The 141497-nt window shown below is 46.2% G+C and overlaps 1 protein-coding gene across 3 annotated transcripts; it reads left to right on the top strand.

Annotated features, from left to right (window-relative positions):
- The first annotated feature begins 51871 nt into the window (after positions 1 to 51871).
- Positions 51872 to 136097, top strand: st6galnac5a (ST6 (alpha-N-acetyl-neuraminyl-2,3-beta-galactosyl-1,3)-N-acetylgalactosaminide alpha-2,6-sialyltransferase 5a). Of its 3 annotated transcripts, none has more exons than XM_087990256.1 (5): positions 51872 to 52014; positions 64919 to 65116; positions 108419 to 108828; positions 120811 to 120918; positions 135116 to 136097. In XM_087990256.1, exons 1-5 carry the CDS (start codon positions 51937 to 51939, stop codon positions 135348 to 135350), a joined length of 1029 nt encoding a protein of 342 aa, XP_087846382.1. In that variant the 5' UTR covers positions 51872 to 51936; the 3' UTR covers positions 135351 to 136097. The 3 variants fall into 3 exon arrangements, with proteins under 3 accessions (XP_087846382.1, XP_087846383.1, XP_043554618.2); XM_087990257.1 differs by lacking the exon at positions 51872 to 52014 and adding an exon at positions 61521 to 61625 and having other exon boundaries at positions 135116 to 136093; XM_043698683.2 differs by lacking the exon at positions 51872 to 52014 and adding an exon at positions 64450 to 64621 and having other exon boundaries at positions 135116 to 136078.
- Positions 136098 to 141497: the final 5400 nt, after the last annotated feature.

The following is a 141497-nucleotide window of genomic DNA, read 5'->3' as shown; positions in this document are numbered from 1 at the left end:
TGAGGAATTTTCACAGCTGAGGAATTAAACTGAGGATTAATCTAACCTCTTGGGCGGTTAGAGAGAGAGAGAGAGAAAGGGAGGATCTCCCCCAGGACCTGACAAATATTTCTCTCTGATCGACACTTAAACAAGATCAAAACTTAACTGTTTGTTGGATACTACTGAGCACGAATTGACTTTCATGCTACATTGCAACAAGGTTGGCACAGTCATTCAGTGGTTAGCACTGCTGCCTCACAGCACCAGGGACCCAGGTTCAATTCCAGTCTGTGTGGAGTGTGCACATTTTCCCTGTGTCTGCGTGGGTTTCCTCCCACACCCCAAAGATGTTCAAGTTAGGTGAATTGGCCATGGGAAATTGCCCATAGTGTTCAGAGATGTGTAGGTTAGGTGCATCAGTCAGGGGAGTATGTAGACTAGTAATAGAATGGACCTGGGTGGGATACTCTTCGGAGGGTCAGTGTGGACTTGCTGGGCCGAAGGGCCTGTTCCCACACAGTACGGATTCTGATTCTAATTCAATCCTGAATGACCACCTACAAGAAAGAATGCGCTTTATCAGTTATAAAGTGTTTTGTGAGATTGTGACAGGAGCTAATAAACATGGATTCACCTTCCCCATTTAAGCCAGAAAAGCTTTTCCATCGTGTGAGAACTGCTTTTCGTTTCGTAGACACTACAGGAAAGCAGCAGGCAGTCGGTCAGCACAGCCGGGAAGTAAACTGTGTCAAAATGAAAACATTTTTCTTCCTTATGCTAAACTAGAACTGGGTTAATCCTTTCCCATTGGAACTACTTCCCACTGTGAGGAGGTCTGTCCCCATCCACGGGGGGTGTAAAAGGTTGAACTTGTGCCTGAACCGAAGAGAGGATCTCAGCTTGACTTCAACCGTAAAACAAAACACCGACAGAACACGCTGCACATGTGCAATGGAACAGGGGGCAGCTTTAGAAACTCTCATAGATGAGAGTTCAGCTCATGCAAGACTTCAGACTAAAGGATGGACTTGTCTTAGTCCTTCAGAATTTAGAAATAATACAGATGCAATAGACTTTTGAGAGAAGAGGAAGGATTGAACAAAAGGTTCAGCCTACACTAGGGTGTGAGGTAATTTGTGTACCATCAAATCAAATCTGTACCTCATCATGAGCTAGGTTTACTGTACCATCCTCTTTAAGACAGGGTCTGCTTGGTCTAGTATGGTTCAGGAAAAGCCCTTACAACCTGCAATAACTATACAGAGGCCGGTATCCTGTCACCAAGTTGCCCTTTATTTACACATGCAGAGTACGTGGACTCTAACCAGCCAACTAAGAGCCAGTCCCTAGAGTCAGGAGACTCTCTGTTTATATCTGTCAGCCACAATCAAGTATCTCATGGTCCCAAGCGCTATACAAACTTCACAACAAGGATCTGTTCATTACATATTTGCAATTAGCTTGGTTCCAAAACCTAGAACTCACTCCCAAACCATGTTGTGGGTCTACCCACAGAGCATGGACTGCAGTGGTCCAAAAAGGCATTTCACCCCCACCTTCTGAAGGGCAAATATGGACGGACAATAAATACTGAATAAAAAAGAACAAAAAAACAAAATTAAAAACTCTAATGATGACCACAAAACCATGTTAATTGCTATAAACACTATCTAATTCATTAATATCCTTTAGAGAAGAAAATCTGCCAGCCTTACCTAGTTTGGCCTCTACAGAATCATAGAATCATACAACATGGAAACAGGCCCCCTTCTAAAGCTTTCCTATCCATGTAACTCTCCAAATGTCTTTTCAATGTTGGAACTGAATCTGCTTCAACCACTTCTTCTGGTAGCTAGTTTCATATATGCACCAACCTCGGGTCCCTTTTCAATCTTTCCCCTCTTACCTTAAACCTGTGCCCTCTAGTTTTGGACTCACCTACCCTGGGTAAAAGACCTTGGCTATTCACCTTATCTATGCCCCTCACAATTTTACAAACCTCGATAAGGTTACCCCTCAGCCTCCTGTGCTACAGAGAAATAAATCCCAACCTATCTAGGCTCTCCTTACCATAACGATAACATCCTTACAAATCCTTTTTTGCACCTTATCCAGTTTAATAGCATCCTTCCTATAACAGGGTGACCAGAATTGTTCGCAGTACTCCAAATGTGGCCTTACCAATGCCTTGTGCAGCTGTAATGTACACGTGACTCCAGGCCCACAGCAATGTGGTTGACTCTTAACTGCCCTCTGAAAACGCCCAACAAGCCACTCGATTGTATCTACCTGTTACAAAGTCTGAACAAAGGAATGAAACTGGATGGATCACCTGGCATCAACCAAGGTACCAGAAACAACAAAAATCAGCCCTGCTCATACTATAAGGTTTTCATCCTCATTAACATGGGTTTCCTCCGGGAGCCCCAGTTTCCTCCCACAATCTAAAGGTGAGTAGGCTGGCTGAATTGGCCATGCTAAATTGCCCGTAGTGTTCAGGGATGTGTGGGTTAGATGCATAGTCAGGGGTAAATGTAGAGTATTTGAGTAGGGGAATGGGTCTGGGTGGGTTACTCCTCGGAGGGTCAGTGTGGACTTGTTGGGCCAAATGGCCTATTTCCACACTGTAGGGATGTTGCTCAATGATTCTATGAAAGTCTGAGGCAAGGAGCCAAAACTGGGAGAGCTGTCTCACAAACTAGTCTGTCTCTAAGCTCCTCACAGATTTGTACTTTAAAGACCATGTTCCAGATAAAACCATTAGCATCCCTGGGTATCTCCTGTCCCAGGGGCAGATGGAGGATAGTGGGCTAGTGTAGGTTAGGTGGGCTTGGGTCGGCGCAACATCGAGGGCCAAAGGGCCTGTACTGCGCTGTATTCTTCTATGTTCTATGTTCTATGTTCTATGTGTTGGCACTGTGCTGTATAGTCAGTGGTGAGAGGGCCAGGGCATCCTCAGAATTGATTTTGAACTCATGAAGTCTCATGGCATTAGGTAAAACATGGGCAAGGAAACCTCCAGCTAATTACCACATACCACGATGACCAGTTCCTCAGTGGAGCACCCCACCCTGATGGCTGATGGATCAGTGCTCCTCCACATTCAACACATGGGGGGAGCACTGAGGTCGGCAAGGAAGGGCAATATACTCTAGTTAGGTTACTGCAATATCCATCATCGAGACTGACTTGGGAGCTCTTTATTGAGAAGATTGATTCTCAATGAGATGGGTGGGTGAGATGGGAACCCTGTGACAGGCAGTCAGTGTCACTGAGAGGAGCACATGAGGTCAGGTCTTTCACAGAGAAACACAAAGGCTGGGGACAGATCTGAGTAGAATTTGGGATGTAAATAAGGATCAGATGTTTTTATAAAAACAGAAATTGCTGAAAAGCTCAGCACGTCTGGCGGCATCCGTGGAGAGAAATCAGTTAATGTTTCAGGCTGAGTGAACTTTCCTCAGATCTGTACCTGAAGTGTTAATTCTGATATCTCTCCACACATGCTGCGAGACCTGCCAACCTTCCCAGCAGACTCTGGCTTTTTTTTTCTGATTTACAGCATCTGCATTTCTTATGGTTCTAACATATCCATCTTAGGACAAGCCAAACAGAAACATGCACGAGAATTCCTAGAAGTATGGTATTCCAACCAGAACTCTATCAACAAACACAATGAGTCAGACCCCATCTACCATCCCCTGAGAAAAAAAAGGAAATGACATCATCACAGGAAATGACATCACCACAGTAAATAACATCACCAACTCAAAGAAACCCAAAGATAGAAATAGACAGCAGGAATCATGCACAGTGCTTCGCCTGAGGCCCACTGAAGATGTTACCTAGTAGGGTGACAGAACGTCTAGAAATGAACCTTACAGCTCAGCGAGCAAACCTACATCCAGAACCTCAACCTGAGCTACAAATCTTCTCAAAACACGCGAAAAGCCTCCATCTTGGATGGCCCCTTATTGAGAAGGATCCTCTGGACAGCTGGCAAGCTACCAACATGGCAGAGGGGTGGGACAGCAGAAAGATCCTGTCTCCCATTAGAAAATGGCCCCATTTGGCTTCTCAACTCGTTGGTGCAGGCTGCCAATGACCTTCTCCAAGCAGACCCAGGGAGGCTCCCTGGGATCAGGAATACATCAATGAGCCATTCTAATGGGGGACCTTCCCCACTTCACCTTGCCCCTCCTCCCCAATCTTCAAAGATATCCTCAATTCTAACCCCATTTCCACAGAGCCAGGAAAGTCCAACTCATTAAAATCTCTCTCTCTCTCTTTGTAAATGATGTCTGAGCTTTGCGTCATTTCCCATTTTGTGTTCCATACATATCCACAGTAATTTGCCCTGTGCTTACAGCAGCTACTGTGACTCTCTCTTAAAAGACGATGTGTAATTGTTTCTCAGAGCAGGGAAAGCAAGAACTGGGTGAGTCATTTAATTGGTATCGTAGAAGACACCTGCTTTCACAACGTGTTTAACAACTTCAAATCACAACTTTGATTCCGAAATTAACTGGAACAGTCAGTACCAGTGTCCACCTCCTCTGGACTCCTCCATTGTTCCTGTGCTTATTCCCACTCTTCAGCTATCAACTGTTCAGTCATTTTAACACTATACTCTTTCTCCTCTTCAGCTCACCCCTCCCCCTACTCTTTATTTGTTCTCAACCTCTCTGTCACTAACATTTCCTGTTGTGAAAGAAGGTCAGGGCTCTAAACCATTCATGTCATTGCGCTCTCCACGCTCGCTGACTGGCCAGCTGAGAATTTCCAATGTTTTATGATTTGATTGCAGGTTTCCAGCCTCCGTAGTATTTTGTTTTTGTTTCATTGTAGAAATTGGGTTGCCTGTTATTAACAATACAAGGTAGGCCTCATGAGTAAACCCAGAGGTGATGAGCCACGGTAAGCATAGACACAAAACACTAAGACCACTAAAATATTCCCATCATTTACCATCCCTCAAAAAGTCCTAGTACAACATGAGACCGATTTTATCCCAACAATTTAAAGCATGCACATTTATGAATTGTTGCAAATAAAGTCAATGTTGTGTTACTGAAATAACTGCATAGAGGCTAACATTCTGTCTCCCAGCCACTATTAATTTATATATGCACAGCCAGTCCCTGAAGTCAGGAAACTCTGAATCTCCTGCTTATATCCAACAGTCAGGGCTCTCTGATTGAACCGGGTTAACAACCTCAATCAAAGATCTCACAGTCAATAAAATCCACCTGGTTCCAATTGCTGGAGTTACACAGAAAACCGAACAGTCCCCTCCCCTTCACTGTTTTGATCACACAGCACTGCCCTTTGATGTGAAGGGCAGTGTTTGTCACTGGCCACCCGGGTGTTTTCCTGTCTTCCTGGTGGTGGAAATTGAATAAAGATTCGTGTACTTTGTGTCTTTCACTGTGTCTCACACCTGCGTACACACACACCATGGGTGCTGGGGAAAAAATATATATATAATAAGCACTACCGCACTTAGGTGGTAGTGTGGGGGAAAAAAGAAAAGAAAAAAAAGGGGACTAAGGTAGTTGTCAGGGAAAAAAAGAAAAAAAAACAAAAACAAAAAAAAAAGAAAAAAAAGAAAAAAAAATTTAAAAACCGAACAGTCCTGGTTAAAAAAAACAGGAGTGTCAGAGACTCTGTTCACTCAGAGCTGCCTCTGAGGGAGCAGGGTCAGTGGTGAAGGGCTCTCCATTTGTGTCAGGGAGGGCACTGATTCTGTGCTGGATGGTGCTACAGTCAGTGTGTTCCTGCTGGTTCTGAGGAGGAGAAGGATTCCTTTGTCTTCCCCCCACCCCCCCCCCCCTTATTTAGAGAAGATATTTGTTTTTTTTTATTTGTTTGTGTTTCTTTATTGTTTGTTTGTGTTTGTTTTTTCTTTATTTTGAGCTGTGCCCAGCTACATAGGCAGCCACCACCACTGCTGCTACTGCAGCTTAGGCCTATTCCTACCACTGCAGCCTGGGCCTTGCCTACACCTCTGCTGCTGCTGCCTGGGCCCTGCCTAGGCCTGTCACTGCTGCTGCCTGGACCATTACACCTGGGGCCTGCAAAAAAAAGGAAACCGAACTGTACAGCTCAGGAACAGGCCCTTCAGCCCACCATGTCTGTGCCAACCATGATGCCATTCTAAACTAATCCCAATTACAGTCCACCTGGCTGACCTCATTACAATCCCTACATTTTCCTTTAAACCTTCTACCTCTCACCTTAAAACTTAGCACCCTGGGAAAGTGACTGAATACCCATTCTATCTATGCCCCTCATGATCTTATATTTCTATCAGATTGTCCCTCGGCCTCTGATGCTCTAACAAAAACAATCCTCGTTTGTCCCATTCGCATCACCATGCCTTTATTCCCGCAGTCTTCCATTAAACACAGAATAACTTGTGAGCTGAAGGATTTGGAGAAAGGCATAAAACTAGCAGCATACACCATGACAGAACACAATCCAATATGATCCAGCTCATTAACAGGAAGAGACGCAAGTAAGCAATACATAAGTGACTAATTAAAGAAGGCTGCTTCACACATAACAAACCTACCCATCTTTTCCAGTTTTTCAGTGGGCAGGAGTGTGGGTTTGATGTACAGGATGAACCATGGTCTTATTCAATTGACGTGCATCCCAATCTTTACCCCATTTCGTTATTATATTCTTTTGTTGTAGTTATTATCCTTCTACAGAACACAGGATGACCAGGTATGCAGGTTAACTTTGTAAATAAAATGATTTGATGAAAACTCGAAACATTAACTCCACTTTCACCCCCACCCCCAGGTTTTTCTTTCAGGTTAACTTTGTGTTGATTCAAACAAGCTCAGTGTTAGACTGGCTAAGCAGAAGTCTCTCTGACACGTTGCCCTGGTCATGTCCCACATCCATCTGATCTCAGTTCCTCATCTGTCCAATCTCAATCCAATTTCTCTCCAATTTCTGTCCTATGCCTCTCCAGTCCATACAGAAAATCATCACAGTTTCTACACATACGTTGTGTACATTTCATTCTTACAATAAACAGAAGTATTCCATTGTGGATCTTTCTCCTAACCTGGGAGGAAGTGAGGACTGCAGATGCTGGAGATCAGAGTCAAGAGTGTGGTGCTGGAAAAGCACAGCAGGTCAGGCAGCATCCGAGGAACAGGAGAATCGACATTTCGGGCAAGAGCTTTAATCCTGATGAAGGGCTGTTGCCCGAAAAGTCAATTCTCCTGATCCTCAGATGCTGCCTGACGTGCTGTGCTTTTCCAGCACCACACGCTCAATACTTTCTCCTATCCTGTCTATGGGAATCTGTTGATACTCTCTAGGCTGCTCTCAAGGCTAAAACAGAACTTAAGGTGTAGAAAGTTCCTCTCCAGTCATTTCTGCTGATATAGATCCTTGAGTGTGCATGCCTGGTAAAATGTACATAACAGTACTAGCTTGTAAAATGATGTCTTATTCCTGTTGTAACCCCATTTATAAAATCTCCCTTAATTCCCAATATACCATATTTAATTAGAGTTACAATTCCTGATATGACCATAGAAAGCTCAATGATTCTTGAATAACACATGCAACTGAGGGTCTGCGAGGGCAGCTTAGTTGGCTGCTGGTGCGGTCAACTCTGAACCTATTGACAACCAACGTTCCCTCTGAGCTGTGTGGCCTGCTCCAAGGTTCCTCCGATCGCCGTGGTGACATCTTGCTGTGCACAGACCTGAGAGCCCAGCAGCAAAAAGAACACTGGAGGGGGCATTGCCACCAGCCGCCTTGTCAGTATCACACTGGGCTTTTCAGCAGCTTCAGAAAAATGGACTCCCTGGCTGCAGGCATCACTGGCAAGGCTGGCAGTAATTGTTCACCCACCTCCCCTCCACCCCATCTTCGATACAGCTGAATGACTCCAGCAGAAGGTTAACGTTGACCAGATGATAAATCTTGCAGTCTCACAATTATAAGCAATCATTCTCCCAAGGAACATAATGTGTGTCAAAAGCTATAAATCCAAGGTTTTACACTTTCATTCCCTGATCTGCACATGCTCGTCTCAAGTCAAGTACTTAATGTTGAGTGGGTGGAGAACAGTCTGGTGGGATTAAATGGTAGAGTGGGAGTGATCTAATGATAAGTCCTTATTTTGAAAAGTTAACTCTCTCTCTCTATCTCTTTCTCTCATCTCCTCCCTCTCCCCCTCTTCCTCTCCCTCTCTCCCTCCACAGTTGCCATATGAGATACTGAGTTTCTCCAGTATTTTGCTCTTAGCATATTATGTCAGTACACTAATAATCCCCAGGCCCTGCACGAATAATCCACTGAATGGGAGTTCAAATCGCTCTGGCACGTTGACAATTTTAATTCACTTCAAACAGCACAAGACATAAAAAAAGTAGCTGGTATCAGTGCAAGTGCTATGAAGCTGTCAGATTGTCATAAAACCCCAACTGTTCACTTAATGTCCTTCAACGAATGACATCTGCTGTCAACTTGGCTTTTATTTGTCATAAAAACCTGGTTGAGTTTTAACTACTGATCAGAGTCACTGTGCTGTTTCAGTGACTGGGGGCAGTGGGCAGTAAAGTGATGTCAGTTATGCCCTTATCCTGAGAAATCATGTGTTTTATGTCTGAGACACACGGCTAATGACTGGCAGAGACTATACCAATGCTCAGGTAAACCTGCACTTGTGGATTCTCAGTTGGAACCTTTGCTTTCACAGAGTCATATACTACGGAAACAGACATTTTGGTCCAACCAGTCCATGCCAACCATAATCCCAAGCTAAGATAGCCTCACCTGCCTGCGCTTGTCTCATACCCCTCCAAATCATTTTTATTCTTGTACTTATATAAATGCTATTTAAACAATGTAACTGCACCACTTCCTCTGGAAGTTCATTCCACACATGGACCACACATTGTCTAAAAAAATTGCCCCCGTGACATTTTTAAATCTTTCTCCTCATGGTGGCTCCGTGGTTAGCACTGCTGCCTCACAGCACCAGGGTCCTAGGTTCGATTCCAGCCTCAAGCAACTGGCTGTGTGGAGTTTGCACATTCTCCCCGTATCTGCGTGGGTTTCGTCCGGTGCTCTGGTTTCCTCCCACAGTCCAAAGATGTGCAGGTCAGGTGAATTACCCATGCTAAATTGTCCATAGTGTTGGATGCGTTAGTCGGAGGGGTTGGGTTACTCTTCGGAGGGTCAGTGTGGACATGTTGGACCAAAGGGCCTGTTTCCAGACTGTAGGGAATCTAATGCAAAAATCCTCTCACCTTAAATACATACCCCCTGGTTTTGAAATCTCCCACTCTAGGGAAAAGACACCTGTCATTCACCTTATCTGTACCACTTCCCATCCCCTCCCACCCCCTCACCCCCCAATGATTTGATAAATCTCTATAAGGACACCCCTCAACCTCCTACGCTCCAGGGTAAAAAGTCTCAGCCCAACTAGCCTCTCCTTATAATGCAAAACCTTCCATTTCTGGCAACATCCTATCTCTTCTCAATCCTGTCCAGCTTACTAATATCCTATATTTAATAATATCTTTTACTTAATAATATCCTTCATTTAATAATATCCTTTACTTTTTCATGCGATGTGAACATTGCTGGTGAGTTGTTGCCTATCCCTAACTGCCCTGGGTCTGAGTGGCTTGCTCTGCTATTTCAGACGGCAATTAAGTGCCAACCATCTTATCGAGGGTCTGGAGTCCCATATAGGCTGGGCTGGGTGAGGACAGCAGATTTCCTCCCCCAAACCTTTAGAGCTTTCGCTTTTACTAATGTCGATGATAGTTTTGTGGTCATTCTTCCTAAGGCCGGCTTTGCATTCCAGATTAATGAATTGACTTTAAAATCGGTCAGCTGCCACGTTGGGAAATGAAGTTCATTAATTGAACCTGAATCAAAAGTTATTCAGATTTTTCACAACCATATTGCTCTCCAGAATCATAACTCAAAGTAAATATGGAAACCAACGTAAGAAACAGAAGTGGACAAGCTGGTGGCTGGAAGATCACAGTAAGCCAGGCAGCTCAGGGAGGTGGAGAACCCAGCATGACAAGGAGGGATACTGTTAGTAAAATCGGAAGCTCGTTGCTGACTATTTTATGACACGGCCACACAATACAGGAGCAGAATCGGGCTATTCAGCCCATCGCGTCTGCTCTGCCATTTGATCATGGCTGGTATTCTCTTGCCTTCTCCCCGTAACCCTTACCAATCAAGAACCAATCTACCTCTGTCTTAAATACACTCAATGACTTGGTTTCAACAGGCCCCTGTGGCAATGAGTTTCACAGATTCCCCATTCTCTGGCTAAAGAAATTCAAACAATGTCCTCTCCAGGATCTGGGCTCAATGCAGCTCAGACTGAGGAGATGGTCACCTTGTTGTCAGATAGCTGTCAGTGGCCTGTGTTAGCCCAGATACGTTCTGCCTTTAATGAACACAGGTCTACAGTTCATAATTGTACCGAGTCACTTCATGCAGGTGGTGAAACAAGAAAAGCTGGGATTATTCCCCTTAGAGCAGAAATGTCCAAATTGACTGAGTGTTTTGATACAATAAATAAGAAGTAAGTGTTTCCAGTTGTAGGAGTGTTAGCAACCAGATGACATAGATTTAAAGTAATTAGTAGTAAAGCTGGAGGGGAGTTATTTTTTAGGCTGTGTTTGCTGACTCTCAGGAATATGGACAGGAGCAGCGAAATCACCGTGATAAACTGAAGTAAAGAATTATAAAATAAAAACTAATTTTTTAAAAAATATGGTGGAGAAAAGAACTTCTAATTAAAGTAGATTTTAAGTTTTTTTTTAAATTGACTCTATATTAGGCATGCGTGCGTTTAAAAGAAATCAGAGGTGGACATGCAGTTAGAATTTATGGTCAGGTGCTTGGTGTCAGCAGACACTTTAAACTTTTGACATAGTACTCCCCCACCCCTAGGGAAAAGACCTTGGCTATTCACACTATCCATGCCTCTCATGATTTTATAAACCTCTATAAGGTCACCCCTCAGCCTCCGACGCTCCAATGAAAATAGCTCCACGATATTCAGCCCCTCCCTCCTTGCAATTATTTTACTTTCATTTCAGATTTTCAGCATCCACAGCGTTTTCCCTTGATATTAAATTTTCGTCAGGATTGAAAGGCATAGAGGAAAGGCAGGCTAATGGTGTTGGGGGATAGATCAGTTGTGACCTAATTGAATGACAGGAGTGACCGGAGGAGTTGAATGACTTCCTTTTGTATGTAACTTACAGAGCGAGGTTATCTCTGTCAACACACTCTTAAGGTTCCTACTAAAGCAAACAGAGGCATTTGTCAAAGAGGAGGTTTGAAGGAATTACTACACTGTGCGGAGTACAGAGGGTGGTAAGACTCAATGGGTTGACTCATGCCTGACTCCTCGAACATTGTTGAAGCTTAATAGTGGAGCCAGCCAGCACACAGCTCTGCATGGGTAGTTCAAACTTACATTAGTGCCCAGCAGAAGGGATATTTTATAAATTACGTTTGGTCTTTTATTTCAGCAAGACATTGTTATCCTGCTATCAGCTTTAATTGTTTGCTCTGATTTCATTATGTACAATGAAAAGGCAATTTGCCTTTTCCCCTCCCCCTCCCCCCCCCCAACATTTTGGAAATGTATCAAGCTGCATTCTAGGAATGGTGAGGAGACAGCGAAGAAATTGTAGGCAGACAATGCATGTGGTATTACTCTACACTAACATCACTGTCATTACAGACCTGACTATGTTTTTGGGTTAATTAATTTAGACCAGTCACCACACTCTGAAGGTAATTCATTGTAAGAAGTGTCATAAGATGTAATGGAATGAGTACGGGGAGGTGAATGGGGAAAGCTCTTGATGTGATTTAATTTATGTCAAAATGTCAAGGCTGCAGAGCACACTGTGCAACTATCAATGAGCACTTTTAAATGTTAGGTGCTGTGGCCATTGGCAAGTTCATCTGTTTTGCCAGTAGTGCCAAGTCTCATTGAGCTTGTGTTTGCCAACTTTACATTGGCTTCCAGTCCAGCAACACGTCAAATTTATAAATCTTCTGTTTTTAAGTCTCTCGTTGTCTCAAGTCCCCCGATTTCTGTTTCCTCCTTCAGCTCTGCAAGCCTCCAAGATTCCTGGGCTTTTCCAATCCTGGCCTCTGGTATATCCCTAATTTTATTGCTCTGACAATGGTGTCAATGCCATCAGTTTAATAGGTTCTAAATTCAGAATTTCCTCCTTAAACACATCTGCTTCTACTCTCCATCCTCCTTAAAGTCACTGCTTTAAACCTGAATCTTTGATCAAATCTTTGGTCATCTGTCCTAATGCACAGCTCCTGTGGAGTGCCACTAGACTTTTACCATCTACATCAATGGAGCGGAGGTTGAGAGGATTGAGAGCATTAAGTTCTGAGGAATGACAATAGCCAACAATCTGTCCTGGACTTCCCATGTAGAGGTGACAGTCAAGAAGGCACAACAACACCTCCTCTTCCTCAGGTAGCTCAAGAAATTTGGACCCTCACCAACTTTTACAGATGCACCACTGAAAGCACACTGTCTGGGTACATAATGGTCTGGGTTGGCAACTGCTCTGCCCAGGAATGTAAGAAACTACAGAAGATGGTGTGCACAGCCATCAATTCCCCCGATTTCTGTTTCCTCCTTCAGCTCTGCAAGCCTCCAAGATTCCTGGGCTTTTCCAATCCTGGCCTCTGGTATATCCCTAATTTTATTGCTCTGACAATGGTGTCAATGAACTCCATTTACACAGCTCGCTGCCATGGAAAAGCTCCCAACATTATCACGGACCCCTCCCACCCGGGTAATGCACTCCACGATCTCTTCCATCAGGCAGAGGATACAGAAGCTTGAACATACAGACCAACAGGTTCAAGAACAGCTTCTTCCCTTTCTTTATTAGACTGATAAATGGACTCTCTAAATTCAAATAATGTTGATCTTGTTAATGTTGATCTTGCTTTGTGCCCCTCCTGTGCCTCTGTAAACCTGTGTGCCTCACTCTTTCTAAGCAACCTACAATCTGTGTGTCCTTGTTTGTTATGATCCACCCGTACTGACTGCAAAACAAAAGCTTTTCACTGTACACATGACCATAACAAATCAAAGCAAAATCAAATTTATGTTAAAGGTGTTATGGTGTGAATTTGAAGGGAGGTAATGGATCAAAGGTATTATTGCTTGACTATTAACCCTGGGGACCTGGTTTCGAATTCCGTCTAGGGCAACGGTTGAATCTGAATTCAGTTTAAAGCTGTTGCTGATTATCGGAAAAACCCATCTGGTCCACTATTATCCTTTAGGGAAGAAAAATGCCATCCTGACCTGGTCTGGCCCACATATGACTCCAGACGCAGAGCAATATGGTTGATAATTACAGAAGGGTAATAAATGCTGGCCAATCACAGCAATATACCATCAATGACTTTTTAAAAAAATTAATGGCAGGATAACATCACGGACAAATAGCTCCCCCATTGTGCTGGGCTTGACATTGTGGGGACACCCTCCACAAAATACCTATTAGGTGGCCAGAGTAGGTCTCCCAAATGCATGCCTACAGAATTCTTAAGTGTATCCTTTCAGTGCAAGTGTTACAGGGCCAACAACATGAAGGTGTTCAGTGCACACAACACCAGGAATCCCTGAAGAAAACAGCCTTATTAAAACAAGCTGCATTTGAGTTTCTTGGGGAGACTCTTGCAGCCAGCTGGCCATGTGAAGAGACCCACTAAGGGTGGCTGGGGTCGGGGGTGTTTCAGAGGGAAGTTATCTCATTTCCTACAACATGACAGTGGATTGCAGTGGTTCAAGAAGGCAGCTCAGCACCACCTTGTACAGGGTGAAAGTGAGGACTACAGATGCTGGAGATTGGAGTTGAGTGTGTGGTGCTGGAAAAGCTCAGCAGGTCAGGCATTATCCGAGGAGCAGGAGAATCGACGAAACGTCGATTCTCCTGCTCCTCGGATGCTGCCTGACCTGCTGTGCTTTTCCAGCACCAAACTCTTGACTCACCACCTTGTACAGAGCAACTAGGAATGAGCAATAAAGGCTGAGTAATGCCAATGTCCAATGAGTGAATTAAAAAAGCACTTCAAAAAAAAGGCATCTTATTGGAGATAATGCACTCTGAAGCACCTATGGTCATGAAAGGTGCTATATAAATGTAGCGATTGACCTCCACCTTCTTGAGAGCAGTTAGGGAGAGGTATGCCCACACCTCATGAAAGATACTTCTTCTTTGAAAAATTGTCTTCCTTTCTTTCTATTAGTTGAAGTGATGCATGTCTAACTGTGCAGGACTGGCACCGAAGTATGAATAGAGATGATTCATCCAAGGCCTGAACTGAGGTTTGAATGGGAAACACTCTTGACTCAGAGTCAAGCTGATTCATATAGGAAATGAGAACGACGAATTGCTTCATCTCAGGAGAAGAAAGCTGTGAGAGATTTTGTAAAGCAGCAAATGAAGTAGGAAGGTAGGAAGGAGTAGATGTCTTCTAATGCCGTGTGTGAAGTGGTAATGTCAGGTTATTTTCATCTCTGATTTGCCACAACATCAAGCCCAGTCCCTCCTTGATAATATCTCATGTGAAGTACTGATGCTTGTTATTCTGCCCATTTGTTCTCGATCTGCTCATTCAGTATGAAATAGCTGGTCCACATTCACACAATGTTACACTATAGTATAATGGGGAAATTGAAACTACATAGAGTCATAGAGTCATAGAGATGTACAGCATGGAAACAGACCCTTCGATCCAACCTGTCCATGCCGACCAGATATCCCCACCCAATCTAGTCCCACCTGCCAGCACCTGGCCCATATCCCTCCAAACCCTTCCTATTCATATACCCATCCAAATGCCTCTTAAATGTTGCATTGTACCAGCCTCCACCACTTCCCCTGGCAGCTCATTCCATACACGTACCACCCTCCGCGTGAAAAAGTTGCCCCTTAGGTCTCTTTTAAATCTTTCCCCTCTCACCCTAAACCTATGCCCTCTACTTCTGGACTCCCCGACCCCACGGAAAAGACCTTGTCTATTTACCCTATCCATGCCCCTCATAGTTTTGTAAACCTCTATAAGGTCACCCCTCAGCCTCCGACACTCCAGGGAAAACAGCCCCAGCCTGTTCAGCATCTCCCTGTAGCTCAAATCCTCCAATCCTTGTAAATCTTTTCTGAACCCTTTCAAGTTTCACAATATCTTTCCGATAGGAAGGAGACCAGAATTACACACAATATTCCAAAAGTGGCCTAACCAATGTCCTGTACAGCCACAACATGACCTCCCAACTCCTGTACTCAATACTCTGACAAATAAAGGAAATTTATACCAAACACCTTCTTCACTATCCTCTCTACCTGTGACTCCACTTTCAAGGAGCTACCACCATCCCCACCATCAGTCAATGTTGGAGCTTTTTGCCTCTTGGTGGAAATAATATATTGGAGGCAATGACAGATTACAGAATTCATGAGACTCTCTGGATAGCACCTCTCTCTCTCCCAGACAGACATCTCCATGTCCGCTTTAGCACTCTGAGCTCACAATGCAGTCTGACACCCCACTGCAGTCATCATTATCGGCGGTCACTCGTAAGCAAGGATTACTCTCCTCCACTCTCAGGGTGAGTCCGTGGGTGGCTATACAGACTGATGGCACTACCACAGGCTCTGTTACACTTGGAGCAGGTGGTTCTCGGAGGAAAGGGTGGGTGGGACGTTCGCTATTTTTTCTGGATTCCACTTTTTCCCAATGCCAAGTCTCGCATTCTCAGCTCCTTCCCGGATGCTCCTGCTCCACTTTGAGCGATCTTGGGCCTGTGATTCCCAGGTTTCTTGTGTGAATGCTGCACTTTACCAGTGAAGCCTTGAGGGTATCCCTGAAACGCTTCCTCCATCCCACCTGGGGCTCACCTGCCATTTCAAAGCTGCGAGGAGAGCACCTGATTGGGGAATCACGTGTCGGTCATATGGACGACGTGCCCAGGCCATCGCAGCCAATCACGGGGGTGCTCAGTGCCTTGATGCTGGGGATGTCGGCCTGGCCGGGGATGGCTGGTGTTGGTGCATCTGTCTTCCCAGTGGGATTGGCAGGATGTTGAGCAGGCAGCATTGGTGGGGCTGCTCCAGGGCATTTCTGGGCACATGGTCCTTCAGGTAAAATGTGCAGCTGCCATATCGTCTGCCAGTGATTGGATAAGATCCCATGAAGCATTTTGCTGCATTTTGAAAAAGCAAATGAGGGCAGTTCTTAAACATTTAATAGTAAGTTCCTGGGGAGTGATGTTGAACAAAGATACCTTGGCGTGCAGATTCATCGTGCCTTGAAAATGGATTCCCAGGTTGATAGGATAGTGAAGAAGGTGTTTGGTATGCTTTCCTTTACTGGTCAATGCATTGAGGATAGGAGGTCAAGCTGCAGATCTTCAGGACCTTGGTTAGGCGCCTTTTGGAATGCTCCATGCAATTCTGGTCTCCCTCCTATCGGAAGGATGCTGTGAAACTTGAAAGAGTTCAGGAAATATTGATAAAGATGTTGGAGGGTTTGAGCTACAGGGAGAGGCTGAATAGGCTGGGGCTATTTCCCTCGAGTATCGGAGGCTGAGGGGTGATGGAGATTTATAAAATTATGAGAGGCATGGATAAGGTAATAGTCAAGGTATTTTCCCGGGGTGAGGGGGTTCAGAACTAGAGGACAGAGGTTTAAGGTGAGAGGGGAAAGGTTTAAGACGGACCTAAGGGGTAGCTTTTTCATGCAGAGCATGGTGCATGTATGGAATGAGTTGCCAGAGGAAGTGGTGAAGGCTGGTGCAATTACAACATTTAAAAGGCATCTGGATGGGTACATGAATAGGGAGAGGGATGTGGGCCAAGTGCTGGCAAATGGGACAAAATTAATTTAGGATATCTGGTCGGCATGGACAAGTTGGACCGAAGGGTCTGTTTCCATCTCTATGACTCCATGACTCTTGGAAGAGCTGGAGAGTTCTCCTTGTTGCCCAGCAAATATTTATCCAACAAGCAACAATGCCATAGCAGATGAACTTCCAATGCCACCCTTTTCACCTCTGACTCTCCAGCATCTCAGTTCTATTTTCTCCACATCCCTCCAAGCATTCCTTATCCATGTACTTATCCAAATGTCTTTTAAAGGTTATAACTGTACTCGTATCCATCACTTCCTCTGAGTGTTCATTCCACACACAAACCACTCGCTGTATAAAAATATTGTCTATCATGTCCTTTTCAAATCTTTCTCCACTCATCTTAAAAGATAGATTAGATTCCCTACAGTGTGGAATCAGGCCCTTCGGCCCAACCAGTCCACACTGACCCTCCGAAGAGTAACCCACCCAGACCCATTTCCCTCTGACTAATGCACCTAACGCTACGGGCAATTTAGCATAGCCAATTCACCTGACCTGCACAGCTTTGGACAGTGGGAGGAAACCGGAGCACCCAAAGAAACCCACACAGAATGTGCAAACTCCACACAGTCGCCTGAGACTGGAATCAAATCTGGGACCCTGGTGCTGTGAGGCAGCAGTGCTAACCACTGAGCCACCATGCCACACCTTTTTTTTAAAATGCCCCTATCTTGAAACCCCCACCCACCATTTATTCTGTAGCAAGATGAGGGTGTCACTGGCTAGGCAGCATTTATTGTCCATCCTTAATTGCCCCAGAGGGCCATTGAGAGTCAACCACATTGACTGTGGGTCTGGAGTCACATATAGGCCAGACCAGGTAAGGATGGACTTTTCTGACAATTGGCAATGGATTCATACTCATCATTAGTATTTAATCCCTGATATTTTTTGAAATCAGATTCCGCCATGGTGGGATTTGAACCCAGGTCCCCAGAATATTACCTGGATCTCTGGATTAACAGGCCAGTGATAATACCATTAGGTCATCCCATCTCCGATCTATGCCCTTCATGCTTTCATAAACCTCTATAAGGTCACCAGGCTATCTAGCCTCGTCCTCCTAACTCAAGCCTTCCATTTCCAGGAACATCCTGGTAAATCTTTCTGAACCCTCTCCAGCTTGATAATATCCTTCCTGTAACAGGGAGACCAGAACTGAAGACAATACTCGAGAAGAGACCTCACCAATGTCCTATTGTTGACGCATATTTGAACTTATATACATGTGCATTTCAATATTCCTGTCATGTTTTCCTGCAACAGTTTAACAGATACAATAGACAGATGCCAATCCCCTTGCTACACTCTAACATAATGATAAACTCCAGGTGGTCTTGCATTTCTCCATAAGTAGATGCCGATAAATTGAACATGTCATAGCAGTATATGGTATAATAATGAATCTCCACTTTTGAACCTCGAGACGATTGTGTTATCTGCACTATCTAGCAAAATGCCTCATGGTTTTGGGGAGAAATTTAGTTCAGGTGACATGATGTTGTGAGACAATCGAATTGGTAGTAAAACCAAAGTGGTTTTCAAAGTATTCTTAGCTAAAAACTTACACCACAAGTTATTAGTAGATAAAGGAAGTGAGTGACGTGATTGCTGGGCCCCTTGCTGAGATACTTGTATCATCGATAGTCACAGACAAGGTGCCAGAAGACTGGAGATTGGCTAATGTGGTTTCACTATTTAAGAAAGATGGTGAGGAAATGTTAGGGAACTATAGACTGATGAGCCTGACATCGGTGGTAGGCAAGTTGTTGGAGGGAATCCTGTGGGACAGGATTTATATGTATTTGGAAAGGCAAGGACTGATTAGGGATAGTTGTCCGTGGGAAATCACAAACTTGATTGAGTTTTTTGAAGAAGTAGCAAAGAGGATTGATGAGGGCAGAGAGGCATTCGACATGGTTCCTTATGGAAGACTGGTTAGCAAGGTTACATCTCGTGGAATACAGGGAAAACTAGTAATTTGGACACAGAACTGGCTCAGAGGTAGAAGACAGGTGGCGGTGGAGGGTTGCTTTTCAGACTGGAGGCTTGTGACAAGGATGGGCACAAGGATGGGCACTACTTTTCATCATTTACATAAATGATTTGGATGTGAATATAAGAAGTATGGTTAGTAAATTTGCAGATGACACCAAAATTAGTGGACAACAAAGAAGATCATCTCAGATTACAATGGGATCTTGACCAGATGAGCCAATGGGCCGAAGAGTGGCAGATGGAGTTTAATTTAGATAAATGTGAGGTGCTGCATTCAGGAAAGGCAAATTAGAGCAGGACTTATACACTTAATGGTAAGGTCCTGGGGAGTGTTGCTGAACAAGAGACCTTGGGATGCAGGTTCATAGTTCCTTGAAAGTGGAATTACAGGTAAATAGGATAGTGAAGAAGGCGTTTGGTATGTTTGCCTTTATTGGTCAAAGTTTTGAGTACAGAAGTTGGGAGGTCATGGTGCGGTTGTACAGGACATTGGTTAAGCCACTTTTGGAATGCTACATGCAATTCTGGTCTCCTTCCTATTGGAAGGATGTTGTAAACTTGAAAGGGTTCAGAAAAGATTTACAAGAATGTTGACAAGGTTGGAGGATTTGAGCTGTAGGGAGAGGCTGAACAGGCTGGCTGCTGTTTTCCCTGGAGCATTGGAGGCTGAGGGGTGACCTTACAGAGGTTTACAAAACCATGACGGGCATGGATAGGATAAATAGACAAGGTCTTTTCCCTAGGATGAGGAAGTCCAAAACTTGAAGGCATAGGTTTAAGGTGAGAGGGGAAAGATTTAAAAGGGACCTAATGGGGAACTTTTTCACACAGAGGGTGGTACATGTATGGAATGAGCTGCCAGAGGATGTGGTGGAGGTTGGTACAATTGCAACATTTAAAAGCTGTCTGGATGGGTATCTGAATAGGAAGGGTTTAGAGGGATATGGGCCAAATGCTGGCAAATGGGACTAGATTTATTTCACAGTGGATAAATTGTGGAGCTGGAAAAAGCACAGCACGTGAAACAGCATCTGAGGAGCAGGAGTGACGACATTTCGGCCAGGACCCTTCATCAGGACTGGAGAGGGGGAAGGAGGCTGAGAAATAAATGAGGGTGGGTGGAGCTGGGAGAAAGATTTATTTAGGATATCTAGTCAGCATAGACGAGTTGGACCACAGGGTCTGTTTTCGTGCTGTGTATCTCCATCACTCTGACTCTAAAAGCATAATTTAAATATTGTATTTAACAAAAAACATTGCAATATTAAAAATTAAATATAAAAGATTTATAAACAATAGAATTCAAAACAAATTAAATATAAAATTTAAAGTACAATATATAATGAACTTCATGCCTTTGAGACATCCAAAAGCATCCTGCAATCACTTAAGAACTTTTTCGAGTGTCGTTATTATTTTAATGCAGTTCTGTAGCTGCCAATTTGCAGTCAGGAAGTTCCAGTAATTTGATAAGGAATTATACCATCAATTTTCAGTGATGTTACTATGGAAATGAATATTGCCAAGGGTACCAAAGAGGACTACCCCAATCCTCTATGAGTTGTTATACAGGTTCTCTTGCATTGAGTGACAGTGTCATGGTGGTAATATTGCTGGACTCGCAATCCAAAGGCTTGGGTTAATGCTTTAGGGATGCCAGTGCAAGTTAAATTCAATTCATAAAAACAAAATGGGAATCAAAATTACTTTCAGTAATGCTGTAAGGAGGCTATCATTAATTATCATAAAATCCCATCTGGTTCACTAATCCCTTTGCCTGGTCTGGCCTATAAGTGACTCCAGACCCACTGCAATGTAGTTGACTCTTAACTGCCCTCTGAGGCATCTCTATCAAGTCTTTCGAATCAAAGGATACATAACAAATGCTAAGCTTGCTGGATATGCCCAGAACCTAGGAAACGATTTTTAAAAATCTACCTGAAAAGGCATATTATTGAAAGGGCAGCAGCTTTGACAGCATAGTATTCCCTCATTATAGCACTGGAGCGAAAACATGTTTTGAGGCATGAACAGAGCATCATCTGACTCAGAGGCAAAAGAGCAACCCACTGAGCAGAGTGACTTCTAACAATCTATTTGAAGCGAGGCTCAGAAATGCAGAACCGCAGTGAAACCCATGCACTAAATTGAAGGCAATTTGAAAAAAAAAACTGATTGAAGTCTCGCTGATGAGAATCTCCCTTCAGACCCCTTGTGCTTCACCGGGCACTACACTGGCTTCCTGGAGGAAAAATAATGGCTTGCTTTCTCTGAATTGATCCTGACAAAGCAGTCATGGAAGGAATGAGCGAAACACAAGCCAAATTGCTTCTGTCGTAGGCATGTAACTGCATCCGAACAAAATAAAATACAAAACTGAAAGGAAAGATGAAAAAGCTTTAAACATTGAATTTAAACATATTAGACACTTTACAACCTGCTAGCTTTAACAATGAGTTCAACTGCATCAGAACTTAACTACCACTTCTATTTTCTCTTGGACATTCTGTAGCCATCTATACCGGCTCTTTTGTTCTTTCCCTCGCTCCCTTAGCTATATCTCCATGTTTTCTTCAAAGCTGTCCATCCCTTCATATCTTGCAGTTCAGATGAAAGGAAACATTTCTCCTGTTCTCTCCACGGACCTGCTGAGTGTTCCCAGCTTTTGTGCTTTTATTCAAGAATTACAGTCGTGTTTTGCTTTTCTTTTTGTTGCTTTGAGAAAAGGTGGATTTGCCTTCTTAAGCAAACAGAATGCAGTTTCAGGAGGTGAGCAGATCAACTTCTCATCTGTCGGTGGGTAGCTAAGTAGCTACCATATAAGTAGCTATCTGTTCTGTGGGAAAAGCTGGTGGAAGTTGTTACGTTAATGAATATTTGTTCTTGAAAACAGGTTTATTCACAAAATGCAGCAATGTCTGCTTCCCAGTAGTGTCTCTGTAATTGAAAGTAACTCAAACCAAATTAAAATATGAGGAGCAGGAAAATCGGTGTTTCGGGCTAAAGCCCCGTCTCTTTCTAGTGAGAGGGCTTTTCCCCAAAACATCGATTTTCCTTCTCCTCGGATGCTGCCCGACCTGCTGTGCTTTTCCAGCACCACTCTAATCTTGACTCCAATCTCCAACATCTGCAGTGCCCACCTCCGTCAAATTAAAATATGACAGTCCCTTAAAAGGGTATTATAGCAAAAATCAAATCACAAACTACACTTACAAGCGTTAAAGCAAATTTTGTCCTGGATGATTGGTTACGGAATCCAACTCCCATGGTACCCACCAGTCAGAGCAGGTCAGTGTCCCAACATTGTGTTCCTTGTCCAAGAACTCACACACAGGGGGATAACCAGAGAAGAGGGGCAGGCAGTCAGGTACAAGTCTCCTTTAGATAGCCTGAATGTGTAGAATCCCTACAGTGTGGTAGCAGGCCATTCAGCCCATTATGTCCATACTGTTGCCAGGGTTGGAGGATTTGAGCTAGAGGGAGAGGTTGAATAGGCTGGGGCCGTTTTCCATGGAGCATCGGAGGCTGAGGTGTGACCTTATAGAGGTTTATAAAATCATGAGGGGCATGGGTAGCGTAAATAGACAAAGTTTTTTCCCTGGGGTGGGGGAGTCCAGAACCAGAGGGCATAGGTTTAGTGTGAAGGGGAAAGATTTAAAAGAGACCTAAGGGGCAATTTTTTCACACAGAGGGTGGTGCGTGCATGGAATGAGCTGCCAGAGGAAGTGGTGGAGGCTGGTACAATTGCAACATTTAAGAGGCATTTGGATGGGTATATGAACAGGAAGGGTTTGGAGGGATATGGGCTGGGTGCTAGCAAGTGGGACTAGATTAGGTTGGGATTACTGGTCGGCATGGAGAGTTGGACTGAAGGCTCTGTTTCCGTGCTGTACATCTCTATGACTCTGAGACCCTCTGAAGAGCATCCAACCCAGACCCAGCCCCTGTAAACATTTTCCATGGCTAATCTACCTAGCCTGCACATCTTTGGACTGTGGGAGGAAACTCATGCAGACACTGTGATAGTGTGTAAACTCCACACAGATAGTCACTCGAGGCTGGAATCAAACCCAGCTCCCTGGTGCTGTGAGGCAGCAGCGCTAACCTCTGAGCTACTGAGGTCCTCTAAGTGTTTAATTAAATAATCATCTTTACTTCTGTACCATTAACAGGAGATACAATAGTGCCTTCCATAGAGAAATGAGACATTTACTTGAAAATAAAACTCTGCAGGAAAACGAAGGCCAGTGATATCCCATATCTCTGAATATGTTTTAAGGCTGAGCGAGAAAGATCCTTGATTACCAAGAGGATGAAAGTTTATGAGCATATGCAGGAACAGAGAGTTGAAGTTAAAACCAGATCAACCATGATCTTATTGAATAGTGAAGCAGGCTTGAAGGCCTGAGTGAGACCTGTTCTTGTTCCTTGGTCATATGTTTGTATACCTGAGAAAAAAAAGCAATAAAGTTTTGAAATGGCAAGATTTTTGAGGTATAATCGCTGTTGTAATGTTGGAAATGCAACACACTATATGCTGCTATGAACAATGATGCAATACATGAGCAGCCACTCCTTGATGTAGATGTTGATTGAGGTGTACATATTGGCCCGTAGGTCAGGGGTGACTCCAGTGATCTTCAAAATAGTGCCGCGGGATCTTTTCCATCCAACTGAGTAGGCATAGGAGGCCTTGGTACAACATCTCACCTGAATCACTGCTCTCTAATAGTATTCCCTCAGCACTGGACTGGAGTAGCAACCTTGATTTATGTGCCTGGGACCCCTGGATGAGACTTAAACCAGGATCTTGCGACTTCAACCTTGAGGTGAGAACTCTACCAAGAAAGCTGACATTAAATGGCAGCAACCTACATTTATGTGGAAACTTCAGTGAAAAAAAACCTCCTGAGGCAATTCACAGGAGCATCATAAAACCCTGAGCCACACAAGGAAACTTTAGTTCAAATGACCCAGCTTGGTATATGAGGTGAGGGAGGGTGTCGAAGGAGGGAAGTGAGATACAGAGACGTTTAGAAGGAATTTCAGAGTTCAGGGCCTAGTCAGCTGAAGGCAGGTTCCTCTGAAATGGTGAAGGGATAGCAGAGATGAGGGCCCAAACAACTGAAAGCCACCGTCACCAAAGAATATTGCGTGCAATTCTGGTCTCCCTCCTATCGGAAGGATGTTGTGAAACTTCAAGAGGTTATGAAAAGATTTACAAGGATGTTGCCAGGGTTGGAGGATTTGAGCTCTAGGGAGAGGCTGAATAGGCTGGGGCTGTTTTCCCTGGAGCGTCAGAGGCTGAGGGGTGACTTTATAGAGGTCTATAAAATCATGAGGGGCATGGATAGGACAAGTAGACAAGGCTTATTTTTCCCGCTGGGTTGGGGGAGTCCAGAACTAGAGGGCATAGGTTTAGGGTGAGTGGGGAAAGCTATGATAGGGACCTAAGAGACAACATTTTCATGCAGAGGATGGTGTTTGTATGGAATGAGTTATCTGGGGAATTGGTAGATTCTGGTACAATTACAACCTTTCAAAGGCATCTGAATAGGAAAGGTTTAGAGGGATATGGGCCAAATGCTAGCAAATGGGACTAGATTAGAATACCTGGTCAGCATGGACGAGTTGGACCTACGGGTCTGTTTCCGTGCTGTACATCTCTGTGAATCATGACTCTAAGTCAGGGATAAATAAGAGGCCCGAGTTCCAGGAATGCAGAGACCATGGAGATGTTCAGGTCTCCAGGAGCTCACAGAGATTGGGGCAAGCAAGGCTGGGCTGTCAGAGGCGTGAGAAGTGCCATTTCACATCTCTCTCCTTCCACAATTATGTCGGTTACACAGGAACGAGGAGTGGGGGGAAGATCTATCACGCCCCTGCTTCACCACTCAGCATGATCTTGGCTAATCCACTACGTCAATCAAAAGTGGAGCTGGAAAAAGCACAGCAGGTCAAGCAGCATCAGAAGAGCAGGAGAGTTAACATCTCAGGCAGGTCCCTTAATCAGGACTCATCTCAATGCCAAATTCCTACTTTCTCTCCTGACCCCTACATTCCTTTAATATCTAAAAATTTATCAAACTCATTTTTAAATAAAATCACACCAGATCTCCCCAAAACCTATCAAACATAATAACTTATCTTATCCTTTCATTACTTTTAAAACCTTAGTTGAATCTCCTCAAAACTCCTCAAGGTGACACCAGCAAGCAAGAAGTTGGTTTGAAGTGTGTCTACTTCAACGCCAGGAGCATCTGGAATAAGGTGGGTGAACTTGCAGCATAGGTTGGTACCTGGGACTTCGATGTTGTGGCCATTTCAGTGACATGGATAGAGCAGGGACAGGAATGGTTATTGCAGGTTCCAGGATTTAGATGTTTCAGTAAGAACAGAGGAGATGGTAAAAGAGGGGAAGGTGTGGCATTGTTGGTCAAGGACAGTATTACAGTTGCATAAAGGATGCTTAGGGATTCGTCAACTGAGGTAGTATGGGCTGAAGTTAGAAACAGGAAAGGAGAGGTCACCCTATTGGGAGTCTTCTAGTGGCCTCCGATTTTGAGTGCGAGCAGCAGCAGAGTGTAAAGGAACCCGGAAGGCTACAGCTAAGGTGAGACAGTTTGTTTTAAAATTACTTACCGGTAGCGGGCAGCGATGGGTTTTTTTCTCTTCACAGAAAGAGCGGGAGCAGCAGGGGGAAGTGACGAAGACCAGAGGGGCAGCCGGGTAGGATTTTTCCCTATAAAAGCGCGCAGGAGAAGAACCCGAGGCACTACAGAGGTAGTGCCTCCCACCCGCCCTCCTCCTCTAACCTAATAATAATTCCCGTTGTGGTAAGTAGGTAAGTGCTGCATTTTGCTTGTTCTATTCTTTAGACCCAGTTTTATTTTAAAAAAAGGTTACTTTTAGAGGGATGGCAGTGAAGGCTGTGCAATGTTCCTCTTGCAACATGTTTGAGGTGAGGGATGCCATGGCCGTCCCTGCTGATTACACTTGCAGGAAGTGCACCCATCTCCAGCTCCTCCAAGACCGTGTTAGGGAACTGGAGCTGGAGTTGGATGAACTTAGGATCATTCGGGAGGCAGAGGGGGTCATAGATCGGAGCTTTAGGGAAGTAGTAACTCCAAAGATTGCAGACAGATGGATGACAGTGAGGGGGACTGGGAGGAAGCAGCCAGTGCAGGGACCCCCTGCGGCCATTCCACTCAAGAACAAGTATACCGTTTTGGATACTTGTGGGGGGGGGGGAACTTACCAGGGGTAAGTAACGGGGCTCAGGCCTCTGGCACGGAGCCTGTCTCCGTTACTCAGAAGGGAAGGGTGGAGAAGAGCAGAGCAATAGTAATTGGGGACTCGATAGTTCGGGGCACAGATAGGCGGTTTTGTGGAGGCGAGAGAGACTCACGTTTGGTATGTTGCCTCCCAGGTGCAAGGGTACGTGATGTCTCTGGTCGTGTTTTCCAGGTCCTTAAGGGGGAGGGGGAGCAGCCCGAAGTTGTGGTCCACATTGGCACCAATGACATAGGTAGGAGGAGCGCTGAGGATGTTAGACAGGCTTTCAGGGAGCTAGGTTGGAAGCTCAGAGTTAGAACGAACAGAGTTGTTGTCTCGTTTGTTACCCATGCCACGTGATAGAGAGTCGAGGAATAGGGAGAGAGAACAGTTAAATGCGTGGCTACAGGGATGGTGCAGGAGGGAGGGATTCCGGTGTTTGGATAACTGGGGGTTTTTCTGGGGAAGATGGGACCTCTATAAACAGGATGGTCTACACCTGAACCTGAGGGGCACCAGTATCCTTGGGGGGAGGTTTGCTAGTGCTCTTGGGGGGGGTTTAAACCATCTCTGCAGGGGCATGGGAACCTAGACTGTAGCTTTAGGGTGCAGCACCTGGAGTGTAGGGAGGTTAGGAACATGGCATCAATCTCAAAGGAGGGTACCTGTAAACAGGAAAGTGGCTTGAAGTGTGTATACTTCAATGCAAGAAGTATACGAAATAAGGTAGGTGAACTTGCAGCGTGGGTTGGTACCTGGGACTTCGATGTTGTGGCTATTACGGAGACATGGGTAGAACAGGGACAGGATTGGCTGTTGCAGGTTCCAGGGTTTAAATGTTTTAGTAGGGTCAGAGGTGGGGGTAAAAGAGGGGGAGGTGTGGCATTGCTTGTCAAAGATCGTATTACAGCGGTGGAAAGGACGATGATGAAGACTCGCCATCTGAGGTAGTTTGGGCTGAGGTTAGGAATAGGAAAGGTGAGGTCACCCTGTTAGGAGTTTTTTTACAGGCCTCCTAATAGTCCTAGAAACGTAGAAGAAAGAATTGCGAGGATGATTCAGGAGAAGAGTGAAAGTAATAGGGTGGTTGTTATGGGGGACTTTAACTTTCCTGATATTGATTGGGAAAGCTATAGCTCTAGTTTGTTAGATGGGTCGGTGTTTGTCCAATGTATGCAGGAGGGTTTCCTGACACAATATGTAGATAGGCCAACAAGAGGTGAGGCCATACTGGATTTGGTTCTGGGTAACGAACCAGGCCAGGTGTTAGAATTAGAGGTAGGTGAACACTTTGGGGACAGTGACCACAATTCGGTGACTTTTACTCTAGTGATGGAGAGGGATAAGTGTGCACTGCAGGGCAAGAGTTATACCTGGCGGCAGGGAAATTGTGATGCGGTGAGGCACGACTTAGGATGCGTGGCCTGGAAAAGTAGGCTTCAAGGCAAGGGCGTAATTGATATGTGGAGCTTGTTCAAGGAGCAACTATTGAGTGTCCTTGATAAGTATGTACCTGTCAGGTAGGGAGGAAAGGGTTGTGTGAGGGAGCCGTGGTTTAATAAGGAATTGGAATCCCTTGTTAAATGGAAGAGGGCGGCCTATGTAAAGATGAGGCGTGAACGTTCAATTGGGGCGATTGAGAGTTATAAGGTAGCCAGGAAGGATCTGAAGAGAGAGCTAAGAGCAGCAAGGAGGGGACATGAAAGGTCCTTAGTTGGTAGGATTAGGGAAAACCCTAAGGCTTTCGATAGGTATGTCAGGAATAAAAGAATGACTAGGGTAGGAATAGGTAAAAACAATGACTGCAGATGCTGGAAACCAGATTCTGGATCAGTGGTGCTGGAAGAGCACAGCAATTCAGGCAGCATCCAAGGAGCTTCGAAATCGACGTTTCGGGCAAAAGCCCTTCATCAGGAATAAAGGCAGAGAGCCTGAAGCGTGGAGAGATAAGCTAGAGGAGGGTGGGGGTGGGGAGTCAAGGATAGTAGTGGGAAGTTGCATGTGGAGGCTGAAGAGATTGGGGAGACACTGAATGAATACTTTTCGTCAGTATTCACTCAGGAACAGGACATTGTTGCCGATGTGAATACTGAGTCACAATTAAGTAGAATGAATGGCTTTGAGGTATGTAGGGAAGAAGTGTTAGAAATTCTGGAAAGGGTGAAAATAGATAAGTCCCCTGGGCCTGATGGTATTTCTTAGATTTCTTAGATTTCTTACAGTGTGGAAACAGGCCCTTCGACCCAACAAGTCCACACCGCCCCGCCGAAGCGCAACCCACCCATACCCCTACCCCTACATTTACCCCTTACCTAACACTACGGGCAATTTATCATGTCCAATTCACCTGACCTGCACATCTTTGGACTGTGGGAGGAAACCGGAGCACCCCCACGCAGACACGGGGAGAACGTGCAAACTCCACACAGTCAGTCGCCTGAGGCGGGAATTGAACCCGGGTCTCTGGAGCTGTGAGGCAGCAGTGCTAACCACCGTGCCGCCCATTTATCCTAGGATTCTCTGGGAAGCAAGGGAGAAGATTGTAGAGCCATTGGCCTTGATTTTTATGTCCTCGTTGTCTACAGGAGTAGTGCCAGAAGACTGGAGGCTAGCAAATGTGGTTCCCTTGTTCAAGAAGGGGAGTAGGGATAACTCTAGTAACTATAGGCCAGTGAGTCTCACTTCTGTTGTGGGCAAAGTCTTAGAGAGAATTGTAAGGGATAGGATTTATGAACATCTGGATAGGAATAATGTGATCAAGGATAGTCAGCATGGTTTTGTGAAGGGCAGGTCGTGCCTCACAAACCTTATTGAATTCTTTGAGAAGGTGACTAAGGAGGTGGACGGGGGAAAAGCGGTAGATGTGGTGTATATGGATTTTAGTAAGGCGTTTGATAAGGTTCCCCATGGTAGGCTACTTCAAAAAATACGGAGGTATGGCATTGAGGGTGAGTTGGAGGTTTAGATTAGGAATTGGCTGGCTGGAAGAAGACAGAGGGTAATAGTTGATGGTAAAGGTTCATCTTGGAGTGCCGTTACTAGCGGTGTTCCGCAAGGATCTGTTTTGGGACCATTGCTGTTTGTCATTTTTATAAATGACCTGGAGGAGGGTTTAGAAGGTTGGGTGAGCAAGTTTGCGGATGATACGAAAGTCGGAGGAGTTGTTGACAGTGAGGAAGGATGTGGCAGGTTACAGCGGGATTTGGTAAGCTGCAGAACTGGGCAGAAAGGTGGCAAACGGAGTTCAATGTAGCTAAGTGTGAGGTGATTCACTTTGGTAAGAGTAACAAAAAGATGGGGTACTGGGCTAATGGTCGGATACTTGGTAGTGTGGATGAGCAGAGGGATCTTGGTGTCCATGTACACAGATCTTTGAAAGTTGCCACCCAGGTAAATAGTGCGGTGAAGAAGGCATATGGCTTACTGGCTTTTATTGGTAGAGGAATTGAGTTCCAGAGTCCTGAGATCATGTTGCAGTTGTATAAGACTCTGGTGTGGCCGCACCTGGAGTATTGTGTGCAGTTTTGGTCGCCATACTATAGGAAGGATGTGGAGGCACTGGAACGGGTGCAGAGGAGGTTTACCAGGATGTTGCCTGGTATGGTAGGAAGATCGTATGAGGAAAGGCTGAGGCACTTGGGTGGTTTTCATTGGAGAAAAGAAGGTTTAGGGGTGACTTGATAGAGGTGTACAAGATGATTAGGGGTTTAGATAGGGTTGACCGTGAGAACCTTTTTCCACGTATGGAGTCAGCTGTTACGAGGGGGCATAGCTTTAAATTAAGGGGTGGTAGGTATAGGACAAATGTTAGGGGTAGGTTCTTTACTCAGCGAGTCGTGAGTTCATGGAATGCACTGCCAGTAGCAGTGGTGGACTCTCCCTCTTTATGGGTATTTAAGCGGGCATTGGATAGGTATATGGAGGATAGTGGGCTAGTGTAGGTTAGGTGGGCTTGGATCGGCGCAACATTGAGGGCCAAAGAGCCTGTACTGCGCTGTATTCTTCTATGTTCTATGTTCTATGTAGAGGAAAGGATAGCAAAGATAATTCTCGATAGGAGTGAGAGAGACAGGGTAGTTGTCATGGGGGACTTCAACTTTCCAAATATTGACTGGGGACACTATAGTACGAGTACTATAGATGGGTCAGTTTTTGTCCAGTGTGTGCAGGAGGGCTTCCTGACGCAGTATGTAGACAGGCCAACAAGGGGCGAAGCCACATTAAATTTGGAACTGGGTAATGAGCCCGGCCAGGTGTTAGACTTGGAATGATTTGGAGATGCCGGTGTTGGACTGGGGTGTACAAAGTTAAAAATCACACAACACCAGGTTATAGTCCAACAGGTTTAATTGGAGGCACACTAGCTTTCGGAGCGACGCTCCTTCATCACCTGATGACGGAGCGTTGCTCCGAAAGCTAGTGTGCTTCCAATTAAACCTGTTGGACTATAACCTGGTGTTGTGTGATTTTTAACTTAGATTTGGAAGTAAGTGAGCACTTTGGTGATAGCAATCACAATTCTGTTATGTTTACTTTAGTGTTAGAAAGGGATAGGTGTATACCACTGGGCAAGAGTTACAGCTGGGGGAAAGGCAATTACGATGCGATTAGGCCAGATTTAGGAAGCATAGGCTGGGGAAGGAAACTGCAGTGGATGGGCACATTAGAAATGTGGAGCTTATTCAAGGAAAAACTCCTGTGTGTCCTAGATAAGTATGTACCTGTCAGGCAGGGAGGAAGCTGTAGAGTGCAAGGAGCCGTGGTTTACGAAGGAAGTGGAATCTCTGGTCAAGAGGAAGAAGAAGGCTTATGTTAGGGTGAGATGTGAAGGCTCAGTTAGGGCACTTGAGGGTTACAAGGTAGCCAGGAAAGACCTAAAGAGAGAGCTCAGAAGAGCCAGGAGGAGACATGAGAAGTTGTTGGCGGATAGGATCAGGGTAAACCCTAAGGCTTTCTTTCGGTATTTAAGGAATAAAAGAATGACGAGATTAAGATTAGGACCAATCAAGGATAGTAGTGGGAAGTTGTGTGTGGAGTCAGAGGAGATAGGGGAAGCACTAAATGAATATTTTTCGACAGTATTCACTCCAGAAAACAACAATGTTGTCGAGGAGAATACTGAGATACAGGCTACTAGACTGGGGGTGGGATTGAGGTTCACAAGGAAGAGGTATTAGAAATCCTGCAGAGTGTGAAAATAGATAAGTCCCCTGGGCCGGATGAGATTGATCCTAGGATCCTCTGGGAAGCCAGGAAGGAGATTGCTGAGTCTTTGATATTGATCTTTAAATCGTCATTGTCTACAGGAATAGTGCCAGAAGACTGGAGGATAGCAAATGTGGTTCCCCTGTTCAAGAAGGGAAATAGAGACAACCCTGGTAATTATAGACCAGTGAGCCTTACTTCAGTTGTTGGCAAAATGTTGGAAAAGGTTATAAGAGATAGGGTTTATAATCATCTAGAAAAGAATAATTTGATTAGGGATAGTCAGTACGGTTTTGTGAAGGGTAGGTCATGCCTCACAAACCTTATTGAGTTCTTTGAGAAGGTGACCAAACAGGTAGATGAGAGTAAACCAGTTGATGTGGTGTATATGAATTTCAGCAAGGCATTCGATAAGGTTCCCCACAGTAGGCTATTGTACAAAATGCGGAAGAATGGGATTGTGGGAGATATAGCAGTTTGGATCAGTAATTGGCTTGCTGAAAGAAGACAGAGGGTGGTGGTTGATGGGAAATGTTCATCCTGGAGTCCAGTTACCAGTGGTGTACCGCAAGGGTCCACTGCTGTTCGTCATTTTTATGAACGACCTCGATTAGGGCATAGAAGGGTGGGTTAGTAAATTTGCAGACGACACAAAGATCAGTGGGTTGTGGATAGTGACAAAGGATGTTGTAGGTTACAGAGAGACATAGATAAGCTGCAGAGCTGGGCTGAGAGGTGGCAAATGGAGTTTAATGTGGACAAGTGTGAGGTCGGAGTAACTGGAATGCAAAGTACTGGGCTAATGGTAAGATTCTTGGTAGTGTGGATGAGCAGAGACATATGACTTAATGGAGACATATAAGATAATCAGAGGGTTAGATAGTGTAGACAGGGAGTGCCTTTTTCCAAGTATGGTGACGGTGAGCACAAGGGGCATAGCTTTAAATTGAGAGGTGATAGATATAGGACAGATGTCAGAGGTAGTTTCTTTACTCAGAGAGTATTAAGGGTATGGAATGCTTTGCCTGCAATGGTAGTAGATTCGTCAACTTTAGTACATTTAATCGTCATGGGACAAGCATATGGACATACATGGAATAGTGTAGGTTAGATGGGCTTCAGATTGGTATGACAGGTCGGCGCAACATCGAGGGCCGAAGGGCCTGTACTGCACTGTAACGTTCCATGTTCTATGTTCTAAAACTCCACAGTCTCCACAATGGAATCCATATTGCCCATACACTGTGGCTAAATGTATCTGCTATCATTGTTTAAGTGGACTGCGATTAAATAGGCACTCTGCAGTGGTTTTGAAGAGAACAACAAACTCCCACGATGACAAGTCGAACTTTGCTTTGTTTTCCAAACTCTGTACTTTCACACCTGTAAATTAAACTGTCACAGATAACAAATGAACCACAGATTTACAAAAGGTATCGAACAGCCAGACAATTCTTATGAAAGGTCAGAGATAACAGTTTAATCTGGATAAATAGTGAATCCTTATCACCACAGAATAATCAGTTGACATAATAATTTATGGGTCAACTCATTCCCTGAATGAAATTACCCCTTTTCAATTGGTAATGAAACCAGCCCTGATCGGTGGAGGAACACTTCATCACTGGATCACGTCTGCGAGATTCTGATGGCATCGATCCACTAATTAAAATGAAGGTTACAACATCATTTTTGCATCGCACATGGACATCTCAGTATTTAGGCAGAATTTCACCGCACATGAGGAGAGATTGATGGTGGCAGAGTGACGTTACCAGGTTAGTAACACCCCCACATCCTCCAGCTCCCACACTGGCTGAGGTCACCATGAAGGTCCCTTCTCCCCTCGCCTGAGTTATGACCCTGAGGTTAAACCACCACCAATTGTCTCTCTCTAACGAGTACAATGGTAACTAGTAATCAAGAGACAAAATCAGAAATCTCAGCAGGTCTGGCAGCATCTGTGGAGGGAAATCATAGAATCCATAAAATCTCTGCAGAATCCCTACAGTGTGGAAACAGGCCCTTCGGCCCAACAAGTCCCCACCGACCCTCCAAAGAGTAACCCTCCATTCCCCCTACCCTATATTCACCCCTGACTAACCCACCTAACCCACACATCCCGGAACACTATGGGTAATTCAGCATGGCCAATTCACCTCACCTGCACATCTTTGGACTGTGGGAGGAAACCAGAGCACCCAGATGACAAGGGTCACTGACCCTGAAACGTTAACTCTGACTTCTCTCCGCAGATGTGGCCAGACCTGCTGAGCTTTTCCAGCAATTTCTCTTTTTTGTTTCTGATTTCCAGCAACCTCAGTTCTTTTGGTGTTTTTATGTCATAATCCAGAGACGCAGTTCAAAGCTCTGGGTGCATGAGAGCAAATCTCACCACGGTGAACGTTTGAATTCAGTTACTAAATTTGGAATTAAAAACCAGTCTTGCCGATGATGACCATGAATTGTTGTAGATATAAAACCCCACATGGTTCACTAATGGCCATGTCTTCCTCACATAACATGAGGGAATAAGTCAACACATCAATTATTACGTCAACTGATTATTCTGGGCTGATCAGTTTTCAGTAATCATCCTTATATTTGACCTTTGCTGACAATCTTTCACTCTGGTCTAAGTCTATCTCCACACTCACAGCAATGAGTTTGTCCATTAACTGGCGCCGAATGGTCTAGTGAGTCAGTGCATGGCAGTAAGTACCAGCCTTGCCAGTGAAACCTACATCTCATGAGAGAATAAGGAGGGAGAACAAAAAATAACAACAATGAGAAAATTGTTTCCCGTACAGAAGATGGAAGTGTTGGTACAATTAAGGGGTGGCTTGATGTCACCCTTGGTGTCTTGGAGCTATACAGCACAGAAACAGTCTCTTCGGTCCCACTTGTCCATGCTGATCAGATATCTCAAATTAATCAAGTTCCATTCACCAGCATTTGGCCCATGTCCCTCTAAACCCTTCCAGATGCCTTTTAGATGTTACAGTCATACCAGCCTCCAACACTCCGTCTGGCAGCTCATTCCATACACCCACCAGCCCCTGAGTGAAAAGATTGTGTAGGTGAGAGAAGAGAATGTCTTCCCCTTCTTCATAGGCAGTCTTCAGCATCCAGAATGACCTTCTTCCACTCTGGAGGTGCAAAGGCAAAGTCATACAGGACCATAGGGATGCCCTCTCGTTATAGAGAGGCAACTGGTGGTGGTTTAACCTGAGGGTCACCATGCCTCAGGTGAGGGCAAAGGTTGAGAAGTAAGGGAACCTCAGCCATTGCAGGACCTGAACCCATACATCACTGTGCATCACAAACCAGCCAACTGAGCTAACCAACTGCCACCGGAGCTGAGGTAACTAAACCCTCCACTGCCAGATTCAGGCGCCTTGCCACAGGAGGGGGCGAAAATGGGAGACGGAGCTGCTCGGGTTTTTACCCACTCCTTCCCCTCTTCGCCTCCATTAGGGCCTCTCAGAGATAGTGGAAATGGTTAGCAGCTTGGTTTATGCTTGCTCATCAGAGCAGGTGGTCCTGGGCTAGAGATTCTCATGAGAGGGTAGGGAGATTGCATTTTTTTCAGGAAGGTTTGAGGATTTCTTTAGACCATAAGACATAGGAGCAGAATTAGGCCATTTGGCCCATCCAGTCTGCTTCCCCATTCAATCATGGCTGATATGCTTCTCAACCCAGTTCTCCTGCTTGTTCCCCAAAGCCCTTCATCTCCTTCCTAATTAAGAATCTACCTATCTCTGTCTTAAATACACTTAATGACTTCACCCCCCGCAGCCTTCCACAGATTCACCACTCTCTGGCTGAAAACATTCCTCCTCATCTCAGTTCTAAAGGTCATCCCTTCACTCGGAGGCTGTGCCTTCGGATTCTAGTCTCTCCTACTTGTAAAAACATCTTCTACACATCCACTCTATCCAGACCTTACAGTATTCCCGAAATTTCAATCATATCCCCCCCCCCCCCAGTCCTTGTAAATTCCGTCGAGTACAGACCCAGAGTCCTCACCCATTCCTCATATGAAAGGCCCTACCTCCCCAGGGTCATTCTTGTAAACCCCTTCTGGGCCCCCTCCAAGGCCAGCACATCCTTCCTTAGATATAGGGCCCAGAACAGCTCACAATATTCCAAATGCAGTCTGACCAGAGCCTTATATGCCTTCATTGATGAGATTTTTCTGTCTTCCTGGTAACCGTTTACCTGATGAAGCTTATTCTGGAAGTGTTCCATCAGGTTAGGGTGGCATGGTGGCTCAGTGGTTAGCACTGCTACCTCACAAGGCCAGAGACATGTGTTCGATCCCTGCTTCGGGCGACTGTTTGTGTGGAGTTTGCACATTCTCCCCGTGTCTGCGTGGGTTTCCTCTGGGTGCTCCAGTTTCCTACCACAATCCAAAGAATGTGCGGGTTAGGTGAATTGGCCATGCTAAATTGCCTATAGTGTTCATGGATGTGTAAATTAGGGGCATTAGTCAGAGCTAAATATAGGGGAATGGGTCTGGGACGATTACTCTTCAGAGGGCCAGTGTGGACTTGTTGGGCCAAATGGCCTGTTTCCACACTGCAGGGACCCTATAAGGTTTGATGACAATATCCATTTTGGCTGAAGGAGTTCGGGGCCAGGGGAGCCTCATCTGCATTAGAAACAACAGGAAATTCAGGGGTCGGGAACTGAGCTAAGATGGACTTTATCTTAATTTTTTTCTTATCTGTGCCTTCTGTTATTAATATAGGTGCGGTGTTATGGTGACGTAAACACTTTTCTTTGTATAAAATGAAAGTGACAATAAATTACTATTCTGTTCTACTATACATCAGGTGGGGGGCGGGGGAAACAGGTACTGTGGGCAAGGCTGGCATTTCCTAATTCATTGAATCTCTACACTGTGGAAGCAGACCATTTGCCCAACAAGTCCATACTAACCCCCAGAAGAGCATCACACACAGACCCCACACCCCTACCCTCTTCCTGTATCTCTCATGGCTAACCAACCTACCCTGCATACTATAGGGTAATTTATCATGGCCAATCCGTCTCATCTTTAGGCTATGGAAGGAAACCGGAGTAGACACAGGGAGTATGTTCAAACTCCACACGGACAGTCACAGGAGGCTGGAATTGAACCTGAGTTCTTGGCGCTTTGAGACAGCATTGCTAACCACTGAGCCACCCCTTAGCTATGCGAAAGAAGGGGATATTTATTTGAGGTGAATGACACAGGCAAAGCCAACATTTGTTATTGTACTATAGAAGTTCATGTGGTGTAGGAACACACACTGTGTAGTTAAGGAGGGAGGGTTAGGATTTTGACCAAGCAATAGTACCAGATTATCCCTAGTCAGGACGGCAATGGGGTGAAGGTGGTGGCATTCCCATGTCTCAGCTGCCCATTTTGGAGCAAGGTATTATCGATGTGCATATGGTAGACTGCTCCACACCTCATGATGAAGTAATTCATGGTGATACCATATACAGTGAAGAGATGGCACCCACGCTGTAACCTCTGGAAGCTAAGATGACATCACTGTGATGGCAAGAGAAAGCATTGAAGTCTGTGGGCAATTATGGAGGTGTTAGAGTCTATTACTGGAGAATGGGATGGCCAACTGCTTGGAACCCTGCGATGAGATTAAGGCTGAGCAGGAGAGGTGACAGATCTGAGTCACAATCACAGAGGATGTTGGTCACTAAATAAAAGGCAGACACATTTATCCAGTGTCCCTCATTGTCTCAGGGCTCCTAAAGCACTTTCCAGTAAATGAAGACGCTTTGAAGTATTTTGTCACTGCTGCGGTGTTGGAACTGTAGCAACCAATTTGCACACAAGCAGCAATATGATAATGACAATGTAAACTGTTTTATTGATGTTGGTTGAGAGATAAATATTGGACTCTCTCCTTTGAAGCAGTGCCATAAGATTTTTTTTATTACTGAGCTGAAAGAGCGGAGAAACTTGAAAAGCCACCCCATCCAGCACTCCCTCACGCCCACTGTCTGTACAGCACTCCCTCACTCCCAATGACTGTACAGCACTCCCTCAGCCCCACTGTCTGTATAGCACTCCCTCACTCCCACCATCTGTACAACACTCCCTCAGTCCCACTGTCTGTACATCACTCCCTCACGCCCACTGTCTGGACAGCACTCCCTCAGCCCACTGTCTGTACAGCACTCCCTCACTCCCAATGACTGTACAGCACTCCCTCAGCCCCACTGTCTGTATAGCACTCCCTCACTCCCACCATCTGTACAACACTCCCTCAGTCCCACTGTCTGTACATCACTCCCTCACGCCCACTGTCTGGACAGCACTCCCTCAGCCCACTGTCTGTACAGCACTCCCTCACTCCCAATGACTGTACAGCACTCCCTCAGCCCCACTGTCTGTATAGCACTCCCTCACTCCCACCATCTGTACAGCACTCCCTCAGCCCACTGTCTGTACATCACTCCCTCACGCCCACTGTCTGGACAGCATTCCCTCAGCCCACTGTCTGTACAGCACTCCCTCACTCCCAATGACTGTACAGCACTCCCTCAGTCCCACTGTCTGTACATCACTCCCTCACGCCCACTGTCTGGACAGCACTCCCTCAGCCCCACTGTCTGTACAACACTCCCTCATTCCCACTGTCAGTACAGCATTCCCTCAATCCCCCCCTGTCTGTACAGCACTCCCTCAGCCCCACTGTCTGTACAGCACTCCCTCATTCCCACTGTCAGTACAGCACTCCCTCAATCCCCCTTGTCTGTACAGCACTCCCTCAGCCCCACTGTCTGTACAACACTCCCTCATTCCCACTGTCAGTACAGCACTCCCTCAATCCCCCTTGTCTGTACAGCACTCCCTCAGCCCCACTGTCTGTACAACACTCCCTCATTCCCACTGTCAGTACAGCACTCCCTCAATCCCCACTGTCTGTACAGCACTCCCTCAGCCCCACTGTCTGTACAACACTCCCTCATTCCCACTGTCAGTACAGCACTCGCTCAATCCCCACTGTCTGTACAACACTCCCTCAGCATCCCCCCCCCCCGTCTGTACAGCACACCCTCAGCCCCACTGTCTGTACAGCACTCCCTCATTCCCACTGTCTGTACAGCACTCCCTCAGTCCTACTGTCTGGATAACATTCCCTCAGCCCATTGTCCTTACACCGTTCCCTCGGTCCCACTGTCTGTACAGCACTCCCTCACTCCCACTGTCTGTATCGCACTCCCTCAGCCCCACTGCCTGTACAGCACTCCCTCAGTCCCACTGTCTGTACAGCTCTCCCTCAGCCCCACCAACTGTACAACACACCCTCAGACCCACTGTCTGTACAGCACTCCCTCAGCCCACTGCCTGTACACTCCCTCAGCCCACTGCCTGTACAGCACTCCCTCAGTCCCTCTGCCTGTACAGCACTCCCTCAGCCCCACTGTCTGTACAGCACTCCCTCAGCCCACTGCCTGTACAGCACTCAGTCCAACTGCCTGTACAGCTCTCCCTCAGTCCCACTGCCTGTACAGCAGTCCCTCAGTCCCACTGTCCGTACAGCTCTCCCTCAATCCAACTGCCTGTACAGCACTCCCTCAGCCCCACTGTCTGTACAGCACTCCCTCAGTCCCACTGTCTGTATAGCACTCAGTCCCACTGCCTGGAAAACTGTCCCTCAGTCCCACTGCCTGTACAGCAGTCCTTCAGTCCCACTGTCTGTTCAGCACTCCCTCAGTCCCACTGCCTGTACTGCACTCTCTCAGTCCCACTGTCTGTACAGCACTCCCTCATTCCCACTGTCTGTACAGCACTCCCTCAGTCCTACTGTCTGGATAACATTCCCTCAGCCCATTGTCCTTACACCGTTCCCTCGGTCCCACTGTCTGTACAGCACTCCCTCACTCCCACTGTCTGTATCGCACTCCCTCAGCCCCACTGCCTGTACAGCACTCCCTCAGTCCCACTGTCTGTACAGCTCTCCCTCAGCCCCACCAACTGTACAACACACCCTCAGACCCACTGTCTGTACAGCACTCCCTCAGCCCACTGCCTGTACACTCCCTCAGCCCACTGCCTGTACAGCACTCCCTCAGTCCCTCTGCCTGTACAGCTCTCCCTCAGTCCCACTGCCTGTACAGCAGTCCCTCAGTCCCACTGTCCGTACAGCTCTCCCTCAATCCAACTGCCTGTACAGCACTCCCTCAGCCCCACTGTCTGTACAGCACTCCCTCAGTCCCACTGTCTGTATAGCACTCAGTCCCACTGCCTGGAAAACTGTCCCTCAGTCCCACTGCCTGTACAGCAGTCCTTCAGTCCCACTGTCTGTTCAGCACTCCCTCAGTCCCACTGCCTGTACTGCACTCTCTCAGTCCCACTGCCTGTACAGCACTCCCTCAGTCCCATTGTCTGTACAGCACTCCCTCAGTCCCATTGTCTGTACAGCACTCAGTCCCACTGCCTGTACAGCTCTCCCTCAGTCCCACTGCCTGTACAGCTGTCCCTCAGTCCCACTGCCTGTACAGCAGTCCCTCAGTCCCACTGTCTGTACAGCACTCCCTCAATCCCACTGTCTGTATAACACGCCCTCAACCCCACTGCCTGTACAGCACTCCCTCAGTCCCACTGTCTGTACTGCACTCCCACAGTCCGACCAACTGTACAACACTCCCTCACTCCCACTGTCTGTACAACACTCCCTCAGCCCACTGTCGGTACAGCACTCCTTCAAGCCCACTGTCTGTAAAACTCGCCCTCGGTCCCACTGTTTGTAAAGCACTCCCTCAGTCCCACTTTTGGTACAGCACTCCCTCAGTCCCACTGTCTGTACAGCTCTCCCTCAGCCCCACCATCTGTACAACACTCCCTCGGTCCCACTGTCTGTACAACACTCCCTCAGTCTCACTCTCTGTACAGCACTCCCACAATCCCACTGTGTGTAGAGCACTCCCTTAGACTCACTGTCTGTAAAGCACTCCCTTAGTCCCACTGCCTGTACAACACTCACTCACTCCCACTATCTGTACAACACGCCCTCACTCCCACGGTCTGTACAACACTCCCGCAGTCCCACTTTCTGTATAGCATTCCCTCAGTCCTGCTGTCTGTACAGCACTCAGTCCCACTGCCTGTACAGCACTCCCTCAGTCCCACTGCCTGTACAGCTCTCCCTCAGTCCCTCTGCCTGTACAGAACTCTCTCAGTCCCACTGCCTGTACTGCAGTCCCTCAGTCCCACTGTCTGTACAGCACTCAGTCCCACTGCCTGTACAGCTCTCCCTCAGTCCCACTGCCTGTACAGCACTCCCTCAGCCCCACTGCCTGTACAGCACTCCCTCAGTCCCACTGCCTGGACAGCTGTCCCTTGCGCGGGGGGACCTAGAGTCAGGGGATGTAGAGTCAGTTGGATAGAGCTGCGAAATACTAAGGGTGAAAAGACCCTCTTGGGAGTCATCTACAGGCCCCCAAACAGTAGTCTGGATGTCAAATGTAAGTTGAATCAGGAGCTGAAATTGGCCTGTCGCAAAGATGTTACTACAGTTGTTATGGGGGATTTTAACATGCAGGCAGATTGGGAGAATCAGGGTGGTATTGGACCTCAAGAAAGAGACTTTGTGGAGTGCCTCAGAGATGGATTCTTAGAGCAGCTGGTGCTGGTGCTGGAGCCGACCAGGGAGAAGGCAATTCTGGATCTGGTATTGTGTAACGAACCAGAATTGGTCAGAGACCTCGAAGTGAAGGAGCCATTTGAAAGTAGTGGCCATAATACATTAAGCTTCAATCTGCAATTTGAGAGGGAGAGGGTACAGTCGGAAGTGACAGTACTTCTGTTGAATAAAGGGAACTATGGAGCTATGAGGGAGGAGCTGGCCAAAGTACAATGGTGCAATACCTTAGCAGGGATGACCGTGGAGGAACAATGGCGGATATTTCTGTGTATAATGCAGAAGTTGCAGGATCAGTTCATTCCTAAAAGGAAGAAAGATCCCAGGAGTAGGCATGGGTGGCCGTGGCTGACGAGGGAAGTTAAGGAACATATAAAGTTAAAAGAGAAAAAGTATAACATAGCTAAGATAAGTGGGAAAACTGAGGACTGGGAAGCTTTTAAAGAACAACAGAGGATTACTAAGAAGAAAATACGCAGAGGAAAAATGAGGTCCGAAGGTAAACTGGCCAATAATATAAAGGAGGATAGTAAAAGCTTTTTTAAGTATGTGCAAGGCGAAAAAATGGTTAGGACTAAAATTGGGCCCTTGAAGACAGAAACAGGGGAATATATTACGGGGAACAAAGAAATGGCAGAAGAATTAAATGGATACTTCAGATCTGTGTTCACTGGGGAAGACACAAGCAATCTCCCTGAGGTAACAGTGGCTGAAGGACCTGAACTGAAGGGAATTTATATTTGCCAGGAATTGGTGTTGGAGAGACTGTTAGGTCTGAAGGTTGATAAGTCTCCGGGGCCTGATGGTCTACATCCCAGGGTACTGAAGGAGGTGGCTCGGGAAATCGTGGATGTGTTGGTGATTATTTTCCAGAGTTCGATAGATTCGGGGTCGGCTCCTGCGGATTGGAGGGTGGCTAATGTTGTACCACTTTTTAAGAAAGGTGGGAGAGAGAAAGCAGGAAATTATAGACCAGTTAGTCTGACCTCAGTGGTGGGAAAGATGCTGGAGTCTATTATAAAGAATGAAATTATGGCACATCTGGATAGTAGTAACAGGATAGGACAGAGTCAGCATGGATTTATGAAGGGGAAATCATGCTTGACTAATCTTCTTGAATTTTTTGTGGATGTAACTCTGAAGATGGACAAGGGAGATCCAGTAGATGTAGTATACCTGGACTTTCAGAAAGCTTTTGATAAAGTCCCACACAGGAGGTTAGTGAGTAAAATTAAGGCGCATGGTATTGAGGGCAAAGTACTAACTTGGATTGAAAGTTGGTTGGCTGATAGGAAACAAAGGGTAGTGATAAACGGCTCCATTTCGGAATGGCAGGCAGTGACCAGTGGGGTACCGCAGGGACCGTGCTGGGACCGCAGCTTTTTACAATATATGTTAAAGATATAAAAGACGGTATCAGCAATAACATTAGCAAATTTGCTAATGATACAAAGCTGGGTAGCAGGGTGAAATGTGATGAGGATGTTAGGAGATTACAGGGTGACCTGGACAAGTTAGGTGAGTGGGCAGATGCATGGCAGATGCAGTTTAATGTGGATAAATGTATGGTTATCCACTTTGGTGGCAAGAACAGGAAGGCAGATTACTACCTCAATGGAATCAATTTAGGTAAAGGGGCAGTACAAAGAGATATGGGTTTCTTGTACACCAGTCAATGAAGGCAAGCATGCAGGTACAGCAGGTAGTGAAGAAGGCTAATAGCATGCTGACCTTCATAACAAGAGGAATTGAGTATAGAAGCAAAGAAGTGCTTCTGCAGCTGTACAGGGCCCTGGTGAGACCACACCTGGAGTACTGTGTGCAGTTCCGGTCTCCAAGTTTGAGGAAAGACATTCTGGCTATTGAGGGAGTGCAGCGTAGGTTCACGAGGTCAATTCCTGGAATGGCGGGATTACCTTACACTGAGAGACTGAAGCGAATGGGCTTGTATACCCTTGAGTTTCGAAGAGGGGATCTGATTGAGACATATAAGATTATTAAAGGATTGGACACGCTGGCAGCAGGAAACATTTTTCTGCTGATGGGTGAGTGCAGAACCAGAGGATACAACTTAAAAATACAGGGTAGACCATTTAGGACAGAGATGAGGAGAAACTTCTTCACCCAGAGACTGGTGGCTGTGTGGAATGCTCTACCCCAGAGGGCAGTGGAGGCCCAGTATCTGGATTCATTTAAGAAAGAGTTGAATAGAGCTCTCAAAGATAGTGGAATCAAGGGTTATGGAGATAAGGCAGGAAGAGGATACTGATTAGGAATGATCAGCCATGATCATATTGAATGGCAGTGCAGGCTTGAAGGGCTGAATGGCCTACTCCTGCACCTATTGTCCATTGTCTATTGTCTATTGTCCCTCAGTCCCACTGCCTGTACAGCACTCCCTCAGTCCCACTGCCTGTACAGCTGTCCCTCAGTCCCACTGCCTGTACAGCAGTCCCTCTGTCCCACTGTCTGTTCAGCACTCCCTCAGTCCCACTGCCTGTACAACACTCTTTCAGTCCCACTGCCTGTACAGCACTCCCTCAGTCCCATTGTCTGTACAGCACACCCTCAGTCCCACTGTCTGTACAGCACTCAGTCTCACTGCCTGTACAGCTCTCCCTCAGTCCCATTGCCTGTACAGCTGTCCCTCAGTCCCACTGTCTGTACAGCAGTCCCTCAGTCCCATTGTCTGTACAGCACTCAGTCCCACTGCCTGTACAGCACTCCCTCAGTCCCACTGTCTGTACAGCAGTCCCTCAGTCCCATTGTCTGTACCGCACTCCCTCAGTCTTGCTGCCTGTACAGCACTCCCTCAGCCTCACTGCCTGTTCAACACTCCCTCAATCCCATTGTCTGTACAGCACTCCCTCAGTCCTGCTGCCTGTACAGCACTCAGCCCCACTGCCTGTTCAGCACTCCCTCGGTCCCTCTGCCTGGACAGCACTCTCTCAGTCCCACTGCCTGTACAGCACTCCCTTGGTCCCTCTGCCAGTACAGCACTCCCTCAGTCCCACTACCTGTACAGCACTCCCTCGGTCCCTCTGCCTGTACAGCAGTCCCTCAGTCCCACTACCTGTATAGCACTCCCTCAGTCCCACTGTCTGTACAGCACTCAGTCCCACTGCCTGTACAGCTCTCCCTCAGTCCCACTACCTGTTCAGCACTCCCTCAGTCCTACTGCCTGTACAGCAGTCCCTCAGTCCCACTGTCTGTACAGCAGTCCCTCAGTCCCATTGTCTGTACAGCACTCAGTCCCACTGCCTGTACAGCTCTCCCTCAGTCCCATTGCCTGTACAGATGTCCCACAGTCACACTGTCTGTACAGCAGTCCCTCAGTCCCATTGTCTGTACAGCACTCAGTCCCACTGCCTGTACAGCACTCCCTCAGCCCCACTGCCTGTACAGCACTCCCTCGGTCCCTCTGCTTTTACAGAACTCTCTTGGCCCCTCAGAGGCATGACTGCCACTTTGTTTCCCTTCAGCCACAGTTAACATCCACCTTGTACTTTGGCCAAGGTATTCCTGTCTCCTCAGACCAGGAGGAAAGCTACATTAACAAATGATGAATTGGGAATATTGGGAGAGGTTGGGAAATCAGACATGACCTGTTTGAAGATAGCAAGCTGTAAGTATAGCTTAGCTTTTCATTTTACCTGCCTCAGATGTTGGCATCACTAGCATGGTCATCACTTGAGGCATATTCCTAATTTCCCACCTGAGCCACTTTACCGGGCAGTGAAGAATCAACCACATTGTTGGGGGTCCACAGTCATGTGTAGGCCAGACCAGGTAAAGATGGAAGATTTCCTTCACCAGAAGGAGATCACATGGGTTAAACACATAGCTTTTTGTGACAACCAACCACATTTATAATGTTGCCATTACATGAGGTGTCATGGTGGCTCAGTGGTTAGCACTGGAGTCTCATGGTGCTAGGGACATCAGTTCAATTCCACCCTCAGGTCACTGTCGGTGTGGAATCATCATAGAATCCCTACAGTGTGGAAACAGGCCATTTGGCCTAACACATCCACACTGACCCTCTGAAGAGTGACCCATTCCCCTACCCTATTATCGTACAATTAACCTGACTAAAGCGTCTAACCTGCACATCCCTGAACACTATGGGCAATTTAATATGGTCAGTCCACCTGACCTCCTGCACATCTTTGGATTGTGGGAGAAAGCCCGAGTACCAGAAGAATGTGCAAACTCCACACAAGACGGTCACCCAAGTGGGTGGGTTAGCTGTGGGATCTACAGGATAAGGGTTGGTCTGGGTGGGATGCTCTTCGGAGGGTCAGTGTGGAATTGTTTGGGCCAAATGGCCTGCATCTGCACTATAGGGATTCTATGATTAGACCTTAACAGTAATATTTGCCATTATTTTAGCTTTTCATTGGTTTCAAATGCCACCATCTATCCTGATGTATCTCCATAAGCCCTGGAACTTTCATCTGGGATTCTTGATTACTAGCCCATTAACATTACCACTATCCTGGCCCTAAATTATTAAAATCTGAAAGTATGTTTGGTAACATTGTTGCTTAAAACAGAAAGCTAGAACCTAATTCATTATTTTCTGCATTAGTGTCAGCTAAATATAGATTTTTAGTGGATTATATTTGTCTATTTTCTAAGCCCCATTCCCTTCTGTTTTAGCAATAAGCTGACTCACTAACCTAGTTATTTATGTCAGAGAGGGAAGTGGGTGGTGGTATTTTACATTTCACTCAGGGATTCTGAGTAGCTGTGACAAGTTGCACTTCTCTGTAGACACTTTTTGTAATCCTCAGTCATGATAGCGATTGGAGAGTCTCCAACTCTTCCTTTCGATGGCTTCAGCTGTTCGGTCACATTCAGAATGGACCTCCCCTTTGGTCACCCAGTCCTGGAGCAGGACCCGAACCCAGAGCTCCTGGCTCAGAGACAGGGAACACCACTCACTGCACCACGGGACATCTGTGCACCTCTCATAACAATCAGGCAAGGCTTTTACTTTACCACAGTTGGAGGTTCTCTGTCATCCACCTGCTCAGCAGATGCTGCCTGAACTGCAGTGCTTTTCCAGCACCACTCTAACCCAGTTCTCTGTCATCATGGTTAGTTCCGTATGTAAGGAAGATGCTTGATGGCAGTACAATAACAATTCACTGAATTGGCTCCTGGGATGTCTCAAAGAGCAAGCAAGGGTCTACTTCTTGCCCGTCTACTCTGAATCCATGGGTACAGATTTTCCCACCTTATTTTTAACCTTGATCAGACAATAAAACACACGCTTACCTTTCGAGATGTTCTCCATTCAAACCTCTGGGCCAGGCGCCTTGGCAGGTGAAGTGATCTAGAACAGGCCACCAGCAGCAGTAGGGCAGACTGGCAGTGACAACATACACCTGCAACCGGGCATTAGAATCTCCTCTGGCTAACCAATCAGCTGAGTACATAGAACACAGAACATAGAACATTACAGCACAGTACAGGCCCTTCGACCTGTCATATCAATCTGAAGTATGTCAGAACCCTCTGAAGACTAGAAGTCTAAGGGGGGAGGGGAGGGGCTGATAGGCTGGATGTTACATGGTCTGACCTGGGTATGTCTTTGGTGGAGGGGGGAGCGGTTCATGGGTTCATGTAGAGTAGACCTGGTGGCCACCATGCTCCCACTTCCCCATGAGCTGCCCCAAATCTGTCCCCCAGCCGAACCCTGAATCCAGGATCTATGCTGCCTCCTTTTCAGCTCAGAGACAGAAAAGACTGCAGGTGCTGGGATCCAAAGTAGGCAGGCTGGAACAACAGGCCAGGCAGTGTCAGGAGGTGGAGAAGTCGACATTTCGAGTATCCTTTGACGTTTCGCGTTTCCAGCCCTTCTTCGGGACCGGAAGACCTTTTTGGGTCAGCCTGCCATTTCCCAGCACAGAGCTCTGACACGCAGGGACTCTCCGGTAGATCCAAGCGATCAACTCCATCGAGGGGCAGAAGCCCCAATCTGCAATAACTTAACCCACCCACAGGAATACATGGATCCTCTCCTGGTTGCCAAGATGGACCTCATGGAGCACCACGAGGTTCAGGCATCGGGCCACAACAAACTCGAACCTATATCGATGACTTGGATGCAGAGAAGGGAAGGGCCATAGCCAGACTTTCAGATGACACTGAAGTAGTAGGTCACAGTGAAGAAATAAGAAAATTACAAATGGACATAGAAATCTGAGGTGAATAGCTTAGACAAAATTCAGCAGATCGAGTTTAACATGAATAAATATGAGGTCATCTGTTTTGCTCGTGGGAATAGAAAAGCAACTTATTATCTCAATGGACAGAAAGTACAAAGTGCAGAGGGATCTGGGTGTCCTTGTAGATGAATTGCAGAAACCTAGTATGCAGGTATAGCAGGCAATAAGGAATTGTAGCATTTATTGCTGCAGGGATAAAGTGGACAAATAGAGAATTGTTACAGTACCTGAAGTCTTGATTGTACCATCTCCTTCCAGGCAATAACTGGGTAACCAGACCGGCACAGAGACAGCACATCTGGAAGTGAGTTCAATCCAAGCTGGAGAGCCCTGGAGGTGAGTCACAGGCCAGACTGGCACAAGGATAGTGAGTCCTGGAGTGAGGCGGGGGGGAGAGTACTGAGTCCTGGAGTGAGGCAGGGGGGAGAGTAATGAGTCCTGGAGTGAGGCAGGGTGGGAGAGTAGTGAGCCCTGGAGTGAGGCGGGGGGGAGAGTACTGAGTCCTGGAGTGAGGCAGGGGGGAGAGTAGTGAGTCCTGGAGTGAGGCGGGGGGGAGAGTAGTGAGTCCTGGAGTGAGGCAGGGGGGAGAGTAGTGAGTCCTGGAGTGAGGCAGGGGGGAGAGTACTGAGTCCTGGAGTGAGGCAGGGGGGAGAGTAGTGAGTCCTGGAGTGAGGCAGGGTGGGAGAGTAGTGAGTCCTGGAGTGAGGCAGGGGGGAGAGTACTGAGTCCTGGAGTGAGGCAGGGGGGAGAGTAGTGAGTCCTGGAGTGAGGCGGGGGGGAGAGTACTGAGTCCTGGAGCAGAGGCCGGGGTAGGGGGAGTGAGTGCCAAGCAGAGGCTGAGCGGGCGGTAGTGAGTCCCGGAGTTGAGACCGGGGCATGGGGAAGTGAGTCCCGGAGTGGAGGCCGGGGCAGGGGGGTAGTGAGTCGCGGAGTGGAGGCCGGGGCAGGGGGGTAGTGAGTCGCGGAGTGGAGGCCGGGGCAGGGGGGTAGTGAGTCGCGGAGTGGAGGCCAGGGCAGGGGGGTAGTGAGTCCAGAGTGGAGGCCGAGGCTGGGGTAGTGAGTCCAGGAGTGGAGGCCGGGGCAGGGGGAAGTGAGTCGCGGAGTGGAGGCCGGGGCAGGGGGGTAGTGAGTCGCGCAGTGGAGGCCGGGGCAGGGGGGTAGTGAGTCCAGAGTGGAGGCCGGGGCAGGGGGGTAGTGAGTCCAGAGTGGAGGCCGGGGCAGGGGGGTAGTGAGTCCAGAGTGGAGGCCGGGGCAGGGGGAAGTGAGTCCCGGAGTGGAGGCCGGGGCAGGGGGAAGTGAGTCGCGGAGTGGAGGCCGGGGCAGGGGGAAGTGAGTCGCGGAGTGGAGGCCGGGGCAGGGGGGAAGTGAGTCCCGGAGTGGAGGCCGGGGCAGGGGGGTAGTGAGTCCAGAGTGGAGGCCGGGGCAGGGGGGTAGTGAGTCCAGGAGTGGAGGCCGGGGCAGGGGGAAGTGAGTCCCGGAGTGGAGGCCGGGGCAGGGGGAAGTGAGTCGCGGAGTGGAGGCCGGGGCAGGGGGGAAGTGAGTCCCGGAGTGGAGGCCGGGGCAGGGGGGTAGTGAGTCCAGGAGTGGAGGCCGGGGCAGGGGGAAGTGAGTCCCGGAGTGGAGGCCAGGACAGAGGGGGTAGTATGTCCCGGAGTGGAGGCTGGGGCAGGGTGGTAGTGAGTCCCAGAGTGGAGGCTGGGGCAGGGTGGTAGTGAGTCCCAGAGTGGAGGCTGGGGCAGGGGGGTAGTGAGTCCTGGAATGGAGGCCGGGGTGGAGGGGGTGGGTAGTGAGTCGTGGAGTGGAGGCCGAGGTGGAGGGAGTGGGTAGTGAGTCCCGGAGTGGAGGCCATAGCAGGGGGAAGTGAGTCCCGGAGTGGAGGCCGGGGCAGGGGGTAGTGAGTCCCGGAGTGGAGGCCGGGGCAGGGGGAAGTGAGTCCCGGAGTGGAGGCCGTGGCAGGGGGGTAGTGAGTCCAGAGTGGAGGCCGGGGCAGGGGGTAGTGAGTCCCGGAGTGGAGGCCGGGGCAGGGGGGTAGTGAGTCCCGGAGTGGAGGCCGGGGCAGGGGGTAGTGAGTCCCGGAGTGGAGGCCGTGGCAGGGGGGTAGTGAGTCCCGGAGTGGAGGCCGGGGCAGGGGGTAGTGAGTCCCGGAGTGGAGGCCGTGGCAGGGGGGTAGTGAGTCCCGGAGTGGAGGCCGGGGCAGGGGGGTAGTGAGTCCAGGAGTGGAGGCCGGGGCAGGGGTTAGTGAGTCCCCGAGTGGAGGCCGGGGCAGGGGGAAGTGAGTCCCCGAGTGGAGGCCGGGGCAGGGGGTAGTGAGTCCCGGAGTGGAAGCCGGGGCAGGGGGGTAGTGAGTCCCCGAGTGGAGGCCGGGGCAGGGGGAAGTGAGTCCCGGAGTGGAGGCCGGGGCAGGGGGAAGTGAGTCCCGGAGTGGAGGCCGGGGCAGGGGGAAGTGAGTCCTGGAGTGGAGGCCGGGACAGGGGGTAGTGAGTCCCGGAGTGGAGGCCGGGGCAGGGGGGTAGTGAGTCCCCGAGTGGAGGCCGGGGCAGGGGGGTAGTGAGTCCCCGAGTGGAGGCCGGGGCAGGGGGAAGTGAGTCCCCGAGTGGAGGCCGGGGCAGGGGGAAGTGAGTCCCCGAGTGGAGGCCGGGGCAGGGGGTAGTGAGTCCCGGAGTGGAGGCCGGGGCAGGGGGAAGTGAGTCCCCGAGTGGAGGCCGGGGCAGGGGGTAGTGAGTCCCGGAGTGGAGGCCGGGGCAGGGGGAAGTGAGTCCCGGAGGGGAGGCCGGGGCAGGTGGAAGTGAGTCCCGGAGTGGAGGCCGGGACAGGGGGTAGTGAGTCCCGGAGTGGAGGCCGGGGCAGGGGGAAGTGAGTCCTGGAGTGGAGGCCGGGACAGGGGGTAGTGAGTCGCGGAGTGGAGGCCGGGGCAGGGGGGTAGTGAGTCCCGGAGTGGAGGCCGAGGCTGGGGTAGTGAGTCCAGGAGTGGAGGCCGGGGCAGGGGGGTAGTGAGTCCAGAGTGGAGGCCGAGGCTGGGGTAGTGAGTCCAGGAGTGGAGGCCAGAGCAGGGGTGTAGTGAGTCCAGAGTGGAGGCCGTGGCTGGGGTAGTGAGTCCAGGAGTGGAGGCCGGGGCAGGGGGAAGTGAGTCGCGGAGTGGAGGCCGGGGCAGGGGGGTAGTGAGTCGCGGAGTGGAGGCTGGGGCAGGGGGTAGTGAGTCCCGGAGTGGAGGCTGGGGCAGGGGGAAGTGAGTCCCGGAGTGGAGGCTGGAGCATGGGGTACAGAGTCCCGGAGGGGAGGCCGGGGCAGGGGGAAGTGAGTCCCGGAGTGGAGGCCGGGACAGGGGGTAGTGAGTCCCGGAGTGGAGGCCGGGGCAGGGGGAAGTGAGTCCTGGAGTGGAGGCCGGGACAGGGGGTAGTGAGTCGCAGAGTGGAGGCCGGGGCAGGGGGGTAGTGAGTCCCGGAGTGGAGGCCGAGGCTGGGGTAGTGAGTCCAGGAGTGGAGGCCGGGGCAGGGGGGTAGTGAGTCCAGAGTGGAGGCCGAGGCTGGGGTAGTGAGTCCCGGAGTGGAGGCCAGAGCAGGGGTGTAGTGAGTCCAGAGTGGAGGCCGGGGCAGGGGTTAGTGAGTCCCCGAGTGGAGGCCGGGGCAGGGGGAAGTGAGTCGCGGAGTGGAGGCCGGGGCAGGGGGGTAGTGAGTCCCGGAGTGGAGGCTGGGGCAGGGGGTAGTGAGTCCCGGAGTGGAGGCTGGGGCAGGGGGAAGTGAGTCCCGGAGTGGAGGCTGGAGCATGGGGTACAGAGTCCCCGGTGGGGGGTGGGTGGGTAGTGAGTCCCGGAGTGGAGGCCGGGGCAGGGGGTAGTGAGTCTCCGAGTGGAGGCTCGGGCAGGGGGGTAGTGAGTCCCGGAGTGGAGGCCGGGGCAGGGGGTAGTGAGTCCCGGAGTGGAGGCTCGGGCAGGGGGGTAGTGAGTCCCGGAGTGGAGGCCGGGGCAGGGGGTAGTGAGTCCCCGAGTGGAGGCCGGGGCAGGGGGAAGTGAGCCCCGGAGTGGAGGCTGGAGCGTGGGGTACAGAGTCCCGGGTGGGGGGTGGCTGGGTAGTGAGTCCCAGAGCACAAGTAAGGCGTTTGTGGCCTGGAAGTGAGACCTCAAGGTTTAAAGCCTAGTGTGGTCTCGAGACTCAGCCCTGACAGTCTGAAGTCTCTGTGCTGGCACGAACTTGGTGAAAAGACTACAATTTGAGTACATTTTAAAAAGAAAGATTCTTTATTCTTACGCTGAACTTTTATTTATAATTCCTTCAGTCTGGAATACATACTTAAGTCTATGTACCTGGGTACCCTGTACCTAAGATGGCGCCAAAGCAGTATCATTACCAATTGCACTCATCTGAGAGCTAATTTATGGGGAGTTTATGGGGACTTCTGCATTATTTCCACGGGCAGTTTCCAGGGTAGGCCTGCAAATCTGGGCTGTGCTGGATGGGGAGAAGAGGGAGGAAGGCAAGGAGCACGTTCTTTTTATGCAGTGAGTGGCTCTGACCTGAATGTGCTGCCTGGAAGGTGGGGTGGAGTGGGCGGTGACGTAAAGCCATTGATCAGCAGCTCTCCAAATGGATTTGGAAGGATGCCAGCTCATGAAAAGGATTTGCAGGGCGATGGGACAATGAACAGAGGCAATACAATGAATGAGAGCACTCGTGCAGTAAGTGGCACAAGTTTGAAAGCTGAATGGGCTCCTCCTGTGCAGAATCTTTGCAGTGCAGTTGCTTTCAGGTCAACTAGGGAAGGATCAATCAGGTTCTTGCTGTTAGTGATTATCCAGTCACTCTTACTTGTAGTTGTTTGCTTCGAGTTCAGCTTCCCCCGTGTTATATCAGGAAGTTAAATACACTCCAATATGTTTGCAGCTGATGACCGCCCACATACAACCAGTGTTTCTGGAGCAACCAACTCCTCCCCAGGAAACAAGACTTTCAGGAGACAATGAAAAATGATTTATTTACAAACGATAAGAAATTTAACTTTCCCATTGCTGCCATTGCAGTAGCCCACATGCCAGTAAGAGAGCTCCCGCCGCCATTTGAGGGAATTAGCTATCGCATGAAATAAATTAGTTTTCGGCAACCGTTATTGGTAAATTCACAGCTTCAGAAAGTGATAATTAACTTAATCAAAGTGTCAGTCCTGGATCAGCGAGTAACACTCCAGAGGTTTGAACGCTGTTATCCACAGAGCAACACGGAGTGGGAAGTGCATTATCAGAGATGCCAACCTTTGTAGAAGGTGTTCAGCCCAGGCTCTATCAGGTGGGTGGACAAAACCCCGGAGCATTATTTTCAAACAAGTGAGGGGAATTCTGTCAGGTGCTGAGGCCAATATTTATCCAAGAAACCACACCACTAAAGCAGATGGCCAAACTTTTAGCTCATCACAATTTGTTGGGCTTCAGAATAACTAAATCGGCTGACAACAATGTGACAGTACCCACGCTTCAAAACCACGTTTTCTTGCCCGTGAAATCGTTTGGGTCACACTGAGGTCAGGAAATGTGTTAAAGAAATGCAAGACTTTCTCGTTCTGAGTTTTCTTAAAGCCGGACTTGCTTCCTAATTTCAATTGGCCAACTCCAGGCGACAATACCAGTGCCGATCAGTCTGATAATACACTATTATATCCTGCGTCGAGCTGAGCTTATCCAAGACTTTGCTGCATCCATCCTAAACGTGCATTAAGTCCCAGTCAGCCTACACCCTGGCTCTCAATGATGCCTTGTCTGATGACGTTGGAAATTCACATTCCTTGTTTTTGGAATTGTTATGGCCTTGTTCCCCTCAGCTCTGTAATCTCTTCCAGTTTGATAACCCTGAGAGGCCTGCACTCCTCCAACAGCCTTTTCCTAACTTCAACAATTCACCACCTCATCCTGGGAGGGTTGCCAGGGATTGCAGTCCTATTCTGGAATTCCTTCCTTGAACCTCTCCACCTTTTCCCTTAATCCGTTAAAAGCTCTTGCATACCTGCCATAGTGTACTTATCTAGAGAAAGGATGTTCTGGTTATGAACAGAGTGCAATTAAGGTTTATCAGACTGATTCCTGGGGTGGTAGGACTGATATGTGAAGAGTAACTGGATTGGTTAGGGCTATATTCACTGGGGTTTAGAAGAATGAGGGAGAAATCTCCTATAAGCCTATAAAATGCTCACAGGACTAAATACTTTCCACACGTGAATGATGTTACCAATGACCAGAGAATCCAGACCCACAATAAATCACAGTCTAAGAATACAGGATAGGCCATTTCGGACTGAGCTGAGGAGAGATTTCTGCAACTAGAGGATGATGAGCCTTTGGAATTCTCTGCCTCAGAGCGTGGGTGAGGCTAAAACATTGAACTTTTTTTAAAGTTGGGGTTAGAATTAGATTTTAGGGCTGAAGGGATCAAAGCAGGAATAGGGGACTGTGTTGGATGATCAGCCATGATCAATTTAAATGGCGGAACAGGTTCAAAGGGCTGAATGGCCTGTTCTGGTTTTCTGCGTTCCCTATGCTTGCTAAGCATTTAGTGTCAAATTCTGTCGATAATGGGAAGCCACTTGGGTCATTCTGCTATATCAAAGGTGTGCAGATTGGTGCTCCAGTGCAAGACTGCACTAGGGTGCCCACTAGTTCTGGCCGTGTCCACCTTGGTCCATTCAGGATGTCATACACTCTTCCATTGTATAAAAAGAAGTGGTAGACCATTCAGCCCCTCAAATCTGCTCTGCCATTCACAATAAGATCATTGCTAATCTATTTGCGTTTAATATTCTACATTCCCATCTACCCCAATAATCTTTGATTCCCCTGCCTAACAAGAATCTATCAACCTCTGCCTTTAAAATATTTAATATTTTTAACATCTCCTTCTGAGTTCCACAGTTCTCTAAGAAAAAAAATTCTCCTCATCTTTGTCCTTAAAGGGTGCCCCCTAGTTCTGGACTTGTCCACCTTGGTCCATTCAGGATGTCACACACACTTCCATCAATTCCCCCTTCATCCTCTACGCTCGAGTGAAAGCAAACCAGCCTACCCAAGGTCTATCCTCACAAGACGACCTGCTTATTCTAGGTATCATTCTGGTAAACCTTTTCTGAACTGTCTCCAACACATGTACATCCTGCCTTAAACAAGGAAAGCAAAACTCTTCGTGACACAATCTTACAGACGCTCTAGTCACATTTCACGAGAACATATAAATTTAGGAACACATTTGGACATTTAACCAAGCAGATATGTCTCTATCACTTCAGGATGACGATGGAACCCCATCTGTTGTTGCTCGGTCATCTATCACTTGGAACATCTTTCACATTAATCACCAATGTGCCAAGTCTAAGTTTTTGGCTTTTCTAGTGTTTGATGTGTCTGCCACGGCTCAGTTGGTATTTCTCTCACCACTGAGTCAGGCAGTGACATGTTCAAGTTCCATTGCAAACACTTAAACACGTAAAGTTAGATCACAGGAGCAGGTGGAGACCATTCAGCCCACTGGCTCTCCCCTGTCATTCAGTTAGATCATGGCTAGCGTGCACCTCAATTATATTCATCTCCCTTAGCCCCCATAACCTTTCTCACACTGAGTCAACAAAAGCGAATTGCTGTCAGCAATGGAAGTTGGGGAGATGGTAGCCCTCTGAGCTGGTTCATGTTCTAGAGGTTGTTGGTTCAATTCCACCATGACAGATTTTGGAATTTAAATTCATTTGATTCAACTGAAATTGAAATCAGTACAGGGGGAGACCATGGCAAAGTCAGAAGTCACACAACACCAGGTTATAGTCCAACAGGTTGATTTGAAATCACAAGCTTTCGGAGTGTAGCCCCTCTTGACCTGATGAAGGAGCAGTGCTCTGAAAGCTTGTGATTTCAAATAAACCTGTTGGGCTATAGCCTGGTGTCATGTGACTTCTGACTTCATCCACCCCAGTCCAACACCAACACCTCTACATCATGGTGACCATGACAACTACTATTAATTGTTGTCTAAACCCTTTTGGTTCTCTAATGTCCTTTGAGAAATCTTCCATCTTTACCTGGTCTCTGCTTATGTGTGACTCCAGACCCACAACAATGTGGTTGACTCTTAACACTCATGGAGTCAGAAAGGCCGCCTTTCTTATCTTGACTCTTATGGGTGGCACGGTGGCTCAGTGGTTAGCACTGCTGCCTCACAGCACCAGGGTCCCAGGTTCGATTTCCGCCTTGGGCAACTGTGTGGAGTTTGCACATTCTCCCCGTGTCTGTGCGGGTTTACTCCGGGTGCTCCAGTTTCCTCCCACAGGCCAGGTGAATTGGCCATACTAAATTGCCCGTAGGTGCATTGATCAGGGGAATGGGTCTGGGTGGGTCGCTCTTCAGAAGGTCGGTGTGGACTTGTTGGGCCGAAGGGCCTGTTTCCACACTATAAGTAATCTAATCTTAAACACTATAAGTAATCTAATCTTGGTCCAATTTGTCCATGCCAACAAGATATCCTGAATTAATCTTGTCCCATTTGCCAGCACCTGGTCCAAATCCTTACTGTTCATATACCCATCCAGATGCCTTTTAAATGCTGTAATTGTAGCAGCCTCCACTGCTTTCTTTGACAGCTCATTCCATACATGTACCACCCTCTGCATGAAAATATTACCCCTCAGATTATTTTTAAATCTTTCCCCTCTCACCGTAAACATATGCCCTCTAGTTTTGGACTCCCCTCCCCCTCCCTTCTCAAATGGCCCTGACCAGCTGCTCAGTTCAAGGACAATTTAGAGATGGACAAAGATTGCTGGCCTTGCCCTTGACACCCGCACTCCATCAAAGAAAGAAAATCTCTGACCCTTCATGTGTGAAGCTGTACTTTCTAGCCTAATTGGCCCAGTTATCACATATCACCAGTTCCAAATTTTTCCCCTTCGACTCCGCCGCATCTGCTCCCAGGAGGACCAGTTCCAAATTTTTCCCTACACCTCCTCCCATCCTGCCCCCTGTAAAAACGCCATCCCATTCTCCCAATTCCTTCGACTCCGCCGCATCTGCTCCCAGGAGGACCAGTTCCAAATTTTTCCCTACACCTCCTCCGATCCTGCCCCCTGTAAAAACGCCATCCCATTCTCCCAATTCCTTCGACTCCGCCGCATCTGCTCCCAGGAGGACCAGTTCCAAATTTTTCCCTACACCTCCTCCCATCCTGCCCCCTGTAAAAACGCCATCCCATTCTCCCAATTCCTTCGACTCCGCCGCATCTGCTCCCAGGAGGACCAGTTCCAAAAACGCACAACCCAGATGGCCTCCTTCTTCAAGGACCGCAATTTCCCCCCCGACGTGGTCGACGATGCCCTCCACCGCATCTCTTCCACTTCCCGCTCCTCCGCCCTTGAACCCCGCCCCTCCAACCGCCACCAGGACAGAACCCCACTGGTCCTCACCTACCACCCCACCAATCTCCATGTACAGCGCATCATCCGCCGTCATTTCCGCTACCTCCAAACGGACCCCACCACCAAGGATATATTTCCCTCCCCTCCCCTATCAGCATTCCGTAAAGACCACTCCCTCCGTGACTCCCTCGTCAGATCGACACCCCCCACCAACCCAACCTCCACTCCCGGCACCTTCCCCTGCAACCGCAGGAGGTGCAAGACTTGCGCCCACACCTCCCCCCTCACCTCCCTCCAAGGCCCCAAAGGAAACTTCCATATCTACCACAGATTCACCTGCACCTCCACACATATCATCTATTGCATCCTCTGCACCCGATGTGGCCTCCTCTATATTGGGGAGACAGGCCGGCTACTTGCGGAGCGTTTCAGAGAACACCTCTGGGACACCCGGACCAACCAACCCAACCACCCTGTAGCTCAACATTTCAATTCCCCCTCCCACTCCACCAAGGATATGCAGGTCTTTGGACTCCTCCATCGTCAGACCACAACAAAACGACGGTTGGAGGAAGAACGCCTCATTTTCCGGCTAGGAACCCTCCAACCACAAGGGATGAACTCGGATTTCACTAGTTTCCTCATTTCCCCTCCCCCCACCCTGTCTCAGTCAAATCCATCAAATTCAGCATCGCCTTCCTAACCTGAGATCTTCTTCCCGACCTCTCCGCCCCCACCCCAGTCTGACCTATCACCCTCACCTTTACCTCTTTCCACCTATCACATTTCCGACGCCCCTCCCCCAAGTCCCTCCTCCCTACCTTTTATCTTAGCCTGCTGGACAAACTTTCCTGAAGAAGGGCTTATGCCCGAAACGTCGATTCTCCTGTTCCCTGGATGCTGCCTGACCTGCTGCGCTTTTCCAGCAACACATTTCCAGCTCTGATCTCCAGCATCTGCAGCCCTCACTTTCTCCCCAGTTATCACATAGCGTCCCTCACGTTTCATTTTTCAGTCAGAGGAAGGAAATAGCTTCTCTTTTCAATCCTTTCAACAACTGATTCACTCTGATCACATCGCCTCTCAATTTTCTATATCCAGGGGGATTTGGGAGGAGATGGAATATAACCCACGTTTTTGCATAACTATCCTCCCAACATAAGCTTTTAGGTCACAGGATCATCCAGGTGAGGGTACACCACATTCCTGATGTCCAAAGCCAATACATCACCCCTGCGTTAAATGCCCACTTCATGCCCTTGGATGGGGCTTATCCAGAGAGAAGCATGTTCCTCCTCCTTATATTTCCACCCCACAAAGAAAGTGAAAGTTTAATGAGGAAAGAAAGGTAAGGAACATATAAACTCAGACGATGAAAAGCTCTATGGACAGGGAGTCATAGAGTCATACAGATGTACAGCATGGAAACAGACCCTTTGGTCCAACTTGTCCATGCCGACCAGATACCCCAACCCAATCTAGTCCCACCTGCCAGCACCCGGCCCATATCCCTCCAAACCCTTCATATGCGTATACCCATCCAGATGCCTCTTAAATGTTGCAGTTGTACCAGCCTCCACCACTTCCTCTGGCAGCTCATTCCATACACGTACCACCCTCTGTGTGAAAATGTTGCCCCTTAGGTCTCTTTTATATCTTTCCCCTCTCACCCTAAATCTATGCCCTCTAGTTCTGGACATCCCGACCCACGCCCCCCCCCCAACCTCCCAGGGAAAATACCTTGTCTATTTGCCCTATCCATGCCCCTCATGATTTTATAAACTTCTATAAGGTCACCCCTCAGCCTCTGATGCTCCCGGGAAAATAGCCCCAGCCTGTTCTGCCTCTCGCTATAGCTCAAATCCTCCAACCTGGTAACACCATGGGGCAGCACAGTGGTACAGTGGTTAGCACTGCTGCATCACAGCGCTAGAGATCTGGGTTCAATTCCCACCTCAGGCAACTGTCTGTGTGGAGTTTGCACATCCTAATCTAAAAAAAATCCTTGTAAATCTTTTCTGAACCATTTAAAGTTTCACAACTTCTTTCCGATAGGAAGGAGGCCAAAATTGCACGCAATATTCCAACAGTGACCTAACCAATGTCCTGTACAGCCGCAACATGACCTTCCAACTCCTGTAATCAATACTTTGACCAATAAAGGAAAGCATACCAAACGCCGTCTTCACTATCCTATCTACCTGCGACTTCACTTTCAAGGAGCTATGAACCTGCACTCCAAGGTCTCTTTGTTCAGCAACACTCCCTAGGACCTTACCATTAAGTTTATAAGTCCTGCTAAGATTTGCTTTCCCAAAATTCAGCACCTCACATTTACCTGAATTAAACTCCATCTGCCACTTCTCAGCCCATTGGCCCATCTGGTCAAGATCTGAGGTAACCTTCTTCGCTGTCCATTACACCTCCAAGTTTGGTGTCATCTGCAAACTTACTAACTATACCCTTTATGCTCACATCCAAATTATTTATATAAATGATGAAAAGTAGTGGACCCAGCACCGATCCTTGTGGCACTCCACTGGTCACAGGCCCCCAGTCTGAAAAATAACCATCCACCACCACCCTCTGACTTCTACCTTTAAGCCAGTTCTGTATCCAAATGGCTAGTTCTCCCTGTATTCCATGAAATCTAACCTTGCTAATGAGTCTCCCATGGGGAACATTGTCAAACACCGTATAGTGCATTTAGATCACATCTACCGCTCTGCCCTCATCAATCCTCCTTGTTACATCTTCAAAAAAGTTCATGGACAAAGCCATGTTGACTATCCCTAATCAGTCCTTGCCTTTCCAAATACATGTACATCCTGTCCCTCAGGATTCCCTCCAACAACTTGCCCACCACCGACGTCAGGCTTAGAATGGAGGAATATCAGTAAATGCAGGAGGACAAATAAATGAAGCTGTAGCGTACGATTGCAGTTTGTGTACATACAGGCGTAGAGTTCGAACACAAAAGAGGTCACACTACTTTCAACCAACTTCAAACTGTGAAGGAGGCCACAGTTGGAAGCTGCGGGAAGGACTTGCATTTAGATGGTGCCTTTCACAACCGCAGGGTTTCCTAACACAATTGACAGCCAAGATCTCATGCAGTTCTGTGGGAAGGATTTCAAAGCCAAAATCACAAAAGACAATTCCCGAGATGGGAGCTGATAATTCTCCAACATCGCTAGTCTGAAGAATTGCCAGAGCCCTGTGATCATAAATAAATGTGCGTCTCATAACCTTGTACAGTTTGTGTAGCCTAATAAATTCTTGCAATGTTGTCATAAAAGTGGAAAATCACCGAGAGATTCTGCTATCTCTGGCCAAGATACCATTGTGCAATTGTGCATTTTTCCCTTGAGTGATAATATTACTACAAATCTTGTACAAGTAAGACACTTATAGTGGTAGAGTCATAGAGTCATAAAGATGTACAGGACGGAAACAGACTCAACTCGTCCAGATATCCTAAATTAGTCTAACCCCATTCACCCACACTTGGCCCTATCTCTCTAAACCCTTCCTATTCATATGCCCATCCAGATGCCTTTTATATATTGTGATTGGACCAGCCTCCACCACTTATGGTTACACAAATAGGAAAGTTTTAGAGGGATATGGGCCAAGCGCTGGTACATGGGACTAGATTAATTTAGGATATTTGGTTGGCATAGAAGAGTTGGACTGAAAGGTCTGTTTATGTGCTGTACATCTCTATGACTTCCTCTGACAGCTCATTCCATACATGCACCACCCTCTGCGTGAAAAAGTTTTGCCTTAGGTCCCTTTTAAACCTTACCCCTTCACCCTAAACCTATGCCCTCTAATTCTGGACCCCCCCCCCCCCCCCCACCCCAAAGAAAAGAACTTGTCTATTCATCTTATCCATGACCCCCATGATTTTATAAACCTCTATAAGATCACCCCTCAGCCTCCAATGCTCCAGGGAAAACAGCCCCAGCCTATTCAGCCTCTCCCTATATCTCAAATCCTCCAACCCTGGCAACAGCCTTGTAAATTTTATTTGAACCCTTTCAAGTTTCACAACATCCTTCCGATAACCCAGAATTGCACACAATATTCCAAAAGTGGTCTAACCAATGTCCTGTACAGCCACAACATGACCTCAATGCTCTGAGCAATAAAGGAAAGCTTTGTTAAACCTGCAATGTTTGTGCATGCACGTATGTGTCTGTTTTTCAGTCCTGGACTGAGGGGACTACCAACTCTCTCATCAGTAAACTAACTTTAATGGTCTTCCTTTGGATATCACAGGAAACTGAACTGCAGAACTGTTTTGGTCCCAGTCCTCTGGGTGCTCCAGTTTTCTCCCACAGTCGAAGATGTGCAGGTCAGATGATTTGGCCATTCTAAACTGCCTGTAGTGTTAGGTGCATTAGTCAGAGGGAAATTGGTCTGGGTGGGTTTCTCTTCAGCGGGTCGGTGTGGACTTGTTGGGCCGAAGGGCCTGCTTCCGCACTGTAGGGGATCTAATCTAATCTATTTGGCTCTGTTTTCTTGATAAATGGATTACTGTCTCCACTGTTACCTGCTCTCTCCATGAGTCGGAAAACTTCATCAACCTGCTTCCCAGTTCCATCCTTCCATCACTTTTACACGATCCATCACTGATTCTTCCCTCCCCATCCCTTTCTAGTCTCTCCCCATTTCCCTAAGTTTTGGCTGACCATAACCATTCATTATACACTCACTGACCCTCATAGCTAACGTCACCACACTGTCTCTCACCTTGTGTCATACCAGAAGGATTTTATTCTATTTTCCCAGATTCGGCATCTGCATTGCATCCAGGAGGTTCCCAGTGACCTGGAACAAAACTGGACAAGCCATTCAAAAACAGTGGCTATGAGAGCAGGTCAGAGGCTAGGAATCACGCAGCAAGTAAGTCACCTCCAAACGCCCCAAAGCCCGTCTATCATCTATTCAGTACAAGTCAGGAGTGTGATGAAATACTCCCCACTTGCCTGGATGGGTACAGTTCCAGCAACATTCAAGAAAATTGACACCATTCAGGTCAAAGTACCCTGCTTGGTTGGTACCACTTCAATAAATATTCACTCCATTCACTACCAATACACAGTGGTGCAGTATGTACCAGCAACAAGAGGTACTGTTGAAATTCACTGCGGCTCCTTAGACAGCACCTTCCAATCCACAAACGTGACCATCTAGAAGGACAAGGGCAGCAGATACATGGGAACCTGCAAGCTCCCCTCTAAAATGTATCACAGCTTTCAGAAAAGAAGTGATATTGAGCAACAAAGAATTTGAAAGGGTATAAGGGAAAGATAGGGAAATAGGATGAAGTGGATATCTCTTTATAAAAGTTCAAGTGCAATGGTCACACGACCTCCTCTTCTGTTGTTAAACGTTATGATTCTAAGAATATTTTCTGTCATTGTTCAACGACCATCTCACAATTCCGATACTGTTTTCAACGACGATATCAATTTTGTAAGAAAACCCATGCTATCTGATTAAATAAAGAAAGTTCATTTATATAGGGTAGCTAGGTGGCTCAGTCATTAGCCAGGGACCTGGGTTCGATTCCAGCCTCGGGCGACTGTCGGTGTGGAGCTTGCACATTCTCCCCGTGTCCGCGTGGATTTCCTCCGGGTGCTCTGGTTTCCTCCCACAATCCAAAGATGTGCAGGTTAGGTGAATTGGCCGTGCTAAGTTGCCTTTGGTGTTCAGGGATGTGTAGGTTAAGTGCATTAGTCAGGAGTAAATGTAGGTCAGAGGCTAGGAATCACGCAGCAAGTAAGTCACCTCCAAACGCCCCAAAGCCCGTCTATCATCTATTCGGCACAAGTCAGGAGTGTGATGAAATACTCCCCATTTGCCTGGATGGGTACAGTTCCAGCAACATTCAAGAAAATTGACACCATTCAGGTCAAAGTACCCTGCTTGGTACCACTTCAATAAATATTCACTCCATTCACTACCAATACACAGTGGTGCAGTATGTACCAGCAACAAGAGGTACTGTTGAAATTCACTGCGGCTCCTTAGACAGCACCTTCCAATCCACAAACATGACCATCTAGAAGGACAAGGGAATGAGTCTGGGTGGGTTACTCTTTGGAGGGTCGGGGTGGACTTGTTGGGCCGAAGGGCCTGTTTCTAAACTGTAGGATTCTTTGAAGGGCTTTTAACAACTTCAAAACATCCCGAAAGCCAGTGATGTAACGAATAAAAGATATAAAGTTGGGGAACATTGCAGCCTATTGTGCACAATAAGCTCTGACACACAGAAATGTGATCATTACAGAATAGTCTGATTAAGTGATCAAAACAGAGAACACAGGAGAAAATCTGACAGAACAAGAGAGTAACAAACTCTTTTCAGAAGTGGTCTTAGTGTTTGAGGGATATTGAATTGAATCCCTACAGCCCCTTCAACCCACACCAATCTTCTGAAGACCATCTCATTCAGACCCCTGCCTGACAACCCTGCATTTCCCCATGGCTAAACCACCCAGCTTGCACATCCCTGCACACTATGGGCAATTTCCCATGGCCAATCCACCTAACCTGCCCATCTTTGGACTGTGGGAGAACCCCACGCAGACGCAGGGGGAATTTGCAGACTCTACATAGGCAGTCACCTGTGGCTAGAATTGAACATGGTCCTTAGCACTGTAAGGCAGCAGTGCTAACCACTGAGCCAGCATACCAACCAGTACTGTCCCAGCAGATCTCCAGGGCCATGAAATTTTTCCCATCCACGTGACAGGGTGGCAGTCCTTCTGTTTACTGCCTCATCCAAAAGGATACATTTTATTTGTAAAACACATGGTCAACTCCTAACATTTACACTGGGGGGAGAGAGAGCGAGCCTTGTCAGTAATGAAGCCAGAGATTTAATCCCCACACTGGGCCTTTTTATTAAAGACAATTTGGAAATATGGAGAGGGAAAGGAAAGGTTGGAGATATAAAGAGCATTGACGTGCCTTTGCTTTTGACAATGAACTGATTTACATTTACACATGAGAAAAATACTGGCCATGTTGGAAATCTGGACATAAAAACCAGGAAATATTAGAATCCCTCAGTAGATCTTGCAGCACTCAAGAGGAGAGGTGCAGAATTAACGCTCCCGGACAATGACCCTTCATCATGCATTTCCAACATTTTCTCTTTTAATTACATTCATACAGCTCCTTATCACCTCTCTCAGCAGCGTCTCCAATCATTTCAGGTATAATGAGATATTTTGCAATGCAGAGGGCGGCTAGTTTTGGTACTGGTCTTTTAAAGGGACCCGCTTTGGATGTCTTTTGAACTCAAATCAAGTGTTCCACCTTTGCAAAGGTCAAAAGATTGTGTTGGTTTATCTTAGACAGAGAGATGTCTCCCCTGCTTTTGTAATTACAGCAAGGGAAGCAGTATTGAAACAGGGTGGAGAATAGAGCAGATAGAAAATACTCAACAGGTCTGACTGCCAGCTGCCTGAGACTTCTGCTCAAAACCACCTCCAATTTAATTAGCACCCTGACCTTTGTAGGTCTGACATAGGGAGGAGGCAGACGCCACAAATAATTTCTGTGGAAGTATGGAGAGGGGAGGAAGGTGATGTGCGGCGGAATAGGCACTGGGACCCTGCGGATTCCTGTGGACTCGATCAGTGCAGAAGGTGGAGTCTGCTGCATGAAGCGTGGAGATGATGCTGGAGAGAGACTGAGGGAAACAGAGACAGACAGAGCAGTGCGAGATTTTCAGTGAGCACACCAGCAGTATGTTCTCTGAATGCAACCTTTGCAGAATCCCTTGTCTAAGGAGGAGAGAAGCTAATACAATAGTCTAAGTAGAGAAAGAGAGAGAGAGCGATGAGATTACAACCCAAGAGCACAGCAGCAGAATGAAGAAGCTGGTGGTAATGTTTAATTTGCATATGGTGATTTTGCAAATGTATATCTCGCTGTTACTTGCAGTTTGAAGGCTAGTTTAACTGTAGACATTGCAGCATGCAGATGGGTGTTGTATTGAGACCAGCAAATTAAACTTTTCGATAACCGTTATAATGTTGTGCAACGCTAGAGAAGGACCTCGATCTTGAAACTCACTTTGCATGTCTCTTTCTCTGTGCTGTTCCCGCACGTGTGGCGAACTGTTCAATTTCTCTCTTTTATCTCCTTGCAACGATCGTTCCTCGCGTGCCCGTTTTGTGCAGAGGCATCTGCTCGGAGTGTTTGTGGGCATTTCCACTTGTGGCACCCTGCTGGTACTGTACGCTTCCTCCAGCGATCTCCGAGCTGGTCCCTGGGTGTCGTTCGGTGCAGAGACCAGGAGGAGGAGAGGTACAGACCGGAGCCCGGAGCCTTCCTCACTGCCACTGCTGAAGGGATACATCAATTTCAGGGACCACAAGGTAAGAGGATGCAGGATTTCAGCAGCTGGGCACTGGCCTCCCCTCTCGCTCTTTCTCATCTCCAGTTCGATTGTATTTAGTTAATAATTGGACAGGTCCCATTTGCAGTTCCTGTGCATCAGTGAAGTTGGAGCGGGGAAGACTGATGGAGAGCTTTCAGGAGGTATCTGCCGCTTTAATTGAGAGGAGTGGATGCAGAGTGGAGAGATGGTTCCAAGTGGCAGCAGGGTACAGCGTAAAGGGACACCTGAAAACCCTAAGGGAGATTAGGGCTTTCTTTTAAACAGACTGTAGCCATTGGCTGTAGTTTGAACACACTGCCTGAAAGGGATTTGGAGGGAGGTTCAGGGGAACTTGTAAAGTTGAAAAGGGAACACTACAGGGCAATTAGGACAGGCAGTAGGGTAAGAGCAGGGCACAGGGAGCTCCTTGTATGTGGGCTGGATTCTGTTGTAAGATCTCAGTGTGATCAGGCCCCCAGGGACAGTTTAGGGGTTTACAGAGAGACCCCTTGTCACCGACAGAGGTGGGTCATTCAGATACAATGTTTGGAAGCATTGCTTCCCACTGAAGGTGCTGGAGAATTGGAACTTACTCACTGCAAACTCGGAGGCTGTGAGGAAGGGGGAGTGGGATGTATTAGTGTCTGCTTAAAGCAGGGTGGCATGGTGGGTCAGTGGTTAGCAAAGCTGCCTTACAGTACCAGGGACCCAGGTTCGATTCCAGCCTCGGGTGACTCTCTGTGTGGAGTCTGTATGTTCTCCCTGTGACTGTGTGGGTTTCCTCCCACAGTCCAAAGATGTGCAGGTTAGGTTGATTGGCTGTGCTAAATTGCCCATAGTGTCCAGGGAGGTAGATTAGCCATGGGAAATGCAGGGTTACAGAGATGGAGGGAGTCTGTGTGGAATGCTCTTCAGAGGGTGGGTGTGGACTCACTGGGCCAACTAGCCTGCTTCCACACTACAGTGATTCTCAGATAGCATTTAAACCAGTCCTTCTTCATTCTCTGCTGTTTGCAGCAAGTGACTTTTATTAATGACTTTGTTGAGAGGGACCACTTCTCTGCAGTGGTGGTTTCTTGGTCCGTTTCTCAATGGGTTGGTGATGCCTTTCCCAGTTGTTGTTCCCTGCCTTGACTCCCCCTCTCACACCCTGTTTCTACTCTGACCCGGTGCTACCACTGTCCTGGCAATTCCATGATCCATCACCTCTCACCTCTGGGACTGATACTTCCCAGCACAAAATCTCAGCTCCTTCCCCAGTAAGGAGATGCCAATGAGGAGGCAGGCTAGCCTGCTTTTGGTGATATTTGTTGAGGAATGAATATTGACCAAAGCACTGGGAAGAAATCTTTGATTGCATCTAAGAGGGCAGTCAGGGCCTCTGTTTAACATCTCCTGTGAAAGGTGGCATCTCCAACAGTGTAAGACAGGATATTGTCAGAGTCGGAAGATTTGGATTGGAGGGTTTGAGCTATAGGAAGAGGCTGAGTAGGCTGGGGCTGTTTTCCCTGGAGTGTCAGAGACTGAGGTGGGAGGATGACCTTAAAGGGGTTTATAAAATCATGGGGGGGTATTGATAAGGTGAATAGCTGAGGTCTTTTCCCCAGTTCAGGGGAGTCCAAAACTAGAGGGCATAGGTTTAAGGTGAGAAGGGAAAGATTTAAAATGGACCTAAAGGGTAACATTTTCATGCAGAGGATGGTATGGAATGAGCTGCCAGAGGAAGTGGTGGAGGCTGGTACAATTACAACATTGCAAAGGCATCTGGATGGGGGTATGAATAGGAAGGGTTTAGAGGGATATAGGCCAAGTGCTGGCAGATGGGACCAGATTACTTTAGGATATCTGGTCGGCACGGACGAGTTGGACCAAAGAGTCTGTTTCCGTGCTGTACATCTCTATGACTCGGCAGTAGGGTGACATTTACATGATGCCAAAACATGAAGGGTTGAATTGAGGACAGATAGTATTATCTCTTTATTCATTTGCATTTAAAATATGATTTAACTGGTTAAAATGATAAAGGTACAGACAACAGAGTAATTACTTCCTCCATAGCAAGGCGATAAAGTGCTAAACTTGGAATTTGGCCATTTCAGAGACAATTGTAAAGTGCCTTTAACACATCAATGTTAGAAATGCAGAACTCACTCCCCAAATGGTTCGAGATAATGGAGGCTTTGAAATCTGAGTGTGATAGATTGTTGTTCAGTGAGGGAATAAGGATTTGTGAATCTAAGACAGGTAAATTGAGTTGAGGCAGAGATTAATCTTAATCTAACAGAATGCTGGAGATCACAGTGGGTGAGGCAGCTTCCATGGAGAGAGAGCAAGCATTTGAGTCTCAATGACTTCTCTTTGTTTGCAGTTCAGATTCCAACATCTGCAGTAATCTGTTCCGAACAGAATGTCGAAATGGGGCCGATGGATTCAGTGACTGTTTCCTTTTCCATAAACTGAAGGGAATGTGAGGCCCTTTCTGGACATTATGTTGAGCCATGCATTTATTGCCCATCCCTAGTTGCCCTTGAGAAAGTGTGGAGGTGTCTGTGTCGGACTGGGGTTGGGCCAAGTCAAAAATCTATAATGTGACCATCGATTTGGTGCCTCTTCTTATTTTTGAACATGGAGTAACCTTTGCCACTTCCTCATTCCACGTCAGTGGGTCAAAACCTTGAATTCCCTCCGATACAGCATTGTGAGTCTACCTCCAGCATAGCTGGAGTTAGTTAGTTAGCCTCAGTTAGTTAGTTAGGCATAACTCAGTTGGCAACTGCCTGAGGAAGGAGCAGGGGCTTTGAAAGCTTGCTGTCTCAGATAGGCCGGCTGGACTATAATCCGGTGTCGTGTAATTTTTGACCTTGGAAAGGTGATGGTGATGAGCTGCCCAATTGAATCATTACAGTTCACATGCTGTAGGTAGACCCACAGTGCCATAAGGGAAGGAATCCCAGGATTTTTAACCATTGATGCAGAAGGAGGACATGGCAAAGGCTAATCCACCTTCAAAAATATTAAGCGATAACAGATCGACTGTCACATTATAGTTCTTTAAGCTCTCCTTCCACCATGTTTGATAGCCAAGGCAGTCAAGGGCTTTTCCAGCAACATATTTTTCAGCTCTGATCTCCAGCATCTGGAGTCTTCACTTTCTCCTAGTCAAGGGCTATTGGACAGGGCTGGGCAGGCCCAGACAGGAAAGTCGATTGGATCATGCAACCAGGTTAGTCATGGTCTTACTAAATGATGGAGCAGGTTCGAGGGGCCAAATGGCCTGCTCCTGCTTCTACACTCTGCATTGTTCTTACATAATGAGAGAAAGTGATTGAAAGAATCATGAGGAAAATAGATGGCACATGTTGAAGGGCATGAGGTAACTGAAGGTAGTGAGTACCATTCCATTTTAGTACAGGGAGACCTCCTCCAGTGGTCCCCAGCATCACAGGTACCCGTCTTCAACCAGTTAAATTCACTCCCACATGATATCAAGAAACAATTGGAGACACTGGATGGTGGAAAGGCTTTGGGACATGAAAGCGTCTGGCAATAGAACTGAAGGCTTGTGCTCCAGAACCTGCCGCTCCCCTAGCCAAGCTGTTCCAGTACTGATCCAACACTGGGCGCCAACCTGACAATGGGGAAAAATGACCAGGTATGTCCTGTATATAAAAAGCAAGACAAATTTAACCCAGCCAATTACCACCCTATTAGTCTACTCTCGATCATCAGTAAAGTGATGGAAGGTGTCACAGACAGTACCATCAAGCAGTACCTGCTCAGCAGTAACCTGCTCAGCGATGCCCAGCTTGGATTCTGCCAGGGCCACTCAGCTCCTGACCTCATTACAGCCTTGGTCCAAACATGGACAAAAGAGCTGATTTCCAGAAATGAGGTGAGAGTGACAGCCCTTGACATCAAGGCTGGTATTATTGTTGGACTGCTAATCCAGAGACTCAGCTGTTGTACTGGGGATCTGTATTCATAGTCCCACCATAGCAGCTAGTGGAGTTTTAATTTATTATAAGTTGAATTTTTGGAGAAAAGCTCATCTGGGTCACTAATGCCCTTTAGGGAAGGAATCTGCCATCCTTACCTGGTCTGGCCTACATATGACCCCAGGCCCACAGCAATGTGGTAGACCTTTAACTGCCATCTGGGCTATTAGGGATGCGCAGTAACTGCTGGCTCAGCCAGCGACACCTTCATCCCATGAATGAATTCAAAAGAATTAATCTACGACTGATAGACAACAGTGTGTGGTGATAAAAACCAAAATGCTGAACAGCTCAGGCGAGAGAAGTGGTCTAAAGATTATCTCAGACTAATTAATTATTAATATCAATTCATTATTATTATTCATTTAACAATTATGTAAGTGATAAAGAGATCTTATCAAAGAAATCTTGATCAGTTAGGTCAATGGGCTGAAGAGTGGTGGATGGAGATTAATTTGGATAAATGCGAAGTATTGCATTTTGATAAAGCAAACAAAGGCAAGACTTATACAATTAAAAGTAGGGACTTGGGTAGTGTTGTAGAACAGAGAGACTAAGGGCTCAGGTATATAATTCTTTGAAGTTTGAGTCAAATATAGAAAGGGTGGTTGACAAGGTGTGTAGCATGCCTGCCTTCATTGCTCAGACCTTTGAATTTAGGAGTTGGGATGTTATGCTGGAATTGTGCAGGACATTGGTGACACCTCTCCTGGAATAAGTACTGTGCGCAGTTCTGGTCGTCCTGTTTTGGGAACGATATTATTAAGCTGGAGAAGTTTCAGAAGAGATTCACCAGGATGTTGCTGGGAATGGAGGATTTGAATATAAGGAGAGGCTGGATAGGCTGGAACTTTTTTTTCACCGGAGGGTAGGAAGTTGAAAATAGTGAAGGGTATAGATAAGCAGAATTGCAGGCGTCTTTTCCCTGCGGTGGGGGATTTCAAGACTAGGGGGTGATTTTTTAAGGTGAGAGGAGAAAGATTTTAAAAAGACATGAGAGTGGTTTGTATGTGGAATGAACTTTCAGAGGACTTGGGAGATGCAGGTTCAGTTATGACATTTAAAAAACATTTAGATAAGTACATGAATAAGAAATGTTTGGAGAGATATGGGCCAAGGGCAGGCAGGTGCGATTAGTTTAGTTTGGGATTATGGTCGGCATGGACTGGCTGGACTAAAGGTTCTGTTTCCACACTGTATGACTATAAATATTTTGCGTCATTTGTGGGATTGCCGCAATTTCTACATGATTTTGAGGATGGACCTCTGCCAACAGTATCAAATTAGGAGAAGTGTTAAATGATGGATATTTATTACTCCTGCACTCAAAAGCCTCTTGACAAGTATGGACAAATCACTAAAAGATTCAGCATGTTTTTCCAGGTGTCAGGAATGCAATGCACAAAAGGAGTGTTTGTGGAAGACTGTCTCAAACTATATGTGATAAGACCACAACAGAGTATTGCACTTTTGTCTTCATGTTTTCAGACAGGCTATTGGTCAGGTTACAGAGAAAGACTGCAGGATTGATAGAGAATGATTTACAAGGTGATACTGTGCCTTTTCAAGGCAATAGCCGAAGAGGCATCATGATGAAAAGCATTTTAAATTTTAGAAGTTTAGTCAATTCGTGATGTTGTATTGATGTCCCAGATCTTGGTGCACAGGCCACAATGGCACAATTTGCAGATGATATGAAATTTGGAAGCATTGGAAACTGTGAGGAGGATAATGTAGGACTATGGACGGGTTGGTGGAGCCAGTGGATGGGTGACACATTGAGCTCAATAGAGGAGTGCATTTTGGTTGGAAAAAGCTGAATAGAAGATATAAAATAATGAGTTTAACTCTAAAGGGGAGGCAATGGCCTAATGGTATTATCGCTGGACTGTTAGTCCGGATATCCTGGTAATGCCACAGGGACCTGGGTTCATAATCCCAGCATGGAAGATGGTGGAACTTGAATTTGATTTAAAACAAAAATCCAGAAGTCTGTTCATGAATCAATTGTTAGAGAAATCGATCTGGTTCACTAATGCCCATTAGAAAGGTGAATTGCTATCCTTGGTAAAAACAATGACTGCAGATGCTGGAAACCAGATTCTGGATTACTGGTGCTGGAAGAGCACAGCAGTTCAGGCAGCATCCGAGGAGTATTAAAACCGATGTTTCAGGCAAAAGCCCTTCATCAGGAATAAAGGCAGAGAGCCTGAAGCGTGGAGAGATAAGCTAGAGGAGGGTGGGGGTGGGGAGAAAGTAGCATAGAGTACAATAGGTGAGTGGGGGAGGGGATGAAGGTGATAGGTCGAGGGCAGGGGGAGAGTGGAGTGGATAGGTGGAAAAGAAGATAGGCAGGTAGGACAAGTCATGGGGACAGTGCTCCCGATGCGGTCTCCTCTCCATTGGGGAGACTGGACGCCTCCTAGCAGAGCGCTTTAGGGAACATCTCCGGGACACCCGCACCAATCAACCACACCGCCCTGTGGCCCAATATTTCAACTCCCCCTCCCACTCTGCCGAGGACATGGAGGTCCTGGGCCTCCTTCACTGCCGCTCCCTCACCACCAGACGTCTGGAGGAAGAATGCCTCATCTTCCACCTCGGAACACTTCAACCCCAGGGCATCAATGTGGACTTCAACAGATTCCTCATTTCCCCTTCCCCCACCTCACCCTAGTTCCAAACTTCCAGCTCAGCACTGTCCCCATGACTTGTCCTACCTGCCTATCTTCTTTTCCACCTATCCACTCCACCCTCCACCCTGACCTATCATCTCCATCCCCTCCCCCACTCACCTATTATACTCTATGCTACTTTCTCCCCACCCCCACCCTCCTCTACCTTATCTCTCCACGCTTCAGGCTCTCTGCCTTTATTCCTGATTAAGGGCTTTTGCCCGAAACGTCGATTTTACTACTCCTCGGATGCTGCCTGAACTGCTGTGCTCTTCCAGCACAGTAATCCAGAATTGCTATCGTTACCTGGTCTGGCCTACATGTGACTCTAGACCCACAGCAATGTGGTTCACTCTTCACTGCCCTCTGGGCAATAAATGCTGGACTATCCAGTGATACCCACATCCTGTAAATGAATTTTGAAAATGGGGTATGTAAGATCAGAGTGAGTGGGTGTAAATGCACGAGTCATTAAAGATAGCTGGACAGTTAATAAAACATCCAGCGTCCTTAGCTTTATTAATTATGGAATAGAGCACAAATGCAGCAAGATGATGTTTAAACTTGCAAAAGATACTAGTTGCACTAGGAGACACAGCCTCAGCTGGAGTATTGTGTCTAATTCTGGGCACCACACTTTGGGTAAGATGTGAAGGAATTGGAGAGAGATCAGAAGAAGCTGACAAGAATAATTCCAGGGATGAGACACTACAGTTACGAAGAGAGGCTGAGGAAGAGGGAACTGTCCTCCTTGGAAATGACAACGCTGAGGGAGATCATTTGAAATTTTCAAAATTGCAAGAGGTTCTGGACAGAGTGACTTGGGTAAAATGCTCCCACTTGTGAAAGGATTGAGAGTGATGGACATAGATTTAAAGTACTGGATACAAGAAGCAAAAGAGATAAGGGGAAAGGTTTTTGCATTCAGCAAGTGCTTATGGTTTGGAATGTGCTGTCTGAGAGTATGGCGGAGGCAGGTTAAATTATTTGAAAAGGAAAAATATATATCTAGGGTTATAAGGAGAAAGTTGGAGAATTATTCTAGGTGGGATGTTCATTTTAAGAGCTGGAATGGACATGATAGGCTAAATGGCATTGCGCATTGTAGCAACTGTGATTCTGTGACAGATACAGAAAATGCTGAAGAAACTTAGCTGGTCTTGCCACATCTGTGAAGGGAGAAACAGAGTTAGCTTTTTGAGTCCGATGTGACTTTTGTTCAGAACTGGACCCGAAACATTAACTCTTTTTCTCTGTCTTCATAGATGCTGCCAGACCTGCTGAATGTCTCCAGCATCCTCTGTGTTTATTTCAGACTTCCAGCATCTGTAGGATTTTATTTTCATTCCTGTGTTTCTGACAGTAAGGCAGCCAAAGGATTCTAGGAAAACAATGACTCCTGTCCACCTAAGAGGGAAGAGACAGGGCCTCAGTTTAACATCTTATCGAAGAGTCAGTTCCTTGGACCGTACAGCACTGCCTAAGTCAACCTGGAGTAGCGACAGCTCCTAACTCAGAACGTTGACAGTGCTCCCCACTGGACCGACAGAACTTGACCCTGCCCCCAGCAGCATGCATTTACTGCAGTCTGTAATGAACGCCACCCTCTCAGTCACTGCAGCAGCTTCACGAATTGGAGCTTTGTACCCAATAGACACTGAACGGAGAGCATTCACCTTTCTCCTGCAGAAAGCAGACCACACAAGCTTTAACCCTGTGGATTCACCCTCAGGCCAGTGTTTAAGCCCCTCCAGACCACATAGAAATATACCTCTTGGGAGCTGCAGCTCCCCCCTCGTCCATTCCATCATTTAATAAGGTCATGGCTGTTCTGACTGAGTCCATCCCCAGTAGCCATGGACTCCCTCATTAGTGAAGATCCCTATCTACCTCTACCATAAAAATATCCCATGAACCCTGCCTCCATGGGGAAAGTACTCCAAGCACTCGTGTTGAAAATTCCTCCTCATCTCCATTTAAATGGGAGACCCCTGCTTTTTTTAAACCCTGCCCTCTAGTTCTAGTGAACAGCTGACCTTGCAGTGACACCGCAGCTTAATATCAAAGCTTCTGGCAATGAAATGATTCATTTCGTTTTGCCATCATATTCTACCCACTTTGTAGGGAGTGTTCTGATGGATTATAGAATTGTACAGTACAGCAGAGGCCCTTTGGAGCATCGCGTCTGTCCCACCAAAAATACGTTCCTGCCTCCACTGCTTTCCCACATTAGGCCCATAGCCTTGAATGTTATGACACTTCAAGTGCTCATCCAAGTACTTTTTTAAAGATTCTGCAATTACTTGCTTCAACTCTCTCCGAGACAGTGCATCTCAGCCCCTCATTACCCTCTGAGTAAAAAACGATTTTCCTCAAATCCCCTCTAAACCTCCTGCCTTTCACTTAAAATTAAGCTCCCTGTTATTGACGCTTTAACTAAGGTGAACAGCTGTTTTCTATTTACCCTCATAACCTTATACACCACTGTCAGGTCTCCCCTCAACCTTCTATGCTCTGAACCTATCCAGCCTCACTTCATAGCTGATGTACAGTGCTACATTATAATCAGGACATAAGGATTGGAGTGGGGTGGGGCATCTCACCCACCGTGGATCAGGGAACACTGAAATTGCTGGACACCATACAGTTCACCTTTTACCAGCCTGCTGGTAATGGTAATAGACCTGCTGATTAACCACAGTGACTGAATTCATATCACTGAGTCTACATCTGACACAGTGAACAAAGCCCCCAGTGGTGAGAGCTCTGAGAAATCACAGATCCAGATCACCAGTCCCTCCCAGACATATGCTAACACTGACGATGTATCATATCTCAAATCACTCACTTATTGCATCCCAGATTGTTGCTTTCTGAAAGAAATCTAATCTACTTCCCATTTTAATCAATGGATACAAACTACCCCCATCTCCCTGAGGAATCTGTCCCGTAAATTGACCACTCGCTCATTCTGGAAATGCGGGTAGTTTTGTCCTCTGGTTGCATTGTTCTGGACAAGGTGAAACAGCTTGTCATAAATATGTTATTTCCTCCCTTTTGCAGCCACATCACCAGCAAGCAAATTTCTGTTTTGTATCACTGTCACTTGTAACCTGTCTCCACGTCTGGGACCAATGCATCAAAGATACACAGTATACGTGTGATAGAAAGAAGTATGTACCCAGCAATTTGCAGTACCAGGGTCAAAACTGGATTCTGTGTTCCCGATGGAGTCTGATGCTAATTGGTACGAGAGAACCTTGTTAGAGGAATTATCATTAACATATTCATCAAGGTCTGTTTAAGGATTTGTTTAGTTCCAGGCAATTCAATTGATATCAATGTATTTTAATACAGTGCTAACTTAACAGAATATTTTCAGCTAAGACTATTTAGCCGGGTGTGAAATAATAATTATTGCTAGATTTTGCAAATTAAAAGAATTTTTGTTTAAAGTATAATACTGTACTGAACTGCTTCACATTGTCTCTCTATATCAAGAGGTGGTTTTGTGTCCTCCTTTATTGTAAGTGATTATCAGATTACAAGGGGTGAGTCCACAATTAAGTAGCTTATTTAAGGAACTCAGTTCTCCCAAGTATTCACAAGGGTGAAAGCCAGCATGGGTTCTTGCCATTGGGTCTTACCTAACTAACTGGTTTGAATTTCTCTTACGGAAGTATCTAGTTTGGTTGGTATGTGGATATCTGTGGATCTTCCTTGAACTTCCAAAAGTCATTCTGTTAGGATAAACCAAGCAATTGTTAATAAAACATTAGAACATAAGAAGTAGGAGCAGGACTAGGGCATTAGTCACTTGGGTTTGTTTTGCCATTCAGAGATTCTTGTTGTGAATCAGATTGTGTCTTTAACTCCACTTTCTTTCCTGCCTCCAATGAACCTTAACTTCCTTAGAATAGAATCAGAGAATCCCTACAGTGTAGAAGTAGGCCATTTGACCCATCGAGTCCACACCAACCCTCTGAAGAGCATCCCACCCATCCCTGTAACCCTGCACTTCCCATGGTTAACCCATCTAACCTACACATCCGCGAACACTATGGGCAATTTAAGTATGGCCAATCCATCTAACCTGCACATCATTTGGATTGTGGGAGGAAACCCATACAGACACTGGGAGAATGTGCAAACTCCACAGAAGCAGTCACCTGAGGCTGGAATGGAACCTGGGTCCCTGGCCACTGTGCCAATTTATAAATTGACAGCCAGCCTAACTTGGGGGGAGGGGGGGGCGAGTGTGTGTTGCTGAGTAAGCACAGCAGGTCAAGCAGCATCCGAGGAGCAGGAGAATTGATGTCTCAGCATAAGCCCTTCATCAGGAATGCTTTGCTTTCCCAGCAATACACTCTCAACTCTGATCTCCAGCATCTGTAGTCCTCACTTTCTCCCAGCCTATCTAACTTGGCCATGATATATTCAATGAGTTGGTCTACATTGCTCTCGAAGAAAGAGAATTCCAAAGACTAACGATCCTCAGAGAAAGGAAATTTCTGCCTTAACTGGAAGACTCCTGATTTTAAAACAAGGCATCTATGTTCCCTGCGGGAAAACATCCTCGCAGCAATTAACAAGAAATGAAAGTGATTGGAATTAGAGGAAACCTGTTAACATTGGTAGGTAATTGCTTGGCAATGTCAAAGTGTGGCGCTGGAAAAGCACACCATCCGAGGAGCAGGAGAGTTGAGGTTTCAGGTATATGCTCCACATCAGGAATGATTAAGGACTTATGCCCAAAACCTCAATTCTCCTGTTCCTCAGTTGCTGTCTGACCGGCTGTGCTTTTCCAGCACCACATCTGTCGACTCTGATCTCCAGCATCTGCAGTCCTCACTTTCTCCTGATTGCTTGGCAATGGGAGACGAGAGTAGGAATAAACGATACAAGCACCAGCTAACGGGATGCGACTAGATGTGATGTCCTGATCTTCATATTGAGGCCTCAACCTCTCACTATGTCTACAGGTAACTTGGATGAAACAGTAGGAAACTGTGTATCCAAATTTGTTGATGCATAGAGTTTTAGAGATGTACAGCACGGAAATAGATCCTTTGGTCCAAACCATCCATGCCATCCAGATATCCTAAATTAATCTAGTCCCATTTGGCAGCATTTGACCCATATCCCTCTAAATCCTTCCTAGTCATAAACCTTTCCAGTTGTAATTGCACCAACCACTACCAATTCCTCTGGCAGCACATTCCGTACACACACCACCCTCTGCATAAAAATGTTGCCCCTCAGGGTCCCTTTTAAATTTTTCGCCTCTCACTTTAAACCTATGACCTCTAATTTTAAACTCCATCATCCTGGGGGAAAGACCTTGTCTATTTACCCTATCCATGCCCCTCATGATTTTATAAACCTCTATAAGGTCACCCCTCAGCTTCCAACACTTCAGGGAAAACAGCCCCAGCCTATTCAGCCTCTCCCTATAGCTCAAACCCTCCAACCCTGGCAACATCCTTATAAATTGTTTCAAGTTTAACAATATTTCTCTTGTAACAGGGTGACCAGAATTGAACACAGTATTCCAAAAGGGACCTAACTGATGTCCTGTATAGCGCATCATGACCTGCTAACACCTGTACTCAATGCTCTGACCAGTAAAGGAAAGCATACCAAACACCTTCTTCACTACTCTGTCTACCTGCAACTCCACTTTCAAGGGACTATGAACGTGCACCCTAACGTCTCTTTGTTCACCAACATTCCTCAGAACAGGGTGGCCCCAGTATCCGCGACTCCTGATACCGCGGTTTGAGTTATCTGCAGTTCACCGCAGCCCGAACACATTACTGGGAACATTCCAGAACCAGGGTGCTGCCGGGAAGATAAATTTGCCATTTAAATGAATGGGATCGCTCCTATCTGCGGTTTCGAGCTACCGTGGTAGGTGTTGGAACGTATCCCCCGTGGATACAGGGGCACTACTGTACCTTACCATTAAGTATATATCCTGCCCTGATTTAATTTACCAAAATGCAGCACTTTGCATTTCAATAAATTAAACTTCATTTACCACTCCTTGGCCAATCGGCCCATCTGATCAAGGTCCCATTGTAGTCTGAGATAACCTTCACTGTCCACTACACCAACCTATTTTGGTGTCATCTGCAAACTTACAAACTATATTCACATCCAAATCATTTATATAACTGACAAAGAAGTTAGCCAATGCAGTAAATAGTGTAAATGAGAACAGAAAATTGCAGAAGGAACATTAATAGATCAACAGAGTGGGTCAGACTTTTGCAGATCCATGTGAATCATCCACATTGAACCAAAATAAATGCACTGGAGCATTTTCTAAATGCTAAGAAACAAGAAGCTGTGGAGGGCAGAGAGATTTATGTGGCTGTGTAGAGAAATCACTAAAAACACAAAGACAGGTTCAAAAAAAGTAATTAAAAAGCTAATGAAACATTAGTCTTTATCTCAGGGAAGCTGAAGTAGAAAGTGTTGGCAGTTATGCGGGTGATGTATAACGCTGTGGTTAGACTGCAGCTAACGAACAGCATTCATCTGTGGGCACTGCGCCCCAGGACAGACAGGGAGAGAGTGAGGACTGCAGATACTGGAGATCAGAGTCGAGGGTGTGGTGCTGGAAAAGGACAGCAGGTCAGGGAGCATCCAAGGGGCAGGAGAATCGACATTTCGGGCAAAAACCCTTCATCAGGAATGAAGCTTTGGGCCAAGAAGGTGGAGAGATAAATGGGAGGGCTGTGGGGCTGGGAGAGAAGGTGATAGGTCAGAGAGGAGGATGGAGTGGAAAGGTGGGAAGGAAGATGGACAGGTAGGACAGGGTGGAAGATTGGATCTGGGATAAGGTGGGGGGAGGGGAAATGTGGAAACTATTATGTTGGACTTTGAAGGGGCTGCTATGTTGATTCACCAGCAGGGTTAGTAGTGTTAATTTATGAGCCTGTAGCAATGTAGCCTAGCTTGTTTTTCCTTCAGTGTGGAAGATTAAGGAGTGATCGGATTGAGATGCTTCAGATTAAAACTTCTATGGGGTGGGTGTATGGTGAAAAAATATCTTGAGTGTCGGGAGAACAGGCAGGTGTTGGGGCGTGGTGGGAGCAGATTGGGGGGGTAATTTTGTACTCAGTAATTTGACTTATTGTACTCACATATACCTAAGTACAGTGAAAAGTTGTGTTTTGCGAGCAGTACAGGCAGATCATAGCAAACAAGGACATTCAGACCATAGGGTGCTTAGACAGAGCGAGGCCTACAACGTTATGGCTGCATAGGAGGGGCACAAAAGCAAGATCAAAATTATTTGAAGATAGAGAGCTTCATTCATCAGTCTAATAACAGCGGGGAAGACGCTGTTCTTGAACCTGGTGGTGCACGTGTTCCAAGCTTCTGTATCTTCTGCCTGATGGAAGAGGTTGGAAGAGAGCAGTTCCGGGGTAGGAGGGGTCTTTGAAGATGTCGGCAGCCTTTCCACAGCAACAAGAAGCGTAAATAGAGTCCACGGATGGGAGGTTGGTTTCCGTAACGGTCACGACTATGCACACAACCTTCTGTAGTTTTGTACGGTACTGGGAAGAACAGCTGTCATACCAGGTCATTATGCACTCAGACAGAATGCTTTCTGTCGTACATGTCTAAGGGTCCTTTCAGACATGCTGAATTACCCAAGCAGCCTGAGGAAGAAGAGGCGTTGTTAAGCCTTCTCAACAGTCACATCTACGTGTGAAGTACAAGACAGGTTGTCGATTATTGTCACTCCGAGGAAATTGACGATCTTGATCCTCTCCACCTCAGCTCCACTGATGTAGATATGGGTGTGTCCCCCTCATTTCTTACTGAACGGAATGATCAGTCCTTTCATTTTGCTGACTTTGAGAAAGAGAGCTTGTTATCATTGCACCACAATACAAAGCCCTCTATCTCCTGCCTGTATTCTGATTCAGCATTGTTTGATATCTGTCCTACCACAGTGGTGTTGTTAACAAACTTGTTGATGGTGTTCATTCAGAATTTGGCTACACAGTTGTGGGTGTACAGATGGTACAGTAGGGGGCTGAGAACATACCCTTGAGGGGGTTTCCAGTGTTGCGGGTTATCATGGAGGAGATGCTGTTGTCTGTCTTCATTGATTGCGGCCTGTAGGTCAGGAAGCTGATGTTCAAGTTGCAGAGGGAGGAGCCAAGACCTAAATCTCAGAGTTTTGAGATTAGTCCGGAGGAGATTAGGGTGCTGAAGGAGGCTGCTGTAGTCAATGAGTAGGAGCCTGACGTAGGTGCCCGTGTTATCAGATGTTCCAGGGATGAGTGTAGGGTTAGGGAAATGGCGAAAGTGAGGACTGCGGATGCTGGAGATTGGAGTCAAGATTAGAGTGGTGCTGGAAAAGCACAGCAGGTCAGGCAGCATCCGAGGAGCAAGAAAATCGACGTTTCGGGCAAAAACCTTTCATCAGGAATGAGGCTGGGAGCCTCTGAAATGGCATCTGCTGTGGACCTGTTTCGCCAGTAGGCAAATTGCAGGGGATTAAGGCAGGCCAAGAGACTGGAGTTGATGTGGGCCATGACCAGCCTCTCAAAGTTTGGGGAAATGGGTTGATTGAGGGGGGACATACATTCAAAATGAGAGCTCAGCCATTCTGGGGTGAAGTCAGGAAACTGTTCCTCACACACAAGGTAACAGAAATCTGGAAATCGCCCTCCAGAAAAACGGCAGAGGCTAGGACCATGACAACTTCAAAACTGAGGTAGACCTGGAAAGACTGAACTGGCTGGGACTCTTTCCTCTAACAAAGAGTGAGTCTATTGAAGTCTTTGATAGGCTAGCCTCATGAGAACCTGAGTGCCCTTGAGAAGGTGATGGTGACACACATTTTTGATTTAATACAGTCTTTGGAGTGTAGGAGTATTCCGTGTTGTTAGGAAGAGAGTTCCAGGATTCTGAGCCAGTGAGACTGAAGGAACAGTGAAATATTTCCAAGTCAGGATGGTGAGGGGCTCAGACAGAACTTTCAGAGGGTGGTGCCCGCATGTATCTGCTGCCCTTGTCCTTCTAGAGGGGCACAGGTTTGGAAGGTGCCATCAACGAAGCCTTGATGAGTTGCTACATTGTATTTTGTAAATGGTATACACTCTGCTGCCACTGTGCACAGTGGTGAAGGGAGTGAATGTTTAAGCTGATGTATGGGGCATTGATCAAACAGGCTGCTTTGGCCTGGATGGTTTTGAGCGTCTTGTGGTTGGAGCTGCACTCCTGCAGGCAAGTGAAGTGTATTCCATTGCAGTCAGGATTAGAGCAGTGCTGGTAATACGCAGCAGGTCAGGCAGCATCCGAGGAGCAGGAAAATTGACGTTTCGGACAAAAGCCCTTCATCAGGAATCCATTGCACTCCTGACTTGTGCCCCTGTAGATGATATTGATTGATTGCAATCATGGACGTTTTGCAGCAATTGTATAGAGGTATTGGTGAGATAACATGAAGAGTGCTGTGTACTGTTTTGTTCTCCTTATTTGAGGAGAAAGTGAGGACTGCAGGTGCTGGAGATCAGAGCTGAAAAATGTGTTGCTGGAAAAGCGCAGCAGGTCAGGCAGCATCCAAGGAGCAGGAGAGTTGACGTTTCGAGCATAAGCCCTTCATCAGGAATCAAGAGCTAATGCTCGAAACATCGACTCTCCTGTTCCTCAGTTGCTGCCTGACCGGCTGTGCTTTTCCAGCACCACACCCTTTGATTCTGATCCCAGTATCTGCAGTCCCTACTTTCTCCCAAACGTGAGTAGATATTTTAAAGCCTGCTGTTTGGAGTTATTTCAATTCATGCCTGGTGAGAGCTGAATCCAGGCATAATGGCCTAGCCGTATGGACACAACCACTGCCCGTCTAGAAAGGATGAGTAGGATTGGTCTGTACTCATTGGAGTTTAGCACAGCGAGCAGTGATCTTATTGAAACATATAGGATGCTGACCAATTCAATTGGCTGGATACTCAGAAGGAGTGTCCTCTTGTGCATGATCTGGAGATGCCGGTGTCGGAACTGGGGTGGACAAAGTTAAAAATCACACAACACCAGGTTATAGTCCAACAGGTTTAATTGGAAACACTAGCTTTCAGAGTGCTGCTCCTTCATCAGGTGGTTGTGCAGTACATAATTGTACGACACAGAATTTATAGCAAAACTTTACAGTGTGATAATACCTTGATTGTTTGTTAAGTCTCTCATCTATTAGAGTGACCATGTTAGTTTCACTTCTTTCACATGTAAATCACAAAACTTCTCTTAAAAGTTACATTCTCAGGTTAACCTTAACAACTGGTGTCAGCCCAGATAATGTATTGAAGGTGTTAGCCCCCTGTGTGCTGCTGTCTGTACCATAATGTTTAGACTGATTCTAATCTAAAGAATGAGTTAACAGAGTCTTACATGGACTCTTGTGCAGGAAGCTAGAACTTGGGACAGAGTTTCAAAAGCAGAGGCCCCCATTTTAAAATGGAGATGCAGAGAAATGTTTCCTTTCAGAGTCGTAATTGTCTTCGGTTGTCCAGAAAGCACCAAAAGGCTGGGTTACTGAATTTATTCAAAGCTGAGTTACATATATTTATTGATAGAGGGTAATGGGGAGCAGACAGGAAAGTGATGTTCATCATCTTATTGAGGCTCAAGGGCCGAATGGCCTACCCATCTCCCAACATCCTAGGCCTGTGTCCTGTGAGCCGGGGGGTGAGTTAGTCAACATACAATTCACAGCCTGTGGCCTGTATGTGTTTATGGGGTTGTCCAAGTTAAGTTAATGGTCAATGGTATCTCCGGAGTGTTGATTGCAGGGAATCCTATAACACCGTTGAACGTCAAGGAGAGATGTCTGGATTGTCATGTGTTACTGGCTGTTATTGCTTGTGTAGCAAGAATGATACATGACGCATAACAGCTCAAAGTGTGGAGTTGGAAAAGCACAGCAGGTCAGGCAGCATCCTAGGCTCTGACTCTCAACTCTGATCTCCAGCATCTGCAGTCCTCACTTTCTCCTACATAACAGCCCAAGCCTAGACGTTGTCAGTTTTTGTTGCATTTGACTGTGGACTGCTTCAGTAGCTGAGGAGCTGTGAATGGTGCTGAACGTCAGTGAACATCGCAACTGATGGGGAAAGGACATTGAGAAAGCAACTGAAATTGTTGGGCCTAGGACCCCAATGAACCCTGATTTATAAAAGAAAGACATGACTCAAATATAAAAGCACAAAGCATTGCTGTGGTTCTGTTCGCCGAGCTGGAAGTTTTTGTTGCAAACATTTTGTCCCCTGTCTAGGTGACATCCTCAGTGCTTGGGAGCCTCCTGTGAAGCGCTTCTGTGGTGTTTCCTCCGGCATTTATAGTGGCCTGTCCTTGCTGCTTCCGGTTGTCAGTTTCAGCTGTCCGCTGTAGTGGCCGGTATATTGGGTCCAGGTCGATGTGTTTGTTGATCCACAAACTACATCAACAAACACATCGACCTGGACCCAATATACCGGCCACTACAGCGGATAGCTGAAACAGACAACCGGAAGCGGCAAGGACAGGCCACTATAAATGCCGGAGGAAACACCACAGAAGCGCTTCACAGGAGGCTCCCAAGCACTGAGGATGTCACCTAGACAGGGGACAAAACGTTTGCAACAAAAACTTCCAGCTCGGCGAACAGAACCACAGCAACGAGCACCCGAGCTACAAATCTTCTCACAAACTTTGAGCACAAAGCATTGGTTAGGCCACTCAAGAGGAGGGCTGTGTGGAATGCTGGGCATTCTTATGTACTCTAGCAATTGGAAATGCAGACAATCTACAGTAAAGATTTCACTAGTATGGAAAGTCTTGAGAGACGGGGTAAGTAATGTTTCAAAAAATCAGTAACACAGAACACTGGCTCAAGATAATCACCGAAATAATGAAAGGACAATTTCACACTTTTCTTTCATGCTTTTGTAATGCTTCACCATTAGGGGTTATTGAAACAAGGAAGAGTACATTTTCAAAGAAACTGGTTACAGATTTGGAAAGGAAGAAAATGAAAAGGTACTGGGAGAGAGAGAAAGAGCAGGGAAATAGGATTACATTAGCCACCTCCAGTGAAAGAACTGACAAAAGTGATCAGCTAATTGGCCTCGTTCTGTGCCGTATATTCCAAGGTCCTTGATGAAGCGTCATTGTGTGGATCCTCATCTATCTTTGCAAAACCTCAGGAACAAATCTCAGTGGTGGGTTCATTTAAATCGCAAACTCTGACAGCACAGAAAGTGGCTATTTGGCCCATTGTATCCGTAATAGCTCAAGGCTGTCCAGTCGTCCCATTCCCCTGCTCTATTCTCCCTTAGCCCTGCAATTTGCTTCCCCTCAGGGATTTGTCAGTTGTCATGCCATCCACCACCATTTCAGGCAGCAGATTCCAGATAACAACAACAAGCTGAATGAGAACACTCTCCTCCCCTCACTTCTCCATCTTTATTCAGTTTCCCCTACCTCTTCTCCCAGTGGCCTTGGCTTTCCTGCTAGCAGAACTTTGGGGACTGAAGCTTTGCCCGATGTGGAGCTGGGTTCCAATGCAGGAACCGCCGCACCATCCATTCTTCTTTACAGGAAGACAGATTTTCTTCAGCATTCCTGATCTGATGTGATTTTCCTCCATCTACTTTGCAGCTTGAGGAATGCCTACTGTGTGAACCATGCAGCCAGGTCCCACTTGAAGCAAGTTCCTCATTTTGGGCAGCACGCTGGCTCAGTGGTCAGCACTGCAACCTCACAGCACTTGGGACCCCAGATTCGATTCCAGCCTCGGGCGACTGTCTGTCCAGAGTTTACACACGCTCCCTGTGTCGGCGTGGGTTTCCTCCGGGTGCTCCGGTTTCCTCCCACAGTCCAAAGATGTGCAGGTTAGGTGGATTGGCCACACTAAAATGCCTATAGTGTCCAGGGATGTGTAGGTTAGGTGCATTAATCAGGATAATAAGGTAGGGGAATGGGACTGGGTGGGTTACTCTTTGAGGGTCGGTGTGGACTTATTGGGCCAAATGTTTACACACCGTAGGGATTCTATGAAAGGGGGAGTGAAAATTGAATGTCCCCACCCACCTACACACCCTGGTAGTGTCAGATTTGGAAACCCATTACAAGGCTTGAGAGTTTGTGAAGAAATTGAGAAATCTACTGAGCAGATAGATCAATAGGTTCAGGTACATAGTTCTTTAAAAGCTGTGTCACAGATTTAAGTTTTAAGATTTTAGAGTTAGATTTTATTGTCATGTGTACTAAAGTACAGGAGTACCGTGAAAAGTGTACAATGTTGCCACACATGGCACCATCTCAGGTACCAAGTAATCAGGTACAAGAAAAGCTTTGAGGCACAAAGTATTAAGAGAAACAAGAGTTAAAAAGTTAAGCATTACTTCATAAAATAGTAGAAAAATAAAGAAATAGGTAATAGTTTACATTAAAGTCTTTCATAGTTTAAACGACAAAATTAAAGGAATAAATTAAAAGTTCAGCAAAGTGGTTAAGAAGGCATTTAGCACTTTTGCCTTCATTGCTCAGACCATTGAGTATAGGAGTTTAGTTTAGACTAGATTCCCTACAGTATGGGAACAGGCCCTTCGGCCCAACAAGTCCACACCGACCCTCCGAAGAGTAACCCACCCAAAGCCATTCCCCTACCCTATATTTTACACTACTGGCAACTTAGCATGGCCAATTCACCTGATCTGCACATCTTTGGATTGTGAGAGGAAAGTGGAGCACCCAGGGGAAACCCATGCGGACACGGGGAGAATGTGCAAACTCCACACAGACAGTCAGCCAAGGCAGGAATCGAACTCGGGTCACTGGTGCTGTGAGGCAGCAGTAAACCGAGCCACTGTGCCGCCCATTGGGATGTCGTGTTGAGGTTGTACAGAATGTCAGGGAGGCCACTTTTAGAATATTGCGCACAGTTCTGGTCGCCCTGTTAGAGGAAAGACATTATTAAATTGGAGAGGGTTCAGAAAAGATTGACCAGGGTGTTGCCAGGACGGGAGGGTTTAGGGTTATAAGGAGAGGCTGGGACTTTTTTCACTGGAGTGGAGACAGTTGAGGGGTGATCTTTAAGGTCAGAGGAGAAATATTTAAAAAGAACCTGAGGGGCAACTTTTTCAGGCTGAGGGTGGTGCATGTGTGAAATGAACTATAAGACAAAGTGGTATGTAGAGGTACAGTTAGAACTTGTAAAAGACATTTGGACAAGTACATGAATTGTAAGGACTTAGAGGGGTATGGGTCAAGTACAGACAAGTGGACTGGTTTAGTTTGGGAATCTTGGTCGTCATAGATGAGTTGAACCAAAGTGTCCATTTCCCTGCTGTACGTCTTTGTGAATCAAGAACAGTCAGAATGTAGATGTAAAATGTCACCAAACTGTCACACATCACCATTACGTGCTGCATTATCACGTAAATGTTGATGTGTTATTAATGTAGTCATTCACCAAAGGGGAAAAAGTGAGGACTGCAGGTGCTGGAGATCAGAGCTGAAAATGTGTTGCTGGAAAAGCGCTGCAGGTCAGGTCCTGATGAAGGGCTCATGCCCGAAACGTCGATTCTCCTGCTCCTTGGATGCTGCCTGACCAGCAGCACTTTTCCAGCAATACATTTTCAGCCCCACATTCAACATAGGGACCCAACCTGAAAGCATAAGTTAATCCTGACATTGATTCCTATATTCATGGTGCCTTTCCAACAAAGGAAGTGCCGTACTGCTCTGAATATTTTCCATCCGTCTGTGCTTTCATCTTTTAGACCGTGATTTAAATAGTGTGTTAGCTCTTCCCCATCTCTAATTGTCCTTGAGAAGGTGGTGATAAGCAGCCTTCTTGAACCACTGCTGTACATGCACACAATAAGCCATTAGGGAGGGAATTCCAGGACTTTGACCTAGCGACAGTGAAGGAACGATCATATATTTCCAAGTCAGGATGGTGAGTGGCTTGGAGGGGAACCTCCATGTGGTAGTGATCCCATTGTACCTGCTGCCCTTGTCCTTCTAGATGGAAGTGGGTTTGGAAGGTGCTGTCTAAGGATTTTTGGTGAATTTAAGGTGCGTCTGGACAGATGCATTAGTAGGTGGGGAGCAGAGGGATACAGATGCTTAGGAATTGGGTGATAGATTTAGACAGTGGATTTGGATTGGCTCAGGTTTGGAGGGTCAAAGGGCCTGTTCCTGGGCTGTAAATTTTCTTTGTTAGAACATAGAACATAGAACATAGAACATAGAACAATACAGCACAGAAGAGGCCCTTCGGCCCACGATGTTGTGCCGAACATTTGTCCTAGCTTAAGCACCCATCCATGTACCTATCCAATTGCCGCTTAAAGGTCACCAATGATTCTGACTCTGCCACTCCCACAGGCAGTGCATTCCATGCCCCCACTACTCTCTGGGTAAAGAACCTACCCCTGACAACCCCCCCTATACCTTCCACCCTTCACCTTAAATTTATGTCCCCTTGTAACACTCTGTTGTACCCGGGGAAAAAGTCTCTGACTGTCTACTCTATCTATTCCCCTGATCATCTTATAAACCTCTATCAAGTCACCCCTCATCCTTCGCCGTTCCAATGAGAAAAGGCCGAGCACTCTCAACCTATCCTCGTACGACTTGAATGGCAACTTTCAAAGATCTGTGAACATAGACCCCAAGATCCCTCTGCTCCTCCACCTTACTAAGAACCCTACCGTTAACCCTGTATTCCGCATTCTTATTTGTCCTTCCAAAATGGACAACCTCACACTTGGCAGGGTTGAACTCCATCTGCCACTCCTCAGTCCAGCTCAGCATCATATCTAAGTCCATTTGCAGCCGACAACAGCCCTCCTCACTATCCACAACTCCACTAATCTTCGTATCGTCTGCAAATTTACTGACCCACCCTTCGACTCCCTCTTCCAAGTCATTAATAAAAATTACAAACAGCAGAGGACCCAGAACTGATCCGTGCGGAACTCCACTTGTAACTGGGCTCCAGGCTGAATATTTACCATCTACCACCACTCTCTGACTTCGACCAGTTAGCCAGTTCTCTATCCAACTAGCCAAACTTCCCTCTATCCCATGCCTCCTGACTTTCCGCATAAGCCTACCATGGGGAACCTTATCAAATGCCTTACTAAAATCCATGTACACTACATCCACTGCTCTACCCTCATCCACATGCTTGGTCACCTCCTCAAAGAATTCAATAAGACTTGTAAGGCAAGATCTACCCTTCACAAATCCGTGCTGGCTGTCCATAATCAAGCAGTGTCTTTCCAGATACTCATAAATCCTATCCCTCAGTACCTTTTCCATTACTTTGCCTACCACCGAAGTAAGACTAACTGGCCTGTAATTCCCGGGGTTATCCCTGTTCCCTTTTTTGAACAGGGGCACAACATTCGCCACTCTCCAGTCCCCTGGCACCAGCCCCATTGACAGTGAAGACGAAAAGATCATTGCCAACGGTTCTGCAATTTCCTCTCTTGCTTCCCACATAATGCTCGGATATATCCCGTCAGGCCTGGGGGACTTGTCTATCCTCAAGTTTTTCAAAATGCCCAACACATCTTCCTTCCTAACAAGTATCTCCTCTAGCTTACCAGTCCGTTTCATACTCTCCTCTTCAACAATACAGTCCCTCTCATTTGTAAATACTGAAGAAAAGTACTCATTCAATACTTCTCCTATCTCTTCCGACTCAATACACAGTCTCCCACTACTGTCCTTGATCGGACCTACCCTCTTTCTCGTCATTCTCATGTTTCTCACATACGCATAAAAGGCCTTGGGGTTATCCTTGATCCTACCCGCCAAAGATTTTTCATGCCCTCTCTTAGCTCTCCTAATCCCTTTCTTCAGCTCCCTCCTGGCTATCCTGTATCCCTCTAACGCTCTGTCTGAACCTTGTTTCCTCAACCTTATGTAAGCCTCCTTCTTCCTCCTTACAAGACATTCAACCTCCCTCGACAACCAAGGTTCCCTCACACGACCATCTCTTTCCTGCCTGACAGGTACATACATATCAAGGACTCGTCGTATCTGTTCCTTGAAAAAGTTCCACATTTCAACGACATCCTTCCCTGACAGCCTATGCTCCCAATTTATGCTCCTCAGATCCTGTCTTGCAGCATCGTATTTACCCTTCCCCCAATTGTAAAACCTACCCTGTTGCACGCACCTATCTCTCTCCATAACCAAGGTAAAAGTCACAGAATTGTGCTCACCATCACCAAAATGCTCACCCACTAACAAGCCCATCACTTGTCCCGATTCGTTACCAAGTACCAAATCCAATATGGCCTCCCCTCTGGTCGGACAATCTACATACTGCGTTAGAAAAGCTTCCTGGACACACTGCACAAACACTGCCCCGTCCAATCTACTTGATCTAAAGAGTTTCCAATCAATATTTGGGAAGTTGAAATCGCCCATGACTACTACCCTGTGGCTTCTGCACCTTTCCAAAATCTGTTTCCCAATCTGTTTCTCCACATCTCTGCTGCTATTGGGGGGCCTATAGTAAACACCCAACAAGGTGACTTCTCCTTTCCTATTTCTGACTTCAGCCCATACTACCTCCAAAGGCAGATCCCCCTCGAACTGCCTTTCTGCAGCCGTTATACCATTTCTAATTAGCAACGCCACCCCCCCTCCTTTTTTACCATCCGCCCTAATCTTACTGAAACATCTGTAACCAGAAACCTCCAACAACCATTCCTGTCCCTCTTCTATCCACGTTTCCGTGATGGCCACAACATTGTAGTCCCAAGTACCGATCCGCGCCTTAAGTTCACCCACCTTATTTCTGATACTCCTTGCGTTGAAGTATACACACTTGAGCCCATGTCTGTGTCTGCAGGTATTCCCTGTCAGTGCTACCTTCTGCACAGCCTCCCTACATTCTTGGACATCCTGAAAAACTGCTAACCTACTTGCTGGACTACAAGTCCGGATCCCATCCCCCTGCCAAATTAGTTTAAACCCCCCGGAAGAGTGCTAGCAACTTCTTTGAATTTCTGCAGTGCATCTTTTAGATGGCCCACTGTCGTCACTCTCACCTCACCTCTGGAATTCAGCTCTTTGAACCAAGGTTGGAATGAGGTCAGGAATTGAATGGACTTGGTGGAACCCAAGCTGGGCATCACTGTGCATGTTATTGATGAGCAGGTACTGCTTGGTAGCACTGTTGATGACACCTTCCATTATTTTACTGATGATTGAGAGTAGACTGATGGGCCAGGTTTGTCCATATTGTTGGATAGATGCCCATACTGTACAGGAACAGCTTAGCTCAGGGAGCGGCAAGTTCTGGAGCACAAGTCTTAAATGCTGTTGTTGGAATCTTGTCAGGGCCCATAGCCTTTGAAGATTAGTTGACTGTTGAAAGATTTTAATGGTTGATATGTTGAAAATGTCAAACACAGACCTTCCCAACAGGAGTTAAAACATTGACATAACGGGAAAGCGAATGGTTTCACACCGGTGCTAGCTCATCTGATTACTTGTCTGTCCTGCTACCACTCTCTGCACCTCCAGCGAATGGAAGTTTACAATGTCCTTCCAGAATGGCCATTAGCGAAAGATCATTTGTTGAACTTAAAACTGAGATTGTTCAATAAATACCTGTCAAACTCTTTCAGGGATATGAGACTGTGAAAGGCAATAGAACAGGTTTGAGAGGCTGAACGAACTCCTTGTTTTCCTTTGTAACTTTCAGCAGGAAGGTTAATTTATTTCATTATAGTTCTAGGCAAACAATTGGCAGATTTAAAATCGAAATGAGGGGGAATTGCTTCTCTCAAACAATCACTAATCTGTGGAATTCACTACCTCAGCATGGACAGCCATTTCTGACTCTTATGAATGTACGGCTGAGTTACGGGCATGAGAACAGAGAATCCTTTTGAGAACAAGCCACGGTTTTAAAAGGTTGGCATGACAGATCATGCCTTTGGTGTACATTCCAGTGAATCCATTTAAGGAAGAGTTCAACAGATTTTTAATTAGCAATTGCTAATAAAAGGGCCATGGGGAACAGGCAGAAAAATAGAATTGAGACCAAGGTGAGATCCTGCATGGTCATATTAAATGGCAGAGAAAGGTAGCATTGCCTACTCCTGCTCTGACATTTCTTTAACAGGGCGAATATAGCAATTTCTCGAAACATAAAGTGACTATTTCTGTCAGGCTGATGAAAGAATCATTCAGTCAATCTGAACTGGCAGGGGCTACACCTTATTCCCGTCCACCTCCCTCTAACCCTTCTCCAATTGTTGGGCCTGTCATCCTGCAGTGATTTCCCGTCGGATTGTAGCACAATATTGAAGCTTCTACTTGACTTTGAAAGAGACTTGAGGAGAGGCAGTGGGCATTCTGAAAAAACACTGAGGGACTTTAAAAAACGCAGCTCCACGTGTGGTGAAATTTGTTTTCCAACCTGGAATGTGCTCGGTGATTGAACTGGGGGAGGGGGTCACTCAATCAGATCGGGCTCCTGTCGAGAGGAAAGGAGAGACAGCAAGGCTTTGGAGAATGTGATTCTGTAAACTCTGTTTCTTAAGGTTGTATTCAATTTCTCCTGAATGCTACAAATAAAAGAAAACAGAAGTACTGAGGTCTGGAGACAGTAGAGAAGCTTTTAAAATTATCTGTGAGACTATGCCAACTTTGATTCTGTAGCAGGGTCATTAAGCAGCCAATCTCCCACTGCAGTTGTAGTTTGGTCATTGGACTCTATTCTGTACCTTAATATGACTTCTTGACAAGCAGCTGTACACTGTAATGACATGTTCGCTTTTCCTCATTCCATTGTTTCTTCCATGTGGCTGATTGTTACTTTACAATCATTGCTCCCTCTGATTGATTTGAGTTTTGTTTTTTATCCTTTGCCTTAGAATTGAATAAACTTCCCCCTGCTTCTATTTTGCAAGGTTTACACAAAGGATTAATATTTAATCACATGAGCCTTAGCTCCCTGGTTCCACTCATGGTTCAGTCAGAAGACAGGAGGTTCCAGTGTAGCTTCAAAGAGATTAGCACAAAACCCCATCCCAAGCTTTATTGTGATGCTGACGGAGGTGCCAACTTTCTGATGAAACATTAAATTGATGCACACTCCCTCATTTGGGATGATGTTCCATACCCTGTGCTACTATTTTGAGAAGAACAAAAGGAGAAGAATGACTAACATTTATATTTTAAAAAAATCATACAACACCAGGTTATAGTCCAACAGGTTTACAGAGGAACCTCGATTATCCGGCATTCGATTAATCAGGTTTCGGATTATCTGAACAAGATCACAAGGTCCTGCCACTTGGCCAACTATGTTATCCAGCATCGATTATCCGGAATTCAATTAACCAAACAAAATACTCCCTGCCTGTGTCCTTCGGATGATCGAGGTTCCTCTGTATTTGAGAGAACCAGCGTTCGAAGCACTGCTTCTTCATCAGGTGGTTCCAAATAAACCTGTTGGACTATAACCTGGTGTTGTATGATTTTTAACTTTGTCCACCCCAGTCCAACACCAGCTCCTCCACATCATAACATTTATGTAAAACAAAGAACTTCAGATTCTGGAAATCTGAAACAGAAGCAGAAGTTGCTGCAAAGGCTCAGTTGGTCTGGCAGCATTTGTGGAGAGGAACGACACATGTTAATGTTTTGAGTCCAGTGTTCCTTCCTCCAAACTGATAGCAGCTAGGAAGCAATGGTATTTATGCTGAAGGCGCGGTGGGGAGTTGAGGTGAGCGTGTAGATGGAGACAGAGCTCAGAAAGAGAAAGAGGTATGAAAGAGATAGGCAGGTAAGGGGGATAATTGACAGTAGGCTAGAGCAGAAGAGGTGTAGAATCAGTGATAATCGGAGGTGGAGAGAATGGGTAGGCTGTGCTAAAAATAACCCATGTCAACCCTTGTTATGGGGAGGCGATGGCCAAGTGGTATTATCACTAGACTGTTAATTAGAAACCCAGATAATATTCTGGGGACCTGTGTTCAAACCCTGTCACGGCAGATGGTGGAATTTGATTTGAATCCAATAAAAGCCAGGAATTAAGAGTCTATTGATGATCACGATTCAATTGTTGGAAGAGCCCATTTGATTCACTAATGCCCTATTGGGAAGGAAAGTGCCATCCTGGTCTGACCTACCTGTAACTCCAGACCCACAGCAATATGGTTGACTCTTAACTGCCCTCTAGGCAATTAGGGATGGGTAATAAATGCTGGCCTCGCCAGTGATGCCCACACCCTGTGAATGAACAAACAGAAAAGGCCCAGGATATGGGGGTGGTAAAAAACATGGAAGGATGGAATCAAGCTTGAAAGTTATAGAACGCAATGTTGAGTCCTAGAGGCTGCAAGGACACCAAGTGAAAAATGTGATGTTGTTCTTTGAGCTCACGCTGAGACTTGCTGGGGCACTGCAACAGGCCTGAAGTAGAGATGTTGGCATGGGAACACTGTCAAAGTGGCAGGAAAATGGAAGCTCGGGGTGATTTTTGGGGACAGAACGCAGGTGTTCCGAAAAGCAGCCACCCAGTCTACACATCACCTCCCCCAGTGTAGAGAAGACCACATTGTGAGCAGCGAATGCAGTTGACTGGATTGGGTGAAGTGCAGGTAAATCGCTGCTTCACTGGGAAGGTGCGTTTGGGACCTTGGATTGTGAGGTGGGAGGAAGTAAAGTGTTGCACCTTCTGCGTTTGCAGCAGAAGGAGCCATGGGGTGGTGGGGTGAGGGTGGTGGAGGATGAGTGGACCGGAGTATCCTGGAAGGAACAGTCCCTACAGAAGGCTGACGGGGAGGGGGGGGAGGGGAATACATGTCTAGTCATGCCAACCTGCTGGAGGTGGCAGAAATGGTGGCTTATGATCTTTTGGATGAGGAGGCTGGTGGGACGATAAGTGAGGACTAGGGGACCTTGTTGTCATGGTAGGGAAGGGAGGGATTGAGCGCCAGAGTGCAGGAGATGAGTTGGACACAGCTGAGGGCCCTGTCAACCATAATGGTGGAAATCCTCAGCTGAGGAAAAAAGTGAAAATTTGTAGGGCCCACCTGCAGAAGGTGGTATCATCAGAATAACTGCAACGGAGATGTAGAAAGTGAGAGAATGGTGTGGAGTCTTTACAGGAAACAGGGTGTGAGGATGTACAGGGGGCTAACTGTGGGAGTCAGTGAGTTTGTACTAGATATCAGTGGACAGACTGTCCCCAGAAACAGATGTCGAAGAAGTGAAGATAGGAGTCAGACATAGAGCAGGTGAAGATGAAAGCAGGGTGGAAATTGGAAGCAAAATCGATAAACCTTTCCAATTCCAGATGAGAGAGGGAAGGTGCACTCGTGATGCCATTGATATACTGGAGGTGGAGTTGTAGGTGGGGACCGGAATAGAACTATCCCACAAAGAGACAAGCCATAACTGAGGCCCATGTGGGTTTCCATGGCCACCCCTTTGACCTGGAGAAAATGAGAGGAGTTAAAAGAGAAGTCATTCAGAGTGAGGATGAGCTCGGCCGGGAGGGCGGTGGAGGATGGGGACAATTCAGGCCTTTTATCCAGGAAGCAGGGGAGATGACTTGTGAAGAAGCGATTGCAAGTCCATGGTGACGAGGAGGTGGCTGGAGCCCGCAAACTGAAATTTTGGAACTTATGTAAAGAGTCAGAGGAATCGTGAATGTAAGTGGGGAAGGTCTGGGCAAGAAGAGAATAATCAAAGTCAAAGTAGGTAGAAATAAGTTCCTTGGCGCAGGAGCAGACAGAAATAATGGGTCTGTCTGGAAAGTCCTGTTTGTGGATTTTGGGGAGAAGCTACAAGCGAGCTGTGTGGGGCTGGGGGGGCTATGAGCTGGGAAGCTGTGAGGGGATGAGATGAAGTTAGTACAATAGCCTGATGTTCGATGGTGGGTCATGATCCAAGAGCTATCGCTGAGCCTCTGCAATGTACACCAGACAGGAACAACACTGTCGCGAGTGTGGTGCTGGAAAAACACAGCAGGTCAGGCAGCATCTGAGAAGCAGGAGATCGACGTTTCGGGCAAAAGCCCTTCATCAGGAACAGCACTGTCTTTGTTGGCAGGCTTGGTAACAGAGTCAGGATTGGATATGAGAGCACAGAATACAGTTAATTTAGAAGGATATGGGTTTGAGTGGGTGAACGGAGCAGAGAAACTACATTGACTGACGTTACATTGACTGTTCTCGATGAAAAACGTACAGGTAAAAGGCAGAGAGAGGGCTCCATGTGGAGGGAGAGTGTTGGAGGCAGTGAAGGAGTGCGTGGGATGGGGAGAGGATTCCTGTCCAAAGAAATGGGCATGGAGGTGGAAACAATTTTTTAAAAAAGTTCAATATCATGTCGTGCCCAAAATTCATTAAAGTGGGAGCTCAGAGAGATAAAATTTAAGATCTTTGCTGAGTACAGAATGTTCAGCATCAGACAGCAGGAGGTCAGGAGGGATAGTAAATACACAACAGTAGATGGGGATGGATATGACAACAGATGGCACCGAGTGTGAATCTCAGGAGAACAGCTGTCTGAGGAACATTGTACATCACGCAACTACCTGTGATCAAGGGTGCATCTATGCCTTCCTAGAGTCATAGAGTCATACAGCACAGAACAAACCCTTCGGTCCAACTCATCCTTGTCAACCAAGTTTCCCAAACTAAGCTAGTCCCACTTGCCTGCATTTGGCCCCATATCCCTCTTAATCTTTCCTGTCCATGTACCTGGCCAAATGTCTTTTAAATATTGTAACTGTACCTGCATCTAACACTTCCTGTGGCAGTTCATTGCATATACAAACTACCCTCTGTGTGAAAAAGTTGCCCCTCAGGTCCCTTATAAATCTTCCTCCTCTCACCTTAAAAATATACCCCCGGCCTAAGGAAAAGACCTTTACTATTAACCTTATCTACACCCCTTATGATTTTATAAACCGCTACAAGGTCACCCCTCAACCTCCTACACTCCAGTGAAAAAAGGCCCAGCCTTCCTTATAACTCACACCCTCCAGTCCTGGCAACATTCTGGTCAATATTTTCTGAGCCCTGTCCAATTGAATAATATCCTTCCTATCACAGGGTGACCAGAACTGTATATAGTTCTTCATTTTACCTTTCATGCCCATTGGATATCCCAATGCACTTTATAGCCAATTCAGGTTTTGTTTTAGTCATTTCTTACATTAGATGTTCCCTTCCTCCATCCAGCAACATGGGAAACACAGCAACCAATTTGCACACAGCAAGCTCCTGTACAAAGAGCAGCACAAACTGATATCAAAGGATCTTGTGCATCCATCTGAGAGAGCAGACAGGGTTTTCCAGCACAACACTGTTCTCGTAACATGTAGGATCATGGAAGGCCATTCAGCCCATCAAATCTGCTCCGCCATCCATTAGGACCATGGCTGATCTCATCTCAGCCTCAACTCCACTTTCCTATAAACCTTGATTCCTTCAATGATGAAAAATCTGTCTTTCAGCCAAGAATATATTTGACACTCATATACAGATGTATGGTGTTCACTCACCTGACAGTGCCACATTGCCTCAGTTCTGCACTGCATAATCAGCCATGCTTTTAATGGTCCTGGACTGGAAATCTGTTAACATCTGAATTAGAGGGAACAGTGCTACCGACTGAGCCACAGCTGACCCACTACCTAACTGTGCTTGGTATCTGCACTGATATGTATTCCATAACTGAAACCAGCTGAAAGGAAAGCTTGTGATTTAACTTAAAACACTGTGGCACTCTGTTCTGCACAAGTGAACTTTTCATCTCCCTACATTACAACAATGACCAAATTATCATCGTCATACAATACAAAAGAAACCCTTTAGCCCATCAAGTCTGCACTGACAAAAAAACTACATTAAAATCTGCATTAGTCTCACTTTCCAGCACTTGCCCATAGCTTTGAAAGTTATTGTACTACAAATTATACCAATTAATATTTGGGAAGTTGACATCCTCCAATATAATTACTGTTGTTACACACTTCAGTGAATTGTCTACATGTGTGTTTCTCTATTGCCTGTTGACTGCATGGGAATCTTTAATATACTCCCAGCATGTGTCTGACCCCTCTTTTCTTCCTATGTTTTATCCACAAAGCCTCATTTAAAGACCCACCCATGATACTATCCCTCCTCTACGCAGTTACTGGTGTCTGAATGTGACAATATCTTGCTGTGTTCTGCCTGAAGATCCTTTAGCCTGACATGTTGAGTTGCCTCTCCTTTGACCTCTCTGTGATGGCAACATCGCAACTCTACACGTCAATCCACGCCCTGAACTCACTGTTTCACTTACAGTACTCCTAGCATTGAAGTAGAGGCCATCCAGCCTCACCTTATGTCCTTGAGACTCAACATAACCGAACTCCCTTTGCCTTGGTTCCTTTACTATAGTATACTGTGTCCCTATTGTGCTAACACTGTGTCCCCTCTCCTGCTGAACTGGTTTAAACTCCTTCCAGCAGCAGTGGCAGACCCACCCGGGGAGTGTCGTTGACCATGAGACGTTTCAGGATAATGTGACGTGTGGAAAAGCACAATATCAATCCTCTTTTGGTCTTGTTGAGTGTTTTGATGTCACAAACATTGAATAATGGAGCTGATTTGAGGCGTGAAATGGCCTCACTCCTGCATTTAATTGATGTGTTTGTATCTTCTTGTGTAGTCAAGGTGTGTTAATAACAGTAGATGTTGCATAGGATCCTTCTCTTGTGTGGATTATAAGATTATCATGGATTCATTAACTAATATTTGTTTTATTGATCAGTTCATTGATGTGCTAGGAATAGGATTTCGTCTTTGGCGGTGCAGCAGTTTGAGTAATTCTGAATTGTAAACTGCATGTTCGACAAACCTCTATCCAAACAGGTTGGCAGCATTTGGAAAGTGCGTAACTTTAATGAATAAGTGAAACTTGTGAATCACATCAGCAATCACTGTTGTTAGTGTAAATGATACACCCAATGAATGAGCAAAGAAATTGTGAGTGTAACAATGATCCACATTAAAGAGGATCCATCCATCAGTCACGGGAAGGAAGCAGGAAATGGCTATGTGCAACTATTTCAGGATCAGGGTATGCAGAGTTTAAGCTGTTGTAGACGAAAATAGTTGGATTTATTGAGTCAGATGATCAGCATTTTGGGTCACACTGGGCAAAGGTTTTCAACATGCAAGTCCAGACCTGGAAGTCACAGAGAAGACATCAAACTGTGTGGGTGGTTGTAATGCTGACAGGAACCTAACACTTGACTAGTTAAAGACCAAGATGGTGTGTACTATTCTGTCCAGCATCCAACTGATGATATATGATCAGTTTGGAGCTGTGAATTACACTGCAATATGCTAATCTCTGCATGACAATAAAAGAGATTTATCGTAACTAGACAGTGTCAGATCTGAATGCTTTACAAGTCTAACGGTTGTATGTGAGTTAATAGTGGGAGGATGTATAGAATAGCTGAGTTAATAGTGGGAGGGATTGTAAAGTGTAAGTGAATTAGTAGTGGGAGAGATTATAAAAACTGGGTAAATTAATAGTTGGGATTCTGTAGAGCGGGTGAGTTAACAGTGGGGCCTGTAAGCAGTAGATGAGTTAATAGCAGGATGTATAGAGTAGGAGAGTTAATGGTGGGGGAGTTGTATAGAATAGAGGGATTAATGGCGGGGGGAGTTGTATAGAGTAGGAGAGTTAATGGCAGGATGTATAGCATAGGAGAGTTAATGTTTGGGGGAGTTGTATAGAGTAGAGGAATTAATGGCGGGGGCTGGATAGAGTTGGGGAGTTAATGGGGGAGGTCATATAGAGTAGGGGAGTTAATGCGGGGATGTATAAAGTAGAGGAGTTAATGGTGGAAGCTTATGTAGAGTTGGGAAGTTAATAGTGAAGGTGTGATGTATAAAAACATTATCATTTCAACTAAACACATTCCACTGATTGTAAGTTGAGATATCTGTCGAATTCAGGGCAGAAGAAGTCTCTGAAAAGGTTTCACGTAGGCTGAATAAATTTTAAACAATGCTATCAACAGCTGTTTTTCTGGTAACTGAACTAACTAGCTCCAGTTAATTTTAACAAGATGTGTGAAATACTGTTCAGACATCTGTTAACCACCCTCAAACCTGTGCAGTGCAACTCATTCACCAAACTACTTTGTCACCCTTTGCTGTGTGTGAAATGTCACAGGAAGAATTATCACTGCTTAGCAATTTCTCCCTGACGGATGCAGTGCGTCAAATTTATCTGTAATTGTTAAGAGGGAAGTGGATGTAAATATTGAAATAATGAAGTAGCTTTTCTCTTTATCTCCAGTAATAAATAGCAAGCCTAGGCCAGGGGTTCCTTGCAATAAGAGGTGAAGTGGAAACACAGGGACACATAATGGTTTCTGCAGTAGATGAGCTGAATGTAGGTTTGCTCGCTGAGATGGAAGGTTCATTTTCAGATGTTCGGATGATACTAGGCAACCTCTTCAGTGAGCCTCCGGACGAAGATGAGCTGAGCCATGAACAGAGTGAGCTGGTGTTATGGAGATCTTCTGAGTGATGGTACCGTCATGTGGAGGGCAACTTATCAACAAGTCAAATACGATAAGTGTTGAAATGGTCTGTTGCAACTCGATACCTTAGTGGATCCCTTCATAAATATCTTTTTGAAAATCCAAACATATTACATTTGATGATATCCTCTTGCAGAGTCAGCTGTGGCTCTGTTGGTAATGCTCTGTCCCTGGGCCATAAGGTTCTGCATCCAAGTCCCACTCCAGTGCTTAAGCACAAAATTCAAGATTAATGCACCATTGTGAGAATGTTGGAGATGTCAGTTGAAGAGCCACATCTCGATGGATGCAAAAGATCCCATGGAATTGTTTTGAAGATCCGGAGGATTCCTTCTCATGTCTTAGCCATTCATTTCACAATAGCATCGATTATCTGGCCATTACTGGATGGTGCTTGTGACAGATTGCTCTGCACAGATTCATAGAATCCTGACAGTGTGGAGGCAGGCCATTTGGCCCATATCGAATCTCGAAAGGATATTTCACCTAGACCCACCCTGTCCCTGTAACCCTGCATTTCCCATGGCTAATTCACCTTGCCTGCACATCTTTGGACTGTGGGAGGAAACCAGAGCAACTAGGGGAAACCCACGCAAACAATGTGCAAACGCCACACAGACAGTCACCCAAGGCTGGAATTGAAACCCAGTCCCTGGTGTTATGAGGCAGCAATGCTAACCACTGAGCCACCCAGATTAGCAGATATGTTTCCTTTAATATACTAGTGACCACACTTTGAGAATAATCCATTGGTTGTAACATGGCTTTTGACACATATAGTGATCATGGAAAGCACAATGCAAATATATGTCTCTCTGTTTAAATTGACCCTATTTGTTCCATTCTCAAACGCCTTTGTCAAACATGATTTTCTGTTCATAAAGATGTCATCGCTGGCTAGTCACAGTGCAATTTTCTAAGTGCCCTGCTCCCACTGCCTAATGATGGATTCCTACATGTTCCTGATGACCGGCAGGTTAATCACCCTTTAGTTCTGGGAGAGTATTCCATGACACCACTGACTTGTCTTTTATAGAAACTGGAAAGGCTTTGGAGAGTCAGGAGGTGAGTTACTCGCCTCATTATTCCCAGCTTCTGACCCGCTCTTGTAGCCACTGTGCTTATGTGGCTAGTCCAGTTCAGTTTCTGGTCAGTGGTAACCCTCAGGATGTTGATGCTGGGAGAAATTCAGCTATGGTAATGCCATTGAATACCACAGAGGATGGTGAATGTTTAGAACTCTCTTCCTCTAAAGGCAGCGAAAGCAGAGTCTTTAGATTTTTTTTTAAGATGTGGAGGTGCTGGTGTTGGACAGGGGTAGATGAGGTCAGAAGTCACATGACACAGGTAAAGCCCATTGGATGAAGGAGCAGCGCTCCAACAGCTTGCGATTTCAAATAATTCCTGTTGTCATAACCTGTTGTCATGTGCCTTCAGATATTTGTAAGGCAGCGGTAAATAGATTCTTGATAAATGAAGAGGTGAAAGGTTATTATGGGCACATGGGAATGTGGAGTGATTGGATTTTATTGAATTGAGGGGCAAAGAGGCCTACTCTTCCCAGTTAGTATGTTTCTATGATTGAATGTCAAGGGGAAATGGTTACATTCTCTGTTGGAGGGGATGGTATTCCTGTCATTGATTTTGCTGTCTCCTGATCTTCCGAGTCAAGATCCATCCTCACCATCACCCTCATGCCATTCTTTTGTGGCAATATATCATCCTTTCTCTGCTTTTTTAAACTGTTGGACTGTCTGAAATACAGAGTTCCCAACTCTAGTCACCATGCAACCAGTGCCCTATCTCTGTAATATCAATTTGATCAAACCCATTTATCTGTATTTGCACCATTAACTTTTCTGCCTTGTTGCAAATGCTTTATGCATTCAGATGAAGTGCCTTTAATTTTATCTTTTTATAAATCATTTCCCCTGAATTGATCGTATTCTCTGACGCACAATACCATTAAACATCTTTTTGTGCAGAATCCCTACAGTGCAGAAACAGACCATTCAGCCCAGGTCCACATTGACTCTCTGAACGGCATCCCACCCAGACTCACCCCCCTACACTATCTCCCTGCATATCCTATGGCTAATCCACCTAACCTACACATCCTTGGACACTACCGACAATTTAACATGGCCAATCCACCTACCTTGTTCCGTCACTCTGCTCATCTTTAGCCGAATTGCTGCACTGTTCCCTGGCCTTGAATTTTCTTTTCAGAATTAATGTTTTTTTTCATAAAGCTAGAAGTGCTCTTACACAAAACTGCTTTTTCCCCATCACCAAATCACCTGTGGTATTTTTTCATCCGCTAATCACCAGCCGTGTCTCTTCAGAGTTATACACTTCTCCTCAGTATGAACCTACAAGCTTCTAATTTGAAGTTCAATCTTGACATCTTGCACAATCCCAATTTCCTTCACTTCTTCATTGGGCCTCATCATGGTTTGGCCCCACAATCTGAATGTTGCCGTGCAAATCTCTGCACCTCTTTTCTTTTAAGATGCATATCTAAATCTCTGTCCTGCCACACGCAATGCCCTGTGACTGCAATAGTCTGTCATTTTAATTCTCCACTTTTCTCTCACTCTGACCCCTCTGCCCCTGGCTGTAAGACCATAAGGAAAGCAAGTAGGCCATTCAGCCTTCCAGGTCTGCTCCGCCATTCAATGAAGTTGTGGCTAATCTAATAACCCTCAACTCCATTGCTGCCATTTCCCCATAATCCTTGAGTCCCTGACTGATTAAAAATCTGTCTATCTCAGCCTTGAATAGACGTAGTGATCAATATAAGCTTCAGAAATACAACTCCTTTCAATCGGGTGCTCTATAGGGACAGAAATGACAGGCTCCAGTGCTGCTCCTGGCCCAGGCCCCCTGTCCCAACTTGTGTATAGTGACCAAGCCCCTAGCCTGAGCACAGTGGTCCCTGAAACCCCAGATCTCAGTTAGTCGGCCCTGATGCCTCACCCTAACTTCCACCATCCCAGACTCTTGTGCTCTACACTCTGTCCACTCATCTCTACTTTCAACAACTCCATACCACAGTCATGATCAGATCACTTTCCCGTTTGTTTCATGTTTTAGGTGCTTTTGCCATCAGCACACCTACCCCAGGGCCAAATTTTGCCTCCATGCTTCCTTTTCCTCACCCCATCACCATTCCTTTTACCCCTGGAAAACAAGAGCTTTCTGTCATTCCAAATCTCTGATGACCAGACACATCCATGAAGTTGCAGCCGCGCTTGGACCTCAGAAATCCAGGAATAATCAGATGGAGTGTTGATCACAGACCTTCCTTGTGTCCTGGACTCTCTCACAGCCCTTGCTAAAACTGAATGCATCCCTTAACAATTCCCAGATCGAATGCAAGGTGGCAAACGAGCTATGTCTTGGAACCTGCTGAGTATTTCCAACAGTTTCTGATCTTATTAGAGATTTCCAGCATCTACAGAATTGCTTATCCCTCAAAACCTTGCCCTACAAGCGAACATTTTCTCCCCCAGTATCTCATCATTGTGGCTCAGTGTCTGTTTGCATTTGCTAACATTTCCTTCAACCAAATAAGCATATCTTACCCAGGTAAAGTCACAATATCAGATTCAGTTGTAAGCCTCGAACTGTCATCACAGTCAGACTACGTCACTAAGAGGCTATGTCTCAATGAAGACTCAGGTTGAGTTTGAACAGAAAATTAATAGGTCTGGAGGAGACCGTGGTTAGGGGTAACAGCAACAGTATGGCTTCAATTCCTCTTTTTGGCTGCGGTAGACTTGTGATTAGATCAGATTCCCTACAGTGTGAAAACAAGTCCTTCGGCCCAACCAGTCCATACCAACCCTCTGGAGAGTAACCCACCCAGATCCATTTCCCCCTGACTAATACACCTAGCACTATGGGCAACTTCCCATGGCCAATTCACCCGACTTGCACATCTTTGGACTGTGGGAGGAAACCGGAGGAAACCCACGCAGACACAGGGAGAATGTGTAAACTCCACATACAGACAGTTGCCCAAGGCTGGAATTGAACCTGGGACCCTGGTGCTGTCAGGCAGCAGTGCTAACCACTGAGCCACTGTGCCACCCCAGCCACTGTGCTGCCCTGGACTCTCTCACAGTCCTTGCTAAAACTGAACGTGAAGTATTTAATGTTCCCTTGCACAAACATTGCAAAATGGGTTTGGAAACGGGACTAAGTGTTTGTGATTGATTGGTACAGACTCAATGAGCTGAAGGGCCTCTTGCTGTCCTGTAGACTTTATGACTGTTGACTTAGTATTTACTCCTTGCCTTAGTCTGAAGAGTGAACGCCCTCAAGCTACATAGTCACCTGTTGGAGAGATGATCCCTCGTAGATAGTGGTTAACTGCACGTATGGGTTGACAAGAGAGAGGAGATCCAATAGCATGTGTAGAAATGGAGCCAAGGTGCAGCTGTATTGGAACTCAACAAATGCATTGTGCTGAAATGGCTGGACAGGAGATTGGTGTGCATTGTATAGTATTTATATAATGTTCCCATGTCTTGAGTCAGGTGATGGCAAGTTCAAAAGGCATTCCAGTATTCGATGACATGATCTATGGTGTTATAAGATAACGACAGTGTTCAGGAAGTGCTGCATTGTCATAAGTGCTGTCCTTCAAATTCAGAATTAGACCAAGGCTTAGCTGGCCTGTTCCAGTGGTTCTCAGAAATGTCCAAGCTCAGAAGAAGGTCACTTTGTCCATCGTGTTAAGGGTAGCTCTCCAGCTATCCTTATGGGTGGCACGGTGGTTCAGTGGTTAGCACTGCTGTCTCACAGTGCTAGGGACCCAGGTTTGATTCTTGCCTTGGGTGATTTTCTGTGTGGAGTTTGCACATTATCCCAGTGTCTACGTGGGTTTCCTCCCAACAATCTAAAGATGTGCAGGCCAGGTGAATTGGCAATCCTTTTCCCCAGGGCAGGATTGACTGGTACGAGGAGTCATAGTTTGAAAATATTAGGAGGAAGGTATAAAGGTGACGTCAGAGGTAGGCTCTTTACGCAGAGAGTTGTGAATGCATGGAATGTGTTACCAGCTGTGGTGGTGGAAGCAGAGTCATTGGGGACATTTAAGCGACTGCTGGACTTGCACATGGATAGCAGTGGGTTGAGGGGTGCGTAGGTTGTTACTATATTTTACATTAGGATTAAATCTCGGCACAACATCGTGGGCCAAAGGGCCTGTTCTGTGCTGTACTCTTCTGTGTTCTATATGCCCATAGTGTTAGGTGCATTAGTCAGGGGTAAATGGAGGGGAGGGGAATTGGTCTGGGCGGGAGGGTTGGTATGGACTTTTTGGGCTGAAGGATCTGTTTCCATATTGTAGGGAATCTAATCTAATAAATCTCGTCCCATTTGCCAGCAATTGGCCCATATCTATCTAAACTCTTCCTATTCATCTACCCATCCAGCCATGTCCTCTTCAAAGACAACACTCCCAACTTCTCCAAACCATTTTCAACCCAAAAACCTGCAGATGCTGCAAGTCAAAAGCAAAAACAGAAATCGCTGGGAAAACGCAGCAGGTTTGGCAGCGGCTGTGAAGCAAGAAACAGAGTTAACATTAACTTGGAAGGACGAGAAAGTGAGGACTACAGATGCTGGAGATCAGAGTCGAGGATGTGGTGCTGGAAAAGCACAGCATCCAAGGAGCAGGAGAATCGATGTTTCAGGCATAAGCCCTTCATCAGGATTAACTCTGCTTTCTCTCCATAGATACTGCCAGACCTGCTGTATTCCTCCAGTGATTGCTGTTGTTGTATCTTCAAACTGAAATTCCTTGTGCCATTTTTGTAAAAACTTTCTGTGCTCTCTCCATTGCTTTCACATCTTTCCGATTGTGTGGCATCCAGACCTGGATGTCATGTTTGCCTTAGCATCAGTCGAAGAAGAGTAGGTTTATCCTGGTTTATTGTCCATCATTCCTCCGTAAAACACCAATAGAAACAGACATAACTAGTTGTTTGTCACAATGTTGTCTGTGTGATTGTGTTTATCGTGGCTTCTAAAATTGCCTGTGTATCAACAGTCAACATAAATCACCATGTAAAACAGGGCATTCCAAAAGTGGGGCAATTCGGGAACCCCAGAGGAATTGTGAGCTCAACTTTTGGGGCCACTAATCCTGAGGCAGCAGTGGTCCAACAAACCCCCCAACCTCACTACCATCACACTTTCATAGATCGACTTCTCTTCCCTACATCTCCCTCACCAGTCGCCAAGGGGAATCTGACCATCTTGAAGCCTTGGCTTGGGGACACAGTTGGAGGAGCTTTGGGAGACACTGATTTACAGAAAGGTAAAGTCAGTGTGGGACAAAACTCCACTTGCTATTTCAGATTGTCCCAGAGAGCTTCATGGTCAGCAACATAACTGTTTTCAACATGTCACTGTCCCAGAGGAGGAATCCCATTGGCCAATTTGTGAACAGTAATTGTTTATAATTTAACAATGCCATCTGAAAAATAAACATGGGACTCGCTTCCTAACTCTTCTTCAAAACTTCGCTGTAGGATTCTCTCTGCTCAACTAAAGGCAAAAAAGACCCTTTGGGTCCAAGATTTTATCTGAAGAAAGACATTTCTGCCACATCTCAGAAGAAAAAACTACTAAAATTTGGGAATGAATGTGATCCGACTCATCAGGAATACTTCAAAGTAGAGCTGCAGTACAATCATGACCCAATATCTTGTTTCTTAATTGATTCACAGGATGTGGGCATCATTGGCTGGGCCAGCATTTACTGCCCATCCCTCATTGCCCAGAGGGCAGTTAATAGTCAACCACATTGCTGTGGGTCTGGAGTCACATGTAGGCCAGACCAGGTAAGGATGGCAGTTTCCTTCCCTAAAGGACATTAGTGAACCAGATGGGTTTTTCTGACAATCGACAGCGGATTCATGGTCGACATTAGATTCTTACTTCCAGAGTTTTATTGAATTTGAAGTCCACCATCTGCCATAGCAGGATTTGAATGCAAGTCTCCAGAACCTTATAGGGGTTTCTGGATTAACGGCCCAGTGATAATACCACTAGACCATCACCTCCCCAAGGTGGGAATTGAACCAAGGCCTTCTGGTTCCAAGGTAAGGACGATACCTTGTAGATATTTTCTAATCAACCTGTTTAGAGATGGCTAAAACCATAAGACATAGGAGAAGGAGTAGGCCATTCAGCCCATCGTGTCAGCTGCACCATTCAATGAGAGCATGGCCGATCAGATAATCCTCAACAACACTTTCCTGCCTTTTCCCTATAACCCTTAATTCCCTTACTGCTGAAAAACCTGTCAATCTTAGCCTTGAATTTACTTACAGCTTGTTTAGCCATCTGTCATCATGAATTCCACTGATTTACTAAGTGCTGAGAGAAGGAATTCCTCCTTACCTCCATCTTAAACATGTGACCCCCTTCTTCTGAGACTGTGCTCTATGGTCCTGGACTTTTCCACGAGGGGAAGCAATCTCTAAACATCTACCCTGTCAACTCCCTTAAGAATCTTATATATTTTAGTAAGGTACTCTGGAGTAAGTGGGATTTGAACCCAGGCTTCCAGGAACAAAGACAGGCCCACTACCACTCCACCACAAGAGTCAATGACATTGGTGTGGGTCTGCAGTCACATGTAGGCCGCACTGAGTAAGGACTCTGAGGATACAGGGTAAGGAAAAATGTCTCCACCCAGAGAGTGGTCGGCCTGTGGAATTCTCTGCCACAGAATTACCGTTGAGCCCAAACCATTGAATGAATTCAAGAAGGAGACAGATGCAGTTCTTAGGGCTGAAGGAATGAAAGGGCGTGGAGAGAAAGCTGGAATGGGGGACCGAGTTGGATGGTCAGCCATGCTTACATTGAATGACTGAGCAGGTTTGAAGAACCGAATGCTCTCTATGTTTCTATGGGACGGCAGATTTCAATCCCTAAAGGATACAAGTGAATCATTAATCTCTATTACCAGGATTGACTTTCAATTCCAGATTTTCCTAACTGAATTCACCTTTTATCAGCTGCTGTGGTAGGGTTTGATCTGACATCACTGGAGTATTAGCCTGGATCTCTACATTACTAAATGGGGGGTGGGGGTGGGGCTGGGGAGAAGGTAGCTGAGAGTGCAATGGCTGGATGTCATTTACAGAATCCGTCGCTCTTGATGCGGTCTCCTCTACGATGGGAAGACCGGACACCCTCTCGCAGAGCGCTCTCTGGGACCCCCGCACCAACCAACCTCACTGCCCCGTGGCTGAACATTTCAACTCCCCCTCCCACTCCGCCAAGGACATGCAGGTCCTGGGCCTCCTCCATCGCCGCTCTCTCACCACTCAACGTCTGGAGGAAGAACGCCTCATCTTCTGCCTCAGGACCCTTCAACCCCAGGGCATTAATGTGGACTTCACCAGCTTCCTCATTTCCCCTCCCCCCACCTTATCCCCGGTTCCAACCTTCCAGCTCAGCATCATCCTCATGACCTGTCCCACCTGTCAATCTTCCTTCCCACCTGTCTGCACCATCCCCCCCCCCCCCCCCCCGACCTATCACCTTCATCCCCACTTCCATCCACCTATTGCACTCTAAGCTATCTTCTCCCCAGCCCCACCCCCCTCCCATTTATCTGTCCATCCCTGGGGCTCCCAGCCTCATTCCTGATGAAGGGCTTTAGCCCGAAATGTCAATTTTCCTGCTCCTCGGATACTGCCTGACCTGTTGTGCTTTTCCATCACCACTCTAATCTTGACTCTGATCTCCAGCATCTGCAGTACCCACCTCCGCCTCTCTACATTACTAGCCCAGTGATGTTACCATGAAACTACTATTCTTAGCCCCTTGTGTACTCTGGCCTGTCCAATGTTGTGAGGCTAACTGTCCACATCTCCTTCCCAGGTGACCCCTGAGTAGGGAGTGTCATGTGGAGTATTTTGGGCGCTCTCCTGCCTTCATTGTTTCAGCAAAGGATTGACTGAGGCCTGGTTTTGTTGCTGTTGTTGTTTCAGGCTCTGCAGGTCCACTGTAAGGACTGCGCTCTGGTCACCAGCTCTGGGCAACTCATCGGGAGCGGGCGGGGAGCAGAGATCGACCGCGCCGAGTGCGTCATCAGGATGAACGACGCCCCGACACGGGGTTACCAGGAGGATGTGGGCCGCAGGACCAGCCTGCGGGTGGTCGCGCACTCCAGCATCCAGCGGCTGCTGCAGAAAGGGAGCGAGCTCCTCAACGCCAGCCGCGACCCGATCTTCATCTTCTGGGGACCCAGCAGCTGCATGAGGAGAGACGGCAAGGGTCGGCTCTATAACCACCTGCAGCTCCTGCACCGTCTTCGGCCCCGCCTCAAACTGCACACCATCACACGGCAGAAGATGGTGCACTTCGACGAACTCTTCAAGAGGGAGACCGGGAAAGACAGGTACAAGGACTGTCCCATACAGTATCCCTGCAGTGCACAGAGGCTATTCGGCCCATTGAGTCTGCACTGACCCTTCGAAGAGCATCCCAACTTATACCCGTATTCCCACATTCACCATGGTTTAACGGGCGGCACAGTGGCTCAGTGGTTAGCACTGCTGCCTCACTGCACCAGGGACCTGGGTTCGATTCCAGCCTTGGGCAACTGCCTGTGTGGAGTTTGCACATTCTCCCTGTGTCTGTGTGGGTTTCCTCCTACAGTCCAAGGATGTGCAATTTAGGTGGATTGGCCATGCTAAATTTCCCATAGTGTTCAGGAATGTGCAGGTTAGGTGTGTTAGTTAGGGATAAATGGAGAATAATAGGGGAATGGGTCTGGGTAGATTACTCTTCAGAGGGTTGGTATGGACTTGTAGGGCCGAATGGCCTGTTTCCACACTGTAGGGATTCTATCATTCTATAACCCACCTCTAACCTGCACATCCCTGGATAGTATGGGGCAGTTTAGCACGGCCAAATCAACTAACCTGCCCATCTTGGGAGCAAACTGGAGCACCAGGAGGAAACCCATGCAAACATGGGGAGGATGTGCAAACTTCATACTGTCACCCGGGGCTGGAATCAATCCTGGGTCCCTAGCACTGTGAGGCAGCACTGCTAACCATTGAGCCCCTGTGCTGCCCATAAAGGAGCAGAATTAGGCCTTTCGACCTGGCGAGTCTGCTCAGGCCTGATTTGAAGGCCGTGCCCCAGTCCCTTACTGAAATAAATTATCCTGCACTCACATTACCAGCTGTGCTCATTGAAACTATGATGGCTCCCAGTCTAGTGAGGTCCAAAATTTTAAAAAAAATTCACACCCTGGTCATCAGCTCTCTCCATAGTGTTGTCTCTCCTGTCACGATGACCTCCTTTAGCCTCTCAAAACTCCAAGGTCTCGGCACTCCTCTGAAACTGACTTCTCTCATGTTCCCCATTCTCATCTCTGCAACGTTGGCACTTGTACCTTTATCTGTTGATCCCCTCCCAACAAGAAGACCAACCCTACACTTATCCAACATTCTGGTGTCTATTGCAAAGAACTCTGATTAAATTAGATTCCCTACAATGTGGAAACAGGCCCTTCAGCCCAACCAGTCCACACCGACTCTCTGAAGAGTAACCCACCCAGATCCATTTCCCTCCAACTAATACACCAAACACTATGGGCAATTTAGCATGGCCAATCCACCTGATCCGCACATCTTTGTGACTATGGGAGGAAACTGGAGCACCCAGAGGAAACCAAGCAGACACGGGGAGAATGTGCAAACTCCACACAGACAGTCACATGAGGCTGGAATCGAACCTGGGACCTTGGTGCTGTGAGGCAGCAGTGATAACCACTGAGCCACAATGCCGCCCTTATGTGATGTTATTCTGTGTCAAATATTTGCTGAATAGCTGTCATGTGAACCACATTGGAATGTTTCATTATGTTGAAGACACTGTACAACTCTTTTTCAATCGTGTAATATTGAGGGAGATGGTTGAATAATTACCTTCAACTTAATGGAATAGGGATGTTGGGCTGAATGGCCTCCCACTGTGCTGACAATGGTCATATTTCCAACTCTGTTCTCAGGCACTTAGCCCCAGCCAAACAACATGTAATTGCAGATCCAAAACACTATGTCTGCACCTTAGCTGCGACATCCAGGCATTGGAGGGATATATTGACTTTGGAGGTAATGCAGTATAGATTCACCATTACAATACCTGGGCTTATCACGATGGAAGACACCAGTAATATACCAGAACTTGAAGAGAGTCAGGGTGGCTGCAGTGGCTACCTCTCAGGAGAAAGTGCTGGGGAAGCTGAAAGGTCTGAAGTGGATGAATCACCCAGACCAGAATGATGACACTGTTCTAAAGGAGTTGTTTGAAGAGATTGTAGAGGAATTGGTGGTGATCTTTCAGCAATCACTGGAAACAGCGAGGGTCCCAGAGGACTGGAAAATGACTAATGTAACATCCTGTTTAAGATGAGAGGGAGGCAGAAGAGAGGAAATTATAGGCCAGTTAGCCTGACCTCAGTCATTGGTAAGATCTTCGAGTCCATTATGAAAGATGAGTTTGCAAAGTACTTGGAAGTGCATAGTAAAATAGTGCTGAGTTAGCACACCTTTGTCACGGGGAGATCATGCCTGACAGATTTGTTACAATTCTAGGAGGAGGTAATGATCAGATTTGACAATAGAGAGCCAGTGGATGTGATCTACTTGGATTTCCAGAAGGCCTTTGATAAAGCGCTGCCCAGGAGGCTGCTAAATAAGATCAGAGCCCATGGTAGCAGGGGCAATGTATTGGCATAGATAGAGAATTGGCTGACTGGTACAAAGCAGAGTGGGGATAAAGGGGTCTTTTTCAGGACAGCAGCAATGACTGGTAGAGTTCCGTTGGGGTCAGTGTTGGGACCACGTTATATCTGGATGAAGGGACTGAGGGCATTGTTGCCAAGTTTGCAGATGACACAAAGCTAGGTGGAGGGACAGGGTAGTGTTAAGGAAACAGGGAGGCTGCAGGAGGACTTGGACAGGGTAGGAGAGTGGGCAAATAAGGGGCAGATGAAATATAATGTGGGAAAGTGTGAGGTTATGCATATTGACGAGAAGAATAGAGATGTAGACTATTTTCTAAACAGGAAAAGGCTTCAGAAATTTGAAGCACAAGGGGACTTAGGAATTTTAGTTCAGGATTCACTGAAAGTTAACATGTAGGTTCAGATGGCAGTTAAGAAGGCATCTGCATCATTCATATTCATATCAAGAGGAAATCTTAGCAGGACTTATACACTTAATGGTGAAGTCCTAGGGATTGTTGCTGAACAAAGAGACCTTGGAGTGCAGGTTCATAGCTCCTTTAAAGTAAAGTTGCAGGTAGATAGGATAGTGAAGAAGGCGTTTGGTATGCTTGCCTTTATTGGTCAGAGTTGGGAGGTCATGTTGTGGCTGTACAGGACATTGTTAGGTCACTATTGGAATATTGCGTGCAGTTCTGGTCTCCTTCCTATCGGATGGATGTTGAGAAACTTGAAAGGGTTCAGAAAAGATTTACAAGGATGTTGTCAGGGTTGTAGGATTTGAGCTATAGGGAGAGGCTGAACAGGCTAGGGCTGTTTTCCCTGGAACGTCGGAGGTTGAGAGGTGACCTTATAGAGGTTTACAAAATTATGAGGGGCATGGATAGGATAAAAGGCAAAGTCTTTTCCCTGGGGTGGGGAAGTCCAGAAGTAGAGGGCATAGGTTTAGGGTGAGAGGGGAAAGATATAAAAGAGACCTAAGGGGCAACCTTTTCACACAGAGAGTGGTACGTGTATGGAATGAGCTGCCAGAGGATGTGGTGGAGGCTGGTACAATTGTAACATTCAAGAGGCATTTGGTTAGGTATATGAATAGGAAGGGTTTGGGGGGATATGGGCCGGTGCTGGCAGGTGGGACTAGATTGGGTTGGGGTATCTGGTCGGCATGGATGAATTGGACTGAGGGGTCTGATTCCATGCTGTACATCTCTATGACTAGAATACAAGAGCAGAGATGTATTGCTGAGGCTGCGTAAGGCTCTAGTCAGATCGCAGTTGGAATATTGTAAGCGGTTTTGGGCCACATATCGAAGAGAGGAGAGGATCGAGAGGAGGTTTACAAGAATGATTCCAGGGATGAGAGCTTATCACATGAGGAGCGGTTGAGGACCCTGGGTCTGTAATCAATGGAGTTTAGAAAGTTGAGGAGGTGGATCTGATTGAAACTCACAGAACACTGAGAGGCCTGGATAGAGTGGATGTGGGGAAGATGTTTCCACTAGTAGGAGAGACTAGGACCCAAGGGCACAGCCTTAGAGTGTAGGTATAGCCCTTTCGAACTGAGATGAGGAGAAATGTCTTCAGAGAGAGGCTGGTGAATCTGTGGAACAAATTGCTGGAGAAGGCTGTCATTGAGTGTATTTAATACAGAGATAGATAGGTTCTCAATTGGTGTGGGGATAAAGGGATACCAGGAGAAGGGAGGAGAATGGGATTAAGAAACATATCAATCCTGATTGAATGGCAGAGCAGACTCGATGGACTAAATGCCTAATTCTGCTCCTATATCTAAAAGTCTCTCAGACTCCAAGGGTTAACTTACAGGGAGAAATTAAACAAATCCAGTTTTATATTGCTGGAATTGAGAGGAATACTTTGAGCAATGTTACAAGATGAGAAGGAAGATACATAGGGCAAACTGGGAGTAATTATTTCTGCTGGATGGGTAGTCTTGGGCCCCGGGGTACAATGTAAATTTTAGTGGCAGATGTTGCGAAAGTGAAATTAGGAAACTTTTTTTACACAGTGCGGTAGACATTTGAGACTGTCTTCAGCAAATGGTAATTAATGCTGAATCGATTGCTAATTATAAATTTTACACTGACAGGGGATGGCCTTGCAAAGATATTAAAAAATCTGGGGCAAAGGAATTAGGTTGTAGTTCAACCAAGATCTCAGTGTTAGGTAAAACAGACTTACAGAGCTGTCTCCTCCTGTTCCTGGGTTTTCCTGTATCATACACACACAACAACGGCAGAGGACAAACTGAATGGACCTTTACTCTTTTTTTTCATGTTGATTGAATCAGCTTTTTCCAAGGAATTGATTGGTGAGACAATTAAACAGGAAATAAAACTCCCTGCGGCCATTACAGACACTGGGTTAATTCGATATCTGGTTTTTGACTGGCTGCACCAAGTGGAACACACACCTGCTATTGACCATCTTTCCTTGAAACAAGGACACCAACAACCTGCATTTGTATGGTGCCTTTAAATCTTAAAATGCTGCTCATGAAGCTGGGGCTAATTAGACACATTTTGTCACTGACCCAAATAAGGAGATTTCGGGCACAATTGACCAAAGGTCTGACCAAAGAAATGAGTTTGAGGGAGTGCCTTAAAGGGAGGGTGAGAGAACAGCACTGTGTATTATCTACAAGATGCACTGCAGAAATTTCACCAAAGACCTTTGGGCAGCAGCTACCAAAATCCATGACCACTTCCATCAAGAAGGGCAAGGGTAGCAGATACAGGGGAACACCAGTCCCCCCAAGCCACTCTCTGTTCTGACTTGGAAATATATCGCCATTCCTTTACTATGGATGGGTCAAAATCCTGGAATTCACTCCCTCAGGACATTGTGGGACATCCAACATCATGTGGACTGCAGCGGTTCAAGAAGGCAGCTCACCCCCACCTTCTCAAGGGCAATTAGGGATGGGTGATAAATGCCAGTGACACCCACATCCCAGGAGTGAATAAATAAAAGTAACCCAGCTGCCTCCATATTCAACGGATCATTCTCAGCCATTTGATGAAAGGAAATTGACCTGAAATGTTAACTTTGTTTCTTTCTCCTGCTGCTAGACCTGCTGAGTTTCTCCAGAATTCTCTGTTTCAGTTTCAAATTTTATGCATCTGCAGTATTTTGCTTTGGTGGCAATGCAGTGATAGTGGGGTAATCTGTTACGAGATCATCTCTCTGCTCTTCTTCCAAATAATGCCATGGGATCTTTCTTTCCAACTGCGTGGGCCTCACTTTAGAATCTCATCCAAAACATGTTACTTCCAACAGTGCAAAACTGGGCAGCACAGTGGCTCAGTGGTTAGCATTGCTGTCTCTCAGCGTCAGGGTCCCAGGTTCAATTCCAGCCTCGGGTGACTGTCTGTGTGGAGTTTGCACATTCTCCCTGTGTCTCTGTGGTTTTCCTCCCACAATTCAAAAACCTACAGGTTAGGTGGATTGGCCATGCTAAATTACCCATAGTGTCCAGGGGATGTGTAGGCTAGGTGCATTAGTCAGGGGGAAATGCAGAGTAATAGGGTAGGGGAATGGGTCTGGGAGGGTTACTTCTGAGGGTCAGTGTGGACTTGTTGGGCCGAAGGGCCTGTTTCCACACTGTAGGGATTCTATGATATGAAAATTCCACTGGAACCTCAACGTGAATCTTGTTGTCAAGCCTTGAGACAGAAGTATTACTAACTGAGCCACAACTGGCTCACAAACCTCATCTCGGGGACAAAATGGTGATAAGAATAATAAACAGGGCATGGAAATAACCAGGGAACAAGTTATGAGTCAGAGGTCAGTTTCCAAGGGCAAACAGGTCATGAAACAATCGTGGAAGCAACATTGCCCTCATTCCTTGTTTTGTTGCAGCATATTGGCCCAGTTGCCAAGTTCCCATGACAACCAAGAAATCTTTACTTCAAGAAGATTGTCTTATGTTGGAAGTGATGATGCGTGCCAACGTTTACATCAAAAAATGTTCTGAAATGCAGGAATAATGCCAACCAGTCAATCTTATTAGTTCAGAAATTCGCACAGCATGTTGGAATGATGATTTGGCTTCCTTGTCAGGCACCTGTTTTTAAAGAAATGTAAGGATTGGTTTCAGGAAAGGGGAGAATGTTCCAAGCATTCCTGAATGTTGAGTGTGTGTGGAGACTGGACAAGGAGATGATTGGTCTCATCCAAGATGTCCTCTTCATCCTCCCCATAAATTGACTCTTGTTATCAAGGTCTTTGTCTGACTATAGAGGCCACTTCAATAAGGATCCCTCTACAATGGGAAGTCAAGATGAAATTATAGCTGAAAATGTGTTGCTGGAAAAGCGCAGCAGGTCAGGCAACATCCAGGGAACAGGAGAATCGACGTTTCGGGCATAAGCCCTTCTTCAGGCTTATGCCCGAAACGTCGATTCTCCTGTTCCCTGGATGCTGCCTGACCTGCTGCGCTTTTCCAGCAACACATTTTCAGCTCTGGTCCCCAGCATCTGCAGAACTCACTTTCTCCTCAAAGATGAAATTATATCCCTGGCAGGAATCAGAAGTCTTCGTGCTAATATCTGGAATGGGTGGATTGTCTTGTAAGGTGAGTGTGGACAGACTAGGCCTTTATGTAAAGGCATTTGGGAGATTAAAAGCAAATTGAAACATGCAAGTCTGAGAGGTTCTTGGCTGGAGAAATGCGGAGAGAGCGTTTCCTCCTACGGAAGAATCTAGAACTGGAGAACAATGTTTAAAAAGCGGGTGTTTCCCATTTAAGACAGAGATAAGGTGATTTTATTTCTTCCCTGTTCAATGACCATAAGCCTTTGGAACTGCATTCTGTAAAAGTGTAAACAGAGTCATAGAGTCATACAGCACGGAAATAGACCCTTCAGTCCAACCAATCCATGCCAACCAGATATCCTAAATTGATCTAGTCCTATTTGCCAGCACCTGACCCATATCCCTCCAAACCCTTCCTATTCATATAACCATCCGGATGCCTTTTAAATGTTGTAATTGTACCAGCCTTCACCACTTTCTCTGGCATACACGTACCACCCTCACTGTGAAAAGGTTGCCCCGTAGGTCTCTTTTTTATATCTTTTCCCTCTCACCCTAAAACTACACCCTCTTGTTCTGGACTCCCCCACCCCAGGGAAAAGACCTTGTCTATTTAACCTATCCATGCCCCTCATGATTTTATAAACCTCTATAAGGTCACCCCTCAGCCTCCAACACTCCAGGGAAAACAGCCCCAGCCTGTTCAGCCTCTCCCTATAGCTCAAATCCTCCAACTCTGGCAACATCCTTGTAACTCTTTGCTGAGTGCTTTCAAGTTTCACAACATTCTTCCTATAGTAGAGAGACCAGAATTGCACACTGTGTTGCTTGAATATTTGGGAGCCAGAGGTGGATAGATTTCTGTTAAGCAAAAGGGTGAAAGGTTATCAGGGGCAGGTGGGATATGGAATTGACATTACAGTTATTGAATGGTGAATGACCTACTCTTGCTCCTGATTTGTAAGCTCATGTGCTTGTACATAGGCAAGTAAACGAGGGGGGTTTTAGCAATAGAACGAGTCTCATCTAATCAACCCCCTTGAGCTTAATCTCAACATCAGTTAGTTCCTGACTGATCTGTACTGCAGCTGAAAATGTGTTGCAGGAAAAGCGCAGCAGGTCAGGCAGCATCCAGGGAACAGGAGAATCGGCGTTTCGGGCATAAGCCCTTCTTCTGTACTGCAGCTCCGTCCAACCTGAGTTTTACCAGGATGTTGCCTGGTATGGAGAGAAGGTCCTATGAGGAAAGGCTGAAGGACTTGAGGCTGTTTTCATTGGAGAGGAAAAGGTTAAGAGGTGACTCAATGGAGACATACAAGACGAATAGAGAGTTAGATAGGGTGGATGGTGAGAGCCTTTTTTCTCGGATGGTGATGGCTAGCACAAGGGGACATAACTTTAAATTGAGGGTTGATAGTTATAGGACAGATGGCAGAGGTAGGTTCTTTACTCAAAGTAATAAGGGCGTGCAAGGCCTGTCTGCAACAGTAGTAGACTTGTCAACTTTAAGGGCATTTCAATGGTCATTGGATAAACAAATGAATGATAATGGAACAGTCAGCACAACATCAAGGGCTGAAGGGCCTGTTCTGCGCTGTAATGTTCCATGTTATGTTCCTCATTGATCCTACTAACAAAAATGTACTCACCTCGGCTGGGAGATTTTAATTTACCCGCAACCTCAGCAGTGTTTTGGGGAGAATATTTGAAACTTACAGCACACTCTGTGTGAAGAAATGCCTCCTCATATCATCCCTGAGTGGTCAAAGTTTAAGGCTACACTTCTTCTGGACTCCCCCTCCATCCTAAGCCACATCAGAGAAAATACTGTCTCTCTACTGGCCATTTAAAATCTTGTAATCACCTTCAAGACCAGAAAATCTACCCAAAGTGTACTGACTTGCCCGATGTGCAAAGACTAAAAGTAATCTGTATGCTCGTGGCTGGCAGCATGAAGGAATTCAATTCAGGAATATAAAACAAAGAAAGGAAAATCCCTAATACATAAAAAGCAAAGCTTCCAAATCAGCTTTTATCCTTTGTGTTTTGAATCCACCCAGGATCGCAGGTATCGCTGTGACATTCAATGTTCCTCAGAGAGCTCTGCTTGCTTCATGTTGAGTCCACACTGAATGACATGCTTCATCATACGCACACTTTCAACCTCGCCTCCAACAGCAGCGCCTCACGCTGGCTCAGAGCTGTCCTAAAGTGAAAGGAGAAAGATTTAAAAGGGACCTGAGGGACAACCTTTTCACACAGAGGGTGGCTCTTGTGTTGAATGAACTGCCAAAGGAAGTGGTAGATACAGGTACAGTTGCAACATGTGAAAGACATTTGGACAGCTACATGAAGAGGAAAGGTTTAGAGGGATATGGGTCAAACACAGGCAAGTGGGATTAGTTTAGTTTGGGACAATTGATTGGCATGGTCAAGTTGGACCGAAGGGTCTATTTCTGTGCTGAAAGGCCCTTATGACCATCTCCTGCAAGTTCCCCTCCAAGCCGCACACTTGGAACTGACTTGGAACTGAAATAAAATAAAGAAATGCGGATGCTGGAGATGTGAAACAAAAGCAGAAATTGCTGGAGAATCTCAACAGGTCTGGCAGCATCTGTGGGAAGAGAAGCAATGTTAATGTTTCGAGTCCGGTGACTCTTCATAGAGTACTTGATGAAGAGTCATACAGGACTCAAAACATTAACTCTGTTTCTCTCTGTATAGCTGCTGCTGAGATTCTCCAGCAATTTCTGTTTTTGTGACTTGGAATTGTATTGGTATTCCTTCACTGTCTCTGGGTCAACTTCTGGTGGAATTGTTCCCCTAACAGCACTGTGGGTGATCCTGCACTCAAAGGAGTTCAGGGGGTCACTCTCCACCACCTTCCAAAGGGACAATTATGGGTGGACAATAAATATTGACCTAGCCAGTAACACTCACATCCCGTGGACATTTTTTTCACTGGCTAAGGCATCGGGAGAATGTCGTTGCCTCATTTTATGGGATCGCCTTTGACCTGAGAGGAGCAGACAGAGCCAGGTTTTGCCCTGAATGACTGCACCTCTGGCAGTGTAGCACTCCATCAGCACTGCACCAGAGTGGCTTCTGAGGTGATGTCCTTAGAGAGAGGCTTGAACCTTTGATGTGATTCAGAGGTTGCGTTTTGAGAGTCTGAGGAATGAATGCTATTTTACTTGAAATTTCTTTCTCTTACTTTTAGCAGACTAATTGAAAAGCTGTAGACAGATTTTAGATGATAACATTAAGTAGCAGCAGCTGATCACACCGACATTGAGAAAGAAATATCTTGTGTTTATGTCATGTCTATCACATCCTCAGTATGTTCCAGTGTGCGTCATGAGCCAAGGGCTTTCAAACTGCGTTCACAGTTATTGTGGAGGTATTTAAACAAAGATGGATAAGATTTTCATTTATTTAAGTGTTAAGAACCTCGAGACATTCCAATGCACTTTAACATGATGAAGTGCACCAGGAATGTACACAGAATGTAAAACGTTACAGTGCAGTACAGGCCCTTCGGCCCCCGATCTACCCTACACTATTCCTTTTACATCCATATGTTTATCCATTGACCATTTAAATGCCCTTAAAGTTGGCGAGTCTACTACTGTTGTAGGCAATGCGTTCCACGTCCCTACTACTCTGAGTAAAGAAACTACCTCTGACATCTGTCCAATGTCAATTCAAAGTTATGTCCCCTATGTAGTTACTGTTACAATTTAGACAGTGGATTCAAGATCGCATTAACACAGGGTGATTCATTTTGCGAGCTCTCTACAGCAGATCTTATTCTCACGTTTCTTATAATCGTTCTGTCTCTGTCTGCTCAATCACCCTGTGATCTATATGTCCTTGTATGCTATGATCTGCCTGTACTGCTCACAAAACCTTTCACTGCACTTCGATCTATGTGACAACAATAAATCAACAACAATAAATGTGGCAGTCAGTTTGCACAAGGTCCCACAAGCAGCAGCGTATTGGATATTGAATTGAATTAACTTTATTGTCACATGAGTACAGTATAAACTTTACAAGTCCCACGTACAGTGCCTTCTGAGGTACAAACATACCTGGGTATAGAATCAGAAAAGTAAAGAATACAAAGCTAAAAAGTTGAACATTACAGTGCTTCTTACAAAAAAGTAGAAAACCGAAGAAACACAGTTAACAGTTCAACGTCACATTCCATAATCGCCTGGCCGTGCTGGACTCATATTCCTCACAAGAGCTCAACGTCCCCCACTTAAGGCTCGACCTTGCCCCTGCCACCACCCCGTGCTGCTTGCTCTCACCACCTTGCAGCCTGTTCCTGCTGCCACTGCCATTGCCATGTCACACTGCCTGCTCCAGCTCTCACTCCCGGCCACCCCAGGTTTCCTGTTCCCACTCTCATGGCCAGTTGGGATGACTGCCAAGTTGATGTCAGGGACCCCTTTCTTCCCCGACTGCCTCGATCTCCTCCGTGCTGTCACAAACCCGTGCCTCACATAAGCTAAGTAGATTAAATTAAGGAAAAAAACAAGCGGTGAAAGAAGAGAAAAGCAAAAGTTAAAGATGAAAGGTAAGAGTAGACGAGCCCTGAGCAGGAGCCTGCATGTCACACTACAACTCCGCCCTCTTGGAGATACGGTGCCCCAAGTCTATCTGTTTAAATATAGCACATGCAGCAGGCAGGACTCCCCCTGCTCCTGTCTGAATAACATCATCACGTTTTTTGTGTCCAACTGCTAGCACAGATGGAGCCATGGGTTTAATGTCTCACCTGAAAGGGAGTATTTGTGACACGGCTGTAATCCCTCAGTATTGTACAGGAGAGTCAGGAGAAACTAGTATTCCAGTCTTTGGAATGGGATTTAATCCCAAAACCTTATGAATGGAAGGGTACAGGGGAGCAGTGCTATTCCCTAAACCATATTTAACACTGTTTGATTTCCAAGACCAAAGCCTGAGTCTGGCAGATTCCCCGACTCGGTACAGCGGCTCCTTTGGTTTCTGTTGTAGCTTTTTCCGGTCCGTTGTCTGCTTTGGAACATGTGGTCATCCAAGATGTTTCTTTTCTAGGAAAGCCTCCAATTCCTGGCTGAGTACTGGCTGGTTCACCATGATCATCGCCCTGGAACTTTGCAATAGAATTGACGTGTATGGTATGGTCCCACCGAACCACTGCAGGTAGGTGCTGACTGTCACTGGTTTCATAGCATGAGGCCTTTTTGTTGACTTCCTGCTTCCTGGTAGCCTGTAGTCTTCATTGATTTAATTGTCCTACATTCAATAAGGTGAGTGTGGTACCTGAGCTATGCTTGATTGGTGAAGAATGGGCATTGACTCAGAGCAAAATAAATGAAAGCAAGAGTGCAGGTAGTCAGTGATTGCAGGGATATTTCAAAACTGTAGCAAAAAAAGGTACCCCTTTATATAGGGTCATCTGAGATTTATAAAATGTACAACAATCTGATGAATACACAACATAGCCTGATCCTGAGCACAGATAGGATAGACAGGAAGGGAACATTCTCCCTGATGGAGGGTTCAGTGGCCACAGAAATAGATTTAAGGTAGGGCAGAAGGTTTATAGGAAATGTGAGGAAACATTTTTTTCATCTAGAGGGTGGTAAGAATCGGGAATTCACTGCCTTTGAAGACAGTAGAGACAGAAACCCTTGGTACATTTAAGAAATATTTAGATGTGCACTTATGATGCCAAGACTTTTGGCCAAGTGCTGGAAAATAGGATTGGAATCATTAGGTGGTTATTTTTGACTGGCACGGACATGATGGGCCAAAGGTTCTTTTTCTGTGCTGTGGATGTTTATGATTCTCTCCCGATGTAAGCCAGTGTGCAAGCCCTAAAGTTGGAGTGTATCAAAATTAACCATGATCTTTCAGTTCCTCAATCTGTGCATGGTCCTTTCAACAAATGTCAATCAGTATTGTACCGAAGTGACTCCACCATTCAAGCTGGAGACTGAGACAATTATGGATATCAGGGCCTCAGCTACTCTAGAATAGACTATAAATCAATACGACAGCTTTCTGGTCTGCTATTTTTTCTTAAACCCAAAGGATTTGAGAGTCTTTGGCAAACCCAGCTTTATTACCAATTCCTATTTGCGAGAAGGCAATGGTGAACCACAAGGAGTTGGTACGCCCTCTGGGACATTAAGGAATGGATCCTGCGGGTTTTGGAAATAATGCATAAAAAATGAAAATCATCCACTTTGGTAGTAAGAACCGATTTGCAGAGTATGCCTTATGTGCGTGAGGTTGGAGATGTTGATCTGCAAGGGTGTCCTTGTCGATGGGTCGCTGAAGGTGAACATGCAGGTGTAGCAAGCTATTAGAAAGCTGAGCAGAATGTTAGCTTGGGTGGCACAGTAGCTCAGTGGGTAGCACTTCTGCCTCACAGTGCCAGGGACCCAGGTTTGATTCCATCCTCAGGCAACTCTTTAAGTGGAGCTTGCGTGTTCTCCCTGTGTCTGTGTGGGTTTTCTCTGGCTGCTCTGGTTTGCTCCCGCAGTCCAAAGATGTGCAGGTTAGGTGGATTAACCATGGGAAATGCAGGATTATAGGAATGGGGTGGATCTGGATGAGAAGCTGTTTGGAGGGTCAATGCAGTGATACTATGTTAGCCTTTATCGTAAAAGAATGTGAGTACAGGAGCAGTGAACCCTTGCTCCAATTACACAGGAGTTTGGTTAGAACACACCTGGAGGGCTTTCTGCAGTTTTGGTCTCCGTATCACAGGAAAGATATTATTGTCAGAGAGGAAATGCAACAAACACTCACTAGATTTGTTCCCAGGATGTCAGGACTGACCAATGAAAAGGAATTGGGCAAAGTTTCTCTGAAGTTTTGGATAATGAGAGCTGATCTCATTGAAATGTACAAGGTACTTGATAGGCAGTGAGTTGAGGAGAAATTGTTTTACTCAGAATCTTTGGAATTCTGTTCCCCAGAGAGCGGGAGAAGCCAAGCACGTTTGAGGCAGAGGTTAATGGATTTCTGATGATCAATGGCATAAAGTGTTATGGGGGTGGTGGTGGTGGGGGGGGGGGGGGGGGGGGGGGGGGGTGGAGTTTAGGTAAAACACATTGGAATGTTCAATCAGCCATGATTGTAATAAATGGTGGAGCGGGCTTAATCGGCAGAATGGTCTCCTCCCATTCCTAATATTGCAGTATTTTCACCCAGTGTTAAACTGGGAATGTTGATATGATTTGGAGGGGGGCTTCAAATTGATGGAGACCTCAAACCCTTGCTGCCCTTGTTCTTCTATATAGTGGATGTTGCGGATTTGAAACGCGCTATTGAAGAAGTCTTGGGGAGTTGTTGTAATCTGGGTACAATACACACCATGACTCATCTAAGCTACTAAACTGTTGGGAAATCATTTGAGCTTGCATTCACCCGTGATTGCATCCAACAGAATACAAGCATAAATTGCATTGTTGCAATTAATTGAGAAACTTCTAAAAAGCTGCAACTGTCAGATTTTAAGAAACACAACAGTCAATTTGCACACAGCAAGGTCACACAAATTAAAATGTGATCCAGAGATTCAGAGTCACACAGCACAGAAACAGAGCCTTCGGTCCAACCAGTCCATGCCGAACATTATCCCAGACTAAACTACTCCCACCTGCCCGCGCTTCACCCTTATCCCTCCAAATATTTCTTATTCATGTACTTATCTAAATATCTTTTAAACATTGTAACTTCCTCAGGAAGTTTATTCCACTCACAAACTACTGTCTGTGTAAAAATTTGCCTCTCGTGTCTTTTTAAGTCTCTTTCCTCTCATCTTAAAAATATGCCCTCCAGTCTTGAAATCCCTTATGCTAAGGAAAAGACACCTCTCATTAATCCTATCTATACCCCTCACAATTTTATAAACCTGCATAAGATCACCTCTTAACCTCCTGTACTCCAGTGAAAAAGGTCCCAGCCTCCATTTTACAGCAGGAGAGAGGACCAGAGGGCTGTTTTCTCTCGAATAGTCTGTTTAGCAAGTTTTGAGAAGATTTGTAGCTCAGGTTAATGTTTTGGATGTAGGTTTTGTTGATAAACAAACACATCGAGTTAGACTCCATTTACCACCCCCTAAGAAAAGGAGCAGGGAATGACTTCACCACAGGAAATGACATCACCAACCCAAAGAAACCCAAACATATAAATAGAAAGCAAGAATTTTCAGCATTGCCCACTAAGATGTTAGGAGAAAGTGAGGTCTGCAGATGCTGGAGATCAGAGCTTAAAAATGTGTTGCTGGAAAAGCACAGCAGGTCAGGCAGCATCCAAGGAGCAGGAGAATCGATGTTTCGGGCATAAGCCCTTCTTCAGGAATGTTACCTAGTATGGCGCAATGAAATGTTTGGAAATGAACCTCCAAGCTCAGTGAGCAAATCTACATCCAAAGTCTCCTTAGCAATTTAGAACAGTGGGAATGTGGTTAGGGCAGTTGAATGTTCCTCCTGCAGAACATGGGAGGTGAAGGTCACCACTAGTGTCCCTGCTGGCTTCCTCTGCGGGAAGTGCACCCAACTCCAGCTCCTCAAAAACCATGTTAGGGAACTGGAGCTGGAGCTGGATGAACTTTGGATTATTCGGGAGGTGGAGGAGGTTATTGAGAGGAATTACAGGGAGGTAGTCACACCTCAGGTGCAAGAAAAAGGCAGATGGTTTACAGTCAGGAGTCGGAAAGGGAACCGGCAGGCAGTGCAGGGATCCCCTGTGGCTGTTCTCCTCAATAACAAGTATACCGTTTTGGATACTGTTGGAGGGGATGACTTACCAACGATAAGCCATGGAGTGCAGGCACAGAGTCTGTCCTTGTTGCTCAGAAGGGAAGGGGGTAGAAGAGCAGAGCATTAGTCACTGGGGACTCAATAATTAGGGGGACAGATAGAAGGTGGCAGAAGTTCAGAGAGCTAGAGTGGAAGTTTAGAGCTAGAACAAACAGAGTTGTTATCTCTAGTTTGTTGCCCGTGCTACGTGCTAGCAAGGTGAGGAATAGGGAGAGAAAGCAGCTGAATACGTGGTTGCAGGGATGGTGCAGGAGGGAAGTTTTTGGATTTCTGGATAATTGGGACTCATTCTGGGGTAGGTGGGACCTCTACAAATGAGATGGTCCACACCTGAACCAGAGGGGTACCAATATCCTGGGAGGGAAATTTTCTAATGCTCTTTAAAAGGATATAAACTAATTCAACAGGGGGATGGGAACCTGAATTGCAGCTGCAGTGTACAGGAGATTGAGAGTAGTGAAGTCAGAAATGAGGTTTCAAGGTAACAAGAATGTACCGGCAGGCAGGAAAGTAGTATGAAGTGTGTCTACTTCAATGCCAGGAACATCCGGAATAAGGTGGGTGAACTTGCAGCATGGGTTGGTACCTGGGACTTTGATGTTATGGCCATTTCAGAGACATGGATAGAGCAGGGACAGGAATGGTTGTTACAGACTCTGGGGTTTAGATGTTTCAGTAAGAATAGGGAAGATGATAAGAGGGGGAGGTGTGGCATTGTTAGTCAAGGACAGTATTACGGTGGCAGAAAGGACATTTGATGAGGACTCATCTACTGAAGTAATGTGAGCTGAGGTTAGAAACAGGAAAAGAGAGGTCAACCTGTTGGGTATTTTCTATGGGCCTCTGAAAAGTTCCAGAGATATAGAGGAAAGGATAGCAAAGATGATTCTGGATAGGAGCCAAAGTAACAGGGTTGTTGTTATGGAGGGACTTTAACTTTCCAAATATTGATTGGAAATGGGTCAGTTTTTGTCCAACGTGTGCAGGAGGTTTTCCTGACACAGTGTGTAGACAGGCCAACAAGAGCTGAGGCCACACTGGATTTGGTACTGGGTAATGAACCAGGCCAGGTGTTAGATTTGGAGATAGGTGAGCACTTTGGTGATAGTGACTACAATTCGGTTACATTTACTTCAGCAATGGAAAGGGATAGGCACCCAGAGAGTGATGGGTGGGTGGAATGCTCTGCCCCAGAAGGCAGTGGAGGCCCAGTCTCTGGATTTGTTTAAGAAATAGTTGGATAGAGCTCTCAAGGATAGTGGAATCAAGGGTTACGGAGATAAGGCAAGAACAGGATACTGATTGAGGATGATCAGCCATGATCATAATGAATGGTGGTGCAGGCTAGAAGGGCAGAATGGCCTACTCCTGCACCTATTGTGTATTGTATTGCAGGGCAGGAGTTATAGCTGGGGGAAAGGCAACTATGATGCAATTAGGCAAGATTTAGGATGCATAGGATGGGCAAGGAAACTGCAGGGGATGGCCACAATTTGAAATGTGGAGCTTGTTCAAGGAACAGTTACTGTGGGTCCTTGATAAGTATGTACTGGTCAGGCAGGGAGGAAGTGGTTGAATGAGGGAACCATGATTTACTAAAGAAGTTGAATCTCTTGTCAAGAGAAAGAAGGAGGCTCATGTGAGGATGAGACGTGAAGGCTCAGTTAGGGGGCTTAAGAGTTACAAGTTAGCCAGGAAGGACCTAAAGAGACAGCTAAGAACAGCCAGGAGGGGACATGAGAAGCCTTTGGCAGATAGGATCATGGAAAACCCTAAAGCTTTCTACAGGTATGTCAGGAATGACTAGAGTAAGATTAGGGTCAGTCAAGGGCAGTAGTGGGAAGTGGTGTGTGGAGTCCAAGGAGGTATGAGAAGTGTTAAATGAATATTTTTCATTTAGTATTCACACTGGAAAAAGACAGTATTGTCGAGGACAATACTGTGATACAGGCTATTAGACTAGACAGGATTGAGGTGCATAAGGAGGAGGTGTTAGCAATTCTGGAAAGTGTAAAAATAGATAAGTCCCCTGGGCCGGATGGGATTAATCCTTGGGTTCTCTGGGAAACCAGGAAGGTGATTGCAGACCCTTTGACTTTGATCTTTATGTCGTTATTGTCTACAGGAATAGAGCCAGAAGACTGGAGGAGACCAAATATTGTGCCCTTGTTTAAGAAGGGGAGTAGAGACAACCCTGGTAATTATAGACCAGTGAGCCTTACTTCAGTTGTGGTTAAAGTGTTGGAATGGATTATAAGAGATAGGATTTATAATCATCTAGAAAAGAATAATTTGATTAGGGATAGTTGGCATGGTTTTGTGAAGGGTAGGCCATGCCTCAGAAATCTTATTGAGTTCTTTGAGAAGGTGATCAAACAGGTAGATGAGAGTAAACCGGTTGATGTGGTGCATATGGATTTCAGCAAGGCGTTTGATAAGGTTCCTCACGGTAGGCTATTGCACAAAATACGGAGGCATGGGATTGAGAGTGATTTAGTGGTTTGGATCAGAAATTGGCTAGCTGAAAGAAGACAGCGGGTGGTGGTTGATGGGAAATCTTCATCCTGGACTTCAGTTATAGTACTGCCAGGACCTATTTTAGGGCCATGCTGTTTGCCATTTTTATAAAAGACCTGGATGAGGGTATAGAAAGACAGGTTAGTAAATTTGCAGATGACACTAAGGTTGGTGGAGCGTGGACAGTGCCGAAGGATGTTGCAGGTTACAGAGGGACATGCATAAGCTTCAGTGCTGGGCTGAGAGGTGGCAAATGGAGTTTAATGTGGATAAGTGTGAGGTGATTCACTTTGGAAAGAGTAACATAAATACAGAGTGCTGGGTTCATGGTAAGACACTTGGCAATGTGGATGAACAGAGAGATCTGTGTCCAGGTACATCGTTCCCTGAAAGTTGCCACCCGGGTTGATAGGGTTGTTAAGAAGGCATACAGAGTGTTAGCTTTTATTGGTACAGGGATTGAGTTTCGAAGCAATGAGGTCATGTTGCAGCTGTATAAAATTCTGCTGCAACCGCACTTGGAGTATCGCGTACAGTTCTGGTCACTGCATTATGGGAAGTATGTGGAAGCATTGGAAAGGGTGCAGAGGAGATTTAGCAGGGTAGTGCCTGGTATGGAGGGAAGGTCTTATGAGGAAAGGCTGAGGGCCTTGAGGCTGTTTTTGTCAGAGAAAAGTAGGTTGAGAGGTGACTTAATAAGATAATCAGAGGGTTAGATAGGGTGGAGAGGGAGAACATTTTTCCTTGGATGGTGATGGCTAACATAACAGGACATAGCTTTAAATTGAAGAGTGATAGATATAGGACAGATGTCAGAGGTAGGTTCTTTACTCAGAGAGTAGTGAGGACATGTAATGCACTGCCTGCAACAATAGTATACTCAGCAACCTTAAGGGTATTTAAATGGTTATTAGATAAACATATGGATGATAATGGCATAGTGTAGGTTAGATGGGTTTCAGATTGGTTTCACAGGTCGGTGTAACATCTAGGGCCGAAGGGCCTGTACTGTGCTGTAATATTCTATGTTCTATCCAGCCTTTCTTTATAACTCAACTTCCATACCCGGCAACATCCTGGTAAATCTCTTCTGAACCCTCTCCAGCTTAATAATATCTTTCTGTGATCAGAACTGCATACAGTACTGCAGAAGAGGTCTCACCAATATCCTGTACAATCTCAACGTGATGTTCTAACTGCTATACTCAAAGTTTTGAGCAATGAACGCAAGCCTCATAAACACCTTCTCGACCACCCTGTCTATACGTGCCCCAAATTTCAAAGAGTTATGTACCTGAGCCCCTAGGTCTCCCTGTTCTTCAACACTGCCCAAGGCCCAACTGTTAATTGTATAAATCTTGCCCCTGTTGGTTGTACCAAAACACAATACCTTACATTTGTCCAAACTAAATTCCATTTGCCATGTTTTGGTAATGAGGAATAAACCGGGACAGGAATACCGGGGAGACCTCTTCCACTGCCTTTATTATTGTCATGAGATCTCTTGTATTCACTTAAGGTAAGGAGACCAAAACTGCACAAAGCACTCCAGGTGTGCTTGAACCAAACTGCTGTATAATTGGAGGAAGAGTTCGCTGCACCTGTGCTCACAACCTTCTGCGATAAAGGCTTAACATCAAGAGTTGGCACTTGGGGCAATGCCAACCTTGTTTGACACTGCACTGAACTAGCAATTTGGACTATGTGCTCGCATCTCGGAGCCCACAATCCTCAATACCCACTGAGCCAGGTCTGCTAAAGATATGTACAGTACTGAGATTAGAAGGTATAATGAGACACTTTACACTTAAATAAAGCCTGACTTCACAAAATAATATCTTCCTGAATGTCCGTCATTAACCACAGATAAACTACAGAAACATCAGCAGCACAATCCAAAATGAAATCCGTCTCCAGTACAATTCTCAACACTTACCATATTTTATTAATGCTTTCCACAGCTCGATTGACAAGCAGGAAGGTTTTACACAGGGGTTCCGGTGTATGTGGGCTCTAATTGGCAGGTTTCATCCTTAATTGTCAAAAGAAATGAGGACAAGTCATAATACCTTCCTGTTGTGACAGCTTCCACATTAATCCTCTGCTTCAGGTTTTACCCTGTCATTAGGAACCTTGCAGGATTTTTTTTTGTAAATCGTGGATAAGCTCTTTATCAGAACAAAGCAGGGAAAAATTTGTCATCGTTTCTACCAAGGGCATAACTGTTTCATTGAATAATGGTCATGTTTCTCCTCATAGCAGGAATTTACAGAAATGCACTTATTCTTGACAAGACTGTTTAGAGATATTTTTCAGGGATGTTCTTACACAGCTCTGGAGCAAGCAGGACATGAACCCAGGCCTCCTGTCTCAGAGGGAGGGAGACTAATGTTGTACTGCAACAGCCCCCAACAATTGATGTTGAAGGGAGAGAATTTTTCCCCTAAACAACCTGTTCAGAGATGTTATTACACAACTCTGGAACAGGCAGGTTGGTAGGGTGGAAGGTGAGCACCAGGGGCGTTCTGTCCTTGTTGCGGTTGGAGGGGTTGGGTCTGAGGGCGGAGGTGCGGGATGTGGACGAGATGCGTTGGAGGGCATCTTTAACCACGTGGGAAGGGAAATTGCGGTCTCTAAAGAAGGAGGCCATCTGGTGTGTTCTATGGTGGAACTGCTCCTCCTGGGAGCAGATACAGCGGAGGCGGAGGAATTGGGAATACGGGATGGCATTTTTGCAAGAGGTAGGGTGGGAAGAGGTGTAATCCAGGTAGCTGTGGGAGTCGGTGGGTTTGTAGAAGATGTCAGTGTCAAGTCGGTCGTCACTGATGGAGATGGAGAGGTCCAGGAAGGGGAGAGAGGTGTCAGAGATGGTCCAGGTAAATTTAAGGTCAGGGTGGAATGTGTTGGTGAAGTTGATGAATTGCTCAACTTCCTCGCGGGAGCACGAGGTGGCGCCAATGCAGTCATCAATGTAGCGGAGGAAGAGGTGGGGAGTGGTGCCGGTGTAATTACGGAAGATCAACTGCTCTACGTAGCCAACAAAGAGACAGGCATAGCTGGGGCCCATACGTGTGCCCATGGCTACCCCTTTGGTCTGGAGGAAGTGGGAGGATATTTCCGCCTATTTCCCTCCCCACCCCTCTCCACCTATTTCCCTCCCCACCCCTCTCCGCCTTCCGCAAAGACCGTTCCCTCCATGACTACCTGGTCAGGTCCACGCCCCCCTACGACCCACCCTCCCATCCTGGCACTTTCCCCTGCCACCGCAGGAACTGTAAAACCTGTGCCCACACCTCCTCCCTCACCTCCATCCAAGGCCCTAAAGGAGCCTTCCACATCCATCAAAGTTTTACCTGCACATCCACTAATATCATCTATTGTATCCATTGCTCCCGATGCGGTCTCCTCTACATTGGGGAGACTGGGCGCCTCCTAGCAGAGCACTTCAGGGAACATCTCCGAGACACCCGCACCAATCAACCAAATCGCCCCGTGGCTCAACATTTCAACTCCCCCTCCCACTCTGCCGAGGATGTGGAGGTGCTGGGCCTCCTTCACCGCCGCTCCCTCACCACCAGACGCCTGGAGGAAGAACGCCTCATCTTCCGCCTCGGAACACTTCAACCCCAGGGCATCAATGTGGATTTCAACAGTTTCCTCATTTCCCCTTCCCCCACCTCATCCTAGTTTCTAACCTCCAGCAACTCGATCCCCTGACTTGTCCGGACTTGTCCGACCTGCCCAGCTCCTTTTCCACCTATCCACTCCACCCTCTCCTCCCTGACCTATCACCTTCATCTCCTTCCCCACTGACCTATTGTACTCTATGCTACTCTCTCCCCACCCCCACCCTCCTCTAGCTTATCTCTCCACGCTTCAGGCTCTCTGCCTTTATTCCTGATGAAGGGCTTTTGCCCGAAACGTCGATTTTGCCTGTCCTCGGATGCTGCCTGAATTGCTGTGCTCTTCCAGCACAACTGATCCAGAATCTGGTTTCCAGTATCTGCAGTCATTGTTTTTACCTACAGCTTGTCTGAACACCTTAGGTTTTACAAAATGTAACCTTGTTCTCCATTTATCTTATTTGTCTCTGTTACTGTGGGATCATACTATTCCTTTAGTTCATGCTAAACTACAAACTTCAGGCCCACACATCTCTTTTCGGACTGCCTCTTACAGATTTTTGTACAGAGCTCCCTGTGTCTTCATTCGTAAGATTCTTTGTTCTGCCTGGACTCTGTTATCTTGGGTCTATCTTATTCTCAGAGCTATTGTCCTAATTTACGACCTCACTTGAATTCTGAATTCAGCAAAGCTAATTCTGGTACTGCAGCTAAAAACCTCCTCCGCCATTCTTATGCCAACCGAAAAGCTGCAGGCAGCCATTTTGTGCCACCTCTAGCCAATGGGCTTCCCCAACAGAATCCCCGTGTTGCCTTCCTTCTCCTTCCTCTGTCTCTTCCATTGGACCTTGAGGTTAAATTACTCAAAATGACCATGATGGATCAGAAATTGACTGAGAGGCAGCACTGCACAGATGATGCTTTTCTCTGGATCTTCTATCCATAAATGGGATCGTATTATTTCAGGAATTGGTTTATAGGGTGATCCCTATGTCCAAGGATCTGTGCTGTGGGGGTGGTCCCTACATTCAGGAATCTGTTCAATGGGATGATGCCTAAATCCAGGAATCTCTTCTGTGGGGTGTTCCCTACATTCAGGAATCTGTTCAATGGGATGAATCCCAAATCTAGGGATCTCTTCTGTGGGGTGGCTCTTTCAACCCAATCTGACAAACCTGACATCCCAAGAATCAATCTGTTGAATGTTCCCTCCCCGCCATCTATGATGATTATATCTATCTTTAAGTAAGGAGACCAAAACTACACGGGTACTTCCTGAGATTTTCCAATAGTTTTTATTTCTTGCTTCCAATCCTACCCTGCAGTGTTTCACCTTTGATTTATTGCAAGAGGATTAGTGTATAAGAACAAGGAAGAGTTATCACTTTTGCATTCATTGCTCAGATCTTTGAGTATAGGAGTTGGGACGTCATGTTAAGGTTGTACAGGATGTTAGTGAGGCTTCTTCTGGTGTACTGTATCCAGTTCTGGTCGCCCTGTTATAGGAAGGATATAATTAAACAGGAGAGGATTCAGAAAAAAAATTACCAGGATGTTACCAACAATGGAGGGTTTGAGTTATAAAAATAGACTGGAAAGATTGGGACGTTTTTCACTGGAGGTTAAGGGGTTTATAAAATCATGAGAGATATAGATAAGGTGAATGGCAAGGGTCTTTTCCCTAGGGTGAGGGGGTTAGGAGGCATAGCTTTAAGGTGAGAGGAGAAAGATTTAAAAAGGACATAAGCAGCAAGTTTTTTTACACAGAGCGTGGAATGAACTGCCAGAGAAAGTGGTGGATACAGGTAAAAGACATTTGGATAAGTTCATTAATAGGAAAGTTTTGAAGAGATGTGGGCCAAGCGCAGGCAGGTGGGACTAGTTTGGTTTAGCAACAATGTCAACGTGGATGAGTTGGACTGAAGGGTCTGTTTCCGTGCCTCTGTGACTTGATGACTTGCTTATACAGATCTTTGGTCAGACCGCAGCAGAAGTACTGTACTGTACTGTACACCCTTGTTTGGGAAAAAGAGAACTCTGGAGCTGTGCTGCACTTGAATTTCTGCAAGATTAGCACACAAAATCTGAGAGGATTAATCATGTGGTTCACGCTCCAGGATTAGCTTAACATTCCAATTTTGGCATCATACTTCTGAAAAAAATGAAGGCTTTAGAAAGGGTAGCAAAAAGATTAGCGAGAATGGTTCTAGGGATTTCAAGTTTGTGAATAAATTGGAGAAGTTGGAGACTGCTCTCCGAAGAAATGTGGTGGCAATTTGATGGAGGTATTCAAAATTGTGAGAGTTAGACTGACCCTATTGGCAAAAGAACTTACAGATTTACAGTGATTGATATGATTTGATTTATTGTCATGTGTACCTAAGTACAGTGAAAAGCTTTGTTTATGAGCAATACAGGTAGATCATAACAAACAAGGACATACAGATCATAGGGGGCTTAGACAGAGTGAGGCATACAGGTTACACTGCACAGAAGGTGCATGAAGCAAGGTCAACATTGGAAGTTAGAGAGTCCATTCATCAGTCTAATAACAGCAGGGAAGAAGCTGTTCTTGAACCTGTTGGTGTGTTCAAGCTTCTGTTTCTTCTGCCTGACAGAAGAGAGTATTGTTGGGTTGGGAGGGGTCTTTCATGTTGGCAGCCTTTCCATGGCAAAGGGAAATGTAAATGACATCCATGGATGGAAGGTTGGCTTTCACAATTGTATTGGCTGTGCACACCAACTTCTGTAGTTTCTTATGGTCCTGGGTAGAGCAGTTGCCGTCCCAGGCTGTTATGCACCCGGACAGTATGCTTGGCAAAAGAAGCAACAGTAGATGAGGAAAAGCAGTTTAATCCAGTGAGTGATTAGGTCTGTGATGCCGGGGAATCTGATGGAGATAGTTTCAATCGTGGCTTTCAATTGGATAAACACATGGAGGAAAACAAATTGCAGGATTACAGGGAGAACTGGGGAGCGGGGCTGGTTGTGTTGCTGTTACAGAGAGCCAGCACAGACAATGCTGGATCGAACATCACCTCCTTCTGTACTCTAGCCCTTCTGTAAATTGTGACATAGAACAGGAGACATTCGAGGTTCATTGCGCAGGGTGGAGAAACCACATTCAAGAATCTACAGAATCTGAAGGGGTCCTTCATTTGTTTGCAGGATACATACATTGGCAGCAGTATTGCCCTTATGTATAACTGAGAGGTGCTGTGGTGGATACACTCAGTAAGGGATAACAATTTGGGTAAGGTTCTGGAGAAGGGATGTCATGGCAGTGGAGAGAGTGCAAGAGATTTACCAGGATGTCGCCTGGACTAGAGAGTTTTACTTATGAAGTGAGATTAGACAGACTGGGGTTCTTTTCCCTGGAGCAGAGGTGACTGAGGGGGACATGATTGAGATGTATACCATTATAAGAGGTATTGATGGGGTGGGCAGGAAAGAACTATTCTCTTCATTGGAAGGATCAATGACTGGGGGTATCGATTTAAGGGGAGGAGAAAAAAAGGAAAACCCCTGGGGGAGTTCAGAAATAGGGGGCATAGGTTTAAGGTGAAAGATTTAAAAAGAACCTGAGGGGCAACTTTTTCACACAGAGGGTGGCTTGTATGTGGAATGTACTACCTGAGGAAGTGGTAGTTGTAGATAGTTACAACATTTAAAAGACATTTGGACAGGTACATGGATAGGAAATGTTTAGGGGGATATGGACCAAACACGGGCAAGTGGGACTAGTTCAGTTTGGGAAACTTGGTCGGCATGGACAAGTTGAACCGAAGGGTCTTTTTCTGTTCTGTGTTGACTCTGTGACTCACTACCTGTAAGGATGATGGAGGCAGAAACCCTCATAACATTGACAAAGTATATAGATGTTCTCTTGCAATGCCAAGGCATACGGGGTTGTGGTGAAAGTGAGCACTGCAGTTGCCGGAGATCAGAGTCAAGATTAGAGTGGTGCTGGAAAAGCATAGCAGGTCAGGCAGCATCTGAGGAACAGGAAAATTGACATTTCGGGCAAAAGCCCTTCATCACGTACAGGGTTGTGGGTCAAGTGCTGGGAAAATAGGATTAGAATAGTTAGGTGTTTGTTGTTGACTGACACAGGTTTGATGGGCTGAAGGGCCTTTTTCTGTCTTGTAGGTCTCTATGGTTGCAGGACAACCAAAGGATGGTAGCCTTCGGAGAACAGGCTCATTGGATTCACCAGCTGTGAAATGGATTTACAACATACAACAAAGACAGTTTGCAAGGAGATATTTTTCTGGTGTCTTTCACAGGCTCAGGATAAGCCTAACATCTTTCTAACCGTTAGATCATAGAGATAACCATTGAAATATTTCTGAAGGCTAATCACTGTCACTGTGTGGGAGGATGTTGTGAACCTAGGCAGTAACATGACATTCTCTTCCTCAGGGACCCCGCTCACCGCACGGTGCCGTACCATTACTATGAGCCATCAGGAATCGATGAGTGCACGATGTACATCTCACACGAGCTGGGCCGCAAGGGGAGCCATCACCGGTTCATAACGGAAAAGCACGCATTCGCCAGGTGGGCAAGGCAGTATGACGTCCACTTCCACCAGCCGGAATGGGAGCTCGAATCCCTGGCTTCCAATCACACGGAGCGCAAGGCACGACGGAGGTGAGGCGTAGGCGAGGACGGACAGAGGTGAGGTGACCCAAGCATGGGGCACACGTGACCAATCAGCAGGAGCTGCCAAACCCAAGGGACAGTTTCCTCTTGTTGTTTCTAATCAGCATCCCGCCAAAGGAACATACCACATTTATGTAGCACCGCCTGCGACTGGTATAAGACTTTGGAAGGGCAGTCGCTATTGCAATATCAAGGGATGACAAGATGGCCGCCCCTGCAGATCTCTCAATTCAGAAAGCTCATGAGGCACAGCGATTGGAGCAAAACAATCCTTTCAAAACTGGGTGAACCTTTTTTTTAAGGAGCCCGGAGAGAACCTCATTTGATTTATTGACTCTGGTTTATTTAATGTTTCAGCCTCTGCGACCATCCCAGTGTTTTGTCTTTATATACTTGTGATGGTTTCTTTCTAATCACTGACCTGTAATGTTATTTGTATCAGTTGGAATTTATTATTTCATTGGGCTGCAACGTATCACTTTTGAACTTTTGCTGACATTTTAACCAAATACCACAGGCAGCTCAGAACTGTAGCCTCTAATTAATCTTCCTGTGTGCCAAGGACTCCTTGTGTTGTGAGAAATTACTGGTTGAAGAATAAAAGTGTGTGGGGAACGACTCAGTTCCGTCTTCAACTGTTTTGAGGTTCCATGCATCAGAGACATCAATCAGCCCTTCAAACCTCAATGTTAACTGATCTTTATGTAACTGTGTCTGTTCAACCTGGGGTCTGTAATTCTTTATAGTGGTAACTAACAAACATTCATCTGTGTTGAAATTTTGCATCCCTTCTATCACCTTCAATGTCTCTTTGAGAGAACAAAGTCTAGATTTCGTAGTGCCCGTCATGGTGTGGCAAGGTGGCTCAGTGGTTAGCACTGCTGCCTCACAGCGCCAGGGACCCGGGTTTGATTCCAGCCTTGGGCGACTGTCTGTGTGGAGTTTGCATATTCTCCCTGTGTCTGTGCAGGGTTGCTCCAGTTTCATCCACAGTCCAAAGATGCACAGATTAGGTGGATTAGCCATGCTAAATAGTGTCCAGAGATAGGCATACTTGGTGGGTTAGCCATGGGAAATGGTCTGGGTAGGATGCTCCTTAGAGGGGTAGTGTAGATTTGTTGGGACAGATGGCCTACTTGCACACTGAAGGGATGTTATGTAGAACTTTGACAACATCCTCAAAACAGCCAGCTCTAATTTTACACTCCCCTGTGTAGAGCAGAGGAAATCATTTGTCTCTATGTACGCTATCCAAATCCTTTAATTATCTTAAAATCCTCAAATAGATTGCTCCTTAAGCTGCTACACTCACGCAAATAGAAGCACAGCATATACAAACACTCATAATTTAACATGAAACCATGATATTATTCTGGCAAATCTGCACTATTTCTACGCCAAGGCCAGTGTCTCTTTGGCAAAAATGAATATGTATTTCAGATGGATCTAACCAGAGCCTTAAACACTGCAGCAACTTTCTACCTCAGAGCTTTTCAGATAAAAGCTAATGTACCATTAAACAGTAAATGCTATTTTCTTGTAAATTTCTCTCCTGCATAGTACAGGTCTTCAAGTAATGCAGTGCTCGAACCAATGAGAATTAAGTCACAATAGCAGCAACAGTGGCTAGCATTCCAGGGAGCCTTGGAAGGGAAAGCAAAGTTAAGAGAACATCTACAAAGGGAGACCATGGAATATGTGGACCCTGGGGGATGATGTGCAAAAGAAACAAGGATGAGATGAGGAGAAATGACTACTCTCAAAGACTGGTGAATGTGTGGAATTCACTCTCCCAGTGTGCAACAGATGCTGGGATATTGAGTAAATTTAAGGAGGAGATGATGTTTTTTAATGAATAGGGGTTGAAGTGTTATGGGAGTGGTCAGGAAGGTGGTGGGTCTGGATGGGTTACTCTTCGGAGGGTCAGTGTGGACTTGTTGGGTCAAATGGCCTGTTTCTACACTGTAGGGATTCTATGTTTCTATGTGGTGTTGAGGCCGTGATGTATACAATGGTAGAGCCAGTTCGAGAGGCTCCCAGTTCTTCTGTCTCGAAAGCATTGCCTGGAAATGTGGTGGAGGCAGGTGCAATTGAGGCAGTCACAAGGCATTGGATAGAAATGGAGTGCTGAGATATGGAGAAAATGCAGGAGATTGGCTCTAGGAAGTGGAGCCAGTGCAGGGACAATGAGCTGACTGGCCTCCTGCACCATAACAATCTCGTGTCAGCTGGGGATATGACGCGGCGTGAAAGGGAAAAGGTCTGGAGAGAGCCCCTAGAGTGGAGATGTGATGGAAGAACTTCTGAAAGGTAGTGAGCTAGAGAGAAGGACTGTAAGCTGTCCTGAACTTGGAAAAGGAGAGCTGTTGAAATGAAATCCAACCAATTGCTCCCCACTTTCCCACATCCCGGGAGGTACTGAGGTGCAGTATAAGCTACAAGAGCACAGAGAGTGATTGTAGTCTCTACATCACAGAAAGGAATGGTCACTTCACCCAGAGCAGATTTTTATAAAATGTAAACCCACAGATAAGCCATGTTTCATTCTGAGTTGTCTTCTGATATGAAAATTGTAACAAACAACAAATGATCCTCCTGATCTGGCAGATCACAACCACTTACTGCCATTTATATTCAGCAATTAATGGACTTCTGCAGCAGAAAATCACAGATCCACCCATGTGAAAAACATAGATCATCATAAGGCACTAATTGTTGCAATAATGCAGCTAATGTCATCTCATTGACTTTCAGGGCCCTACTTTAGCTCACAGTGTGCCAGTTCTCCTGAACTCCTGCACAGCTTCATTAATAAAATATCCTCTGTATCAGCTGGTGAGACACATGGCGATAAATCAGCAGCACCTTCCACTATCGATGGATGTGCATTGGTAATGTGTAGCCAAGTAATGAACCATGAATGTGTAAGCTCTCACTTGTACAGAGAGTTGAAAACAAGGATCCATCAAGATAAGAGCCACCAATGTGTTCACTCAGGCATTCAGGAGGACTAGCTTTTAGTGACGAGCGAAGAAAATAGTGTTGGTGGTATCAAGCACACAGGAAAGAAATGTGATGAATTGCTTCCTTTATCATAGATGCCCCTTAGGTCCCTTCTAAATCGTTCCCCTCTCACCTTAAACCTATGCCTTCTTGTTTTGGATTCCCTTACCTTGGGGTAAAGACGTTGGCTATTTACCCTATCCATGCCCCTCGTGATTTTATAAACCTCTATAAGGTCACTCCTCAGCCTCTGATGCTCCAGGAAAAATAACTCCATTCTACTTAGCCTTTCCCTATAGCTCAAACACTCCAACTCTGGCAACATGCTTGTAAATCTTTCTGAACCCTTTCAAGTTTCACAACGTATTTCCTGTAGCAGGGAGACCAGAATTGCACACAGTATTCCAAAAGTGGCCTAACCAATGTCCTGCACAGCTGCAAAATGACCTCTCAAATCCTGTACTCAATGCATTGTTTTCAGACACTCAATGACTTGACCTCTGCAGCAATGAGTTCCACCTCTACCATCTAGAAGGACAAGGGCAGCAGATGTATGGGGAAATGATGATCTGTATGTTCCCCTCCAACTCTCACACACCATCCTGACTGGGAAGTCCTCCCATAGATAGAGGACCAATTTGAGGGATTGAAAACCACACAGGAGGTCAGTCTGCACAGGGAACAGCTCGCTGTGGTTGGCTTATCAGCACAGGTGAAGAAGCGGATTGGTGCGTACTGGTAAGTTTTTCTACAATTGTAAGAAATCATTTTTAAAGTTAGGGGATGGCAAGTCAGCTCAGCTAAGTAGAGTGCAGATTGGTACATGTGACATTATGGACGCAGTGTGTCCCAGATGAACGCGTCTGCGGGATGTGCCACCAACTGTTCAAGCTTCATCTCCATGTACTGGAATGTGAATCACTGTTGTCCATCTGCAAAGCAGGGGGACGATGTGCACAGCATGTTTAGGGAGGTGGTCACTCAGAAGGTTAGCAACATACACACAGTGAGGGAATGAGTGAGTATCGGGCAGTGTAAGAAAACCAGGCAGGCAGCACTGGAGACCTCCAAGTGTATCTTGCTTGCTAACATATTGTGGACACAGTTAAAAATCACACACCAGGTTATGGTCCAACAGGTTTATTTGAAAGTACAAGCTTTTGGAGCCCTGCCCCTTCGTCAGATAGCTACCTGAAGAAAGAGCAGCGCTCCGAAAACTTGTACTTTCAAACAAACGTGTTGGACTATAACCTGGTGTTGTGCGATTTTTAACTTTGTCCACCTCAGTCCCAACACCGGCTCCTCCACATCATTGTAGATACAGTAAGGCGATGGTTCCTCAGGAGAGTGTACCGAGGGAGAAGTCAGCACCATGGACAGCTCAGTTGCACAGTGGACGGGGGTGAGGAAGCAGAGAAAAACGATGGTGTTCGGGAATTTCTTAACCGGGGGACCCGGCTGGCGGGATGTTGCAGAGCAGCTGCAGAACATTCAGGGGGAGCAGAGTCAGCCAGAGGTCATGGTCCACGCTGGTCGAAATAACTTAGATAGGAACTGAGACAAGTTTCAGGAAACAGATTTCAAGGAGACTGAAAGGCGGGCACTCTAATTTCAAGGTGACTCCTTGAGCTGTTGAACATGCGTTGGAAAGTGGTGTCTGAGGGAGGACATCAGATTTCTGAGGCATTGGGACCCATTCTGGGGAAGGTGGGGGTCTGTACAAGAAACAAATTCAGAGCAGGGAACAGGAAGCTGAAACTTATTAAGTGACTGAGAGACATAGAAAGCAGGGGTTAACAACGTACAGCACTGGAGGTTGGCGGCATTAAAATGTAAATAGAAGGAAAATTGTGAATAAAACTGATGAGCTAAGGGCTCAGGCAGACACATGGCAGCATGATATAAATGCTACCAAGGAAACTTGGCTTAAACAGAGGCCAGGATGGCAGTTTCTGTATTTAGCGTTTTCAGACAGAATAGAGAAGGAAATAATTAAGGTAAGTGTGTTAGATGTTAAAGAATCCAAGGATTGCTGTGAGGAGAGATGATACGCTGCAGGATCATATGATACAGGAACAGGAGTAGGTTATTCAGGCCCTCCAGCCAACTCTGCCATTCAATAGAATCATAGCTGATCCAAAACTCCTCACATCCACTTCCCTGCCCTTTCCCTAAAACCTCTGATTCTCGAAATGAAGCACTGAATGAGGCCATATCATTAAGCTTAGACACCAAAAAAAGGAGCAGTGGTTAGTGCTGCTACCTCACAGCACCAGGGGCCCAGGTTCGATTTCACCATCAGGCGGCTGTCTTTGCACATTCTTCCCGAGTCTGCGTGAGTTTCCTCCAGGTGTTCCAGTTTCCTCCCACAATCTGAAGATGTGCCGGTTAGGTGGATTGGCCAGGCTAAATTGCCCCGTATTGACCAGGGATGTGCAGGTCAGGTGGATCAGCCATGGGAAATGTGGGATTACAGGGATAGAGTAGGGGTTGGGTCTGGATGGGATGCTCTTTGGAGGGTCAGTGTAGACTTGATGGTCTAAATGGCGTCATTCCACAGCGTGGGGATTCTATAATTCACGATACTAGGTATGTACAAGTGGCGGGGTGGGGTGGGGGGGAACCAAATATGTAGGTATATTTCTGTGTGAAATAACAATAGGATAATAACAGCTGAACACTCAATTAGCAACCTGGGTACAAGCAATGTAAAAGGTACAGAGCCCCCACCAAATGACTGAACTTCAAGCAGAAAGCGTATCAGAGCTGTACATGTTAAGTTGTCTGCGAATACAGAAAATGAGGGAAGGGTTCAAAATGGGTATTTTTGCCCCTGTCTTCACAAAGGAGGGAAAGGATGCAGACATTCTAGTTAAAGAGGATGAATGTGAAATGCTAGATAAAATAATCAGAGTGAGAAGAAAGTCCTTAATGGAATTACCTACTTGAAAGTGGATAAATCACTGCAGCTGATTGAATTATACTCTTAAGTGTTAAAGGAAGCCAGGGAGAAAATATTTTCTAATCCTCAATAGATGCAGGCAAGGTACCAGCTGATTGGAGGTCGATGAACATTGTAGCATTATTCAGAAAGGGAATGAGGGATAGATCAAATAATTATAGACTGGTCAGTTTG

Source organism: Chiloscyllium plagiosum, unplaced genomic scaffold, assembly GCF_037043375.1.
Source record: "Chiloscyllium plagiosum isolate Xiang-an unplaced genomic scaffold, Cpla_swu_hap1 HiC_scaffold_9, whole genome shotgun sequence".
Taxonomy (NCBI): domain Eukaryota; kingdom Metazoa; phylum Chordata; class Chondrichthyes; order Orectolobiformes; family Hemiscylliidae; genus Chiloscyllium; species Chiloscyllium plagiosum.
The sequence above is the reverse complement of the archived record's forward strand: the minus strand, read 5'-3'. Positions and strand labels throughout refer to the sequence as shown.

What these genes read in the sequence shown, in the direction of transcription:
- st6galnac5a (XM_087990256.1), top strand. Translation starts at nt 51,937, where the DNA reads ATGCCAGCTCATGAAAAGGATTTGCAGGGCGATGGGACAATGAACAGA. An exon ending in TGAATGAGAGCACTCGTGCA is followed by an intron (nt 52,015 to 64,918) that starts GTAAGTGGCACA and finishes CGTTTTGTGCAG; the next exon opens with AGGCATCTGCTCGGAGTGTT. An exon ending in TCAATTTCAGGGACCACAAG is followed by an intron (nt 65,117 to 108,418) that starts GTAAGAGGATGC and finishes TTGTTGTTTCAG; the next exon opens with GCTCTGCAGGTCCACTGTAA.